The sequence below is a fragment of the Drosophila mauritiana genome, chromosome 2L (assembly GCF_004382145.1).
Source record: "Drosophila mauritiana strain mau12 chromosome 2L, ASM438214v1, whole genome shotgun sequence".
NCBI lineage: Eukaryota > Metazoa > Arthropoda > Insecta > Diptera > Drosophilidae > Drosophila > Drosophila mauritiana.
In genome coordinates, this window is record NC_046667.1 from 1,506,450 (window position 1) to 1,612,492 (window position 106,043).

Sequence of the window (106,043 nt, forward strand, 5' to 3'; positions counted from 1 at the left end):
TAATCAAATTGCTTTTGAGAGCTTCAATCTAGACAAATTACCCGGCCACTCATCTATTTTAGTTTTTTAATTAAAGCCAAGTCCAAAGACTGCAGTCTCGGGAATTGTGGGGGTGGAATGGGAGTGGAGCGGGATCGGGATGTCCCAAAACATTTGCCAGACGCATCGGACATAAATCAAGTGAACGAGAACGAGTACGACATGGACATGGCAGGACAACAAGTCCAACAAAGCTGCTGCCCCGGCTCCGCTGGTCCTTTCCCTTCTCTCCATTTCCCATGGCCATTCTGAAATTTGTGAATTGCAGTTAGCCAGAATCGAGAAGAGGACTTCGAGGGGCGTGGCACCAGCCAAGGCCAAAGGCAAAGTTTTTGGCGTAGAACTAACGAGCATCAGTGTAAACTGTCGTCGCTGTTGTTGTTGTTGTCATCGCCGTTGCAGTTGCCCTTCTTGCTGCACCACCAGATTCTCATTAAACTTCCAAATTGCTATACAAAGTTTGTATAAAGCTAGCATGTCAAAATTGTGCTCAGCTAATCAGTTTTCGAATTCGAAATAATGGGTTCGATTGAATTTGATGGTTTCATTGATCGTGAAAAAGGTGATATGCTGCAAACGTTTTTCCTGGATTTTCATGTATCATAGCTTGTTGCTTATGCAAGAAACTGGATTTTATTTTGGCTTTATTATTGTATTTCTCTTAGTGCAAGCCCCACTTACTTAATATGTTCAAATGGTAGGGATATTTTTGGCTCATTTAGAAGATATCCCCTAGTGCTGGCCCCCAGAGTGCTAAGCATTCAACTGACGTCAACTTGTTCCTTTTAGCCAAAGCATTCCCACTGGTCCGATGCCCTGCAATACACCACATCCGTAAAGTTCTTGCTGGATGAATCGCTCCAAATTTTGTTTTACGCACAGGGCCTTTGTCTTTGCAAAATATTCACCAGAGACATCAGCCGAAAAGTATGCAACTGCACACAATGCAACCGAGAAATCGCAGCTGCAGGCGAAATAGGAGATGGGTCCTTCCTCCTTATCCTGGGGCGTGTTGTGAGCAAACTTTTGCAACATTTATCTTCGTTATTATGACGCTCGAATGGGCTATCAGCGCGAAAGTGGAGCGGCTGCTAAATATTTGGCCGGCAACGGAAATGCATAAGGGCTAAAAAGCGTAGTACGGCGGGGCTGAGAATAAGAAGAATGTCCTTAATACCGCGATTCCACTGCTTCTCATCCGGCTTTCTCCCAACGCGCAGTGTCTAAAAATGTTGCAAGTTGTCAAACGTGCTGCGCTGGCGGGCTGCGCATTTCCTGTGACGCAAAACAAATGTATCTCAAAGGCAATGAGAAGTGATTTAAATTTGTTTTCTAGGCAGGAAGAGATATTGCAAATAGAAAATTTCAAATACAAATACTGATAAAAAAGCTCGATTCTAACATTTTTTACCAAATTATTTCTGTTGATGTTTTTTCGATTCGTGTTTTTTAGCCCAAGGTGCACGTCTTCATATTTCGCATCTCTGGCAGGACGAGTATCCTTCGTTCTCGCTGCATTTGGCACTATCGGGACAGACAAAGCAAAGTATCCCAGCTGCGAGCGAGACAGTGCAACTCGGCAGTTGTAAACGGCAAGGCAATGGCAACTTTTTCCTGCACTTAATTAGTTTGGGCATAAGTGGAGCAGAAAAAGTTGCTCGCCAAGATGACAGTGGGAGGCCTTGTCCTCCAGTGGGTTTGTCAGTTGTCCCCAAGTCCTTCCTGCTGTGTCCTCCCTTTGGCTGTTTTGTGTGCGTTCGCAGCCAAGGAAATTGCCTCATAAATGTTCATTACCCAATGCGTGTGTGTGTGTCTTTCGGGTTCCGAAATTGGATGGATTTTGTATGGCGACATGTGCGCAATTTCCCCTTTTCCCAAGCCGAAAATTACGCTGCACTCGTACAGGAAATGTTGTGCGATAAATTCATGTTTAAATTAGGGGGAGAGTAGGGATTTTCCCACTCATTTGTAAAGTCTCGAATGCCTTTCACTGGTCATTTCTCACATTACCTACAACCTAATCAGCGCCTATTAATCATACGCACTGTTGGCCACATTTTGTCCAACAAATCGCGCTTTCTGCAGTGCTCCTCGGTGTGTCAGATAATGGGGGCACTTCCTGTGCCCCACGATCCAGCCTCATTCCCATTCTCCGCTGGAGAAAGAAACACACAAACATCTCGCATACGCGCAGCAATTCAAAAATATTAAGTGCCGCAGTTAGGCAAGTACTTAGTGGCAACAACAGGAGAGGAGCAGGCGGCTAAATGCCAGTCAAACAATGTGCAAACAATGGAAGCCCAGCCAAAGGAAAAGCTGATGGCACGCCTGAAAATGAACCCGCAAAATATGGCTCACAAATAGGGGCATCGACTGCGCGAGGAGCAGGATTTCCAAGGGAAAGGTCTGCAGATAGTCCAATGGAGATGTTCGCGTGATTAGACTTAGGCTGAAACATAGTGGATTAATCAATCGCTTATACCAAAAACCCCGCCTCGCCAGCAAACAGCAAATTGATAGGAGTAACTAAGTCTTTCCTTAATATCTCTGGTTTCAATATCTTGTGACACGAGCACGGAGCTGCTTACCGAATCACGAGCCCATCTCGAACCTACAGCGCTCAAAGCGGAGGACCAGCAGACCAATTGAGAACCCAGCAGCATCCACGGCTGCTTTTCGAGGGGGGCTTCGTTTGTCGGAACTGTCACATTAAAATGGATGATTTATTTGCGACCCTAATTTATTGCGCCACAGTCACCGGCCGCGTTTCGTTTCAGACTGGCAGAGGCAAAGCCAAAGGACAGGATATTGAGTACGCGCAATGCATGAGCGAGTGGGCGCCGGAACGTGGCAATGGGGAACGGGAACCTGGGAAGCTGGCCAAATGGGAACGGGACCAATGAACTCGCTGGGGTGCCGCCGGAAATTGGGGGTGTGGCAAGTGGCAGCGGGGCTAATATAATGAATTTTACACGACACCAGCGCACTTGGCACTTAATAATCGCATTAGGGCGCTAAGCAGCTCGATGACAGGGTGGAACGGAAGGGAAACCGCAGACGGGGAGCCCCCAATCCCCCACTTCCGTTCCGTTCCGTTCCGCTTTGTTCCGTTCACAGCTTCTTATCGGCTACATAATGTTTTATTGTCCCGCTTATTGCTACAAATGTGCGGTACCTTTCGTGCTCTCGGGTTCTTTATTCGGCCATTCAAATGCCTAATGCCGATTATAAAAACAAGGATTCACGATCAGCCGAATGGGCATGTGATAAGGACAGGTGTCTGCAATTTACCTCAAAGGTCCTTTCCTTTGGTGGTCAAGATAAACGCAGAAATAATGTGGGCAATTGAGTCGAAATTACCTTCCAGGGCTATTCCAGTTAATGAGATTATAAAAAGAATATTAAAGCAAAATAAATACGAATACGAATTTTTTTTTTTTTTTTTAAATTTTTTATTATTTATTGAATCTTCCCTTTGTGTTAAGAGACTAACAATAAGTGTTCAAATCTTAATCTAACTTAATTAACTTTCACTTAGTGATAGTTTTTTTTTTTTTTTTTTTTTTCATTAATGCCCTAATAAGTTTATTGCTGGGCTGGGAGGTCGTTGCGGTGCAGCCGGCTTTGACTGCATACTCGGATTAGTTTTCTTGCGAGGGGATTTGTATGAGTGGTCAGCTTTTCGTTATACTTCGTTTTTTTCTCAGCTATTACTTCGATTACTAATTTGATTTTTAGGTCTCTGTGTATGTTTTCGTTTCGAAGGTACCACGGCGCTCCAGTGATAATTCTCAGAATTCTTGACTGTGCTCGCTGAATAATGTCTATGTTACTTCTGGATGCGTTGCCCCACAGCTCGGAGCCATAAGTCCAGATAGGTTTTAAGACGGAGTTGTATAGAAGAGCTTTGAACTCCAGACTAAGTGGAGAGCGAGCATTTATGAGCCAGTGGAGGTTCCTTGCTTTAAGTTTAAGATGTTTCGATTTGGCTTCTATATGTTTGCGCCAAGTGAGCCGCCTGTCCAGATGAACTCCCAGATATGTTACCTCGTCGGCTTGTGGAATGCATATGTTATTCAAGACCAGTGGTGGGCATGTTTGTTTGTTTAAGGTAAAGGTAACCTGCTTGCATTTTTGAACATTTATTGAAATTCTCCAGTCGGCAAGCCATCGTTCTACAGATGTTAAGTGTCGGGATAGGAGTGCCGTGGCTTTTATTGGGCATTTCGAGCGACTGAGTATCGCGGTATCATCAGCGAACGTGGAGGTTGTTAGATTGTAGTCTATGGGGAAATCCGCCGTATACAGGGTGTATAAGATTGGACCCAGTACACTGCCTTGCGGCACTCCAGCTTCGATTGCGCAATCGCGTGAAGTGCTTGTATCGCATCTTATTGCAAACACTCTGTTATATAGGTATGACTTCAGTAGCTTATGTGTGTTTTGGGGCAACAGCTTGATTATTTTAAACAAAAGTCCATCGAGCCACACTCTGTCAAATGCCTGCGCGACGTCTAGAAAAATGGCTGTGCAGTATTCTCGATGTTCAAAAGCAGTACGAATTTCTGACGTGATTCGGTTGACCTGTTCGATGGTTCCATGTTTTTCTCTAAAGCCAAATTGATGTGTTGGAAGTGTGTTGTTTATTCTAAGATGAGGGCTAATCCGAAGGAGTAGCATTTTTTCAAACAGCTTTGAAAGACATGTTAGTAAGCTTATCGGTCTATATGATGATGGCTGCGTTTTATCTTTTCCTGGCTTTGGAATCATTACTATGGTCGACTTTTTCCATTTTTGAGGGAAGTATCCAAGCTTGGCGATTGCGTTGAACAACAGGCAGATGTGAAGAATAGCACACTTTGGGAGTTCAATGAGCATTCTTGGAGTTATTAGGTCGTAGCCAGGCGATTTTCTTGGGTTCAGTTGCTCTTTGATAACCTTTGCTAGTTCACATGGTCGGAATTCAAAGGGTTCTTGAGGATCTAGATTGGCTGCTATTAAAGGAGGGAGAATAAATGTGTTGGTAGAGGGATTTGGTCGGAATACATTTTGTAAATGGTCAGCGAAAGCACTGGCTCTTTCTTCATCACTTCGAAACCAGGTGCCAGAGGGACTTCGGAGTGGCATAATTGGCGCTATTGGAGTCTTTAGGTTTCTGTGAGCTCTCCAAAGAGGGTACTTAGTGCTGGTGGGAGAGAGTTGCTCGATATATGAACGTTGGCTGTTTTTTTCCTCTTGTTTGAGAGCATTGGTAGGCCTGCGTGTGGCTATCTTAAGCATGTGCTTAGTAATTGGTGATCTATTAGACTGCCAATCCCTTCGTAGGCGTCGTTTATCTAATACCAGCCGCTCGATTTCGCGATTAGTTTTGATGTAGTTTGGTTTTGCATACGTCACTGGCGGGGTTGAAGCCTTTGCAGCCGAAACTAAAATGTTTTCAAGAGTTTCCGTTGACTTGTCTATATCCTCCTTTGTAGATAATGCCGTCGTTAGTTCTATGTGTGAACAGACATACTTTTGATACCTTGGCCAGTTTGTTCTAAAATTTGTGAGTCTATACGGTGGGTCGACGATGTGGGGGCGAGTTAGCATATTTAGAAAAACAGGTGAGTGATCTGATGATAAATCTGCTAGTGCTTCGGCGGTGACCATGTTGCGGGGGACATGTTTAGTAATTGCAAAATCGATCAGGTCTGGGATTTTTCTTGGGTCTGCTGGCCAGTATGTAGGCTTACCCGGGGATACATAGTCTAGCTTGTTTTCTGGCTTCGTAAGCGCATTGTACAATTGCTTACCCTTTGGCGACACAAGTCGAGATCCCCAATGGGTGTGCTTGGCGTTATAGTCACCCGCTGCGATGAACCTGTCACCTAGTGTGTTAAAGAATTCCATGAATTGATCCTCAGAGATTGGAAAGCGCGGTGGGCAGTAGACTGCGGCTAGAGTCGTTGAACCATTGTTGAGTTGTAAGGCTATGGACGTAGATTGTAAGTAGTTTTTGTCAAAATTGTTTAAGTGGTGGTGTTTTATGCGATTTCTGATGAGTATTCCAGTGCCTCCATGAGCTTTACCATCTGGATGATTTGTACCATAGAACAAGTATCCTGGTATATGAAAATTGTTTTTATTTGTGAGGTGCGTTTCTGATAGTAGCATTACGTCGATGTTTTTTTCGTAAATGAACTGTGTGAGCTCTTGTGTATGCCGTGAAACGCCATTTGCGTTCCACAGAGATATCCGTAGGGAAGCCATTATGGGGATTTTGAAGATACAAGAAGTTGAATCAGGATATTTTGGTTTTTCATGAGCTCTTGCAAAGTATTTTGCATGAACGTCATGAAGTCTTTCATGCTTTGCTGTAGGGATAGCATCATAGCTTCGATGCCACTTTGTTGTGTTTGTTGGATGTTTGTCGGTGTATGTTCGGAATGAGCAGTTCTTGTCGGTGGGGCGGGCACTTCTAGTCCGGATTTTAGGGCGCTAGCGAAAGAAATTGTTGGAGTAGTGCTTGGGACAGTTAGGGGTGGTTGAAAAATCGGTTGCGGAGAGTAGAAATTGACTTTGTTGTATGTATGTGCTGTGGCAATACGTTTGTTTAGGCGGCTCTTCAATTCTTTGTACACCACACAGCCTCTGTAGTTTGCAGTATGTTTTTCCCCGCAGTTACTGCATTTCTTCACAGACTTATCGTCCTTGTTTTTGGGGCAGTTTGCGGTAGTATGAGGTTCGCTACAGACAACACATACGGACTTAAGGGTGCAGTATGCCTTGGTGTGGCCGTATTCTTGGCAATTAGTACATTGAACTGGATTGATACGTTTGTGCGGCTCCTCCACGGTGATCCTCCGATGTAGCAAGTACTGTAAATTGTATATTGGGTGCACTTCGTTTTTCTTTAGTGCCTGGAGCTCTGGTTCGAGTTCTATTTTGAATAGTGGCTGCGGAACTTTGTCTTTGTTTAAAATATTAATAGCTGTCTTTGCAGAAAAGTTTTTGGCCTTCAGAGCCTCAATTATCTCAGCTGGTGTCACTGTTGCTTCAATGCCCTTAAGTACTACCTGTAGCCCTTTGCAACTTTTTAATTGGTATGTGTAGTAGTTTTTACCAGCATCATTTAGGTATTTAGTCACTATACGGTGGTCTGCTTCTGTTTGGATCTGTAGTTTTATTTCATGAATATTTCCTTTTTTAAGTGGGATAATGTGGAACTTGCTGTCACCAATCAAAGCAACGAGTTTATTTACAAGTGCATTTGTACTTTGTTCTCGTATGAAAATTGGTGGAGGCCTGGTCTTTTTTGGCTCCCCTACCGTTTTTTCGTTGGGTTGTTCGGTCGCAGAATCAGCCAAGATAGCATATCGGTTTGAATTATTTACTGCAGAGTTTTCATTGCCGTTGTTGGTTCGATTGATTTTGGGTTGATTACCTGCCTTATTGTTTTGAGGGCTGAGCTTTCTCTTGATTTGGATGTAGCGATCCATGCCAGTCTGCACAGTCGAAATCGACTTCTGCTTTTGTTTTGATTCTTCTTTACGTGCATTATTGTTGTTGCAAACGGTCAGTGCTGCTGAATTATTTACAGCTGGCACAGCGATAATTAGTTGGGCCGCTGACGAAGTTGATGTTGTGGCAGTTGCCAGTGAGGTCACTGCACTCGTTATTGCAGTGTTACAGTTACCCGGGACGGACGTTTGGCGCTGCGAGAGGAGCGGGGTAGGAGAGGCGGTCTCTTCGCTCCACGACTTGTGAGCCGAAGCAGGCAGAGAGGGAGAGCAAGAACGCGGTCTGTCGTTCGCTGAGGGCAAAAGTTTCGAGTTAGTTGAAGGTGAGGGTGCTCGATCACCGATTTGCGGTGAGACGAAAGAAAAGTATGCATTGTTGCGTTGTAAAGAGAGCCGGCGCTCGTCTTGTTCACATTGTCGCTGAGAACGTATGTCGTTTTGATTCATTGTTCTAAGTCCACATATAACAATTACCAGAACAATATGGAATAATTATTTATTTTAGTAAATAATTACTATAGTCAATAATTGTTAGTTGTGCAAACTGCACTTTACACTTTGTGTTTAACTTTCACTATACTGTTGTAGTTTTTAGAACTTGCTATTCGTAGCTTGAAAGAAACACGTCTCCACCCGAAGACTGATGAAATTGAATTCGAATACGAATACGAATACGAATGCATGAATTAAATAGCAATCATAAAATGTAGTTTCCCTAGCAAATAAATAAACTGATACAGATGCTGAAAGTTATAAGAAAATCACAATGATTTGGTTTCAAAGGAAATTTCGCAAATGGACTGCTACAAATTCCGCTTTGAAGATGTCTACCGAGTATCCATTTCCGCCAAGAATTCACCTTGCCACATTGACATCAAGAAGCAAGCAGTGAAAGAGACAACTGCCCAAGCGAAAAAGGGATGGAGAACGAGGAAAAGCTCATCAGTTGACACCTCATATCCTTGGAGCATTTTCCAATCGAAAGACTCATCTTGCCTAGCTCCATTAGAAAAATTGCGCGCCCTTGGTTCAATTCCTTTATTACAAAAATCGTTCGTTCTTTTTATTTGTTTTGTTATTTCGTATTTCTGTTTTTGTTGCATTTCGAGTGGAGAAAAGACCAGAAGGACTTGGTCCAGGACCAGGTGAAGCCGTGATTGAAAAACACTGATAGACTCGGTAAATAGATGAAATGCTGGCCCAGATGTACTCCAATATATGGGCAAAAGTGGGAATGGCTGCCACATCGCCTATTCAATTGGCTCTCCCCATTGCACTTTGCGAATTTGATTGAGTGAATGGCGTCACAAAGCAGCAAATCGAAATTGAAGTTTTTTAAGCTCTTTTTAGCTTTTTCGTGATGTATGTAGCTTGTACCCTTCATCGATGGGTATAGTAATTGGTTACTGTTGATTTATATTTATATCGTAACATAAGGTTTTATATTTATGAATGAATGTTATTAATGTTCGTAAAGCAATTATAGGGTCGGAAATAGTGTATCTAATAATTTGTAAACCAACGAAAGAGTATTTATCTATGTCCTGTGGATAGCTTTAAAGCTTTTCCCCGCAAGAGAAAACATTTTCATTTTGTATCCAACGCGAATAAATCAAATCAAGCACATAATGGGCGAAAAGGGTAGAGTTGAAATGAGAGAAATGAGAGGAGTAAGAGCTGCAGCCAAACGGTGGCCAACAACTGAATGTGTGGCAATTGGGGTTGCATCCTGGTGGCTCCAAGGATGGGGGAAGCCAGGATCAGGACACGTGTGAGAGCAAGGAACAACACGTGGCCGCAGCCCAGTTTCCTGGGCCTAATCAACATCAATTGCGCTTTTTGGTCTCCTCTGCGGCTGCTGCATGATATTTTGTAATTAGAGAAAAATCATTTTTCGAATTTTCAGCGATGAAATTCGCAATGCAGGGGGGTAGCTGGCCGGCCCAAATGCAAACAATACGCGAACATGGTAAAACTCATTAGTGCCAGCGGCAGCTGCAATTTCAAAAGACAAGCATTTTGTGGCTGTTCGATTAAAATGCTAAAATTTCAGGATGTTTCTGTGTTTGCAGCCTGCCGCCACGGTCAAAACCGTATTATTGTTAATTAGTCCCAACGGATTAAAGTTTTGTGGCGCTGTTTTAGGCCAGTGCATAAAATTTGATCCATCATGGCTAAAATGCTGGCAATTCATTGGTGATTTACATGCAGCATTTGCTCGAATAGAATGAAAATTTATTGATGGCATAAGTGATCGGGTTGCTGGAATACTAGCAGCCAACAAAGGAAATTCAGACGAGGAATTCAATTGAAAATGTGTCACTTCGATTTAGTGCGATAGACTGCTCTGGCTTACTTGGGATTAGAAAAAAGGTAAAAGTATTATTTCGTTAAATGTAACAATGTTAGTTTAAAAATGTCTTCGAATCTAAATTGTAAAACCGATAAACTTGATTGGCTTCATCCTTTTAATTTGGAACTTTACTTTCTGCCCCAATGGAAAGTTGTATGCATTAGTTTACCTTTTCTCAGTTTGAAAACGATCCGTGGCGAAACAAAAACAAAAATCGTGAAAAGGAGACCAAATCTCATTTGCCCGCATCTGGTGAGCATTTGCCAAATAATGCCGTGAGTTTCACACATTTAATTAGTTTAATTAGTCTGCAGCGCACACAGAAACACACACGCACCCGCACTTGCCACGCCCATCGGGCGCCCTTTATCATTAATCAGCTTTCATTTTCTTTGACTGCTACAAACATTCTTTTCGCCAGCCCAAAAGGCCCCTCGAACTTCTTGCGTTGCTCGCTTAATTTTTAACTTTTAACACAGATGCCAGCTTGAATGGCACTTTGCCACGCCCCCGCCCTTTGGGAGCACCTACCACCGCCTCAGCCCCTTTTGGCTAATTTGCTTTGAGAGGAAAGTTGGAGGAAAACAGGCCACTGACGTCATTAGCATCACGGCAGGCTAAATATAGAAGATGGAAAAAAGGTGGGGCGAGTGCGAGGAAAACTTTTCCAAACTATGTTGTGTGGCATTTTGTCACATCCAGACATTGAAAATTCGGATAATTGAATATTTTCCAGGGCGTCGGCAACAAAAACGATTTCGAAATTGGGTTAATTCTTAAATTTTCCAGGGGGTGCAAAATCCAATCCAATCCGGCCACTTGCCCGCGCGCAGCCACGAATGGAAGGCCAAATCATTAAAATTAGATTACGGAATCCTTCTCACATTTCCGCCGGAAATTGCACTTTGCGTGCGGCAAGCAGCAAGGACTTGGGAGCAAAAAGGATCTACATCCCCATCCACATTTACATCTGCGGAGTGCAGACCTGGTGACGTCAATCGCAATGGCAATGCGAATCGTCCAGAGGAAGCGACAGATTAGTTAATAAAATCTCTTTTCCGCCCGCAAATGACTTAGACAGGAAGTGGAAAGAAAAGCCAAGGACCGTCTAAATTTGTCACCCGTCATGCTAATAAAATATGCAAATTTCTTCAGTCACTCCAGCGAGTGGTAAAGCCCTTTTTTCTCCTCAGACTGCTGTTTTATTATTATTTCTGTTTTTATGCTGCTATTTTTGTTCCAGCAGAATGACTTATTTGAGTTTTTATAGTTGACTTTTGTGGTTACAATATCAGGAATAAAACAAACAAGAAATGTAATGCAATACAATGGTTGAACTTCTAAAAACAAAACCCTTCAAATTGCGGTATCTGTCTGATATAACAAATACTTATATTTCCATATGAAGTCGGGTAATAACTTTGTATAATACCTCATGTATTACATTATAAATAAATGTTTTACGCTTGACGTTTTCAGTGCTGTGGAAGCGTTATAAATTTTTCAAATTTTACGTTTTCAATCTCTTTTAACTAAAAAAAATCCATGTGCAACACGAAATTGGATTCACGGGCTGACTTGTTGCATGTTTTTTGTGCAGTTGTCGTTGCCACCACTTTTTTGTGTTTGTGGTTTCGGGTTTTGGGGAAACACATAAACATGTTATAAAATATGCACATTATAAAATGCGAGTTGAGCTAGACAAAAGCCGAAAGGAATTTGCACACTCATGGCCACCGAAAAAAGTGGAAGAAAAACGAGACGACGAAAGGAAGGCAGTGGAGCTCACATTTTATAAAAGTTTTTGCTGCTGTCTCTAGGTTTTCTGTTTTTGTTGGCGTTTCGACTGGGTTTCATAATTTCCTTCCTGCTTAGGTTTTCTGCTGACAACTTGCTGCAAAATATATTTTGGCATTTATTTATTTGTGTCTTGCATCTTGACAGTTTTCTTTTTCCAGCACCACCACACTTCGCTCTCTTCTTTTCCTGTGCTCTGGAATCGCATAAATATTCCCCGGCACGAAAAGCTAAAGAAGTTTTCAAGTGCAGTCAACGTTGCGTATGCGTAATAAAAGCCAATTTCGTGGCACGAGAGAATAAGTTTTGAATGAGGGGTAAATGGAAAGAAACTATAGAAACGTGTTGACTTGTACAACGTATTTATACTATGCAGTAAGTTCTACAGTATTGCAGCAGAGCAATTTCAATAAAATCAAACGTTTAATAGTTTTTTGTTCACAGTTTTGCTTTAGTTGCTTTGCACTGTTTGTTCAATTCGAAAATGGCCATTTGTATATAAGCTTATTAAATATAAGAATGCGAATCGTAAATGCAGAATCATTTAAGTAAGAAAATACCAAAATAATTTAAAGCTTTATACGCTGTCCTCTGATTTCCCCTTTATTTTGTAAGCGTGGGAAAAACATTGACATCATTAGATTATAGGAACAGTTGTGATTGAAAAAATCTACTGGCAAAGGACCATTCAATACAGACTGAATACTACCCTCTAAATTATGATTGTCTATTTAAAATATATCAGAGACCTGTCGTACATTTCGTTCGATACATTTCCTTACTTATATTTCTATAGTCTTAGTCGAAACGATTAATTTAATAGCGCTGTAGAAACAAAATATACTGCCACTAAATATGGTCTTAGTAAGCATCTTCAAGGGGTATTAATACAGCAGAACACTGCAGAAACACGCAGCTTGCGGCAATATGAAGTGCAGTGAACTGTGCACTGAATCTCACTCACTTCCCTGAATATCACTGCACCTCCCTCCATCCTCCGCCTGTCTTAGCCATGCAGCCAAATTGCAGTCGAAGGCATTGGCTGCTGATGAGATGAGCGCGAGCTGCCAGCGAAGCCAGCTGCGAACCACACGGCGTATGTGTAATGCGCGTTCACTGTGTGTTGCGCACACAAAATGCATCCGGGTGTTCGGAACTTGCACTGCCGTTTCCGAAACATTTAGCTCGGGCTGAAGTCGCAGCTGAAAATCACTGGAACTCACAACATTCGAGAACTGAGTTCTACGACATTTTCATTCCCCCAAGGGGATTTGCTTTTCTTTCTATATGTATTGTATTTGTGCCAGTTTTATTGTTATTGTTAACGGAGACTGAAGTTCGACAGTCGCTTATATTTGTGGAGAAAATTGTGTAGCGAAGATGGATGAAATTTGAACTGACTTTAAGTTACAAAACGAGTTCCTAACAGATATTCGTGCTTTTCTGGCCTAAATTATTAACAATGCATCAACGAGAAGTTTAATTGCAATCAGCGTTATTAATTCATAGGAAATTTAAAACATATATTTGGTTTGTTTCGCCACTGCACACTTTCGATTAAAGCTGAGGTCTTTATTTTTTTGGCCAAAAATTCATTAAATTTTTATTTCCCTATTTTATTGTATTTTTATATTTATTTTTGCTGTTGCATGTCAACGAAAAAACTTGTTTGCACATCATAGGCCAATGCAAATAACAAGTTTTGCATCTGCTTCCAGTTTTCGACTGGGTCAGCAATCATTCGACACATTGACTTTTAACATAGTTTTCTCTGACACAGTGTCCCTATATCGAAAAGATTCCGTACTTAATATTTAAAAAATCACATCATTTTTACAGGCTTTACTATGCCTAGGGAAAATGAATAATGTTTAATGTCCGAGTTTATAAATTAAATCACTACGGCTCCATTGATTTCATTTATCTAGGTCACTGCACCAAGTCGAGGTTGCCTAAGAAGTGGTCAAATAAAAACCAAATGTCCAAGCAGATGCCACAAGATTCTGCAAATCTGCCTCAGCTGAAAACGACTCCCAAACATTACCATCACCATTATCGTCAAGCCTCAAAAATGTGAATACTTCGGTTGACTCTTCGCTGATTGATTATTTATGGGCACTTTGTTTTCTGCGTGTGGAAGGGCGGAGTGGTTAACCCATATTCGCATCCGGCTTACAGAATAGAATCGGGTTTTTGCCAGCCGAAATTCACGTAGTCACATAAAAAGACAATCTCCCTGTGTTTTTCGACTGGGATCTTGACAAATCGTGCCCCAATGGCCAGCGTCGTGATAAACGTCAGTCACTGTCTGATTCTGGTTTTTGCTTCAGAATTTTTTGGGCCAGCATTTATTACAAATCAATGCAATGACAGGGGAAACATTTAATGGCCATCAAATCTTTTTGTCTCTGCTGATAGTTTTCTGAGCAAATGGTTTTCTTTATTGTGGGACAACGATAGGCTGTTGCCGTGGCCTTCCATTAACTCGCTTGCAATTAACCCGGCTCCAGTTGGCTAATGACATTTTAAGCATTATAAATAAAATTTAATAAAAGTCAACTTTTGACTCGGCGTAATTATAATTTACTGCAATGGCACGCGCCGACTCCTTCTTCCCCACCCCCTCTTTTACGCCCCATCTTTTACGCCCTCTGTGGTGCAGGTGTAATTGTAATTATTCCACGCACCAGCCGTCCAGCCATCCAACCATCCAAGCATCCAGCCAACAAACAACATACAACATACAACAACCAACATCCAACAGGCAGCGCAAAGTGACTCGGACCTCGCTTTTCATTGCGCGAAATGTCCATTTAAATAGCTTGATTTATGCCAGCGTCGAGCTGCAGAACGGCAAAGCAACCTGAGTACAGTGGGCGACACTGCCATTTAACTGCTCAAAAGGTCTGGTGATCTGCGATAAAAATGAAATATAGTTGATGATTGGGTTAAACAGAAAGTGTCACTTTAAATTCATTACTATTATTTATATTACATTTTATTAATTATATAAATATTTGATTATAATTTTATTTTTCGATCTTTAGGTACTGGGGACTTAATGGCCCACTGTGCGTGTCCTGACCTAGCAGCGGTTCCTCATTTTCGGCTTTTGCCACCGAACTTTGTCCGTTATGTGGGCAAAAAAGGGGCGTGGCGGGTCGGACGGGGTCGGCGCTTTCCTCTCGCTTTAAGTGTATTTATTTGCGCTTTATTTTTATGACCGGGCCCCGTGTAATTGGCGCTGTGAGCGCTCGCTCGCTCCGGAGCGCATTTTGATGGCCGTACACCCGTATTCCGTATTCAGGTTGGGAGGACGAGGTCCTGGGGGGAGCCATAAAGTGCGCGCTTCTTGTGTTTTATACGCTTTATTTAAATTCTCCCGTCGCTTTGGACCAAACCCACTACTCCGTTTTTGCCAGTTTGTTTGCCCACCCTCTTAGCAGTTTGCCAATGATTGCTGGTCCATGTGTGGGTTGTTTTGAGTCAGTGGAGAGCTTACTCAGTTTTGCGCATTTAAATTTTTAATTAAATTTAAAAAGTTCTGTGTGTGCGGAGTAATTTGTTAAATATTTATGATTATTTGCGCAGCACTCCAAATGACCACCACATGGCATAGCTCAAAGTGGCCCATTGCTAAATGCCATTCCTAATTACTTACCATTTAATTTTCATTTGCAAATCACAAACTTACGGTTTATGAAAGTTACTCGATTATGGCTGAAATGGAGAATCGAAAAAGATGAAAAGAAAACCACAAATTTCTGGCTGATAAGCTCTTATCGATTCAATTTGCGATTGGCTTCTGAACTGATATGCACATTTTGTGAGAAGTTTCCGTTTGATTTTGTGGGGAATTTATTCCAGGTTTTATTGGCACTTGGAAAGCATTAAACAAGTCCAGAGGAAATAAATACAAAAGTTGTAAAATTTAACTTCTTAATTATCCATAAATATTTACCATAAATTTAGAGAAACTAATGGTAATTACACAGCGTATTTGGAAATCCATAAAGAGAATAACTCTTTATTTAAGAGGATTTTATAGCAAAGAAAGAAATATTCAGTGGCATCTGCTGGGATTAAATTATAATTGTTTACCTAACGCTTTAACAACCAAAAATAGGAATCATAATTTATGAAATTATAGCCTCTTTGTGAACCTATTTTACCATGGCGGAGCTTAATTGGCAGTTGTTTACGAACAAATTGCTGGTAAACAAAATTTCAATCTCTGTCCGGAACTGGGTTCAATGCATAAAATTCGCTGAAATCATGCGTAACCAGAAGGCGGCGACAATCGCAACCGTCTGGCCACATAAATCACGGCCAAAAGCACTGAAAGCGATGGCCAACAGACAACAATGACAGCCGCCACCGAAGAAATTCATTTGCATTCAACACGTTGCCGTGTGCGCAAACAAGAGTGGCTAGTGGGCGCTGGATGTTTGCTATCTGGCCGAGGGGGCGTATGAGCGACGTGCGTGCAACGCGGCGTATGTGTAACGGCGGCAGATGCGACAGATGCAGCTCTACAACGGCGACAGTTGGCACTCGGCGTGGTCCAAAGCAAAAATAACAGCGCAATACAGCACCGTTGCAGTAAACTAAACAAGACCCGGTCAGCGGCCAAATGGCATTAGAGTGTGGACCAAATTGCACAGGGCTGCGATATAGGATTTTGAGATGTAAAACTAACGAAAAGATACTTCCACAATAAAAAATGTTCGAAAAGGAAGCCAATAGCCACAGTCTATGAAATGAGTAATAATATTATTAGTTTAATTTATTTTAATAGCAATGAGAGAAGGTTTTTTCATTTCAAGAACCTTGTATTGTTGTACACTTCAGTAGTACTATACCAAATTCACATGCCATCCCTGGCCCCACAAATCACGCACAATCGCACGCCAGCACGCCCAGACAGTCGCAAACACAGTCGGTGTAATCTAATTGCTGACATGGCCAGACGATGCCAGTGAATGGGCCGGCCAGATGACCAGTTGACCAGAAACCAGACCAGAATCGAGATGCCAGAACCCGCTCGAGCCATCAAAGCTGCGATGGAGGAGCATTGGGAACGGAACGGGACCGACCGATCAGAACCGGATGATGGGGCTGGAATTATTGTCACCCGACCACATTGCAATATGCGAAACGTGTTTCGAGCTGGAGGAGTTAGCTTTCGGTTGAAATGGACTCAACTTAATCCGAACGAGAACTGTGTCAATTCTGGATGCAAGAGAATTGAGATGAGTTAGGTTCTAGCTGCACTTTTAATGTTAATTTTAATGCGAGCAGGGAAAAGTTGCCGAGCACTTACCACTCAGCATTTACCACTTGGTAATTGCGAGTGGGTTGCGCTTTTACCGCGTGTGGGCTGCCGTTCATGAGCTGAATTTACTAGACCGCCCGTTCTATTTGTGTAAGGCAGCCCCTCCTCCTGGGCCCTCTCCACTTTTAGTTAGTTAGTTAGCTGCCACAAGCACACACATACACACACACGCGCTCAAAACGCTTAAATGCACTGCGACCCTGTTGACCTTGCCTGTATGTGGTTGGCATATATATAGGTACACATAGCTGCTGGCTCAACATCATCCGACCAACTCGATTCCAGTTGCCAACGTCTCCTGGCTCTGGCTGGGAGGCGGAGGGCAAAGCAAAGTTAGTTACACTAACAGGTAATCATGTCACCACCCCAGGTGAGGAGCAAGTGCCGATGGGGAATTCAATAACAATTCCACTCCAGATCGCGTTATAGTACGATAACGAAAATCCAATTTCTGCTTAACATTCGCAGAATTCATTTACAATATAATAAACTGTATTGCTGCAGAAATAAAAGAGCTAACTTGTATCATTTAAACTAGATTTTATTACACGCTCTGGGGATTGAATTGATAACCGTTTTAATTTAATTTAACAATCGGGTTTCGCAGCTAAATACGTTTATTAGCGGTTTAGCAGGACAAATAAGGGCTTATTGAACAATGTGCTTGTGTTTAAAAATTATGTTGAATGATGCAAATATAATAAAATATGAATGCTGCCCATTAAAATAATAAATAGCTCAGGGTTGACCAAAATATACAGCAGATGTAATCAGCAGCTGATTTAAACTATTCAACCACACTTTTGTCTGATGTAACCTTTGACTGATTTTGCCACAAATGCTCTCATATTTCTAAAAGTTCCATATATGCTGCCAACTCTCTGCGGAAAGTTTATTCTGGGATTTTGGCAACTAATGAGAAAGCTGCAACTGACTTGAGAGTTAGAGGCGTTACATGAACCACACAGGTTACTTAACAGTGGTAAAATGTTAATAATACTGAACATGTATCTAAACTTTTAAAATTATGCAGAATTTCGTTGGAGATTTGTGGGAAACTTTTCTACGCTTCTAGTAAAATGTCATAAGTGGTACTTGGATATAAATTTCCAGTTAAGTCCTAATCGTATTTCTAGTTTGTTTACCTTTTTGAATTTAATTTCATACCAAGAACTCTCGATTCTGCTCCACCGAACCGACAGCCCCCACACTTTTGTCCCTAGTCTGCGGAATGTATCTCCCACACTTGTTTTAATGGCAATGCTTATTGCATTTTGTGCTTTACTTTTGCTTTCTCACTGAGGTAGAGCAGCAGATACAGATACTATATATATATCCGAGATGCGAAAGAGCCAAGGCCCCGAGCTCATTACGGCAATGACAAATCAGTTTTCTTGTCAAACGCAACTATGATGTCGTGTGTCTGTGGGTCTTCCACTCGCTCGATGTTTGTTTGTGTGCGGGTGGCGTTTCCAATTTTCCGGGCAAAGTCGCTGGCCAGTAGCGAAGGGCGGATTAGGATCGGGCTTAAGGATTCCAGGGTTGAGGACGTGTCCCAGTTCATTTCGTTTGCCTGGCAACATTTATGACACGCTGCCGGCTGCAGCTGAAGTCCCAACAAATGCAATTTAAATTGAGGCATACCTCCGGTCAACACAATCAGCGTCGTGGAAGTTGGCATTACTTCCAGGATCAACTCGAGAAAATGCCACAATGCCAAACAGTTCAAAAGAGCAAGAAGTTAGTATTCATTTTCAATTAAGAGAGATGTATATAAATTTAATCACAAGACAACCACAGCTAGACAAAAATGTATGTGGGCAGCAAAAGAACTGGAACTTTGGAAAAATTTCAAAAAAATATGCTTCAGTCCTAATGCAAATTATGCTTTCATTATATATTTATAAACTTCTCATTATTATAATTTAAATTCACTAGGCTAAGAAGCGCGAGTCTAATTGCAAGACCCAGCTTTCCTCCGCTTTCCATTTCATTACAATTTCAATTTACTGGACAAAAGTCTCTGGGTGCCACTTCCAATTTATTTTACTTCTTTGTGGTCGCTCGCAAAAATTTCCATTTGATTTTCCTTCTTATTTACTGTGTTCTTCTTTTCCGCAACTTTTATTCGCATTGAAATGATTTTAATGACAGCAATTTGTGTTTCGAAATCGCGCAACATTAGCTTTGGAACCCAGATATATGGCCGCGGGGGATGAGCCGGGGACTGGCGTTAAATGAACGTGTTTATAACGCTTAACTTTCAAATTAGGGCCAAAACAGGCCGCCGACATGAGGCGGAAGTTTCGATTTGCCGTCTGCGGCTAGCCGGAGGCCCCAAGAAATTGCGCGACGTCTTCGTTTCCGTCTGAGAGAAGGATAAAGGGCCAGAAAACCCCTCAACCGGGTCATTACGTCAGCATAGTCTCCACCACTCCGTCATTATCAGCATCCAGCGGAATCCCCATCTAGTTGGCCATTATCCTCAGCCGAATTGTGGGTTAGTGGAACTCCGCCGGTTGAAAGAAATGCTTTGTGATTTCTCCCGCTCGTTATTATCACACTAAGATTTTGATTGATGAGATTTCGCAAAACGCCTGTCAGTCGGGGCACGTGACCCGCCCCGAAAATTTTTATGTGGGCCCCGAATTTGGCCAACTTGATGGGGGAGTTGCGGCCAAAAGCCGCGGGCCTTGATTAGTTTTTTCTGGGCTTTTCCATCTTAGCTTTTTCTGCCGGCAATGGGCGGCGTTTAAAGGCTGAAAGTGACGCGAACTTTTGGGCAGGTCTTTTATTTTCCCCACTTTGTCTTTCAAATGGCTCGGCAAGTGGGGAAAATTGCTTTTGTGGGATTGGGAACTCAAAATTCATACAGCTTTCCAGCTCAGTTCGATGTTAGTCCTTAAAGTGACCGGCGAAAAAAGGGTTGTTCTTCATTTAGAAAATTATATTTGAGAATAGGGTGTTGGGTAATACAAAATTCGTTTGCTTAATTTCCAATAAATTTCCTGAGTAATTTGTAAACATTGCGGAGTTTAGCCAGCCATAAATTAGTAATGCTATTCTCACCCAGCCGCAAATCCAGAAGTTTCCTGTTTGTTTGGCCATCAGTAGTGCTGTCTATTACGTCTGTCGGCTAAAAAACATAAAAACAATAAACAAGTTGCTACAACAGCAACACTTGTTGCCCCATCACGATGCCACACACAAGCCAAAAGGAAAACGAGGCTCGGGACACAGGTAAGTGGCAAAGTCAACACCGAAAAAGAGAGGTGAAAAAACAATTTTGCGATTATATTGTTCACGTGTTGCCAAATCCGCCCTGTTGCCGCCACAAAAATGTGCCCCCCATTTGGGAGTCTCTGCATCTGTTTTCATTTTGCCCACCTGCCTTTTTTGGTCATTTTACAAGCATTTTCCCATATTAAATCATAAAAGTATAAAGGTGAGATGTGCAAGTGGCGCGCGGTGCTTGTAATTTATTTGTACTGCTATTTTATTCACTTTTTACCTCTATTATCATTTGCAGCACTTGTGTCTGTGGAGTACCGAATGTTTGAGTACCCTGTTTGCACTATTATAAAAGTATTATTAGGAAGGGCAATTTAATTTATGGTGTTTTAAAGGAGCCATAAAGGGGATATTTCATTTCTATTCGAAATGTCAAATCTATAAAGTCTTTTGGGGTGTCCAATCTTCAGTTTATATGGCCGATGGGTGGGCCGTTGCAAATTGCGCCTTGTGTTGCAAGAAGCTGAGTGATAATTTGCCATAAGTTGCCGTTGGTATGGCCATAACAATCACACTACCATCTCTCATTTTCCCAGTTTGTAATTTTTGAAGGTGGTGTCTGCCAGAAAAAAGACAAACGAAATATTACCATTTTTAATTCGCGTATGCTGCAATTTCTGTTGAATGCCTGATTTTGCAATCGAGATGCGTGTGAGCTAAATTATGCAGATATAAAAGGGAGAATCACCAGAATGATTAAATATAATTGCTGCATACATTTCTGATTAGAGCTTATCATTTGAAATTTTAAATCAAGATGGGAACACAATTAATTGAATTTGTAAGTAAAAGAGTAACTTCAAAATTTAATTAAAACTCCCCCAAAAACCTATTACTTGACTTTATCTATTTGTCACGCCTAAAGCATTCGATTCAAATATTATCGAATTTAATTTGTGAAATTTCTGCTCCCCGAGTTGACATATTATCCAGTGCGAGCTTTGCATTTCAAATAGATTTCACTGAGGAAATATTTATTTATTTATTTATGTACACTCCATCGCGGAGCAGATGGCAACTGGAGCCAAGTCAGCTGCCCAACCCATCGGAAGATTTGTCCGAAGACAGGCAACGAGCTCCCAAAAAGGGAATTCAAGTGCCCACCCAACGCAGACTCATCAATGAAATAATTTAGTGGGCTCTTTGGTCAGCCACGCCCCTTTTGCCGTGGCACACTTAAGTTTGCCGAGGCTGTGCGTGGAAAATATACATTTGTTTTGCCTTCGGCGTTTCCCCTGCATTCATTTGTGTAATTGAACACCTTCGCGAATGGAGGAGTGGCCCGAAAGTGTGGGCTCCACAGTGAGATGTAGATGCAGATAGATTCGGATGGAGATTGAGATGGAGATGGCCCAACACTAATTATACAATTGCCGCGCAGAAACGACGGCTGCTCCTCTTTTTGGCATGCGAATTAATTAAAGCGCTGGCCTTGAAGAATTTTGCATACCAAAGAGCCGGAGCTCTCTGGATCACGTTGTGTTCTTGGTGGCTTTGAAATTCATCCCGAGTTCCCTGGTAGGCCTGCTCTGCGATTTGTCAAAACTGAAGTTGCCCCAGAGACCATTTCGAGTTTAATGACTTTGACAGCTAATAGCTCGCACTAATTGCTCCGATCTCTGACACGAAATAAACTTTAGCCAGACTTCAGCTTTGTGCAATGCGGCCAAAAATTAAATTACTTTAAGTAAGGCGCCGTTTTCGTCACCCAACAAGCTGGAAAGTAAAGCCACGAAATACATAAAATGTTTGTGCAATAGTTAGTGAACTGCTTAGCACATTAGTTTGCTTAGTTTGGGCAGATGCTTTTGTAAGAGATTTCAGATAGTTTCAGATAGAGTAAGCCAGAATTCTCTAGTTCGTATCAATGGCTCAGTTTGCCATATTCTCCAGAAATACAATGCACCCCATCTATCTCGAAATCAGTATCCCACCGAGCTGCATAACGAAACCGACCAACTTTTATTTTTGGAACGTTTTTCCCCTTGTGGGCGACATTCCGTCTCTGGCTTAAACTGCCGGCTGTCAGTTGGCAGTTAGCAGGCAAATTGCGGTCTGGGCCAAGACGTTTGCTGGCTGGCTCTTGACGGTAATGATGACGCCTGGCTAAGAAAACAAAAAGCCAGACAAAGTAGTCAATGCTGATGTAGTTATACACCGAAAAAAAATTAAAAGCAACTTTGACTGAGTGCACTCTAATTATTAAATATTTTATACAACTTCAAATTAGTTGATTGAAAGTTAAATAGAATAGACATTTTTGGAATACATTTTTGGAGAAACACCTCGGTGGGTTTTTAGTGCACCAGTAACACACCCAAAATGGGCCCACAAACGACTGCTGCTGCTCCCCCAGAAGCTTCTTTGCTGACCTTTATAGGGGCGGCAGGGCGCGGGGGCGTGGCAGTGGCGCTTACTGCGCGTGCTTAAGTAATGAGACCCAAAAAAAAAGAAGAAGAGAACAGGGCTAACAAGAAGAAGAAGTCAACGACAATTAGAAGAAGGCAAAAACGAAACTGAAAACGATGACTAGGGCGACAGAAGACTGAAGACAGAAGAATGAAGACTAAGGCAGTCCGAATGACTCGAATCATTTGCCAGGGGGTGTGGCACTGATTGCGCTGACACGGGCATTACAAGGGGGCGTGGCATTCTGCCCCTAACAGCAGTGTAAGTGCATGTAAAGGTTAAGCTTTCAATTAACTCGAGTGCAGCTGCAAGCAAAAAAAGTGGAAGAAAAGCCAGAAGACGCAAGCGATTCGAACTCAAAACTAACAAGGATAAAAAGGGGGAAGTAGCCAAAGAACTGCGGGAGGGCGAAAAATCATCAAACTGACCAAAGTAATAAAACGAAATGAAATGAAACGGAAATGAAACTTAACGGCTTCCAAGTAAACACACACACAACAGCCGAGAACAAACTTTTCAGATACCGTTTCCATGCAACCGTTTCTCACTACCCATTTATGCTGCTGCCGCAAATCGGAGGTGCTGTCGGGGTTCATTAAGGTATTAAATCATTATAAAATACGTAACAGATTTTCTAGTATTCTATACTTTCAGAATAGTTTTTGTAAAGTTTAGTTTTTACACTTAAAACTTAACCATTTCAAGAAGAGTTCATAATCATATAACACATGTTCTTCAAACGAGTTCTTCTTAAACTTATTTCTTTCAATTTAAAAGTGCTTATGTGAATTTAAATACTTTCTAGCCAAATTGGCATACCCGCTCTCGTGGCTTGCATTCCATCAGCTTCTTACCACTTTATGCTCGGGTGTGTGTGTATTGTGTTTGTGTAGGGCGCTAGTTAAACTTTATCGGGTCGAGAGGTCGGGGGAGGGTGGAGATACAGCGCCAAAGTTTGCGCTCAAAACAAGCAAGGATGCCCCTGCAATTGCCCGCCCCCTCTTCATTTCGCATAAGTCCTCTTTGGGAGTTTTCGACTTCTCAAGTTCAGACTACTTTCCCCGTCTCGCTGGCGTTTAATGCCAAGTTTTATATTAGTAAGAAAAACAGAAGCATACATTGACTCGCTTTTTACTTTCGACTCCATTTTGCCATGTGTCCCCCATCCCTATCCCCTTCGCTGCTCCCCTTGTCCAAGAGTCAAGTTAACTTTAGTTTATTTTATTCGATGCAGCACATATTTCGCTTCCTTGTTTTTCTTGCTTCTAGTGTCTCTAGTTTGGCAAGAGTGCGTAAATTTGGTTGGCCAGTCCAAGTTGTGCCATATAAAGTTGCTAATGAATTGAAAGGTGCCACAAACTCGGCTGGAACAACATATAGTAAATAAATATACATATCCTAGCATCGGGCCAAACGGAACTGGTATTAAAAGTTTGAAAGGCAGTCAGCTCTGGGATAAGTTCACAAAGAACTTAATCGAATAAAGCTTAACGCTTTTAAAGTAAATGTATGTGAAGATTAAATAACTTAATTTCAATAACGACAGCTAATGCAATAAACTCCCAATTATGGTCTATACTGGCATTTATCTCCGTCTATAAAAATTGATTTTCTCCATTTCATTTTCTATTTTGCATCACACAATCGACGAACCATTGTTAAATATGTGCTACACACAGCTAAAAATCAAATTAAATACATTATTAAATTAATTATTCAGTTTACCGAACAATGGCAATGTCATTTATTATGCAAATCGAATTTGTTGTAGACTGTTAGACAATGAAACTTCAAAGTCAACAAACTGACAAATGAAATTGGTTTTTAGCCCGGTGCATCCGGTTTTTCATCAAGCAAAATACTCTGCAGAGGAAATGGGCTTTCGAGAAAATCGAGAAAATAGCGCAGAGTTTCCACAAGTAATAAAATTATTACAATTTGGCTTTAGAGTGTTGTAATGCCGGCATCTGCTTGAAAAATGCTGGTTATATTTCGGCATTAACTGCTTTGCTGACCATGTGTGCCTGGCCGAAAGCGAACTGAGAGCAAAAGTCAGTTTATGGCGCTAAATCCACTGCACAATGCAGCCCAAAGTACTGGCCATTACTTTGTGACGAGGGGTGTAGCCTTGGTGGCCAAGATTATAGCACACTTTAGAGGGCCGCAAGCTCATATTGCACTTAATAGCACATAAAACTAGAACGTGATAATGCAACGCACCAACCGAAAGTGGCCATAACGAGACCGAGATGAAGGCGAGACCAAAACAAACACTTGATAGGTGAGACAGGGAAGTCGGAGATAAAAATTCATGGGCACCGGAAGGTGTATTCCTGCGCATAATTGGGGTTATTAACATACAAGTTATGGCTTCCACCACCAGCTGTTTGGGGTAGATAAAATGGAACAAACGCCGAAGGACTCGTTCCGTAAACAGGGACTTATAGAGCAGGATACGTAAGTGGGGATGCTACATTTTTATAAGGAGAACGAACTTTACAACAAAAATAACCTTTTTTAATGGGTCCAATAACCTTTCATTCCACTTATCAATGATACTCATCTAGCTTAACCCTTAAGATTTTACTTTTCAGCCATCAACTTATAGTGTGTGAGCTACCAATCCATTTTTTACACTCGTTTAATATACTCAAGTCAATCCTTAACAAAGCTCTACTTTGAAACATCCACTCACTCTGATTAGTTTGCTCACAGTCCTTGGACAACCGGCAGCCACAAACAACATTTCGGAGTCCTTCAGGACTTGCTTCTTCACCCAGTTGCGATAGGAACCCCAAATATATTTATATCGCCCATCTATCATCGGTCGTAAGCCCTGAACTTTGGCCACAGCAACCACATCATTCATTATTTGGTGCGGACGCACTCGGGGGTGTCCTGGTGTTTTGCTTAATTGACAACTATTTCGCTTTTTTGCTGCGCCGGTGCTTAAAACTTCCACTGACATGTCGAATGTCAAAGTGTCCGAGTTCGAGGCCGAGCCTGAGTCCTGAGTCCTGCGAGGGAAATATCGAAGCATCGGGCAAAAACAAGAGCTGGCAAAACAAATTGTCGGCCAGGAGCAACCGCAAGGAAATCGACGTAAACAAAGGGACGGAAATCCAAGACGCATTGCACACATCAGCAGTTCAAACAGAGCTCAATTGAGCGTGAATTATCGGCTGGAAGGGGCCTCCCTCTCCGGCCACGCCCACCATCAATCACGCCCACACATGGAGGGGAAATGCGGAAAATGCGGAGACGGGGGACTGGTAAATACACATACAAATTGGTCGTTTCGATTGAAATTTTTGCCACTTGCCGAGAGCAAAAGTTTTGCAAGCAAACAAAAGTGCCGAAATGACCGAAATCAAATCAATTTACGACTTGAAACCTGGTAAACATTTCACGCCACAATAGCCCCTGACCGACCGACCGACCACCTATCCCCGAAAATTTAAAGAGCTCTGATTGTCAGTTAGTCACTCCATCGCAGTCATTCACTCATTCGTTCATTCACTCCGCCAGTCAGTCAGTCAGTCATTCGAACGATTTCCCCATGAGCCACAGACACGAAAAACATTTTACCACCCATGCGACCACTTGTGTCCATCTTCGATTTTATTCCCTGCACCGCCCCCTGTTGTACTTTTCGAGTGTCCACTGTGAAAGGGCTATAGCTTTTCCGCATGAGCTAAAAATGGTATAGATTTATGTCTGAAGTGGAGCGATTCTCCTAACTTTCTTTCACTTTCAAAACCATAAAGTTCAGTACAGAGATTACCATTTTCGTCAGATATTCCTTTTCAACGACTATTTAATCTGCTCATAAAATAGAAATCGGATTTTGGAGACCCTCTCAAAATCCAGGGCGCATAGAATGCCAACTTCTCGCCAGCCCCCCGTTGCCCCTCCATTGGGGTTTAATTTTTCAGGGTACAATACAGTTTTGTGGTCTAGCCCTCCATTGTTTCACCCAATTGCTTTTGGGTGCCCGGACTCAATCCCTTCGGAGAAATTTTCCGATGTGTGACAATAAAGTTCGGAGCAGTGGGAAAGTGGGGAAATTGGGGACTGTGTTGGAAATCCTTTAATTGACTTTGGGGTTTTGTCCCGAGCATTCGGAGAGGGAAGATGAGTGGCAACACGGTTTCTTTGTCGAATATCCATCGATGAGTCGCCACATGCTGCTGTTCAAACTTTGCCTTGATTTCATTTTTATTCCTCCACTCGTACTTTGTGCTTTGCCAGCGTTTTACTCAATTCCATTTTGCTTTTGAATAATCGATTAGCGGATCTCAGCCGGGCCTGTCAGCTTCCATGACACATGGAAATCATCATCATCGAGGAGCTCGGCACCCACAACATCGCACAACAATCATCATTCCGCTCATCATACCATAATGACTGCGGTAAAAATCTATGCAAATTCCGGAATTGGGCAACATTCGTTGACAATTATAGATACGCACAGTGATGGGCTGCATTTGGGGGCTATAAAGATACAGCCGAGCGGAATCCGGCATGAGTTCGCCGAATTTGTATTGCGTGGTGTCGGGTCAAATACTCGTAGAACAATGGCGGCCACAAAATGTTTGATAAATTTGGTTCCTCATTGTGGGGATGCAAAGTGTGTGAAAATACAGCAAGGCTCAGCTATAATGAACCTAATTCATACGCTAATAAACGCTAATTGCTTGTAGCTGAAATTGTTTAAATAAAGCTATGTTTTATGCTTGATTATTAAGTTGCATATATATTGGCTTTATATTTACAATATTTTCCATCCAAATGCATAACTCACTGTGTCATTTTTTCACCCACATATGCTTGCTTGGATGGGGCTTTCCTTTTCATGCCTTTTGTTTTCCGCTCCCAACTTTGTTAAAGGGGAGCTTCTATTTCTAGTTCAACCTTTTGTTTGGAATATGTGCCAAAGGGTTCCAAGCTCTTGGCCCCTTAATTTATGGGGAACCGCCCCACTCTTCATGACCCAAACGTAGAAAGGGTTTTTTGTTTGGCAAATTGTATGCCGGCCATTAGCCAGTTTGAATTATTGTTAGCTGTAGGGATAGGTAGTTAATTTTAGGTAAAATCGAGCAGACCTCTATATAAATTCGACTTTACTTGGCGCTCAGATATTGTCGGACTACTTTGCCTGCTTCACTGTACACTTGAGTAACTTTGAGTTCAATTCACAGTGTCCCAACTCAATTTACCGCTCTCTCCACTTAACATTGATTGAAAAATATTACCTAATTAAATTACAATTTAGTTGGAAATTCAAATTGATTCGCACTCCACTTAGTTGGACAGTTGCTTTGCATAATGTATTTATATTGCATCGCAATTGCTCAATTATGTATACGCCATGTTGGCTTGCAGTTTATTCATAATATTCGCATTAAATGTGACGAGGAAAAGCGAAGAACAAAAAGAAGCGGACCAATAATTTATGAACAAATAAAATACATTACCTGCGACAGGCGTTTCGCTTTCATTTCAATTGACATGAGGCAAAACGAAGTCACTTAAATCGCGTGTCCAACATTTAAATCAATTAAATTAAATGTGAGTGGTACACTGCATATCAGCGATGTAAGGCAAATGTTGCCAGTTTTTTAAACAAATCTGAAATGACGGTCAAAATTATAATGCCATTCGAATGTACATATATTTCCTTTGGCAACCAAACGAAGTGAAATAAATTAGGAAATAAATGTGAGATGGTTTTGAAACGCACTGTATTTTCCTTGCAGCTGGAGAGCAGAAAATTGAAATCAAATCGTCCTGTGTCATTTGCAAAAATTAATAAATAAGTCACTTGAAATAATTTATATGTACACGCAAACATAAACACAAGCAGGCACGTGTGCCTACACATTAAATAAATATGCATTTAAATAAATAATTGGACAGGATTTGCGGACATTTTTTTAAGCCATTTACCGTCCACTTTCTAAATATAATTGGCAAAATGTGTAATTTTAATGGCCAACTACTGTGTGAATATTTTTGCGGTTTGTTTAATTATATTTGCATTTCAACGGAAAATTCCGGACGTCATCTACGCAAATGTCAAATGGTTTTGTGGGCGGGGAAAATGCGAGGTAAATCAGAATTACTGCGAAAATGGCGCTAAAAAGTTGTCTGTTCAAATATGGTTTTACATTTTTATGCTCTCAACTGTGACAACATAAAGTGGAGTAAACAGACGTGAAAGTGCATTTAATAAAGCTGGTTAAGGCAAATAGATTTATAATGTTGAGGGTGCTTTGAATGCACCGAATTCCAAAGTTTTTGGTTTCTGCATCAATCATAATCATCGTGCCTCGCTTTTGTCACATAACCACATTAAACGAACGAGTCCTTCACAATGGTCAGCTCCCAAAGGACTCTGGCTGTTTTTCATTTCCACAGTCTTTCCTTTGTGCCCGCTGACAAATGATGCCAGTAAATGCAAGGATCCTGCAACCCAGCGGCAGGAACTTGATGCATGCCACTCAGTTCGCAGTGCGGCGCATGACATCGATATGCCTAATGAAGTGATGCATGCACGTCCTTACATCTGCGTCGGGATACTCCTGTTTTCGGCACTAATCCTACAACGGAGTCGCCAGACCAAAACTCAATCTGGGGCCGCGTGGATACTCGTATTTGTATGCGTTGCATTCAAGCGCCACCAATCCTTGCGTAATTCCAATAAGCTAAGGCTCGTTGGAACAAGCACACTGGTCACGAAAATAAATACAACAATTTAAGAAATATTTGCAATTATGCAATTATATTATAAACTTAAAGGGTAAAGGGTTAGCAAGGAATTAACAAAGGTATGTTGCCATATTCTTAGGGCTTTCCTATAGGCTTATATTGAAGAATAGCCTTTCTTAGACCCCATGCATTTCTTTCAGTGTAGCTGTGGACATGGTCCAGGATAATGAAATTTACCGCAACATTATTCGGGCGAGTGTTGCAGTTGAGGGGGTTGAACTGGGATGGAGGGTTTCAGCAGGTGTAAGTGTAAGCTTATTGTGGGCCTCAACGGTGTGAGTGGCAGTGCGGGAAAAGGGGCGTGGCTGGGTAGAATTCCCAGCATGTAAAGTGCACAATGGTTTTCGGGTCCTTTGCGCCCCGCTCGACAGAGTTAACAATTTAATTGTCATGAAATATTCATTTTGCGGGAGTTGCGGAAGGTCCCCTAACATGGAAATAGTTTTTGCAAGATATGTCAACCTACTTCGCAAAAAGGGGAATTCGATTGTATTTCCTAAAATACATAAACAGTTGCAAAATAGAAATTTATGTGCATTCCAACAATTAAAATGTGCGGAAAACTTATTTTCCAGCCGTAAGCTTAATGGTAAGAAAGAAATTCGCCCCAAATAAGAGGGACCAAAAACCCCGGAACTTCTAAATCTCCCCTCTGGCTGGCATTACTCCCCATTAACTATTTAAGGCGTGACAATGCCATGTCCATAGTTGAATAGACGAGGAGTCTTTAAAGTGACTTTGGGTCGCCATTTAAAACTTAGGACGGGCATTATCCTCCCCGCCCCGACTTTCCACCATTGTTGTTATTGCTGTTTATGGGGGCATGGGCGTGGGCGAGGGCGTGGCGTCTGCTTTGTTTGTCAAGCGATTAAGTTGTAATTATGCGATGGTACGTGTCCAAAGACTTGGAATGAGCCTTGGTTTCTGAATGTTCTTTCTTCCGACTTTTATTTGATGGTTTGGTTGTCCTTTCGGAAATAAAAGGATGGGATTACGGACAGCGGGGCCTAATGAGTTGTCATTAATAGGTGTGGCGCTCGAATTCTGGTCCAGATGAACAGAGAAATGCTGAGTGCAATGAAAAGAAGCTTCTCTAGAATTCCTCAAGAGCCGAAGAGTGTAGAATGAGTACAGGGACAAAGAAAGACTTGTTAAATGCCAATTAAAATGGATGGACGGAGAGAAAAGAGGGAAAATGGAAAATGCCACTGTCGACATGCATAAGTCGAAAATGGAAGGCAGGAACAAAAAACTGCAGGACAAGATACATGAAATCGAGCCAAGTTAGACAAAGGAAGGGTTCGGTAAAAAGAAGCCCAAAGGAAAAAAAAATATAATAACGAAGAAAAACGTTGGATCCAAAAAGTCAACGATAAGGAGTCAAGAATAGTATCCCAACTAACCAAAGTGCCAAGTAAAAATGTAACCATCAATACAAACACAGAACTTACGTTAAACTTTATTTTCGGATTTTAAGGCTAAGCTGAAACTACAAGTTCCAATTAAAAGTATGAATCAAAAGCATGTCAACAAATTAATTCAAAAAGGACTAAACAAAAGCGTAAGAGAGAAAAATAAACTTCCAAAAGCAACCTTGCAAATTAATGACAATTAAAATCATAGCATATCGTTTGGGTCTTTTGCAGATTGCTGTAAATTTCGTTTCCCATTTCCACCATATAATGAATTATCTAACTAAAAGCCTTGGTGTAAATATTTAATATTTAAATCAACGCTGAAATCCGATTATCAATTATCCAAATTATTCACCTTTTAAACGACAAAATGCCGACTAAATAAATACGAGTATTTGCACCTAAATCAAATCAACCTGTCTCCTGTGCTTTAGATTAGATGCTAAATAAATAATCCACCGGCTAATTAACATATGAAAATTTCCCTGATTATAGCAAGTATGATGATAATTTTAATAGCAGACTGAGAGCTGACCGGCTTTAAATTTCGAGTAAACAATTTGCGCAATTAAATATGAAATGTAAATACGAAATCAGCTTTATGTTGGCAGATTAGGAAAATTATTTAGGTCTTTGGGAGTGAGTGTTTTGGTCCCCATCACGTTTGCCATATTAAGATATCGCTCCAGTCGTTTACATACATATTTAATGCGCTAATTTTTCAGCCATAATTCCACAGAAGGAGAGGGGGCGACCGAGCGCAACAGAGACGGCAACACACGTGCTGTTGGCATTTCCTGCCGGCGCTGCTCCTTCAGGCGGATATCCTTTTGTTGTCGAGCGCCTCCGACTTTTATCGCTGCTAATAGGCCACGTCACCTGCGAGGGAGCGGAAAGCAAAGATGAGCCCGAAAAGCGAGCAGAGGCCCAAAAAGACAATAAAAAGCGGAATGCAGCCTTGAGGCCTCCACTCAACGGCAGCCACAACTCACTCAGGCCAAAATAAGATAATCCCAGGCATAACAGCAGCAAAAGAGGAGAAAAGCCCCAAAGAAGCTAGTGACTACTCTATTTCGAAATTCAAAACATACAAAATGTAACGAAGATATATTTGTTTCCAAATAAAATAGGTATCTTTCTTCAATAATGCAGCATGTTAAGGCTATGCTGACATATAAAAAATCGCTGTATGCATGAAAACTGCGAGTTATGATTGGCATATTCGAAAAGTTTGCGAGTAAGAAAGTGTAAAGGAGGCAGTAAGGTGGTGGGCTTTAGTTTATGGAGAAACGCATTCGCATAACTTGCACATTCTCCGAAACTTGCTAAATCTTTGCAGCCCAACTCGAGCTGGCAACTGGTAACTGGAATCTGGTAACTGGGAACTGGGGGATTATTTCAGGTATTTCTGGGACTTTTCTTAACACTCAACTATTTAAAGCTGCAGAGATGCTCGTATATTGCCCCCACATAATTAGTTGCGCTTAAAGTTTCGTGCGTCGTTCCTGTTTTTTGTTGCCTTTTTAGTGGGTGCTCATTCCCCGAGAGGATGAGCATGTTTGGCATACATATATATAGGTCAGGGGGTAAGTTACGGTCTGCTTTAGATTTTACTTTTTATCTCGTTTCTGCGGTGCGTGGTCTCTGTTAACTGTCGGGCTTAGCAGCGCTGCAAACGCAAGCCGGTTGTTGCAGTCGCCTGTTACGTCTACGATATTGGTTTGTGGTTTATGTTAGTTAACAGTGTTACGTTACTTACGATATTTGACAAAATAAGGAAGTCTATTATGTTACAGCTCACAAGCAGCATCAATAATTACTTGTTAATGAATATTAAATAATACATTACTTTTTTAAATATTCTGTTCATTAGTTTAAACCCGAAGAGACACATTATTTATTACAAATGACATTTATATCAAAAATTGCTAAATAAACCGTACAGTTATTTGCTAATGACAGTGCTTGCGTTCGCTTTGCACAGTTTTGCTTCCTCTGGCCAAACTATTACCACTTGGGTAATTTAGTTAGCTAATTGGAAGCCAATAAATTGGCCTGCATGTCTGGCCAGTGAAGCAAGGCGAAAACGGAGTTTAAGCAAGGGTTTAATGCACCCCCGAAAAAAGCCGAAAATAACTAAGCATTAACTTGGCATGCAAGCAATGCCAGTTAGCCAAGTTAGCAGAGGGTTAAAAGCCGGTTAACACTCCAAAAGCCGAAGTCTCTCTGCTGCGTCGCTGCTTTCGCTTCGTTCGGCGTCGCTGTTAAACGCTAACATGGACTGGAGCTCGATTTCAGAGCCCCGATTCTTGGCTTTCAGTCACCTGTTAAGGCCCAAGCGCTACGAACGTCGACGGAGTTTTTCCGGGAAATCGCCAGAGGAAAATCACGAGAGTGCGTGTGTGTGATCTTATGTGTTGCTTGTGTTTGTGTTGATTTCTGCATGCTTTTCCGCTTATCATTTGCACTTGCGAGCATGCATTCTATGCCACCAAGAAAAAGAAAACACATCATTCCTGTTCGAAAACCAGTTCTGTATTATTTTGGCTTTGATTTGGCGGCGACGGCGAACAACGGTTTCCAGCTGGTCCAGAATTCCTGAACGCGCGCCGTGACGTCGCCGCGCTATATGTACTCCATACTGCACGGTGTGGATTTGGCCAAGAAGCGACTTTGGCCAAGTGGCTCGCCTCTATCAATAGAGCTTTTCATTTGGTTTACCGTTAGGCGGCGGGTCTAGCTGGTTGCTGTTGTTGTTGTTGCTCTCGAGTGGGCAGCGCCAGCGGAGCGTGGATCTTTGGGGTTTAGTTTAGAAAGCCGGAGAACCCAAGGCATCGCACCTCGTCTCTCCATCTTTGGATCTCGAGTAAATCGAGAAAAGTCGGGGGAGCCAGAAGCGGGAAAGAAAACCAAACCAGTAGGCAGTAAGACGGCAGAAGGCTTAATTAAATTTAAGGCGCACACTTATGGCCAGACTTCAGAGATTGACCGACTTCTGATGCCAACAAAAGTGTATGAAAGCCGTTAATTGATTTGTTTATTTGCTGTTTAAATTGTTGCGCAAAATTGGATAAATACTTCTGCCCGAAACGTAAATAAATCGAAATAACTTTGGCGGCTTGTTTGCATATAATTATGTGGCACAAACGGTTTTATACTCCTTCGTAATTGAATGTAAATTGGAAAAATGATTTGCAGCGTGGAAACAGAAAAACTTTCCAAGAACACATATTTAAAAATTAACTTTGAAATTTTATATCAACTAGGTGAAATTCAAAATCAATTGAGCTTGTGGTGCAGTAATAAAAACATTTTATCAATTCACCTTTTCATATGAACTTAAATAATTGAGGTCGCTTTGCGTTTAAAATTTCCCCATGACCAAGGAATTTCCTTTGATTAGATAAATGCGAGCCAAAAAAACATAATTGTGTTCACAAATAAAAGGCCAAAAAACTGGGCCGGAAATTACAAAGATTTTCGAATGCAATCATAATTATTACTCGTGGCATTCCAGCCGAATTTTCATTCTTTGGGAAAACCACACGAAAACATTCCAATGGCAAACAGGTTGCCACAAAGCCGAGAGCAGCAACAACATGGCCAAGAGGGAAAATCAAACACGTGCACAGAACGGAAAAGGTTAACAACACAACAAAAGTAAAAACAGCAAACAGCAGCGGTAACAGCATTGCGTTTTTCCTCTTCTTTTCTTATTTTGACCAAACACAGGGAAATAAACCAAATTTTAAAACCGCGCGCTAACTGAAAAAAAGATTCGAATATAAAACGGGGGAAAATAAAAACGGATATAAAGGAATTTCAAGCGTTTGGCGTTTTGTCAACCAGTAAAGGGCCAAGTGACGAGCAAAAAAAAAACGAAAATATCGAGGGAGAGGCGCACAAGTGGCTGCAACAAAGGGCCCGAACCACCGAACCCGCGACCTCTGGCACCCCAAAAAACAACAAAATATAAGAATATCTACCTTTTGGCCGGAAAACGCTTGTTTCAGCACGCGAGCAAGGGAGACGGGACGACTGCGAGGGAGGGAGACAGGGCCAGGAACAACAGCAACAAAAACAACAAAACAAACAGGTGAGAAGGAGACTTGCACGAATGAAAGAATGAATGAATGAATGCCTGGGTGAAGAATTGCAGGGGGGCGAGTCTGGCGAAGTGAATGAATAAAGGCCACAACTGAAAAACGGAGGCCAGTACAGTGATAACTCAACGAACACCAATTCTATATTATTTAAGTTATATAGAGCAATGTAAATTTGGCTAAATGGCTAAAAAATATATATATTTATTATTAGTCACACATTACTATAAAACTTTCCATTGCTGTTGTAAAAAACCAATATCAGCAAACCAAATCATCACATCGGTGCAATAACTTTCTAGCCACAAATTTAACTTAGCGAGTGCCCACTGTTTGTAAGTGCCAGTTGCGATACAGTGATTGAAACTGATAAAGAATAATAAAAAAGGCTTTCCTCATGCGCGAGGATTTTCCCAAACAATTCTTTCCCGCGGCGGTGGTTTTTCGTTTCACTTCGGAAGGCGGAGAATCTGCTCAATAAGCAATTAATATGCACAAGTGTCTGCCCGGCGAGTTTCCACCAAAATCTCCGAGAGGAAACGGGCCCGAGCCTCGACTGTGTGAAAATGGGGAAAGAAAGAAAAGCCGAGCCCAGCGTGGCACATTGTTTCGATTTCCACGCAGTGTTAAGAGCTTAATTTAATTCCGAAAAGGTTTTTCCACTTGATGAAAATTGAGTTTGGTTTTGTCGGGGAAAAAAATAGGGCAAAGAAAAATCTTGGTAATGAAAATACAACACTGCCCTCTGATTCAATAATTAAATATATATTTTTAGTAATTTTATTAGTTCGTGTGTGTCGTCAAATTAACAAACATTTCTCCTCCAATTTGGGGAAATGGTTTGCATGCTGCCTTCTACCATTCATTTTAATGCAAATCAGGTTCTATTATCTCAATTGAAAGTTGCCTTTGAGTAATTTGAGACTAAATTTGATTCTCTGCCGGAGTCTTCCATTTTCCACTGATATTTCTCCATTCTGCAGCTTATCCCAGTCACGATTGCAACTTTAATCTATGGCAATTTATATTTGCTTTTGTTGGTACTAAACAAATTCACCCTGAAACACACACAGAACTATTTTGGCACAAAGGGACGTAGTCGGTGGTTTTTCCGGGGGGGGGGGTTTCCTCAGAATCAACCATAAAAGTATGAAATAAATCAGAATATGCACAGAGCAATGATTTATCATTATTTGGATTCTGCAAATGCAATTTGTGCCCCCCCTGCTCGTCGAGCCCCTGACCTTGGTGGAAACTCTGCGTGAAGTTGCAAAGTAAAAATAACCGGGAAAAGTTGCAAAAAGCATCAGAAGGAATGCCAAAAATACGCAAAACAAAAGAACAACGAGCTCCCAAAAAGAAAAACACTCCTTCAGAAGTACAACGTATTGTTGTAGTCAACTCGATTCCGGCGAGACTCTTGTGAAATATCGCACTTTGCTTATAGAAATGGTTATCTGCGCTCGAAAAAGAAATTCAGGAAAAGTCCGAGTAAACAAAAACACAAACAGCGAGTAACAAAACGCATGGCAAACAAACTCGCACAGACAAAAGTAATGTGAAACACAATAAAAGTGTCTAACTGTAGGAAGAAATGAAAGTCAAAGAAGGGGGCTAATATATATGTATGTATATATATATATATACCTTACATTGAAGAGAGGTAAGGCCCCCATTTCCGCCTTACTTCTCACAGCATCTTCGGCGGCTCTATTAGCGGCAATCGAGTTTGTATTCTCTTTCGTTGATCTTGATCGTGAACTCGAAAATATTTAGAAAATGTGTTAGAGCCGCGGCCAGAATTCGAGAAAGGCGTGCGGGGAGCGGGGGATTTGGAGACTCGTGTCTGGGTTTTGAGAAGAAAGCGTGCAAATTATGGTTTCTAGGAAACTGGGTGCCTGACTGATGAAGACGGCCTAACACCACCTGTACCACCATATTCCGCAGGTACAGTGGTTGATATAGCAATTAATGGTTGAATTATTTTTTGATTGCTCGGTAATTATTTTACTGCTTTATAAAGTCTATAGATCACTTCTTTACGCTTGGTTTGTATGGCTGGTTGAGCGAAAACCCAATTATTCGCACACACTTGCTCCTTGAAACTTATTCTATAATTTTGTAGGTTTTGTAGGAATCATTGTTTATTGGTAATAACTTCATTACATAAAGAAGTGATCCCACAATAGCATGTTCCTTATATACTGTTAAATCAGTAGTAATTTATAGTTGTAACTTACGCAGTGTAATGCTTTCTTTATTTTCTTTGAGCACTTTAATTTCCAACCATCCATCAAATGGCTCCCCAGCACTCCAAGAACCTAACAATCCACCTATCTGCGAGTCAAGCTGTTTCCCCCAAAAGTCATAAACCATTTCCTTTGGCCAACTTGGTGTTTGGGCCATCAAAGCCGCACAACCACTTCCTCGGATTCTTCCCACTGTCGGAGGGGTTCCCTTGCAGATAATTGAATTATGATCGAGGAGTGGGGCTTACTGGGCTAATGAACACAAGCTGAAGGGTAGTCGAGTGAGCCAAGAAGACAGGGCCCACATTGAGGTGATAATGATCCCAGTGTTCATTATGATAATAATGACTATGCTGCCACTCAGAAGCGAATGGAAAATGTTTGAGAGAGATGTACGTGGAGAAGAAAATGAGAATGAGTCGCGGCAATGAACTCGAAAGAAGCAATGCAGACAAACTAACAAAAAGATGTGGTAGAAGAGGCATGCATAACTAAGTAACTGCCACAAACAGAGAAAGAGACGGCGAGCGGCTGAGTGAAAGAGGCAGCAACTGGGCGAGCGACTGAGATGGCAGGACACGCAGCATGCAGTTGCAGTTGTCAGTGCATCATTATCCAGCTGAGATTTTTGTTGGCCTATTAGAAGGATGGCCAGTGGCAAAAACTTTTCGAGTCTGCAGCTGCATAATAATGCTGGTCTACACTGGGGGAAATTTATATTAAAGTAATATAGATACTATAGATACTAACTATTACTTGTTTCCTTATCCGGGGGAAGACATCTCAATCCATTAGTTTCTTTTATATAAGACTTCACTTGAAGATGCATATGATAAGATAGCTATACATTTTCCCTCTGTGTGCCTTTAAGATCCATCGCCGTCATCTGTTTTTGACTCAAATGTAGTTGGCAGGAGGAAAAAAAGAGGAGTGCTATATAAAGAGAGAGGTCATTCATCCAGCGTTTATCACGTTATGCTATGCCTAACCCCCACCCCCAGAGTTTATTAACATATTTTTCTTTCCCTTTCTAACCACCTGTTTTTTTTGTTTGTTTGTTACCAAGTGTGGCTTTGGCCTTAGCTGTTGTGTATTTCTACTGTTTGTTGGTGTTTCTCTATCATATCTACCTTTTTCTGAGACTTTTTTTTTCAGATTTTAGGCAATTATTTAAAGCTCTTATGTTAGTTAAGAACCCAGAGATTTAAATGTTTCTTTTACTTCTTTATTATAATTGTTACTTGGAATCTTTGAACTTGCAGGGAAAGACTTTCCCATCAGTAGTTGCTTTTTCACTGTAAAGGGTATTCCCTTGGCCATTCCAGCAGTTGTCCTCCTTTATTCTGCGGCCTTTTTTGTGCCCTCATTTCCTGGATGCGCCCACCACTTGGTGGCGGTTTGGAAAGTGGAAAGGTGGCAGGAGAGGTGGAAGCTGTCGGGAAAAGACCCCAACTTGGGTCCAGAATATCCCTGACCAAACTTCTCACTGTCGTTCCACGCTTCTTTTACTGCTGCCGGTGACGCTTGCTTTTATGCATGCCTGTTTTTCCTGCCGTTTCCTATTATTTCGCCTTTTTTGGCCTACGGTTTTGGCCAACAGGAAATAGCCGACATTAGACTGGGCTGGCACGTGTTTATGTTGCTTTGCTGTTATTTTATGCTCCACGCTGGGGCAGGAAATGCGACAGAAAAATGCATTTTCAGTCGCCATGGAATTTTCGGTCTTTTATTCGGGAAAAACTGTTGGCAGTTTCGCATCTGCTTCTGCTCCTAGTTCTCTGGACGGTTTTTTTCAGCACCCAGGGTTTTTTAAGCGATCTGTGTTTGGGTTGCTTTAGATTTCATTTCAATTTCGGTTTAATCCGGTGCAGAAATATATCTTTTATATGTGAACAGAACCGGAGGAAATTACGTTTTTATGCCTGAACTATAAAGCCAAAACAAACGAACGATTTAACTTATTTTTTTATTATTTTTCGAGCGAAATTGAAACTTTTATTGCCACTTCCACTATAATGCCGAACTAAACGGTAATTTTACCCAAATAAATCTACTAAATAGTCTACTTAACCCATTAAAGTCGAATAAGCAATGAATTTTTATATGAACTAAAAGTAAAATATCATCAGTATCTCACATTTGAAGGAAAGCGTTTATAACAAAAGTTTAATAAACGTTTTATAGTGGAGTAATCTAAAACTAAATTTGTTTCCTGTTTTAATATCCAAAAAACATTGTTATTTTTCGCCCTCATCCAAAATTTTGTCCAATCTTTTTAGCATATTTCAAACCACTCCACTCCTCCACTCATTAAAAGAAAACTCTGTCGCCGGTGGCTACTTCAAAAGCCACTCTTCCCGAAAAGTGCAGCTGCAGTCCATTTATCCGACCATCCATCTAGAATGCTGCAGGGCATTTTCCTTCATCGAGGTGAAGAAACGAAACCAAATGTGGAAACAAGAAGAGCCAAATGAAAAACTTTGTAGTTTTGTTATCTGGTATCTGCCTTCTGGTTTCCAGCCACACTGTTTGTATTGTGGCTCATTTGCATTATTTTAATTCATTCCATTCGGGTAATCCCCAAAAGAAACTAAATAAAAGCTAAAATTGATGTTCTGTATCAATAGATCAGAATGAAAATGAAAATGGTGATGGTGGTGGGGAAATGGTTACGGTTCTTGGGAGCAACCGTTATGCTGACTGCATACACTTAATTAATTTCCAAATAAAACGAGAAACGAGAAGAAAACCCACAAATTGAAGAGGGGCCAGCAGCAATCCATATGGCAAAACTTTCAACTTACAATTCAATTTATTTTTCAACAAGAATACAAGAAAGCCGAAAAAAGAACTAAAAGTAGAACAAGAAATAAGGAAGTGCAACAAAGGCGGCGATAGAGCAAAGGTAAAAAGACAAATTGCAACTTTTTGAGGCACAAAAATCACAGTTAGCAGATAGTTTTACCCTCAGTTTGCCCACCCACTTCCTCCAAGGACACACAAAAGCATAAGGAGAAACTTTGTCCTGCCGCCAGGACACTTGAAACAAATTGCAATTTGTGCCTTTGCCTACGAAGCGGGGTTAAATGGTTTTCCCTTAGCTTTTTGCGGCGTAGGATGACGTAGGATGTTCGGCGGGGTCTCCAGTGTTGCCAATAAATTAAGTGCAGCAATTAATAATTAAAAAAGCGTGTTAATTAGAGAGCCACACACAGAGTAGAACGCCAAAGGGGGGCGGATGGTGGGGGAAGACAGCACCGATGGAGCTCAAAATGTTTCGGCTAATTGCGATTTCAATTAGCCGTATTACGAAAATCCTTTTGGTCCACTCCATACAAACCAAATCGAATTTTAATGGTGGAAAATCGAGGTTAACAGTGGGTTATTACTTTAAGCTCTATAAATTAAAGATTCAAATTCATTTACTAATAAATTAAAGAAGTAAGCAAAGCAAACCTTAACTAACCCTCTAAGCCATAGCAAGTCAACCGTCTTGGTATGAAAATCGTGTGAATAAATTGAGCTTGTCACATCAGCAGAACTAACTGCCTTTGTTATGCTTACTTATCCATGTTCATCGCTTTGTCTACCCGCAAACAGTCCGTTAAATAAGTCCATCGTCACTGCCAATGCGCTCCAGCATTGGTTGAAGTTGGCTGGTAACTTTTGGCCAGCACTGTGCTGGGTGTTCTGTCATTAAGGTGGCCGTTGTGCTTCCGTTCGGTTAGTTTCCCCTCCCCCCTTCCCCTCTCATGCACACCATTTCATCTCCAAAAACATTTTTCGCTGACAATTCGCTTGGCCAAGTTAACTGGGGAAATCCCCACGCTCATATTTCATTTCATTGTGCGCCATTTCTCTGGATATGAATGCACCCAGACAGGAATGGCGACTGCTGACTGCTTAATATATCACCGGACTTTGCCAAATCTTTTATTACATAACTCGACTTAGATGTGGTCGGCAGCGGAAGAGAACCATTCCCCTATATATCTGATATCTGGAATGCCCCTCACGTTCGCGGCGTTGCCTAATTTAGTTATGCATCCAGGCACTACATATGTCCGCCCCCCGATTCATAACCATCCATCCACCCATTGATTATTCACAATCAATCAGCGTATTGAGTCGGCCAATTCCCGTTACGATCCCATTTCCCGTTGCGCCTCCGATTCTATTTCCATAGCCATATATATTGGAGACCTCAATTACTCGGCCACGGATATTCTGTTCTTCGATTCGCCGAATTGCAATTGAATTTGGCTGTGCCAATTAGTTAATTAGCAGATAAGTGAAATAGAGGAGCCAAGTGATGAGAATGGCCAATGAATAAAAGGGGAGCTTATAAACTAACCCACAACTAATGGGGGGTTCTGAGATAAAAGATTCAACAAAGAATATATATATATATACTCTGTTCTGTTGATCAATTAAACAAATCATTTATATCAATATGAATGCACTTGGACATACTAAAAAGAGGCTCCTAATTAAATTGGTCAGAATTGGTTTAAGTAAGAATTGGCTTAAACTAATCAGCTTAGGCAAATAATTATTTTCAATTACGATGTGCGAAAGTGCTCGGCAAATTGCAGATTTGTTCGACAACCGTGTAGACCTGAATACAACTCAAACTGCATGCTGTGTTCATAAATCGAACCAACGACATTTAATCGAGAGCCAGAACACAACAATGCCCAAGGCAAATCGAAACAATCCCAACTAAATCGACTCAAACCGATTTCGATTCACAGACCGACACGCAAAATAAAACAAAGGCTAAGCGGCTTTGGCTGAACCCCAACCTGAAGTGCCTTGTGCAACGCTGCGTATGCGCAACAATTAAGTCAGCAATTTTCTGTGGCTTTTCGCATTTAATTTATTTCCTGGCTCACCTTGCCACATACTAGAGTCGAGCAAAAACCGACCGATTTTAATGAAGTACACATACCGAAAAGTTAGCAAATAAAACAAACGCAGTCTCAGAACTAAACCAATTTAAATGGGTTTCGAAAAAAAGCCAACTGCCAGGAAAAATATGCGAGTCCAAATGACCCAAATGGAAAATCGCTGAAGGCAGCAGCAGCAGCAGCGAAAAGCCACAAAACATAGTTTCTAATGAGCCAAATTAAGCAAACGTCAAACAATTAAAGCGAGCCCAGCGAATGAGCGTGTAATTATTTTATAATTAAATTCCATTTAGCCAAGACTCGTGTCTCCGCGACCACGACAGTTGGCCCATGTTGGCCTGAAAATTTGTGTAAGCTCCTGTGTGTGTTAAGCTTTTTCAGCAGGTGCAACAGGTGTAAATTACGACAGAGGCGAAACCCAAGAAAAAAGGGTGACAGCCAGTAATCGCTGCAATCAGCTCGCAAAACAACAGCGAAAACAAAAGCAACTCCAAATCCGTTTCCGGCACGTCAGACAAGGGTCACTAACTGGAAAAACTGCCAACGAGCTAGCTGGTTTTTAGCAGGATATAGAAATAATATGTTTAAAATTAACCCCTTTAATTTTAAATGAATTTTAACGTAAGCGCAGTCGTGCACGTCATATTCACGATACAAAAAAATATACTTTAGAAGTCTACATCTTAAAGTCAGGGATCACAGACGATCGATCGTGTCTTCTAAGACTGCCACGAATCGATGGGAAAATGGAAAATTCAAAATCGAAGTACTCTCCCCGGAAAGAGTAGAGAAATTAGTAGGCAGCCCGATGCACTTGTTGTTTTCCCTCCGCCGTGTTTATTCTGAGTTGGCAAGACAAAGTTATAATTTGTGGTATTGTTATTCGCCGACTGGTTGGTGGTTGGTTGCCTGTATTGTTGCAATCGAAGCTGGCTAAAATTGGAGAAAGTCAGCCGAGTAATTTGGTCTTTTCGCAGTCGTTCGCATGCGTGCAGCGATTTTAGTTTTATTTTATTTCAGATATTTGCCGGCAGTTTTATTTGCACAGTTTTTTCGCTTTGGCTTGTGCCTTGTGGGAGGTGCTGGCACTCGATTGAGCCTTCTAGAGTGGAGTGAACTAGTTTCCATTTAATAGTTATAGCCCAAGAGCCACTGGCAAAGAGAGCATGAAATGTGCAACGAATTGTGGCAGCCGTACAAAAGATTTATTGAAGCCGCTGCTGCTGGTGCAGCTATTAACAAAATTACTTAACAAGCGGCCGAAAAACTGGAGAAAAATACCATATCCAGCAGCAGGAACTCCCTGAGTTATTGCCAGTCGGCTGAGTTTCGGTTTCGGCTTTGGCCAGTCCAAAAGGCCCAAAGGGTGGGCATTCTGCAACCGCAGGAAACGGGCGACAGGCAGCAGGCGACCTTGTGAGGCGGCGATATATTCTATTTAATTGCATTCGCGGTCCAGACCAAAGAAGCCCGCAGAGCCGGAGTCTCTAAGCCGCTGTCAGCATTTTGGGGGCTGGCAACTCGGATTCGCCTCCACATGTGCCCGAATTGCCAACTGCGGATGGAGAACTGCAAGGCACAACTCCCAGCACAATGTGGAGAATGTTAAGCCCCGGATTACAACGGACATCAAAAGTGGGCGGTGACCGGGCGCCTTGATTTATGATTGCGCAATAGAAAGATGGAGCGGCGCGCTCACATGTAGTGGGGCCCAAAGAAAAGTGTATTTAAGCCCTTTATGGAGTGCAATCCGGGGAGCTGCAAGTGGGGGGCTGGCCAAAAGAGGCCCTTAAAGGCCCGATGAATTCACAGATTAGATCTTGTAGTGCTGGCGAAATAATACGTAGTGGCTGATGGTTAGAGAGAATATGGATTTTATAGGACTGACATTTAAGAAGTAATAGTTGCGCATACTTAAATAAAACTCGGATTCCAATGCAACCTGTAACGTTAAGTGTCCCAAATCGACTTAAGTAGACCGGAAGCTCACAATTAAGCTCGTGCTTCTTCCTATTCCAAATTGAATACGCCCACCAATCTGTAAGTTCAATCGAATCCCCAGCAGATGGCCGGGCAAGGAACCCATTTCCTGCACCTTCATTGACCATTGATTGGAACTCAGCCGTCCATCGAATCCTCGACAGTCAGCCGCAGAATTGGTATCGCTAGCTCGCCTTTTCTATGTTATAAATTTTCGCTAACGACGCCCCTGGCACCGGGAGAAGTTGCTTTGTTTCGTGGCCATTTGCCACGTTTATCCCCCCTCCCCCCTTTGGTTTTTCGGGATGGAGCCCACTATCGTCCAGTCGCAGCTTTGGACAGCAGCAGCAGCAGATCCAATTGCGGTTGCCGCCTGCCAATCGGCAAAAGTTGATGACCGCAGCGCAGCTATTGAAAGGCAATGAAAACAACAAAATCACATCGGATGGATGCAGTGGAAAGGGGGGATGCGCCGGCGAAGGACACTGGCTAGCAATGCAATTTGTTATTTTGAATTTAGCAATTTTGAGTCGCAACTATTTTTGTGCAGCAAAAGCAATCGGAAGCGGGGCACAAAGCCATGAATGCGCGCATCCAGTTTTCCCTTCTCTTTGTTTGCTGTTATTTAATTAAATGTTCCGCGAATTTTCGAGATCGAGTTGCGGAGGCTGGCAGTCGTGGGAATGGGCGTGGCAGCGGGTTTGGCTGCTCTATTATTAGCCACAAACAGCGGGGAATTCTTGTGATTATTGGTTCGATGGAAATGCAGAAATCATCATGCATTTCGCCCAACTATTTTTAGTGCATCATCATATTGCCTTCGCTTCACCGCCCCATTGCCACTCACCACTCACCTTTCCGAGTGTCCTTTTTCACTTCGTACTCCTTCAAGGACGAGAAGGCTGGAAAAATTTGAAAAATTCCCAAGTCAAGGGCTAAATAAACTTTGTCGCTCGGGTGAAAAGAGCAAAAGTGTTTGACAATCGGACACTGGGAAAAAAATATGAAACCATTTAGTTGGGTAGTTCTCAGCCCTGAGGGTGTTTGCTCTTAATTTAAAGCGCACTTAAACTTTTTATTTCGATTTTTATACGGCAGTTATCCGGACAATCATCTTGTGAAATGGATATCTAAAGTACCCAATTCTTGATTTTTACTCCCTGTGCAGTCGCATCTATCGTCTTTCCTGGCTCGCTATATATATAAATGTCTATCAATTTGAGCTGTTATCCTTGTGCATATCCTTTAGCCAAAGCTCACTGTCGGCAGCTTGTCTGCCCCGCCCCCGTTTACCGCCCACTTACTGGCTGTCGTCTGTGCAGGAAATTTATTGAATTTAATATGCATATTGCACGAAAAATGTATGCATTTTCTTTTTTTTTGTTTTTGCCATATGCCGGTAGCTCTCTTCTGGCGAGCACACTCTTACCCTTTTGTCATTAAGTGTTATGCAACGTCAAATTGTTTTTATTGTTGTTGTCATTTTGAGCCCAAGATGGAAATTTCAATTTGGATTTTTGATGGCAGAATTTTCAAGTGGAAAATGCTTCAATGGCTGGGTCCATTTTCATGCAGATTTCGGGACTATTCGAAAACTGAAAAAGTGAACAATGGAACTTTAGCATGTTTTTTTAGGAAAATTATATAAAAAAAAAAAGAAAAGAAAATAATATCGATTTTAGTAACTCATATTTGGTATATGTATGTGTTTGAACATGCATTAATTTTCCTTTCATTTCTTTCTTTCTAGGTAAGCGCCTTTAAACAGACAGCACCACGTAAAAAAACACAACAGCAGGTAAACCCTCTAAGCAAGTCCATTAAATTTGAACCAAAATTTAGAGCCAATCTCCACACTGACCCCAACGTTGACCCACTGCGCTCCCAAAGAGATTTCAGCTAATTACGAGTGTGTGTCACTTTTACGAACGTCTCTTAAATGACCCATTAAGCTGGGCCATTAATTTTTAGCCCAATGACCCCGCTAAGACGGCGAAAAAATCGAGAAACCCGAGAGGAAAACCAAATTAAAATTACAAATATTCGAGCTACACACTAGAGAAACACTAAAATTGCGCATAAAACAAAATAAATAACCAATTAAGGAGCCGACGACGGGATGTCGGGAAAAGCGCCCCGGAAAATCGAGTGCGAAATTCATTAATTAGCCATAATGGTCGCCCAGCCGCAGGGGGCGTGGCCTTTCAAGGGGCGAAAAATGGGGGGCGGACATGTCCATTCGCTATTGGCATATCAGAAACACATGTCGCTTGTCATGTGTGCCAAATGTGGCATGCAACATTTAACTGCAGAACAACAGAACAACAGAAGCTGCGTCAACGGCAACTGGCAAAATGGCAAATGGTAAAGTGGCAACAAAACAGAGCCATAAACGCGGCTAATTGCCAGAGGAATGCCGCCAGAAGGTCAGGTCATGTCACTGCGGAATGGCACTTGGGGATTCTGACTCAAATGCCGGGCGGCCAGTTACACTGGCAAAATCAAATTATCCACCACAAAGATAAACTTTTTAACGAAAAATACCTATAACTGGCCATTGAATATGGTTTCCAGCAAAATGGCCCCAGTTGATCGAAATCACTTAACACAAAGGTGTCTTCAAAGTTAATCCATTTGAAATGCTTTCGATTTTCGCCCCACTTCGGCTACTTTTCCCCTCTTTTGTCGAGTGTAAAGAGGCCCGCTCATAAGTAATGTAGTTTGGTATGTGACATGGATTGGCAGATTCGACCGGCGTATGGCGCGTAAATTGGTGAAGAGCCCAGATTAACCGTTAATGGCCACGAGTGTTGGATGCCACGCTTTTTGATTTTGGGTATTTTGGGCATTTAGTTACGCTCAGCAACTTGCTTGTTGGTCAGTTGCTCGTAGCTCTGGACCCAAACACATACGTGCACACCTAAATACAATGCCCCAACTCGATTGACTCGTTTTTTTTCGGGTTTTCTTCAGTTCGAGTTGGCCAAGACATAATAACGATGTTTGATGATGCGGTAACTGAGATGAGGATGCCGTGCCGCCGTTTACTCCATTGGCAATTTGCCGATGTTTATATGCCTATTTGAGGCCGTTTTTCAACTTGGCTTCATTCTCCGATTCCGATTTCAATAGACTTGTTCAGCTTGCCATTGGAAATGCGAGTCGAATGTATAAACACAGTTGCTCCGTCTGCCTGGGGAAGATTGGCATTTGGAACTTGCAAGTCGACTGCACTTATTCCTGTGTATTTGGGACGCCAGGGACCCCAGAGGCCAACATATTCCGGAACGAAATGAGCTGGGGGAATGCAATTTATATGGACCTCATTAAGCAGCAATTGATATGGACAGCAGCATAGGAATAAACAATTAGAATTAGAGGAACGTGGTCTAGAAATGAACGTCTCCTGGACATATTTAGTGCCTGGTAAATAAATAAATTGCAATAAACTTGGCTACAATGGTAGCTTGCAAAGCAACTATGCTTCGAAATGAAAATAGTAAGCCCATGGTTAATTTCATTAACATTTCAGGCATTTCCACTTATAAATATCATATATGCCATTTTTTGTTGGCCACAAAGAACTTTAAAATAGCACAATAATATAAAGAACTTGTAAACATGCATAGCATTCCTTTTGCTGCTGATTGATAAAGGGAATTATTCAGCTATATGCTGCTGATTTAATTTAGCCAGCTTGCCAACAACTTCGCTTACATCATCCAATCGATAGCCAAAAAGGGTTTCCAACACTTAATACAGACGCGACAGGAGTTACAACATACTCGTAAATAAATAACAAAGCCAAAGCTGAAGTCATGCGTATTAAATACCATGGAAATCGAGAAAAAATCAACCAAAATCAAATGCAAGGGGAGCCAACAAAAAGGCTGAAATCGACCAGCACGAACTAAATTGCAGGCAATCATTTGGAAATTCAAAAGCAAGGCACTGAAAAGCTGAAATACTGAAAATTCCCGAAACAAACCAGTGTGTGCAGTCACGATTAAATGTTTATGTGTATGCACGACTATAACTAAGCGTAAACGGTTTCAGTTAGTGATTCATGTGGCTAAATACAGCCATATTAAAGCCGACACATTTATCGCCATCGATATCTTTCACCGGCGAAATGGGGAAAAAAACTGTGCCACTTGTGTAATTATTCCATTTGACATGAGCCATTCGGCGGGGGACACTCTTTGATTTACGGCGATCAGCCATCGAACGAAATCAGTGCAGCTAACAGTGCAACCTGTTTGCGCCACGGAAAACAAGTCCCCAACTGCAGCGCAGCCTGAAAATTGGCCTGCAAATTGCCCCAGAACTCCCTCCTTGCCCCTCAAAATGTTTTTACTTCTTATGTGCCTGCACAGAAAGAAAACACAACGTTATAAGTGCAAGCCTTTAATGTTTAAATAACAATTGACATACAATTGTTTCTTTTTGAATAATAAGTCAGCATCTGAACTCGCAAAAAGATAGTAATCTGGTCATAACTGAACTTAAACGAGATACTTTAGCTAGATTTTCTTCCGGTGCTCTCTTCCTGAACTTCCACAGCTGCCGACGGCGAACGGGACACTCGACGTTTTGGGCCATTGACAACGATTAAAAACAAGTTTTCCCCACCGGCCACGCCCTCTTGCGGCCGCCGCCCCCTTTTCGGGACCATGGGCACTGGCACTTGTCCACCCAAGTTCCACTCACTTGTTTGCTTAACCGTTCTCGGCCTCAGTCGACGTCGGCTGCATTACTGACCCACATATAAAAGACATTCAATCGAACTGTTTTCTTTTTATCCCTCTCTTTCTGCTCCAGCCTCTCCCCTTCCCGCTCGCACACTGCCCTCTCTCTCTTTTGATGGCCTTGAGTGGCCGGAGTATTATGGTTTTGATGGAGAGCTGAGCTCAAGTGGACCCAAAGAAGCACTTGGAGGGGCAGCTAAGGCACTCAAAAGATAACTTTATCTTTCCACAATTTAAAGTTTCTTGGGAAAATATCACTATTTTATGGAATTTATTCAGCTAATATAAGACAGCAGTGGCAGAGGTTATGACCTCTCTCTGTACTCAAATGCAGTTATGGCCACACAAATTATTATTGGAGATTCAATTAGTAGCCATACTCATGCCCTTGCTATTCTACAAATGTTAAATTGGTTTAATTACTGCTGAATATTAAAGGTTGCATAAGGGTATTTTCTATTCGTGGTACCCACATCACATCCTCTTTTCTTCCTTTTACTCGTATAAATACACATTGAACTGTGCCGAACAGCATGTAAAAGGTGATGGGGATAGTCGGTGGCGACTGGCGAGTTTTGTCGTCATCAAACCGCGAGGTTTGCGTGTGTTTGTTAGTTGAGTGCATCTCTCTGTGTGCGTTGCGAGTGTCCGTGATGATTTACCGTTGTGGCCTTCTCTATGCACATACGTACACATCCATACACATGGCAATTCTGCCGCTGAAATAGAGCCAACTGCAAGGGGTTTTGGCCAAAAGTGGGAGTCTGAGTCTGGTACCCATCCTGATTCCGATTCCGCTGACATTTCTGTTGTTGGCTGTGTGTGCCCATTTGAACGTTAGCTACACATAGTTGGCTTGTTAGCCAGTTGCAAAGAGTACGGTACTCGGGCTCTCGCTCAGGTGCGGAAAAAAGAGATCTAGCAAAAAGAAAAGCGAGTAAAACCCAAACTCTCTGTAAAAGCAAGTGCAGAAATGTTTCAATTTGCAACCGGAAAAAGAGTTCAAGGCATAATGGCTTAACTAGGGGGATATGTTCACCTTATTCGTTTCAGACGCTTGCCGAGAGTGTTGATTCTTGAAAACATGAAATCTTGGTAACACGATTCTTAAAAGCTACCGGTTTGAACAAGCTCTTGCAACATTTATTTCAATATATATCCCTTATACCGAATTATGCATACCAAGTCCCAGTTGCTTACCATTTTAGTACTTCTAGTCGGCCTCTGGTCACTCTAACTACTCCTCTATCCCACCTGAGACTCCCCTTTGGTCATTAGCTCATGTGAAAAATGCGCGTTGGCTTCCTCGAAATGATGGCGTTGGACCGTTTGGAGGCTGGAAACGACCGCAAGGGGAGCAGCCGCCCCTCTCTCAAAAGAGCAAGCTAGCGAAATGAATAAAATGGGAACACGCACAAACAAAACAAACACACACACACTTTAGCCGGGCCGTTGGATTCTCATGTGTTTGCCACGCCCACACAATACACCGGAGGGCGTAAACAATAGGTGAAAAGCCAAATGAAAAAAGTATGATGTGGATGATGATGTGAAGCCCGCAAGTCATCGCAGGTGAGGGATATATGCGAAAGTGGGGGCGCAGAACGGGTCGGAGTGGCCCTAGTTGCAACTTGCAACATAAGTATTAGCTTCATTTTTGCAGCATTTAACTTGGCCCCCCGTCGCTCCCCACTCGTTGCCCCTGCGCCTTTGTAACTTTGTTTGCTGTTTTCTTCTTCTACTGAACATTTTTTTGTGTGTGCTCTGCCGAGCCTCAAATGAATTGAATGTGAAAAATTTAAATGCAAACAGCCGCAGTCGACGCAGCAAAAAGAAGAAGCAGACGCAGCACTGAGAAAAAATTGAGTTCATTATTTGAACAGTTTCAAAAAAAAGAACCTATTTTATTCTAAGCGTTGTCAAATGATAGTCGGGTCACACTATAATCATTGATAAATTATTTATTTCTGTCTGCAATTGGTTTTTTGTTATCAATGAAATATTTGTCTATGGGTGCATACAAGGAGTTCCATTTTTCACAGTGCATCCTTCCCCTGTTTGCGTTTTCGCGGGGTAACCCCTTTTTTTCTGAGCTGTTTCTGCTTGCCTTGCATTACACAAGTCGACAAGCCTTACCGCTCCTGCCAACCCCACCAAATCTCCCACTCAGCTCGGTCTAGCAAAGTTCATTGTACCATCTCGCTTAGTTGAAGAGTCTATGAGTCCAAAACAAACGATGCTTTTGATTGCCAACCAGTGGGTGGACTGAAGAGGGGCGGTGCTGTTTGCCAACGCCGCCAGAGATCGGGTCAAAGACTCGACTTTAGGCCTAAGTTGGGCCCTTTGGTTGCGGGCCAACGCAGTGCTCTGAATTTCGTGTTCCCATATTTGTTATGACTCTTTTATCTCTACGGAGGCAGGTGAGAAAACAGTTGGTGATATTAAACCAACAACACATAAAAAGATTTTATAAATTAATATCTTATAGTCCCAAGACAAAGTCGAAAGTATTATCTAAACACTTTCCTTGAGAGACCCTTCATTTGCCAATCAAATTAGAGAAATCATTTTGAAGAAATCTTGTCTCCCCGTTGACAACTAAAGGTCTTTTCGAAGATCTTTTTCTGTGTTGCTCATTAAGAAGACATTTTTACGCTGAATAGATTTCATCTCGTTTCACCGCGCGAATCTGCAGAGCAAACATTTCAGGGCGCAGCTTTAGCACCTTCACAACGATATGCTTTTGAAAGATTTTTTGCGAGACTTTCTCAAAGAATCGTGAGTGGGCAAACAGTTGGCCACGAAAATTAGCACTCGACGATGTCGACAAACAGCTCAGAAGATCTGCAAATTAGCAAGTCGCATTCCACCCACTCTGCGGCAAGTGCGTAGCGTAATTATACATTTGTAGTTTACAAATGCGATTTCGCAAGGTTAAATGCAAGGATCCTATTTTGCATTTAAGCTACCTCTGCATGAGTGTGCTCCTATTTAGACTGACAACTGTTGGCAAATAATTCCCCCACCCAGTTAACGCAGCATCCCCCTTAGCCCACTAACCATTTCCTCGAAACTCTGTTCATTATTCCGAGCACGCGTTCGCCATGAGTTTTGTGGCTGGGTTATCTGGGTGTCGTGCTCTAGTCCTCCCAGATAAGGACCCTCTTTCAGCCGCGTCCCTTTTGGCATATTTACTTTATTACAATGTGTGACCCCAGTGAAAACGCGACAGGATTCTTTTATGGGTCGCCAGTAGGCTATTCATAACTATTAAGGCAAATGCTGGCTTTTGAAAACTAAAAGATTTAGTGAAATCCCTGCGAAGTAAGAGCTACTTGGGTATTTATTATGAATTCAGATTGATTTACAAATTTAAATCTGAACTAAATTTAGAAGTCTCCTTAAATGAAGCTATTTTGTCTCGATATTTCTCAATTTCACAATGTACTTGTTAGTTTGCAGCTACGCTTGCATAACGCCATTTCCCTCTGCAGTTTTTTACGCAGGACATAAATAACGTATACGCCGCATTGGACAGTAACCTGCCCCTGCCTTTCTCCTCCGCCACTCTCTACCCATCTGCACCCCCTTCTCCACCATCTGCCGGCATATTCCTTCAGTCATTTATCATTTTCCATGGCGTTGACACTTTCACTTGTTTCACACAATGAACTGAACCACAACAAGAAAACGAAACATGGAAAATAAAAACCAAAATGAACCATTGACAAGTCAATTTCGGTATGGGTCTCCGCCCAACCTGGAGCTCGTTATGGCCTGTCAAATTTATTAGTTTCAATATAATTTGACAAAGAGTAAATTTGTACGGTTACATTTACCCAGTTTGGCCCCAAAGGCAAACATTTATCAACGGTTTCGACCTCTTCTCGACTTGCTTTTGTTTCTGATGCTCTCTGCTGTACTATTTTCATTTTTAAAGGCTGGCTCTTTGCAAAAATTTATGTTTATTGCGCGATGGCCTTGGCCAGAAATTATCATAAATTGCACTGTCATTACAGCGGAAACAACGAAAAATCGAGGCAAAATGGTACCATAAATATGAAAATACTGTTATTCTGCGTAATTGCGGCTTACTTTGGTTCATTTTCGGTTCAGGGCAGTTCATCGCCGGATCACTGCGGTTCATTCCCAGTTCACTCCAGTTCATTTCACTGACACTCAGTGAAATTTTGCTTTCATCTGCGAGCCGCGGCGGTAGAAAAACAAAAGTGTAGCAAAAAGATAGCAAAAGTGAAGTGAAGTCCATCTGCTCCGCTTTGTGTTTCTGCTATTTTCACTGCCTTCGCATCTTCTTTTTTTACTTTGCTGTTACATTTTTGTAATGCTTTTTGATGTCTTCATTGTGCGAGCCCGCTCGCTTTTTTTATCGGGTTATTATTTTTATGTTACTGCTGAACTTAATTAACATTTGGCACGACTTTCAATGTCAATGGCAATCTCACTCGGCGCTGCCGCACAAATGCCAGCAAATTAGTTAATTTCTTTGATCGCCAGATAAAAGAAATACTTTGCACTAATGATCCGACATAAGTGCGGCAAATGATGAGAGAGTTGCAGGTTGAAGAAAGTGATTTGGGACATGCAGATACAAATTGCAGCAGCTTTTTCATCCCAAACTGCACAGGTGTGAATGAAGAGAGCTTGTGAGTGTATTGTAATAGTTGTACATGTTACATGTACATGTTTTTTGTTTATAAACAGCTGTTATTCTCGTGAATAGAATCATTAATTCAATTTCCTTGTCTTTGCATTAACTCAATTTGTTTCCTTGCTCCCTTCGCCCAATTTGTGTGTCACCGATGACACTTACATCAATGTACTTCTACGCATTTCAGGACCAATTTAGAAGCTGCTAGGCAGCCCGAAATCCTACAGCTTCCCCAACAAATGAACCCGAACGCATTTCCGACTCTAAAATATCTACGAACATACATGCTTTACATTTAACAAGCACTCAAGTCGAGCTGAAGCTTACGAGCCAATGCACTTAAGTTTATTTGCTTGGGGACAGCAGCCAGACCGAGAAGGAATAAAAAAGAGTTGGGATGTCGGATGAATAGATGGCGGGAAACCCCAAAATAGCAGCACCTGGAACATAACCCATTGGGCAACATCAGTCCGACTTGGCTACTTGTCATAAGCATAAGCGACAGGTGCGGCCATTTGCTTACAACTCACTTGGCTGGTCACACTTCACACAGCTCGCATCTACAACCCTTTCTATCCGTTTCTTCATCGACTTGGCCCTTGAAGATACACGAGAATCGCTTGAGTTCTCCCTCAAGGGATTTCACTCAACGGGCCGCATAATTTATAAGACTTTTTTGCCGATGACTCGCCTGATATTGATTAGTTGTCATTTGACTTATTACCTGGGATGCTGACCTTGGCTCCTCTGCTGAGCCAATCGATAAAAAATCCAACACTCACGTTTCAAGCACTTCCTCAAACTATTTTGGCTACAGTCAGTGGCGATAACAATATTTCATTTCGTATTAGCCATATAGTGTGAATTTAAAATTAGCGGATAAGCATATGACTATCCTTTTAACAATACGAGAATCTGTAACGTTTTCCCTTTTTCACATAAGATAGTTCACTATTTCACCTTAACAGTCTGAAACGCACTGTACTAACATGTATCTTGTGATCTGCCCACATATTTTCGGTTCGTCATCGAAACTGACCAGCATCACAGGTCTTTAAAGCCCCATCTTATTTATAAGCATGAACATCACATACCGGAATACGTGCCATATTTTAGTTGTCTGTTATTTATTTGGTTTTGCTGTTTTATTTTTTTTTTTTGGGCCTTTGGCATTTGGTCAACTTTTTAATCGGTTTTTGCGGCTTAATTAAATCTGTTTTTTTTTCTCAGCTTCGGATACGTTATACGCTTCATTGTGAATGTTTTTCCATTAGCATATTTTTGTTTGTTTGCGACTTGCTCAACTCTTCGACATTAAAAGTTTCTGCGATTTCTGGCAAGTTTTTCCATCGCCTTTTTATTAGAACTCCATGAGTTCCGATTGGGAAAAACTTTGGTGGCTTCGTTGCATAAACAGGAAATCGAATGCCGGAATGTCGATTCGATTGTTGGTAAACATAACAGTCTGTTATGATTATTTATCATTGCCTGATTTGCTGGAACAACATTTGTATTGTAATATTCTGATGCGGGTTTCTGGCTCTGCTGGTTAGATGTTCGCTTTATTTATAGACGCCGATGATTATGATTGTATTATGCATAATTTGGCACGGAACTGGTTAAATAAAGGAAATCGGACATCAAACAGTGATTGGCTCTAGATGTCTGAGGCCATCAAATGGCTTGCTCTGAAATGAAACTTAAACTTTTTGGGGAAACCTTAGCTTTTTATGGTTCCTTGTTGATTACTTTACTGTTATTTATGAGCGGCTATTCCATTGACGATTTTATTTGCATAAACTTTTACTTTTTTACAGACTACACAAATTGGGTCAGGTTTTAAACGGGTCGTTTCAAACTTGTTTCTATATTGTTCTTTAGGTTGTCATTAGTTATATATGCAAGCATATGCAATTAAGCAAATTATAGAATACATTCAGATCTCACTTTTATGTGTACTATTTATTGTAAGTTGTTAATTTCCATGCATTTGAAATATTCGAGGCTCGATTTCCCCTGGGATCTAATTAGAGCAGCAGCAAAGTGCATTATCAATATATTATTCATTTATTCCGTTTTGGACAAAAGCTCTCTGGCGGAGTAAAAATAATACATCTTCTGTCACATACTGTATATCAATATAAATCATCTTCGGCTGTCCATGGCTGACATCAAATCTTTTAATGTATACAAATCATATTTTCCAATTCTATCGCTTGTAACCTTCAACTCCAACCAGAAATCAGAAATAACCCATTTTCCCCACATCCCAATGGCATCGCCCAATTCACGTAGCAAATCACTTTACAACTGTCAGACAAACAATGCCAAGAGCTGATGGCCAAGAGAGGATTGAGCGGAAAGTGTTGGCCAAAATGGGCGAACGGGCTAGTTGGGGCAAGGGGCGTGGCAGATGAAAGATATCCTTCACCGGATGCTGTTCGGCATTTGACTTTATCACGCAAATTGATTGCTTTGACCCGAAACGATTGACGAAATTTGATTGATAACTTATTAAGTTGGCCATTGTCTGTGTGAGATGTGGGCGTGGCCCGCCCCTATCTAATTTTTGCATGCTGGCAAAAGTTTATGTGTTAGTCTGGCTCATTTTTTGAGTCACGCATCGGTGAATGGCTAATAAAGATAAATATACAAGATGCCAGATGGCAAGAGGCAAAAGGCAGTCTCCCCCAATTCGCCACACTTTTATCTGCACTTGCCCAGCAGCAGGTTGCGGCCTGAAAAAATAACAAAACACAGATTTAAATCCACGAATATATCACTTTTGTGCTGCCTCACATAAAAATATGTAAAAAAGTAAGACATGCAAGTTGGCTCGCTGAAATATTTTGTAAAAACAGCCCAAGGGCCAGACAAAACACCAGAGATGAGTGGCCTGAAGCCAATGAAATTATTGGCCGGACCTGAACACCCAAAAAAGAAAAATAAACATCAGCGTCAACAGCAAAAAATGCTAATTCAAAACAAGCAGATTTTGCGGTTTATGCAAATGCCTCTCAGACCAGAATAATACCCAAACAAGTCATAACAGCCACACAGATTCCACTCGTTTGTACAACTTTGTGTTTGAGGAATAAAAATAAATAAAGATGTGATGTTTCTTGGGAGAAGTGCAGTCAAATTTATATAAGCTGGCGTGCAGGTTTCCCAAAGTGCAGGCACTTTATGGTTACTTCACTCAAAGTAAAGGTGGGTTTGGGCATTTAATTAAAGATTATATCCACATGCGTTTGCAATAAATCATACAGCTATCCTTTGTGTTAGGTAAGAGCTGTAAAAAATATACATATATTGGCAAGCAAATATAACAACATTTTGTAGAAAATACAAGAAAGACAAACACAGTGAAATCTAAGAAGCTCAGCTGCGTCAAACTGTGCAGTTCAAGGCTATTTCGTCTTAGCCCCAAGTCATTTTACTCTGGGCCAGAAAAAGTTGAAAATAGCAGGCCGAGATAATGCCGAAAATGCCTTTCTTTTCAACTACGACTTCTTCCACGTCTGCTGTTGGCCCTCTTATGTTTATTTAACACACTCGCACACACGCACATAAGGGCTAAAATGAGTTTGGGCCAAGAGCAATAATTCATTTTGACTTCCATTCTCGGCTGACTCTGATGGAAAACCTTTCTCCTCGTTCTATCGCCTCCAAATTGAATTCCAACTTAAACATCATTTGGCTATTTTGGAATGGAAACGATTTCGCACATGCCGGAGTGTTTGTGTTTGCTTATGTAAGCTGCCCTGCTGCGCTGCGATATTGATTACATTTTTCACCAGCTTTGAATATCTGTTCATTAGACTGGATTGATTTTTGGTAACATCTCACTATTTTCGTACACATTTATATTTTTTCCGATCTAATATTGTACATATACCTACGCTTAAAGTTAAGGATACAGAGATACTTATTTATAACACTTTTATGTTGCTCTTTGACAGTTAGAATAGCAGTTCTCTTTTGGCCCTATGATATTTAACTTATCGACCAGTCAATTGTAAACTTTCCCCTTAAAAATATTTGTATTTTTTTCTACTTTGCTCAACACACAATTGCTCAAATTATTTGTCTTTTTTATTTGTTTATCGCCATTTAGTTACAAAATAAGTTTTCTAAAATTCTGGAATTTTGTCACAAAACTTTTCCTACCATATTTTAGTTGGTTTATGGGTGGGAAAAACCCGCAGAATGGAAATGCGGGTTGACTAGTTTCCAAGTTCTTCTAAAGCTATTTGCCTGTAGAGCGTATGATAATCAATAAATTACAGTAACCCACCACCAATATTAATCACTAAAATCACTTACTTTATTTGCAGGTGAGTCTGCAAACTTTTAAGCTGACAAGTCATTGGATCTTGGGAATACGCACAGAGATAACAGACTGCCGCAATCAAAGTTGGTTATGGGGTAAGTGAGACGTGGAAATTGGCTCAACAATTTGGCTCAAGCTCAACACTTTCCCCGCCGCCACCCCCATTTTCCGCCCACTCCAAGTGTGACCTTCAAAGAGCGACAACAATGGCGCATCTTCTCCCATGTGCTTTTTACCCGGCGCGGTGTCTGCCTGCCTTTTTTTGGGTCATTTCCGCGATTTGGTTTTTGGCTTTTGCTTTCCACGATGTCGAGATCGAGAGACTTCCGTCTTAGCCTTGCACTCAGACCCCAATCTGAAGTGTTTACTGTTTACACTCGTTTTCGTTTAAATTTGCATTTTAATTTATTTGCCCGATGTCTTTGTTTTCCTCTCTGTTTGCCTGCACCTTTTCCTTTCTCGCCATCTCAGTTGACCATTGCACTATTCATGAAATTCCATTTGACGTTTTTGGCACTCTGCTTAAAACTTGGCTTAGAAGCACAGAGTGACCATGCACTGCAACGGTATTTCCGTCACTGTGCAAGGTCATACTGTCTTCACAATCAAAATCGATGTCGCGTGCTTATAAGTATTTTTCACTATTGTTTTCCATTGCTTTATCTTAAACACTGTAACTCCTAGTTTCTTTCTGTGCAATGCTTCTGTTACACTTAGTTATAACTATTTGCTGTTATTGCAGCCATTTGCCAACTGAGTCCATTTCTGTTTACATTTGGCCTTTTTCTGTCTTCCGGCTTCGCCTGTTTTACTTGCAATTTATGCACTGACCTGTTTCCATTAAAATTTCGTTGCCGTGGTGTCTCTTTTTCATTCTGCTCACATAGCTGTCTCTAATTAATTTCAACGTTCACTTATGAGACTTTAATGGCGAGCACTTGTTTTTACCTTTTAAGGGAACTGAAAACATCAAACGAAAGTTGTTTGCTGTAGTTTGCTGGTATGCTAATATATACAGCTTATAAAATTATTTTTAGTATTTTTCATTGGGCGAAATAATACGATATGTAAAAAGTGTCAAAATCAACTCCCATTCGAATTTAAAAAAGTGATATGTAATTCGTTGTAATGATGCTTAAATATTCCCAGTTTAATTGTTAATGTTCAGCATGTAAATGGCATCTGACTAATATGCTGAATAATTTAAAATGTATGCCGAAGGAAGTCCGCCCTTATTGTTAACATTTGAATAAAGGGTAAATGACAGTTCTGCCATATCTGCGGCACCATTTTTTTTTTTTTTTTGCATTTCTGTGATATCCTTCGAACGAGCACTAAAAGCAATTTATTTATATTTATTCCTGGCTTGTTTTGCCACTGTTAGCTTGTTTCAATTTATGGCGAATTTATGCTTTTAATCGTTAGCCTATTAAACGCGCCCTGACAGTCCATTCAAATCATGCTTAAAGCCCAGATCCAGGTTCAGAATGAACTTGCCCCCGATGCGGGCAATAAAAAATGTTTATCAATCGCTGCCACAAGCACGCCTCGAATGCTGCAATGCGAAGCCAAATTTAAATGAGCCGCAAAGCTCATTTAAAAAAATAAATTTTTAAAAATATATATCCCTGCCATGCACTTGCTGTAGGTAACTGCGTCAATTAAAAGCGGGCAGTTAAAAGTGCAATCAATGATTATTTCAAAGTGTCGCACACAGCCATGGAAACTTGGAAATTAATGCTCGTGGCCAAAAAGTCCATTAACATAAATCGCTTACAGTCAACATATTTTATTTAATTCTCTTATGGAATTATACGGTGATGCAATGAATATTAAAGTGTAGTGTTCTTGTGTGTGCTGAGATTAAAATATGTGGACATGCGATCTAGAGCAAGGGAATCTGTGCATATTAATTATTATTCCAGGCCAAGCCTTTGTAGCCAATATGGCAAGTACGTAGCGTGTCATTGTCAGAAGTACTTGTAGTTCATAAAGCTTATTGGTATTTCCAAAGAAAAATACAGATTGATAACATACAGAAAATCTATAATTTTGTCTAGTAGCCCAAAACAACGATGATATAATTACAATAGCTACAATCTATTAGGTGCAGTAGTCCCTCCTATGTCCAACCGCTGGTCTTCTTGGACAGAATGACCTTCTGCATGTGCTCATCTGCGGTATGGGTGGTGTGACTTCCGCCCGCGTGACGCGGAGTGCACTTGACCATGGGAACACCGGAGGCTCCTTTGGTCCACGCACTGGTGGAGTGAGGGAACTCGTCCTTGCGATAGTATCCCATGATGCCCGACTTGCGGATCTGGCCCAGTTCGTAGGTGACAATTGGACCCAGGCCGGTGGAACCCTTCGCATTGGGCAGCGAGGGCACCTTGGATCGCTCCACAGTTCGCATTACGCAGGTGGTGTCGCAGGCCAAACAGGCCAGATCCTGCATGACCTTGACTCTTCCGGCAGCAGCGGCACAGTCATCGTTGGTCATTTCCATGTACTTCTGGAGTGCCTCGGCTATGATCTGCACCCGCCGCTCGATCATCTCCCGGAAGTCCTTGAGACTCAGCTCCAATGCATCGATGCCCAGTGTCATTCGCAGATTGTCGATGATCTGCAGGACGTTCTTCTCGTTCAAACTGACAATGTGGCGCACTTCGCAGAACATCTGCTCCAACCTGGCCTTGTACTCCTCCAGTTGCTCCAGGGACACTTTAGTGGCCAACTGCTGGAAGTCCACCTTCTCGGCCAACAAAAGCTCCACCTCCGTCTTGTCAATCTTCACCTCATCCAAATGGGATGCCGATTTCTTGAGGACTTGTATCTGGTATACGCAGTCATTGAGGCGTGTCGACATGCTATTGGTAGCCTCTTTGTTGCTCGCCATGTAGAGCTTAATATCCCGCACTGTTTCCGATAGATCCTTCATCTGGTCCATCAGTCTCTGGGAGTCCTGTTTCAGCAAGGCTGCAGCGAGTTCATTAACTTTGTTGGTCAGCGCACAGAACTGCGACTTAAGATCTAGAAGCTCAGTGAGCATTTTCTCCGGCGAATAGCAAAGGGGCTGTTCCAATTCAAGTTCCTCCTCTTCCTCAGGCTTCTCCACCTCTGTGGGCGCACTAGACTCCACTGGGACCTCCTCCTCTGACAGACCCTCCTCTTCGACACCGTCCGCTATGTCCCCACTCGACCAACTCACAGAAACCTCATCACCAGTCGTCACCATCAGGACCCTCAACTGCTTGGCTATGTGACGGAGTAACTTAAACCTCTGCGGGTTCGGCTTGCGATCGATCAGCAAGTGGGTCATATTGTTCACCTGCTCCATCGTGATCTTCAGCTGGCTGGTGAGATTGCTCACAAACTGCTGAACCTCCATGGTGGCCTGCTCCTTCTGCAGTTCAATCTTGGAGAGTCGTCTTTCGAGACGCATTAGATTATTGGTAAGAGATCCGTCCGTTTGACTATGCGACTTGTCGCGACCGGAGGATCTCGAGGAGACCCGTGAGGCCTGCGGAGCCAGCTCCTCTCCCTTGGCCTCGGCAGGCACATCCATTGGTGCTTTTGAGGTATCTGCCTCGGGCTCAGAAGGAGGATGCTCCTCGGGAGCCGGAGTTGCAGATGGAGTTGGTTCGTGGTTGGAACCCACTGGTTCTGGAGTTGGTGCAGCAGCCTCTACAGGAGCTGCTTCTTCTGGGGCTGGCTCCTGTGGGGCAGGTTCCTCTGGAGCAGGCTCTGGAGCAGGTTCTGGAGCAGGCTCTGGTGCTGGCTCCGCTGCGGGAGGCTCTTCGACTGGCGCAGGGGGTGCCTCTGCCTCCTCGGCTGGTGGCTCTGCCGCCGGCTCGGCTGCTCCCTCCTCGGCATCCGCACCGGCGAAAAGACGGAACTTCGAGGTGTTACCCAAGGTCACTATTTAGAAAAACAAATACTAGTATCTTAGGTTCACTTAACAGGTGAACATTGCCACTCACGTAAACTGCTTTGCAAGCGCACATTGGCCACCATATAGTCTTCCTGCTCGACAACCTCATCGAGGACCTCCAATCGTTGGGCAAAGCACGTGAGCAGGACATGCAAAGCGTAAAAGTTAACGTGTCCTGATTCCGGGGACCCAATGGCAACGTCTATGAGTTCCTTATACGTAAAAGTCATTTCGTGTAAAAGTGCTCGAATTTATTGGCAGTTCCTGCGAATAATGATAAATTTTTGTGCCACAAATGTAAAGCAATATCGAAAATGCAGAGTAAACCAAATGTGAACTGAACCGAACGAGCTTGTTTTGTGAATTAGAAAAGGAATTCAAAGTCTTGATGGAAAATTCACAGCCTCGTGTTTCGGACCAGTTACTCAAGGGAATTTAATGAAAAACATGACTGACTTCCGTCAAGCTAAGTGACACAAAAAACCAAATTATAATTTTAGCGAACCATTTTCCCATATCCAATCCATTAAGTAAAATGTTATAGCAGCGGTTAGAGTAAACCGAAATTACTTGAATATTAAAGAAAATTATGTTATTAATTATATTCGCTTAAATTGAGTTACTCAACTCCCTCAAACTGCGCACAAACGATTTAAATTATTTCTCATTGGCTCGGTGCGGGTAAATACAAAATCTGTTTTGCTCGAGCTCCGTTTTGTGGCTGCGAAAAATGCTCCACAGCTATTAGGGCTTAATTAATTTTTACACCATTTTGTGTTTAATATTTTCTTCCCTGGCAGTTATTATGATTGCGTTCGGTTAATGAACATCATCAACACCATTAAGTTTAATTTTATGAAGCGGCTTCTTCGCTTTTATTTTGATCCAGCTGCAACCGAGATGCAAAATGATTGCGGACTCCTAGTGAGGATGATGCAATTAAGTGGAATCGACGAGAAGTGTCTTTCGAGTCGTGATTGTTCGCAATCCGATTGAGAGACTTGGCCATTATTAATGTTTCAATTAGTATCCGAGGAGCCGAGAACGAACGGCTTCATACTGGCAAAGTCTGAGCACATTGGCTACCTTTCCAAGGACACCAGAAACCCGCAGACTTTGTGAGATAGTCAGGAGCAGATTCCCATTTGTCATGCTCGCATTGCAATCCACTCGACTTTTGCGATGTGCGGGGCAATCGGCGGCCCTCAAATTGGATGGTAGTCAATGTTTGTGGCCTCGTAAAATCTAATTTAAATGCAAACGCAAATGTCAAAATTGTAGAATTAAAAATCACATTCGGTTTGATTCAGGCAGACAGACGTACCAGCATCCAGCTCAACTATTGCTCATGGGGAGTGTCTGTAGCAGCAAGCGGTAGACGGGGCGTATACGCAACATATTTTCAGCAAACTGTCACATCGCGTATACGCAATCAGTCGGCAGTGAGTCAACAGGATGCCACATATTGGTAAAAATTCACACGGATAGTAAAGTCTAAAAAAAAAAATAAGAAGCCATGAAGGGAAATCTAAAAAGCGTCGCTGGAAGAAATACCCTTCAGTAAAACTTAGGTAAAAACTAAATTGGCTTCAGTATTACATTGTATTACAAGTTGGTCTGAGAATTGATTTGATAAATTTATGACATGCTCTTTAAGCATTCATTTACTCCTGCATACCCGATGTCCAGCAGGGTATTGTGAAAAATAACGAAAATCCCTGGTTATCTGCGAGATGCGTTTGAAAGGTTTTTACATCAAACGTCAACTATGTTGATTGAACTGCCGGAAAGCTGTACACCTCTCATTCTCATCCCCTGATCCAGGATACATGTACCCGGTAACCAATTTGGGTGGCCATCAAAAATAACAAATTTTCACCAATGGCAAGCTAAATTTCATCAATATCAAATGCTGAGCGACCAAAAAAGTCTCAGACAAATATTGAAAAATATTAAAAAGTGTCAGGTTTTGGCTGTCATCGGATTATAAGCTTCATGATGTCGGACAACCGGTTTAAAGTTGAGAAGTTATAAATAAATTTTTAAGCGAATATCTCATGGTTACTGCAAATATTTCATTACAAATTGAAATTCGTAAAGTTTCATTTATGTGCCATGCGGTTTGTGTGCTTAAAATCTATACCTTTAATTTATGCGCAGACATCGAGCGACATGAAGGCAGCCAAAATTGCAGCTCGGGTCGCAAAAAGAGTTGGCAAAGAGTCCAGACAGACATTCTCGTTCTCATACACACACATACACGCACGCCGTTGCACAGGAAACGGAAACGGAAATATGCGCAATTTCTCAACAAGACAGTGTCTGCAGCTAAAACAAAAAGGGAGCTAAAGCGCCAGAACAGGAACTTCTCCTTGTCATTTTCATTTCTTCAACTTTCCTCAGAAACGGCAGAAGTTTTCCTCACTGTTTGAGTTCGCCTCAAATGTTTCTTTGTCTTGAGCGCATTTTTAATATCAAACAGGATTTGCCGAATGGAAAGTAAGTCATAGAGAAACTTTATATAATTATGCAAGTGTCTGATAAAACTGTTGGAAGTGTGTGCCGGCAATTTATGCATAATTAAAACTTGATTATGCGGTTTTCGAGCTGGCGCTGCGTTGGAGTGTACTTTTCGAATACTTTTTTAAATGAGTTCGGAAACTGTTTTGTTGACTCTGATTAAGATTTAAAATTTTCCATTAGCTTCATTCAATTTAACCATCGATTGCATCGCATGGAAAGTCTTTTCGTAAATCGCTCTCAATTGTTTGCCCTTCCACTTGAGCAAATTAATTGGATTTGTAATGGCACTTGGCCGGGGTGTGTGATTTTATGCTTTTGTCAGCCAAGTAAAATTTTGCCTTTCAAGCATTTGTGCAATAAATAAACTGAGAATCATATCTTGTCAATTATTGTGCAGCCAAGACTTTTCTTCGGCAAAGCGATGAGCAATTAGAGATGATTTGCCAACATTTGCATTTGGCACTTGGGTCAAATGCACAATGAAGAAGTTAATTCCCGCTCTGCCTCCACGTTTTCCCCAGCTTCTTCTATCCATACAATGGGTCATAAAGCCAAGTCAAGCGATTTGCTCGCAGCAAGTAGCCAAAAGCAGAAGCACAGCGAAACCAAGAGCAAAAGCAACTCCAAGCTGCCGGGAATCTCAGTTGGTGGCGAACAATGGACGGCGATAAATGGCAAGTCGCAATAACATTAACCGTTAGCCAGGCCCTCCCCCCATTTCCTCTTCTTCTTCTTCTACTTCGAGCCAAAAATGCCCAGCTGACCCAATTCGAATCGAGGCGCGTTCCCAGCTAACTCTCAACTTCAACTCTTTCAAACGGATCGGATTCAATCGCCGCAGCAACAACAGCGCCTATTCCATTTTGTCTCTGCTCCCATATTTGGAGCAGGCGCACACACACACACTCTCAGAATGTTGTGGAGACAGTACACTGGGAGAAACTATAGAAGGATTTGAAGAAAAAGGTTAGATCAGGTTATTACTCATGCTTCAAGCTCAAGCAGCTCAGCGCATATCAATGAAAATAAAATATATTTTAAGAGTGCTTTTTTGAATCTGAATCAGTTTTCTCCTTGTGTAGTGTTGTATGCCCATGCTGGCACTTATTCCACATTGTCTGCCCCCCACACACTCCCCTTGTCCCCTTGTCCACTGTTTGTGTGGCAAGCCGCTGACGTAATTTACTTGAACATCGCCAAATGCATTTCCTATTAGAGATGGCCAAGTGTCTCTGGCAAACTGGCAGTAAGGTGCGTTCGTCGTTACGCAAAAACTCAAATGGCAAACCTGAAAATGGGTCAGTGATGGAACGAGTTATGATGAGCTCGTTTTGCGGTAAGTGGGTTACACTACTGTCTTACTGTGATTAATTGGATGATTTAATCTTAATGTGCTGTTTCATCTAATAAAATATCGTAGTATCAGAATATCTATTGTATATGAATATTGTAAATAATATGTTAATGCCTTCTATTTGATTCCCATCGCTGTTAAAGAGCAGCATTGTTCAAGTAGCCGAAAATCTGACCGCAGTTAACTTGGCGCAAATGTTTGCCCCGATCCATCGGCCAACAGTGCGTATGTGTGATGTTGAGCAAGTACATACGTATCTATATTTGTCCACTGCCTTTGCGGTTGTTGTTGCTCTTCGGCTCTTCCAATTGGATTGCCAATTCCGTTGACCAACTTTTTCGTTGAGTTCTAGGCCCGGGCCATTTTAGCCTTAACTTCTGCTCTCTGCTTGCCAATTTAATTAGCCATTAAAAATGAAGAAGTCGTGCGTTTAAGCGGCAGCGAAATCAACGGCCACGCGCCGTATATTTTCCATAAATATTTTGTCTGTTCCGTCGGCACACATTTACAATATTTTTTATCATTAAAAAAGAGATGCCCGTCGTGGCGGATAATTTATATTTATGCCGCATCGGTCGGATGGCAGAGAAATTTACGCAGATTTCTTTGTGCCTCCGCTCGACACTTAAATTTATTTATGCTGATATGTGAGATTCGCTTCATCATCATTTCTCCGCCTCCCGAGTATCTGCCACTTAACACCTTTCTGGCAGCATCTGCCGCCGCACCCAGCCACGTTAATAAATGTCGGCCCCTCAGCCTCCGGACTTCTGGTGCTGGCCCCATCATCCAGCACCCATCTTCATCCCATTTTCCTGCCATGGCAACCTCCTGACAGATGGGTTGATCTGCGTGGCCTTAACTTCGCCCTCGGTCTGTCTGCCAAGGAACTGGCGAAACTGGAGGCGATATTACAAAGTTTTTAAAGCTTTAAGCCGGGCGAACGGTGCCCATCCAAATTGCAAATATTTGCTCCGGGCGGGGGAGGGAGAGGAAGAGCAACCAAACAAACAAGGTTTACAAGACTCATATCAATAATCCCATTTTGGCAGATTCTCTGGGTTTCACTTGAGAAACTGGAAAATCGGCTGAGCGAGGAAGAAGTAATGTTTCGCCAGCAGTCAAGCCAAATTAAATTTGTTTGCCACTTGCACCGACATGACAGCAGTATAATTTAGAGCAAGACTTAAAGGCATCGAAGTTTTCATTAATAAATTTATATTTAATAAACTGTACAAATACAATTACTACGAAATAATATGCAGTCCGTCAAATCAAAAAATCGTTGTTTAACTTCAAGCCATTTAAGTTAAGGTCACCTAATGAAGCGGATGTTGCTTTAAAAATATTAGCTGCCAATATGTACATTTTTGATAGCCCAACCCTGTTTTACATATTCCCATATAAAGAGATGATTTCATTGGAGCCAAAAAAAAATGTACGAAGGCGTCTCCATCAGCAACCCACACAGAAAATTTCCATTGTTCAGCATACATCATTACGTTTTATGGTATATACAAAGATCCATCGGAGTGGCTAATTGCTGGCAAACCATTGGCATCTTCAATTACAATTATTTGCCATCACTTTGCTGGGCTCAAGTGGCAATAGTCTGGCTGAAAACGTGAAAATACGGGTGCAGGTGGGCCACTTGAGTCTGCCTACGAGTATTCATAATTTAAGCCCATCTCCTTACTTATGCATACGACAACAGGTAAATTTGTAATAAGCCGCTTAAGACGCGTGCTCCCCCAGATTGCAGTCACATATTCACGAATTTACATACTACATATGAGTATATACAGGTGAGATGACAGAAAAATATGAAAGAAGACATCTAGTAATCCCAACCGCCTTCACCTGAATTCGCCTGATTTAAGCGTAATTTTCCATTTAATATGAGATTTTCCTGCAAGTTCCTATGGGGCTTATGAGGTAAGATGCTCTCGTTTGGGGAAAACATAATCCTCAGATAAAATCCATTTAATGAGTCTTTAATTATTTGCATCTTCAGAAATTCCAATATACGAGTATTTGGAGTTCCCGCAGTTGGTGTCTCCCATTTTTTCCAATGTGCTTTTCTTTTTATTACTTACTTTTAATTATTGAGTGGTGAAACTTATAATCCGCCTCAGTTTTTCGGTTTTTTCCGTTCGTTTTCGTTTTCAGCAATGAATATGCAAATTTGTCCAGCTTAGCGGCCTGGTGGATGGTGGATGGGTCTGGGCTTACTTTGCTGGCTTCCCATGGATATCCCACTATGCCCTATTATTATTTAAGGTCTCTGGCACTTGGCAAGGCCTTTGCATATTTTATTATGAATTTAAGAGGGAATTTCGAGCTGAATTACGGACTGTGGGCGGGGCAGTGGACGAGTGCTTATCACTGCAGTTTGTTGGCTGAATAATTCATGTACCGGAGGGCAGTGCAATCGCCCCTTTCTGCGAAAAGGACTTTTATGATTTTTATACTCCGATTTCCTTCATTTCATTCCGTTTCCCAGTAGAAGTTCAATGGAAAATTGAAAATCTCAACGAGCGACTGTGTGTGTGTGTGTGTGGGCTGCTATAATTCAATTTGCTGAGCAAAATAGTAAAAAAGTGGAAAATAGAAAAAGTTTCATTAAAATTCAACTGCATCAGCGAGATTGTAACATCCACACAGACAAACGAAGGTGGACCACAAAACCGCCAGCAAATCAATTGGAAGCGAACTCCACTTTTCACTCGCCCTTCGAATTCGACCATTTCATGCCAAATTGAATGCAAGAATTTAATTAAGCTCGCTCTGCCTTTTTTCCCATATTATTTTATTGCACATAAACAGAGCACATATCCATATCCCGGCTGCCTGTATGAATATCATTTGCAATATGTTTGCCTTACTTTTGTATGCACAATTTGTTCTTTGATTTATTGAATGGCCACTAGCTATGAATCCGCAAAAGCAGCTAACAATAAATTCATCGAGTTGGTCCTTCGGTGGTTCGACTAATGGCGTCATAAAACCATTTGCAAGGTGTCACTGCCACAAATAGCGAAATGGATCCAAGCGATTCTGTTGGCCAAGGGAATCTGATGTATCCACAAAAGGCAAGAATAGCTTTCGCCTTGATATCAGATGTTGCTAATAAAAATCAGCCGTCCTTAAAATTACTTCCTGACTTGGCAGTCTGAGGCATTCTCCAAAAATAACTACTTAATCTGCATCCACACTATTACCAAGAAGTTTAAGCCTTTAAATGGAATGTGTGGAAGCCGGTTAGTGTGGCGGCACTCACATCCAGCAGATGCCCTGCATTTGAGCACCGGGCCAAGTGCAGCGAAATGCCCTGGCACTCACATAATTCCTGCCCTCAAATGCAGTTAATACAAATTTATTTTGCACTCTTACATTTTCGGTTGGCCAAAGAGGCGAGAAAGGGTAGTTTTTGCAGTGGCAATGGGGGGTAGTGGGTGGGCAGTGGAATAGTGGTGCTGGAAACATTGTTGCCAGCTTTATGAGGCAACAACAGGCACAACAACCGACATGTACACAAAACAATTATTGCCCGTAGGTAATTTAGTGGAGAAAACATTACCAGCAAACCCGAGGAGCAAACGAGCCCGGTAGAGAAATGTTTCATGTCTGCCAGGTCCCTCGACGCCACCTCTTTCTCCAGCGATTTCTGGGCCCTCCTCCTATTTCTTCTTGGCTGAAGTGTGCGCTTAAAATAATTCCAGTTAAACATGGCCCACAATTTGCTTATGGCCCCGACCGGCATTTCCTCGCATTTCGGGGATTGCCTGGCCAAAGTTTGCTGGTCTAGGAAAAGTAGCAGAAGAGCTTTCCTCGCTTTCCTGGCCTGTCATTCAAGCGGAGTTTCCATGCGGATTTCTTTTGGCCCCAAGACTTGCGGCTGCAGAAGTGATTATGTGATTATATGAGGCCAAGATCTCAGAGGGCAATTCCCTGAAAAGATGGAGCTAAGAGATTGGTAGGAAATGTTGTTCCACAATGTGCTTGATTTTCTGTACGTTTATTTCTTTACATAGCACCAATAACACCAGTTTGAGTAGCACGATTATTACTATAATATAATATTTTGTGTGGAGTTACAAGATGAAAATGCATGCCCATTCCATCTATTCTGCTTTTTTTAATTGTGAGAAGATCTCTTTTGGATGTCTAATTTGATTAGATTTATATAACTTAACTACTTTATATGTTTTGACTTAGACAAACGCCGTACTTTCTGTAAACGCTCCACAAAGTCTCAGTTTCTCCCCGGTTACTATGGCCCTCATGAACTGTGGGCCCAAATATAGACCCTTCTCTGTGGTCTTGGTGTCCCCATCCAATCGAATGATGTAATCCTTGCTTATCAGCCGCTCCGCCATGTCCTCCTCCAGTTTGGGTATGAGTATGTCATACAAAGTGCCATCGCCAGCTGCAGTCAGTCTTCGATTTACAATCGTGCAACAGTTGTCATTGCGAAGGATCTCCTCGAACTGAAGTTTCACTTGCTGAAGGGAGCTTCTTTTCGGATATCCCGATAGTTGTTCGAAGCACTTGAACTGGTAGAACCGACGCTCCAACTCGGCCAGGTCATCCAATAGGGGTTTTACTGACGGAAGTTCATCCGAGTGGGATCGTGAGAGACGACAGAGATCGCTGAGAAGTTTCTCGATCTGGGAGCTGAACAAATCTTCCAGTTTGGCATTGCTAAGAATGTCCTGCAAATATGTGCTTATTAACAAATAATCTTTAAAAAGTTCCAAGTTACTTACAGCTAGTTTTAGTATTGCTGAATGGAGTAGGGGAATTATGGTGAGATTGTAGATCTCATGCATTTTTCGGGTCTCCAAATAGTGAAGAACTTTCAAAGCTTCGTTGGTGTCGTCGAATAGCCTTTTCTGCCTGCTAACTGGAACGGCTTGAGCCTGTTCCCAGACTTTCTGCCAGGTGTTGCCCTCAGTGGTCATCCGAATACTAAGTTGATGCTTCACCTGGCCCAGTTCTTTAATAAAATAAGGTATAGATATGGGTGAATGATTTATTCTTATCAAATGTAAATCACGTACCATCAGTGACCTCCTCCCAGTCTTTGGGGCTGTACCAGCGTATAAAGTCCTCCATGATGCCCCTGGGATTGGCGGCCTTGAAGGCTTCCATATCGGACAGCAATGAAGTACACATCATTTGGGTGGTTAGGCCCGAACCGGGTCCCAGCTTAAGCATAACTTCGGCGTCGTCCTGCAGCTGATCCTCGGTCTTTGGGACGGGCTCCTGGGTATCTGGGATATACAGATATTCATCGGGCTCATCCAGCAATTGCTCGTTGTTCAAACGCCTGAGGCGACCCTCGGGTTTCAGACTAAGAACTGCTTTTGTGGGTGAGCCCGCACCGGCAGTCAGATCATCGCAGTCAAAGAACTCGCCCTCGTCGTCGTCCTCATCCTCTTCCTCCTCGGAACTGGCTTTTCCCACCATTCCCTCGGATTTTCTTTTGCTATTCGCCTCCCGTTGCACGCGACGCTCCACGCAAACGTTGAGCATCTGTAGTTTCTGGTGGAGGAGGCAGGTGCGCGTGTCGGGAAAGCCAGCGGAAATTCTGGGGGAAATCCAGTGAATTCGAAGGTGTTAGCATGTTGAGAACAACAACGGAGGTGTTGATACATTCACTTAATTAATTAGGTTTATGCCGTTTGGTTTCGTTTATGTGCCTTATTGGATTCTTTCCTTCATAGATATTTAACTTTAACAGAAAATTCTTCTTCTGTGATTGCTTTAGTGCGGAATAAAGTGGTGTGTAGCGTTCATAATCTTAACTTCGCTTCTTCCTCGAATCACAGTGTTCAAGTTTAAGATTTCATCTGAGTCTTAATTTATGCTCCAACCTTTTTATGGCTGGGCCAAATCTTCCACCGCCTTGTGGGCATATCAGTCACATTCTTGGGGCCAATCTCAGTCGCCGTGACAATAAACCCGACAAAGGCGGCCAAAAGCGAGCTCTCTGGGCCAAGTCGCCACGCATACATCAGGGCAAACTATGGGAGGGTCCCACGTACAGACACATACGAGTATCTATCCCCTCCTGGTAAACCAATTGATATTCACGCTCATCATGGCTGTCAACGCGTGCGTGGCCCTCTGGTCTTGCATAGCCAATGAGCCCGAGAAGTGGAGGTGACTCAGTCCGCAGAGTTCGGTGAACTCTTGGAGCAGAGTAGGTTTGGGCTCGGCAACATGGGTCCCCTTAATGTAGGGGGAAGTGAGTTATTTGGACCAGGACAGTGGCTGCCTGTTGGGCAACCGAAAAAGGGGAGCCCTGCAGCTCATGCAGCTCCTGCACTTGGCATTTGCATAAAAGTTGCCTTATTAGTGGCTGCGTGGACAGCTGCAGCGCAGGAGCAGCTGCTTAAAAGGTTTTTAAAGTGGCTAAAATTGCACTCAACTTGGCAGTGGGCGACCGAGCAAGCTAGCTGACAAATGGCTCTTGGCTTTTATTGACCCAATGTTGGCCACTTGACAATGCCCCGCTCTCTAGGCATTTGGCCACCTCCTCGACACGCTTATTTTGGCTGCAGTGAAATAGGAACATCAAGTGTGCTCCAAGTCATTAATTCTATGTCTATTTCTGCCTGGTTCCCCACCATCATCATCGTCCTGGGGGCTGCCCCAATAAACTAGCCCGAGTTACGTTTATTTTTGTGTGGCCAACAGAACAATTCAGTCGGCTTCAATGGCCAAAAGGATAAGCTGCGGTTAAATGGCAATTGTTTTTTGGCCTCAGAGCCAAAATGGAATACTAAAGCCGGAATATTTAAAAGGGGATTTTGTCAGGGGATTTTCGAGGAATTTATGGGACAATTCAAGCGCTCAGAAGTGCGACAACTTAACTGTATCAATTATTTAATAATTTAAAGTGATTTATTATCCTAAACAAATTAGTTGAACTCAAAGCTGCGAGACCTTTTCAAGGGATTGCAACCCTTTCGACGCCGCGGCGAAAGTTAATTCTCTCCTGCAAATGCAAAATTAATATGCCCCGAAACGGCTTCAAACTTCATCGGTTCAAGCTCAAAAAGCAACCCAGTTCATGGGGCTGCTCTCGACTTAATTCCTGTGGCCAAGCTGACCCAAAAAATTATCGGCCCACGCACTCACACCTGGCCAGCACACCAATCCGACCCGAAAACCAGCCGGTGCTATATATAATCCCATCTATATATAAACTTTTCAATTGACAACTTTTTCTGGCGAGAGCACGGAACACAAAAAACAAACTCACTTTTTCCAACCTCAGAAATTCTAATCCACTTAAATGCTTAACAGCATTATGTGACCTTAAGCCCACAGCCGCCCCCGAGCCACGCCCACAAGAAGAATGCCCGGCTTTTGGTGAATAAAACTTCAATTAAAACATTTTTGCGCCTAGAGCTGTGCGATGGGACCAGAAGATTGCCCAACTTGGCCCGAAAGGCAGGTGAATGAAAAAATCTAGCCAAACAGAAACAGAGAGGAAAAAATTAACCGCTCGACCATTGTCTAAAAATGCAAATTTGCCAACCGGCGACCGCCGAAAAATAAAAAAGAGTGAATAATTATGCGGTCACAACAAAAGAAACAGCCACCGAGTGAGAGGAATAGGAAAATCATTTGCACCTCTCAAGTTTTTCGGTTGAGCGGACAAAAAGGTGCAATTTCTGAAATACCCTGGACTGGCCCGAGTTAAATCGAAAATATATATTTAAACTATAAATATAATAATGATATTCAAAGGTTGGAGGAAGTTTTCAATACAAGTTTTAAGTTGAAGTTCTTGTCTTCTGATTAGAAGATTTAATCCGCATTTAAATAGCCCATCCTTTCAATTGTTAAATGTAATTTAAGTTGTCTTTTTTGAGTTGGACTGCAACTGTGCTCCATTCGATTTTCATTTATCCAGTCGCACTGCAGTGCCTCCTTTGTTTTCCCGCTGCAATTTTCGCACTTTCCGCGCATTAAAAAATTTAGTGATGCAATTAATACGCAGAAGAAAACAACAAAAGGCGACGCGTCTCTCGAATGAAAGAAAGGGAATAAAATGGTGCAAGAATTTTTTAATTAAATTTGCGGCCAGACAGCTGAGTGAGAAATGAGAAATGGGAAAGAGCCGGACGAGTGGGGCTAGTGCACAGTGGAGCTTGAAATATATTTCAGCCCGCTTCTTTTTTGCGGATTTAGCCACGTAATGCAATTTATAAGTTGAATTAAGGAAGAGACAGAGCCCAGCAAAAACCCCCAATTGCCATGAAAAATGAAGTCAGACGCAGCGGACAATTGAAACATCAACCTCAAGAGCGGGGATGTATCTCATGGATTTCGGATTTGGGGGCTCGGGTTTCGGATTCAGGGAGGCGTGACACAGCTGCCGAGATGGAGGAAAAACTATCAATCAAAAGACAAAATGTTGATTATTATTTGGAATGCAGCGGAGCGTGCAGTTTAATTATTACTCTGCGGTTTATCCGCCAGTTGCAGAGGAGCGAAAAGTGGACGGGGTACTTTAATTTGCAATCGAGTAACATATCCATAAACTTCGGCTTTGATTTGAAATTATACGGGAAATCTCTACTGTAAATCTATTTGATTTGATTGATTAGGGCACGAAAACGATGCACAATTTTTCTGCGTTTCATGATTTCCTCTAATTTGATTAATATATTTTGCATTTTTAAACTCACTCAATCAACATTGATTTGGCCATGGAAGAATGGCAGGCAGTCCATTCACCTGTGCCTTTCCATCTGAAATTTCTGCTTGAAATCACATAATATAACAATGACCTGCGGAATAAAAACTGTCTCAGACAATAACAAGCGAAAGAGGAGAAAACTGTGTGTCATCATAACTCATGATTATGCAAAAAGGTCAACAGCTTCTCTGCTGACCCTTAACTCATCGTCCATTGTTTACTTTTGAGGGGTTCAAAAGGGGTTAAAGGCGAAAAATGCTTGGGCGGTGAAAAGGGGGGCAGCATCACGTGCTTGACTTTTTTATGATGCGGCCAAATTAAATTAAATGGCCAACAAAAAGCTGCGCCGCGCAACACTTTTTTATTTGGAGCGTTTGGCGGCGGTTCCCTTTTTGAAAAGGAGTCCCCAAAGGGATGCAAAGGATTTACTTTCGCTACGTCTTGCTTACCCTGTTTTTTATGCCTATTTTATGGCCAAAAGCGGAGCGGGAAAGGCCAACTGAAGCACCTCGTTTGACAGGCGCAGTCAGGCAGACGGGCAAATTAATCAAAACTAAACTGCCCCAAGGATCAGATCACTGGAATGGGCTGCCATGGGATGGCATGGGATGGGGCTCCTCTTTCACGCACTGTTTGCTGTCTAACGAGCATGAAAATGAAATTGAAAGTAGCCTGCCAAAACTGATTGATTAAGCCTGCCCACTTGCACTTCCCATGCAGTGAGAAAAACATCACAAGTCATTTGTGTGCTGGTAAAATAATGTATGTGCTTTCAATATAAATGGTTTGAACATTTATTGAGATTGCATTGCATTTCTTTCTGTGTACACTTCTACTCGTAGACACTTACCCCAATGCCAATCCTTGACCAACTGACCAGTGAAAGACACTAGAAAAGAGGGGGCGATTTGCCTGCCAGGCGACAGTATTAATTGGGTAATTTATTGCCGGACTGGCCCAGACAACCTTCACTTTTTCACTGAGCCCCAGCAGGATTCAGTATCTCTAACTGAGCGCCGTCTTCTCCCATTTACTTGCAGCTCTATGCCGGCACCAAGATGAGACCAGGCCGAACGACAACAGCTTTACCAACGGCGACCACGCCCCTGCTCCTGCTACTCCCACTCATCCTGGGCAGGCTCCACGTGGCCCACGCCCAGTGTCCTTGGCAGCGGGATGTGCCCGACCTGCAGACGAGCTGCATCTGCGCCTACAACCTGGGCAGGGAGCTATCCGTGCAATGCGATCAGGTGAGAGTTGATTCCTCATTCTATACGAATATGCAAACCTAATCTGGTGTGGTATCCAAGTAGATCTTTAAGTCCGGTTAATTTCCCTCTTTTGGACCAACAATACTTAAGTGGTTGGTTGTACAACCTTTTATTCCCTCTTATCCAGGTGGACTTTTCGCAACTCCTGGATGCGATGAACACCCACGCTCGCCTGAAGCCCGTGGATTTGCTGTACGTGAACAACTCCACGATTTCCGAGCTGCCCGACGCCGTTTTCAGCAATTTGAGCCTGCACAATGTGCAGCTCTCGAGCTGCGGCATCCAGAGAATTGCGACGGGTGCCTTCAAGGGCCAGGAGTCGGTGCTGCGGAATCTCAATCTGCAGGATAATCTGCTGGCCGACGTGCCGGTGGAGGCACTCAAGGTCCTGGGCAAGCTGAACCTGCTGGATTTGTCAAAAAATCAGCTCAGTCACATTCCCGACGACGCCTTTGTGGGTCTGACAAAGCTCTCCACCCTCAAACTGAACGATAACAATGTCACCCTGGCCAGCAATGCATTTAGGGGGCTGGAGCAGAGCCTAAAGAACCTGAATCTGAAGGGTACGAAGCAGCGGAAGGTGCCGGAAAGTATTAGGGGTCTGAAGAGCCTGGCCTTCCTCGATCTCTCCCAGAATGGCATCAAAGAACTGCCGGGAGCAGGCGGAATCCGGGTCTTTGACGGTCTGGACGCACTGACTGCCCTGAATCTGGAAAGGAATCTCATCCAGAGCATCGGCGAAACGGCATTTGCCGGTGTGCGAAAAACACTGAGTTCGCTGAGTTTGCTCAACAACCTGCTGGCCGAATTTCCCATCGGAGCCGTGCACTCGCTGAAGGAGCTGCGTGTCCTGGACATTGGATTCAATCTGCTGACCAGCCTGCCGGAGGCCGCCTTCCGGGGCAATCCGGGCATCACCCTGCTGGCCCTGGACGGAAATCCACTGAGCAGCGTGCCCGAAGGCGCCTTCGCCCACCTGAATGCCACACTCCGCGGACTCTCCCTCGGAGGCAGGTTCCTCCACTGCGACTGCAAGCTGCGATGGGTGGCCGAGTGGATTCGCAATGGCGACTTGCAGGTGAGTGAAACCTTTTAAAATCGAATGCAATCGGAAATTGTAACTAGATGCCAGACAAATCCTTTCAAATTAACTCCGGCCAATCTTCAATTTGCTGAAATATCAAACTCTTGAAAGCTACCAACTTCTGAACAAGTATTTAATGGAATATTTTACCGGGCCTCCTTACATAATTCAATGATTTAAACTTGTTTCAATTTGATACAGAAATTCCTTTAATAAATATCAACGACCAATTCCAGTTCCATCCCTAGTTCCCACAGTTCCTTTTTTTTTTTTTGGTTTCCTCGATAAAACTTGTTGTCAAATGGACCATTTCCGATTGGATCTTTTTGCAAACTTGCCAACGTTCGTTTCATTAACTGTGTTTTGGTCTGGTTTGCTTTGCACACCCAACACCACCCCGCATGGCCTTAGGTTACATCGCGCGAACGGAATCCCCAGTTCTGTGGCACCCCACCTCGCTTCCGGGACCGAGGCTTCTACTCCATTCAGCCGGAGGAGCTGAGCTGCCCGGACATTGCCGATGCGGCCCTCCGTGGTCCCGTCGGCCTGGCCGATAACCTGAAGCCCACCCTGCCCTCGTCGCCCGACTCCGTGGAATATGAAACGGGCACGGGCACGGGAACGGGTACAGTGGGCACTGGCACCGCTGCCTCTGCTCCGGTGACCAGCAGTGTGAGCAGCTCCACCTCGACGACAACACCCACAACAACCACAACGACAACCACAGCGGAGCCAACAACCAGGAGGAGCACGGTGAGTGGGCAGGTGATAAAACCGGGCGGCATCGTTAAGTTAACAATTGCGGGGAAATAAAATGCAAATAAAAGAAAGGGGGAGTATATCATGGTGGCATAAAGTGTCCGTACATTTGCGGTTCCTCGGCGACACTTTGTCAAATAAATCAAGAGACATTATTCGCACTGGGTTGATGGGTCATTCTTAAAGGACTCTTAAAATAAACATACATATTTGATTGAGCTTTGAACTTTTGAATTCTCACATATGATACCTATACATTTTCCCATACTAACTCCAACAGACTCGTCCTCCGACCAAGTCAACTACAGCGATATCGGCCACCACAGCCTCGCCAGCTTCCAATCCCCCGGTGAATGGAACGGGCACTGTTCAGGCCACCTCCATCACGACGAGCAGCAGCTCCTCCTCCTCATCCTCAACGTCCACGGGTCACGGCAACGGCAAGCAGGCGCCGGGATGGCGCCAAGGAGTGACCAATGGCAATGGCAATAGTGGAGTAGGAGGAGCAGGAGGTCTGCACAAGCCGCAGAGGCCACCACTTGTCCTGGGCTATCCACCACAGAGGGGCACTCGCATCGACGATGCCAACGAAGTGCAGGTGAAGCACGCCTTCCGCCAGGATAGCTCCGTGATCATCCAGTGGGACTCGGACACGGCGAATATCCTGGGATTCCGCGTGGTCTACCGCCTGTTTGGCGAGAAGGCCTTCAAGCAGGGACCTCCGCTGGAGTCCAGCGAACGCGAGTTCAAGATCAAGAATGTCCCCGCCCAGGAGTGCATCATCGTGTGCGTCATCTCGCTTGAGGAGCTCCACGTGACCCCGGAAACGGTTCCCTACCAGCAGTGCCGCGAAGTGAGGACTGTCGCCTCGCAGGCCTCCAACATGGACAAGATAACGATTGCGGCCAGTGCGGCCATTTGTGGCACCATCATTGTGGCCGTGATAGTCTTCATCGCTGCCAGCAGGTGGGTTTCCTCTGTACTTTGAATACTCCTTCTCCCATTGCTTCCCTGCCAACCAAAGAGTTATTACCCAACAACTGAGCCACGGACAAAGCCAATTGCTGTGCAAAGTGGCTGGCTGATTTATCGCAGGTCCTTAAGTCGTTGCCACTTTCCTATACAGTATACAGTGTATTCTTGCCCCATCGCCCTGCGTGGAATTTGTTACGCTCTACATAGTATCTTTGCACTTCATCATCTTTCGGTGCAACCCATTGTACTCTGCCAAAGGTTATTGTAATTGGCTTAGGAAGGTTGTTGAGATTATCATTGGCTTAACTTGCAAGAAAAACAAGGCTTATGTCAAACACGCATATGCCCTCATAAATTTGGAGGAACTATGATGGTTTCTTTTGTTTCATATATGTTATCTACACTTTAGTTATGTGAAATGTAGTTTAATATGCCAAATCGCCGTTTAAAACTGTTAAACGCTTCTCAACCAATTCTGCCGAGATAAATGATGCGATTACTTGTTTGGCAGGGTATTTAGGACCCCCACTTCTTGCCGAGACTCATCCTTGCTCCGTTTGTTTCTTTTTCAGACGCTCCCGCAAACTGCAGAGCAGCCAGCAGAAGAGTCCGCTGCCAATTGGAGGTCTGCCCGTTAATTGCTGCGGTCCGACCGGTTCACCGGGACCACTTGGCTCCATTGCAACGCTATCGGCATTTAACAATCACAAGGTGAGTAGAAACCCCAACATCCGCCCTCTGGGCCTCCACTTGGCTTAGCTCGAGGAGGAGCTTGCCAAGGAATTTTTTGCCACTTCTGGCTCCCGGCTGGCTGGCCAACTAAATAGCTGGGTGACTGGCTGACTTTCTGTCCGGATTGTCGGATAGCTGGCTATCATGGATGGGGAACTTAGTCCATGACTACGGGAAATTGGCAGCGACGCGATTTGATGACTGTTGATTGTGTTTATGGGGGGCAGCACATTAAGTGGAGCGCGGCTCAGATAAATAATGCGAGCGAAAAAGTATTTCAGATTGGCAATCTTTCGTTTTCGTTTTTTGGCAAGGCTGCCTTCAAAATAATTAAGTATGAGAAGGTGGGAAAATCGCTAGATGAGTGGGGAAATGGAAAGTTCTAAAGACTTAAGTCTAAGCTTCGAAATTTGCTTTTCAGGAATGGGACCAAGTGTCGGCGTACAGTGGTCGCTCGATACCGCGGCCGCGCATTTATCCCGTAGAGCAGCCGGATGACATGAGGAGCCACTTCTCCGGAATGCCCGGCAAGGTGGGCAAGTCAAGGTGAGTCGACTTTTCAACCTTCTGCAATCCGCGGCGAACCAAACATTTGCTTGCCCTGCATTCCGAGCCTGCTGCATTATTTACACTTATTATTTATTTCGTTCGTTCGATTCGATTGTTTCATTGTTTGATTATGCATTACACACATGCCCACGCCCACAAACCACAACCACACACCCACTCACACGCAACTACAGTAGATCCCTGGCGGACGGACAGTCGCAGCACAGCTTCTCGAACAACTCGCACCGCGGCTACCTGGGCAGCGCCTTCCCCTCGAACCTGGTGAACTCCCGGCCGGAGCTGCGCCAATCCCGCCAGTCCCTGGCCGCCGCCTCGGAGCGCATGTCCCGTGCCTCCTATGCGGGATCCATTCACGGCGGCAACGGAGGAGGCGGTGGCCTGGGCGGAAACGGAGGCGGCGGAGGCAACGGGCTGCCCGTGAGCAGCCTGATGGCAATGAGCGGAATGGTGGGCGGCGGCGGACCGGCCAGCATCGCCTCCAGCGCCCGGAGATCGCGCCCGCGATCCAGATCCCGCGAGCAGCTGAACACAACCCACATACATAACCATCGACCGGGAAGTCGGTAAGTAGAGCACACACAGCTTCCAAAGAGTCGAGATAAACAAACTAATTAAATGGAGCTCACACCCACTAAGAGATCGTCGTAAAACGCTAATCACGGATTACAAATCACACACTTTCAATTCTTCCTTTTATGTTTCTGGTTTGCGACTTTTGCGTTGAAAGTTTCTTAATTCAATGGCTTTCGTTGGTGGTCATTTTAATTAGCTTTTTTATGATTGGGGTGGAACCGTCTCCTAAAATTTCAATGCCAAATTTAATCGCGAGTTTCACAGAAGTCGTGAGAAAAATAGCCAGATATTGATTAATGAGCCAGTTGTTTATCAAACACCTTTGATTCGTGTGCGCTGCTTCACATTTCACCTTGAACTTAGAGGATGACTACATCTAGATACTTTTTGATTGATGAATTCTTGTTGAATTCTTAGTTTTGCCTACTAATAAATTGTTCAATCTGTGTACAAAATACCCTATGTACTGTCTTATTTCACATTGATTAACTTGGCTAACTTGTCCAAGCCCGAACTGAAACACTTTCGAACTGCTTCCTCGCTTTACTTTCAGCCTTGATTGGCAACTATCCATCGCCGCAATCAAATCGAATCAAACTTTCATTGATGTGTACAAAAATTCTGTAACTACAGTGTGTACATGCATTCCTTTCACCACTAACTACTAACCCAAAGGCCCCCTTCCCCCCAGACCCACTGTATAAATTTCCACTGATTCCATTAATTTTAATTGCGTTTCGCTTCGATTCGAGCATTTTTACTGTTTTGCCGCACAAACGCATTGGGCAATGCGTCAGTGTTGCACGAGTGAATCTCTGATATAATCGATACCAACTACCAACCAACCGTCTGGTTGGCTGGCTCTTTGGATTGCTTTGCAGATACTCGCAGGCGGGATCGACGCACACGCTGAACAACTACTGCGATACATCGGACAACTGGACGGATCACGACATGGACATCTATATGGCCCGCAATCCGACGACGCGCAACGGTTTAGTGCCATTATGAGGGCGACTCACGTTGTCCTGATATTTCAATGTTGTATTAAACTGGGACGGCATCTTCTGACAATATCTGACGCCGACCATTGAGGGGCACGAGGGCAGGGGGCGTGGTCGGCGTCAGCAACAGCAGCAGCAGCAGCAACAACATCAGCAGCATCAATTGCAACAGTTGAGGAACGAGCGACATCAACAACGACACAGAAACAATCAGCAATGGGAGCAGCCATATCAGCCAGCACAGCAGCAACATCAACGATTACAATACTATATGCCGCAGACGGAGCGCTGCACCTCGCCCCCCGACGTGGTGCCCCGAGCAGCCAATTTCCATAATAGCAACACCATCAGTACTGGCCGCAATGACAACAGCAACAGCCACGGCAGCAGCAGCCGCAGCAGCAACACAACCAGCAGCAGCAAGATCGCCCAGCAGCAGCAGGCGCCGCTGGCTGCGATGACAGCAGCGCTGGGAGATGCAACTGCAGCAGCAACAGCAGCAGCAGCAGCCGCATCAGCCAGTGGCATCGTTGTCGAGAACTATTTTAACGAATATGAACGTCAGGAAATCATCTATCATCATCCCACAAGCAGGAGGAGCTGCAGCAGCAGCAGCAGTGCGGCTGCAACACGCCACGTTCCCCGCAGCAACGCCTTCCGTTTACAGCTACCCGCAATGGCAACGGCCACGACTAACAATATTTTATATAATATCAGTAATAAGCATGGTGCAACCGGCCACAACGGCAGCATCGGCAATTATAAGGCGCATACGTTTAGTGATAGCTGTAATTGTACATGTAATTGTAGTCTAAGCGAGGAGGAGGAGATAAGCCAGGAGACAGCCGCAGTGACAGCAGCAGCTGGGGAGGATGGGGAGCAGGCGGGCTCATCCTTGGCCAGCACCTCAGTGTCGAGCATAGAGCAAGTGCAGCAGGGGCAGGAAGTGTCCTTGTCTCTGAACTTGACATTGGCTGACGCTGCTGCGGGGGCAGATGCTGATGCGGATGCGGCAGACGCATCTGCAGACAGGGCCGAGCTGTGAGTGCAGCTCCTTGATGCCGCTGTTGTCACGGGGCCTCTTGGAATTCTAAGATCTGCATAATGCATTATAAGGACATGGCAGACGTGGAGGTGTAGTACAGAGGATAGATATTTTTATACGCTGTTTAGAGTGCAATAACACAACTTTCCCCAGTTCTTTCCGCAGCAATCGAGGAACTACATCGTAAGTCAATATGGTACTAAACCCCACTTAATAGCTATTAAACTAACTAATGACTAGCGCGTAAGTAGGCAGGGTCGTTGGGCGCTGGGATAGACAGGCATAGAAGTCGCTGAGAGAGCACAAAAGCAATATGTACATAGTCTAGAATGAGCAACAGCCAGTCCTATAAGGTGTAGTTAAGCCGAACGTAATTCAAAGTTTAAAGGTTTTCAAGGTAGTTAAGAGCCAAATAACCAATTGCAGTAGGTCGAATTAACTTTTCACACACTTTCAAGCATTCCAACAACACTCTCTAGTCTAGAACTCTTATCACTTATCATTTCGCCCAATTCATTTACTTTCACACTATGTTCGTCTGTCCCAGCCCCGAGCTGATCACCCATTCCAGTAGTTTTGAAGCAACCAAACCATTTACTGCCTTTAGTTTAACTCACATTGAAGTCAGTTTAGATTCAGCTTCAGTTTCAGTTCGAAATCGATTTTAAGTCTCGTCTTGTTTTTATTTCGTTTGTAAAGAAGCTTCAATCGAATATTTGCGTGCTAAGTTCTGTCTTATGTTTATGCTTTCTACTTTCAGTAAGATTTTAATAAAATAATATATTACACTTCTTTGGTTTTATTCACACTTTTTGGTTTGTATTGCTTGCTAGTCGAGCGCCTGTATATGGATGTATATAGAAGTTTGTAGGCTTAAGCGTTTGAAACGATTTGGGTTCATCATTATCATAGCCTTACCATTATCATAGTCGTTGGAGGGACGCGTCCGGACAAACAGTCCGGTCCAGTCCGGGCGAAACACAGTTGACAGTTAACAATATTTAGTGCCCGTGGGCGGGACTCCCGCTGGGAGCCACAACAAGTCCATGTCTGGCACTAGATACTTAGTGCAGTAAGCTAATATCTACTCTATACTCTACACACTAGCCCTAAGGACCAGTTGTAGGCGAGGCTTTGAGCATTAGACCAGTAAGCACAATTTAGGTGGAAAACGGGAGCAATTATTTAGAACAGAAGTAAGCAAATACTCCAATAAACCTAGGCAATAAATTCAGAGAAAAACAAACTAAATATGTTTCCGTTGAATGTTTCACTTTAAAGCAAGCCAATGAGAAGTAGAGGAACCAATATCCGCAATTAGCCTAAGAAACTTTAAATCAAACTTAGTGTTAGGAATTACAATTTAATTCAACTGCCTTAGCACACTGAGAAAAATGAAGGACGAAACGGGAGGAGAGCACGTGCTTAAATTTAGTTTAGCTGCACTGGAAGATAAATGGCAACCGAGCGATGAGCAATATTAACGATAATCGGTGACACCAAAACTGCCAGCCACAAAAATATATATGTACATCCTTCAACTAGGAGAACAGTGGAGCACTTCCCCCAAAAGGAGCTCCTCCCTAGAATAACACTGAAAACGAAGACACCAACCGATTTTGAGGAGATAACACCACCAATTCAACGCAGTTACAGTTATAGTACACGATCCCATATTAAATGTGCGTTATACTGTTAAATGTAAATCCAATTCAAGTGTTAACTTTGCGGCTTCACAGATTAGCAACTAAATTTACTAGACAATTTACGAAACGTTTCGTTTTTGGTCCTTAGTTCGTACGCATCAAGTTCCGAATAAAGCATATTTTTGTTACTATCTGTCGGCTGACATCGCGTTTTACTTACCCGGGCACTGTGAGGGAGTTATCCCACAGCAAACGGAGCTGGCGGGTGAAGGCCGCCCACACCTGGGCCATGCCCTCGACGCTGCCCAGGTGGGCGTGGCAGGTGGCCAGCAGGCAGCTGAGGCGACAGACCAACGAATCGGGAACGGCACTCTTAATCCGCATGGGGTCGAACTGAAAAATGGCGAAAATGAGGTAAGATGTATAGTTTCTCTACAAAATGATTATTGGATTGCTAGACTAGAATTTCTGGGAGCTACACTCACCTTATCCGTGAAGTTCTTTTTGGCGTAGGGGAACAACGCCATCTCGGGATGCATATCGGGGAACAGATACGCCAAGAGCTCGCTCAACTCGCTTTCGGTCATGGGACCAGGTAGTCGCTTGGTTAATCCCGCCTGCGCCGGCAACTCAAAGCTGCGTTCCCTACGCTTGGTCAGCTTGTGCTCCGTGATGCGATCCAAGGGATTAGACGCGGCCTCTGCTCCGCTGCTAGTGCCGGAGAAGTTTCTGCCCACAAAGGACTCCAGGGACCTGGTAACCTCTGCCACCGATTGGTAATCCCTCAGGCAGCAGGAGAGATAGGACGAGGCCTCAACCGAGAGATAAATTTTCCCCAGCGGAGCTTTGGAGGGCACAAAGTCGCTCCTCTGTTCGCTATCGAAGGCCACGTGCTCGGACAACTCTGGCCAGGTGTAGACCAGGTAGATTTCCGTGCGGGACTCGGGCTTATAGCCATGGGGGAGGGCACAGAACTGCTGTACTTCCAGATGCGAAACTTCTCCATCCACTACGATATCTTCGGAACTGAGGCCGTGGTCGAAGGGCACGTACATGGGCATGCGAATGCGCATGGTGTCCAGAGCGTAGGTGGTGCACACTGAGATCATGGCCGCCTGTGAGTAGGAAGTGGGTACCTTTTCCCTGAACAGGGTAAGCAGACCCATCAGAAACCGACATTCTGGAGGGGCTTTCTCCAGTCCAATCAGCCTGAAATTGGTCCTTAGAGCAGGCGCCAGGGCCACGCCCGTGTAGTAATTCCATTTGGGGTCGTAGATCTGGACGAAGATGGGCACCACGCTCTGAACTTCGGCAGAAACAACGGCGACGGCGCTCAGAAAGAAGTTGAACTCCGAGGTGGACTTCATGTAGTTAAGAGTGGGATTCACGGGGTGCAGGACAATGAACCTCCTTAGCCCGTAGATCCTGGCCAGAATGTGCAGCTCCTGTGAGCTTCTTATTGGAGGACCAAAGCTATTCCCAGTCGACATGAGATCATGGTGGCAACTGGTGCGTTGCAGGCAGGTGCTCTCCTTGGCCTCCGCTCTGGCGAGTTCCTCATCCTCCAAGATGGCCTGGTGATACTCCACTTCAATGCCATTCCTCAACATGTCCAGCCTTTCCCGCTCCACCTTCCAATTGCAGCTGAAGATTTCTTCGGATTTGAGATTTCTGGTCTCGGAATCCGCCGATACGTCCCATTTCTGGAGGATCTCGCCTAGCTGGGCATTGAACACCTCCCAGTCGGAATCCGCACTGAAGTTCTCCCGGTAAAACTCGTTATCGTCGATTTCTTCGGCCATTTTACAGGAATTTTAACGCGTAAACAAAAGACAACAAACTTAAATCGTAGACAACAATGGACAGCGTTGCCAGAGCGTTGTGCTCGGCCATCAGCTGATTGTAAGGGCTTCCATCGGAAAGAGTGTTGGAAAGGAGCCAAGTTATTGTTATTTACTTGAACTTAAAAACAACTTAACCTCTTATTTGATTTAAGTTGCCTGAAATAGGTCTTTTAAGTTGGCAAGTGTGCTCCAGTGATTCATTTATTATTTTGACGGAGCTTATTATTTTTCCTAACAGACCGCCGAATTTGAAACTTTTCTTGTCATCCATCCCTGCCTAACATCAAAAGATCTGGCAACGCACGACTGGCAACCAAACAGCTTTTTGTTTATCAAACTGTTAATTTTGTCTTTGCTAAGGGAAATTTAATTATTTACGCAATGCTTGCGACCAAGCGAGTAAGGGCCCGTGCGAAGAACTTCACCATCGAGGAGGAGGAGATCCTGGAGAACCTGATCCTGGCGCACCGCGACGTGATCCGCAACAAGCAGAAGGATCCGACCATTTGGCGGAAGAAATCGGAGGCGTGGAAGCAAATTGAGGCGGACTTCGCCATTCAGACCGGAGTAGAGCGTTCTTGGCAGGCTCTGCGGGAGAAGTACACCAACAACCTGCGCCTGATGCGAAAGAACGGAACACTGAGTGACGAGGAGGAAAAAATTGACAATGCGCCAGATTCGGGGCAGAATTTGTCCATTTCAGGAGTTTCTTCGCTGGCTGCAGGTGTTGACAATGAAGAAAGTGAGTAAAGGATGGCAGGATCACATGGTAGTTGACCAGATTATAAGCCTTTTGCACAGATCATCTGTTCATGATGAGATTTGTACCTCAATAATCTTAGAATCATAGGTTCTTCTACAGCGTTGTCTTTATCTCTGATAAACTCTAAAAACATCTTCCAGGTAGTGCCTATTTCGAACCGGAGTTCAGCCGAAAAAGCCTCAGTAGCGACTCTACCGAACTTAAGCACGTGCCAAGTAACTCAAGCTATGCAGTTGACAGACCAATCTACTCAGCTCTGAATGCAAATGACGGGTCAGTCGATTTGAGCTCAGAAGAGGATGCCGCCAATATCCTGAAGGATGAAAAAGTCGCTCTGATCAGGCTGCAGCAGGAGTTCTACCGATGCGAAAACGCCCGGGCAGCCGAGAAGCACAAGCTTGAGATGGAGAATCAGAAATACGAGCTGGAGCGGCGAAAGGTGGAGCTGCGGAATATGCGCCTGAAAAACGAACTTCTCGAAGCGGAAATACTCGAAAAACGACGTAAAGTCGGGCCAAGCAACGCTTCATCCTAAGGAGTTGCTAGCTAGGATAATTAAGGAAATTAATTCCTGTCTTTATAATGTCAGTGCTCTTCAGTAATTACTATAGTTCAGTTAAGCGAAACTTAATCGAAAGAAACTCATGATTTCAAACCAGAAGCAAACATTTACATCTTCAAAAGATTTAATAATGTCTGTCACACTTCTAAACATTCGTCTACAATTTAACAAGTAAGCGGGATTTAGGCTGGACTTAAGCCCTTCACATTTATTCCTCCTCAGTTCGAATGAATTGCTCGTTTATGCTCGGTCGTTCTGTTTGGTTGTATTTATTAATTTACATCGATCCATTCACTATGCAGTTGGGGGCTTAAACGATAACAGCTCCTCTAGCCGACCACGAGGAGACCCTCGTTGGGGAACTCGTGGGTGGGCACCTCCAAGTTGAGGGGCGCGGGTCCCTTGCGGATCCTTCCGGAGGCGTCGTAGTGGGAGCCGTGGCAGGGGCAGTAGTAGCCACCCCAGTCGCCGGCGTTCGCGATGGGCACGCAGCCCAGATGCGTGCACACTCCGATGACCACCAGCCACTCGGGCTTGATCACACGTTGCTAAAGGAGAAATGAAGAAAGGAGCATGAGCGAATTTTCCAAAGGTTATGGAATTTAAATAGAGTGGGCTGACTTCAATGGCTGGCTTAGAGAAAGCCATTCGAGCCGACCCACTCCACGGTACCTACATCATCAGCCTCCGGATCGCGCAGCGTGGATGTGGGCACATTTCGCTCGGTCTCGATTTCCGCGGCCGTGCGGTGGCGAATGAACAGGGGCTTTCCGCGCCACTTGAAGGTAACCGACTTGCCCTCCGGGATGTCGGACAGCTTGATCTCGATCTTGGCCATGGCCAGCACTTCGGCGGAGGCGCTCATCGATCCAATGAAGGTGTTGACCAGGCCCTTGGCCGCATAGGCACCTCCCACGGCTCCGGCGCCGACCATCAAGTAGGAGAAGGCCTTGCGCTCCTCGGCGGTGTCGTTGCGACGACGGCTGTCCTTCACGGAGTCCCGACGGTATGCCGAGAAGTCCGGCACTTGCAGATCGGTGTGTGCCTGCCGGTTAGCTGGAAGGAAAGTGGGAATCATTAGTTATCCATTGATCGAAGTGAAGAAGTTCTATAGATCCTTGTGATTGTTTGCAGAGCGGTGTTTCTGGTACGGTAATAGATTTTCTGTGGTGGGCAGTGAAGAGTGTAAACAACATTGTTTTGGGGTTGTCAAGGCTGAAGGTATATTCCTTATAGCCGACACAGGGCATCTTGGGCCAAGTTGGCATAACTTGGCGTCCCTTGAAGACTGAAGTGCCAAACTTCGCATGATGGTATCCCTGGTCCCAGAGGTTGTACATCCCAAGTTTGGCAAGAATCGACGGACTATATCCACCAGGTCCGATGTAAATTGCAGGTGTGCTTGTGAGCCAGTGATTGTTGTTATTGTACGAGGTTATGTTGAAATTACGTAAGGAAATTTGGCAAATCGCCGTGAAGCCGAGTGCAAATCGTGTCCTGGCGACATTTCCAAGCTTTTATTCAACTTTTTCCGCCTATTTCCCGATCCATTCATTATGTAATGGCTGTGTTTTCAGCTGGCAGCTCGATGAATCCACCTTGCAGAGCCTTACCCATCGAGTTGACGGCCACGCCGCTCGCCTTCAATCCCGTGGAGAGGACCTGGGCTCCGCCTCTGACGTAAGCACGCGACACGGCGTTCATCATTTTGTATGTTTTCCTATCAAATTAAATGATCACGAAAATTTCGACGTTTGTCGTTTTCGTCTGAGAACCAGTGTGACCGCACTCAAGTGATCGAAAAATACCAGACAGCCTGCAAATAATACCACAATATACCAGTATAGTTCTGAGAATTACCAGGGCTAAAGCATCATTTTAGTGCTGCCAGCTGCATGCATTCTTAGAGTTGCCACTACGGCTTCTCACTGTCAGAAGTTGGCTGCTATTGCAGCTCAGTAACGGTTTTTTAAATTGTGGAATAAAATTTTAAATCATTTTTGGAACAGAGAGTATTGTAGTTCATTAAACCACCCTCCTGTGCATAAAAGCTTTTATCTTAATTTGAATTGATATGCATTTCACATTGAAAGGTAATCCCGCTTTGAATTAAATTGCATTTGTTTCACCTTGCCATTCAATCCTTCATCCCCTTTCGCTTTCCCTCAAAAGGTGAGGAGGCTCAGCTTCCACCCTTCGCATTCAAGTGCAAACTACCTTTTTTTTTCAATTGGAATCTGCAGTGGCATAGATTTAGCCCGGATGAAAAGGGGTTTCCATGGCAAACCGGTTGGTCAACGCACCACCGAGTGGAGAACAAAAGACAAGGTCCAACCACCGGACGGACTTTCACTATCCAGTTTTTCCACTGCACTTTTCCATTTTCCCCCGAGCAGCATGATTATGATGTCATTGATTGGACTTGGCTGGATGTTTCCTATTTTATTCGGGGTGGTTTCTCTCAGCCTAATTAATAAGCTGAGCTCCTGAATTGGAGATATGCCTCGTCTGATCTCATCCAACGCATAAAATGGCAATAAAAACTGCATAAAAAACAGCCGATGTAGGGGAATTTGTTATGCGCATAAAAGTTGGCCGCCCGAAATTTGACCAAACTTTAAAACCAAAAAAGCGGCCGTGGCAGCGGGGAAAACTCTCCCGCAGCCGGCTGAAATGTAATTCCTCTGGCGCCAGTCCTGTGATTATCGAAAGTAGTTCTTTTTGATGTCGAAACTTTGCTGCCACCCACTCCCCTCCTGTTTTCTCTGGGTAGGTGGCAAGTGAAGTGGGCCCGAAAGTGCTTCCCTCCTCGCTCCGCTGCGATGTGTTCATCTATTTCCCAGCCGGAGGAGGAAAATCTGCGCACATAACGGCGCCTCTATGTACTTGGCCCAAAACACGCACACATACAAAGTGGGTTCCTACGGAAAAGTGCGTAAAATTTTGCCAAAAACAAACTTCAAAATGTAGTTGGGATATGGACAGGGGGATACTCTATATCTACATCAAAGTTACTGCATTTTTGGTGCGGAGATTAGATTTATTTATTTATTATGCATTTTAATTTCTTGGATACAAACAGTAACCACTTGTTAAGGTCCAATATTTGACATATAAACATATTATCATGATTTCTGACAGTGTAGAGGCCTGAAAAGTTGAAACTATGCCGCGTAGGCGACGTGGCAACGGCATCTGCCCTTTCCCTGAAGTTTGCGCATCCACCCACCGAATTTCCTAGCCACCGCAACGCCCCCAACTTCAAAACTCGACCGCATCCCCACTCCGACTTAACTCTTGTCAAGCTTCGACTGCGTTACACTTTTCAGCAACTTTTACATGGGAAACTGGCGCCAACTACAACAGCAGCAGCAGCAGCAGTAGCAACAACAAAGTTTCAACCCTGCCCCAGGGCAGCCCCCCTTACTACTCCCTGCCCCACCCCTTGCCGCTCATCACCCCACTCTCCACCACCTTTTCACCCATTTCTGTGCGGCGTGTGCAGCGTTGCGGCTGCGGCAGCAACAACATCAGTATAGCAGTAGCAAGAGGCGAAGTACACTTGAAAAATTATTGTTTAGCTTGAAAAATAAGATATTTACTTCTCCTAAAGTTTAGCTTAGTTAATATTAACTTTTAAGCTGCACCCCCATGTGCTAGGCTAGAATTATGAATGGTGTGTGTCATATATTGTTTATTTTCAAATTCTTTTAGCTGTGTAGGCGACGACATAGCCTGCTTATCGCAACATCAGCCAAGCATAAAGCTGAGCCCACCCAGAGTAGCGCCACCCCTTGGAAAAGTTGAAAGTGGAAAATTGTGCGTGGCAGGCAAAAGTTTCTGAGGTTCCCTGGCTGACTGACAGTCCTTCGCAGATGCGGAGGCGCCGCCACGCCCACTGCTATCCTGTCATACCCCTTCCCTGCGCCGACTTTACCCATTTACGAAAACGAAAATTAAATGAACAGAATCATCTGTGCAGCATCAGCGAGGCGAAGGAGCCGCAAGGAGCTCCTGAAATTGCGGAGGACTGCCGCATGTGCAGCGGTGCTTGGATCCGAGAATTTGGCACAGCTGGCGGTCATTTATGGGCCCATCTTGCCGACTTCCTTGCCCGCATCCTCTCCGGCCGGTTTTGCATTTGAAATGATTACTTTCGAGCCTACGGCTTCCGTTTCTTGGCCTAAAGAGGCTCAAGTCGCCCATTTTTGGCCAGTCGGATTAGGTGACCATGACAATGGCTAGTGCTTTGTTTTCATATTTTATTATTGGCCGTGCCAAAGGACATGGGTTTCAAGCGTGGGGGTAATGATCCTTCATCGGATATTTTAAGCAATCCATCACCTTTCTTCGAACATGCCGCTGGTACTAAATGGAAAGGTATTTCCATATTTAAGTGGCATAGGTAGATAGATAGATTATTGACTATATTTTTAGTTCAGTTCTTAAATGGTATAGGAGGAGTTCCTTACTAACAATTTTAACCCAATTTCCCAGAATTAAATCAACGCTATAAGCTTATATCCGTATCCACTTCCGATTCCTGCCCATATGGCCAGTTCAATCTATATCCTTTTTATCTTCTTCTCGGCTTGAAAGTTTGTCAACAACTCTCGCGTTGCCGCTGGCTAAGTAGAAAGACCAAAGTTCCGAAGGCAGGATACGTTTTTATTGTGGGTTTAAGCGCGAGTGAAACCTGCCCTAAATTCGACGAAGCGGCTTAAATGAAAAAAGCAAGGAAACGCGAGGAAACGCGAGGAGAAGCGGGCCAAGTCGTGTGGCACGCGCAGCAGGAAGCATCCTGGAGGAAAGGCAGGGGAATAAAAAGGAAACGACTACGTTGCGTTTTCCCCAACCGACGGAGGACGCCGTTCCTCTTGCGAAGGCGCAGCACGCATAAATCTACGGGCCCAAATTACATTATTTTGTCATTTTGCTTGGGCGGGCAGGCGGCTCCCTCGGCGTTTTGCTCGACCCTCGACTGCAGTGTCCTGTTTTGGTGTCCTGCCTGCCATCGCCCGCCAGGCACATAAAACTCTGTCAAAAATAAACTTTCAAGAACGCGCACAGCAACAACAAAATGCAAAAGCTCTGGGGCAAAAGTTTTTCCAAAACAAAAAAGCAAAGGAAGCCGCCAAGTACATTATATGCAAGCAGCAAGTGGGGGCTGGCTTTATAGATGGATGGCGGTGGGGGTTCCGTCCCTCGACTTTTTCGCCTTCGGTGTCGGCGGAAAGTGAAAGTAAGTAAGTAAATGCACGACGCCGACTGCGCTGCTCGCCAGCCCCACCCCCCTATGCTTTTCTTTGGCACCCGACTCACCCTGCAGGCAGCCAAGGACATTGTGGCCATTAAAAATGTAGCAGCGAAAGCTTCGGCAGCCAACTTTTCTTGAGACAACTGCAACTTCTCTCGCTCTCTCCCTCACTCGCGCGCTCCGTCTCTCTTGCTCGCTCTTCGCATTTCTGCATTGTTTATAACTATTTCGGGGCAATGCGCCTGCGCTGGCGCTCTCGGCTTTCACTTTCCTCGGTTGCCTTGTCCTTTGCCTTTGCCTTTGACTTCAACTTTCACTTTCACCCTGAAAGTTCGCCGACATGGCTGCCTCTCTTTCTCTGCGCCACGCTCCGTCTCTCTCTCTCTCTCCCTCTCGCTCTCGCTGTGGCAACTTCCTGTGCGGGCTTCCGGTTTTGTTTTCACAACTGATAAGGCCTCCTGCCGGCGCTTTGGTCCTTCGAGCCGCACCTCCCCGAAAAGTATGCTACGCGCGCTCTCTCTTGATTTTTCCAAGGCGACCAGCAGGCGCCACTCTGCTCCTGCTCCTGCTCCCGCCGCTGCTTCTTCTTCGGGCTGTTATTATGGCTGTGCGTTGCAAGGATCAAGGACGTTCAAGAAAATCCACGGCCAAGAACGAAAACAAAAACAAACCCAAAAAGGAAAAGCAAAGCCAAGGCAAAGTAAATAGAAAAAAATGCAGGGCGCTCGCGTTCGTGCGAATGTTTTTGGAGTTTTCTGGGGAGGATGACTTTGACACGGGTTGCCGGGTTTGAGTGGGGGACTTAGCACACCCCCCAACCCCTCGAGCCCCCACCGAAAATGTTTTTTTCGGCTGCAGCTTTTATGTACTTGGAAATACATATATTTCGGCCAGATGTGCGTGCGCCGGCGCCTATATACTACTTTCTTTTGGCGGCGGCAAGGAAAGTGGCCATTTTAGGGTGTACTTTTCGGGGGGACGTGGAATTTACTGCAGTCCTTTATGGGCGAAAAGCAAGGGGGGAACGGGGAATGGAGCGGGGAGCGGAAAAGTGGGTGGCAGGATAACTCCCAGCCATTAGCACAGTCGACCACTCGCTGCGTTTGTGATTTTGGCGCCTTTGTGCGTGTGCAGCGGTTGAATTGGGGCTAAGGAATGGGGCAGAAACGGAGATGGGGCAACGGCAAGATGGGCTGCTAGGAAAAGGGAAATGGAAAGTGGGGGAAATGTGGGTGGATGGGAGGATGGGGGGATTGTACAGTGACAGAATGTAATTTGATATATTTTCGTGTAGGCATTTCCGATGCGTAATGGCCTGGGCTATGGTGAAAAAATGTCGGATTACTTAAGGCATAATCGATAGTTAATAAGCCGAGTGAAAGTAGAGGTGCAAATTTAAATTTAAACATTTTGGAGTAATTCAAATAATAATCGCAACTGTAAAATTACAATTTTCACTGGGCTAAGATACAAAGATTCCAAATTGGTATTCTTCTGCCTGCTTAAGTACTATTTTGAAGAAACATCTCATGATCATCAATAAAACATCGATCACATATTTTTTTGCAGTGTATCACGCATATTTTCTCCACTGCTATGTGAGTGACGTTGCCTCCACTGCGGTTTTTCTTGGTTGGGTTGCTCTATGTGGCACATGCCATGTAGCGCCGGGAGTAGGAGTTGTGGTACATAGAAGTTCGGGTTCCTTGGTCTTCCAACTGCCAACTTCCAACTGCCTACACCCACTTCCCTTCCTTTTCTTTTCTTTTCCTTTCCTTTTTCTTTTTCTTGTTCGTGTTGCAGGCCAGCTATTCAACAAAGTGCGTAGTTGGTCGTCTTTGTTGTTTCCTCTGCTGGAAATGCAAGAAAAGCGAAAACATTTTCCCCGGCCCACGGCTTTCTTTTTGTTGGCATTTTCCGCCTTCGGCTGTTTTTCGCCTTTATCAATGTGGGTCGCCTGCTGCTTCTTGCCTGTGTTTTCCTCAACTTCTCAGGCTTTTGCTGCAGTGCATAGTTGAGAGTGTGATTGTGTGCGTTAATTTAAAGTTTTTCCTGGCTTGGGCTGGAAAATGGGTAGATGTTTGGTAGGTTACATTTTCCGAGTTGCGGCCGGAGCCTTTTTTTACATCTTTTTCTGGTTTCCGAGAAGCGCTGAAAATTCTCTTTGAGGTTTGAGGTTTTATGTTGTCAGTTCTCCCTCATCTACTTCCGTTTCCTCTGCACCGCCATCTTTGCTTTTTTCCAAACAGTTTCTACGGTTTTCTAATAAAGTGCCTTCCTTGCGGCCAAGCGGAATGAGTTGTAGGCTTGGTTAACTCGAAAATTAATTGCAATTTTAAAGCTTTAATGCTAGTTCAGCTAGAGGAGCTCCACTAAATTGATGTAGGAAATAATGTGATTTTAAAGTTTACTTAAATTTGCCTAAATAGTTAATGGAACATGATTATGTACTTTATATAGTGACTTAAATATTTTTGTGCTATACCTATTAATTAATTTAAATTAATTTAATGGTTCTACTTAAACAACTATGCATTTTGCCTCTGGCATTCCCTGTTACCCCTTCTGCAAACTGACAACCCGACAGTTCAGCTTTTCCCGACTTTCCACTTTCAGTTTCACGTAAAATGTCAATCACAACGCAGCCTCCTGTCTTTCGCCCCTTTCCCCCTTTTGATCGCAACCCTTCCATCTGCGAAACCGAGGACAATTAAAAAACCGTCAGGATTAAATGTATTTGTAATTATATATTAGCTGAAAACGCTCTGCGAGTTTCCCGCAGTCTTCGCTCTTGCTTTCGCTTTTCCCTCGAGCTTTGATGCTGCGACTCAGGTTGTTGTTGCTGCTGCTGCTGCTGCTGTAATTGCTCTTGGGCTGATAACAAACACCAACACAACTGCAGACGCACAAACACATAGAAAATCCCACTGCCATGTACAAGTTTTTGGGCTTATATAATCGCAGCCAGGGAGGGACGCAGACAGGAAACACAAGGAGCGGCAGAGCCGGCTTGCATTGACAAGACAGTGCACTGAGAGAAATAACTCATGTACATACATAGTTTAATAGTAAAATGTGTAATTTAATACTTCGAAAAAACAAAAAAAACAAACCTATATTAAAGTAACTTACCAAATGCAAATGTGTTGTAATGAGATTTAAAAGTTGAATAGTTATTTATGCATTCCATTTCTCTCAGTGCAGGGTGCTCAGCCTACGCACAGGCACAGCAACATGGAAACTCACACAGATGCAGAGTAATTATGTTTCCTTACCCCGCCCCCACTCACTCCCCCTCCACCCACTTGGATCCTTGGTATTTTTAGTTGCGCCGACTTGTTTTCAGTGCATATCCCCATCTCTTTCTCCAACGCAGCGGCCGTCTCTCTCGCTCCCACTGGCCATCGACAACGGGCTGCGGCTCAATTGAAATTTGAGGATTTTTGTCTCAGTGCCCTAATTAATTTTACGTACCATGAAAATCATTGTTTGTAGCTTTTGTTTCTATTTCGTTGTTCGCCGTTGTTGTCCTTTGTTGCTCCTTGTGTTGTTGTGTTGTGCGTAGAGCACAAGGACATGATGCAGAGTGGAATTTGTGCGTCTGTTCTTGGGAGTGTGGGTATTCCACCAAAGAAGGTCAAGGGTTACTAGTGCTTCTTCCCTCTAGTTTTGCACCCATATATCCTATATAATAATATTAATATGACAATGCCTTGCGGATTTGTATTAATCGACGCATTGATTCCCTGTCTTTTATCTCCTCCACTGATTTGTATTGTTTAAAGATCATGATGATTTCTAATCCTCCCTTTGTTTTCCTTCAATGCGAACTTCCTTCAATCACTTTTTGTTTGATTCATTTTCACAAACACAGTCCAACTCCTGTTGAATATTCATTTGGTGCATTTGCATTTTCAGCACCCTAAAACACACTGTTTCACAGATTTGGCCAGAAAACAGAGCTCCAAATCTGGAATGCCGAGGCGGTGGCCCCTCTACTTTGGTTTTTCCCTTTGGCTGGCCACATCTCGTTGCTTGGGAAACTCGAGAAAATTGGGTTATGCCTTTGTTGCCGCTGTTGTTTTGCCCGCTTTTCCTTTCCCTCACCTGAAGCTCGCCGTAGCTCGGTTTCCACGTTTTTTCTCCTAGGTAATTAAATGCTGGCCGGCTGGACCGCAGTTACCAAGGTGGAAAACGAAAGGGGGTGGAAAACGGAAAGGGGGTGGTGTTTGGGGACCGCTAATCAGCAATCCCAGTCGATCTGGTTTCGCCTTTCGGCGGCTGAGTGGGTGGTTGGGTGGTGGAAATTATGCAAATACCCAGCGACGGTGTAAATTTTCTATAATAAGGAATGTGGAAAGTGTTTTTTCATTGCTGCATTTGGGAAATATGTTCCCGGTCACAGCGAAATTTTAATTAAAACTTGACGGTCTCCAGACTTGAGCTGCATTACAGATTAAGTTTGGATTTTATATATTTCAATTAAATTCACAAGCTTCGTTTTTGGCTTCTTTGATTAGTTCTCCTCAGATGTCGCTCCTTCCTCGATTTTTGAGCACTTCCTATGACAACCACATTTTTGTGGCCATTCAGGTGGATGTCCTGCTTTCAATAGCTTTCCTTTTAAGGTTAGAACTCTGAATTTAATATATTTTGATTATCCTTAACTTTGCTCACAACATTCCACTGCAGCATCCATGATTTATTTAATATCCGCATTGTTTCCTTGCTCCTTTGGTTGCTTGTCGCTGTGACCATTAAATTAATTGCAATTTATCGATTTCCAAATTGCAATCTCAACGGGCCATAAAAAATATCTGCCCGTATGAGTCTCCACCCAAACTCCATCGCATATCATCACGCAAAATGCCGCAGCACGACCAGATAAAGAATGAAAAAAAGCAAAGCAATGGGGATTGGACAGGAAAAAGGACGAGTGGCTACGAAGCTAGGATTCAAACTGGGACTGGGTCAGGATTCGGGTGCGGGTGGCTTTTTGCCGGCGGCCCCAATGCGTTGCATCCACATCCACATGGCAGCTGGAAAAAGTCGCGGCCTCTGGTGTATAGAAATAAATATTTGGTCCATGCTGCAGGGGGAGCAAGCAGACACTGCGTATACGTAATGTGAAAGGAGTGGTTGGAGGGGAAGCAAATCGAGGCGGAGCAAAGTGGAGCTAACGGGAATTGGAGTTACTACACCTGAACATCTATAGACCATCGATATAACATATTTATTGGATTAGCACTAGTTAAATGATTACAAATTTATAAATAATTACTTATTTCTTAAATTAAAATGTATATTATAATCCATCAAGGGGTAACTTCTCTGTCGTTACACTTCTGGCTTGCATACAGCGTTTGCCTGCTGGTCAACAGGCAGCCAGGGCAATAATGAAAAATATATGTGAGCACCATTAAAATACATCAGATAGGCATAGATCACATGCTCAGCGGGTCGTCCTGCCTGCGTGCGTGTGTGTGTGTGTGCGTGTGTATTCTTATATGCTTGTGTGTGTGAGGGAGGTCCTGCTGCTGGTCATTTGCTTGCCACATGCATTGGCATTGCTGCTGTTGTTATTGCGTTATCTCTGCTGTCACAGCAACGTCAGCCGACGTCCGTCCGTCCTCGTTTTTTTCGAGTGTCTCCCCGTGTGTGTGTGTGTGTGTGACACCCTCATGTGAGTGCGTGTTTGTGTGTAAGGGGGTGGAGAATGTGGGAGTTGAAGCTAGCTGGGTTAGCTATACATGCAGGCCGAAGTGAAAGGCTCGTTAGTAAGATGTGAGATGGCTTCAATGTAACTTTAAGAAGGTCTTTCTTAGATTACGGAAAAAAGGTTTAACCCAAATGTTCTATCCTATTATTAGATACGTTCCTTCCTTCCCTTTAAATTCACATTAAGAATGGCTTAGAGCTTGTAAGCTTAAAAACCTGCTTTGTAGACTGCAGTTGGATGCTGAAGATTAATATAAAGATATTTAACTTGACATCCACATTCAGCTAGAAGTGTACTTCTGCTCACTAAGAGTTATCAGCTTGCATTTGCACTCAATATGTCTCTATAAATCCCTTAAACTGCCAATGGCCATTTCGTAAGAACACAGCCCATTGGCAGACAAATTTAAGTAGCTTATTCCATTCCCCTCCAATTTAAACTTGTTTCAAGGCAGCGAAGCCAAGCTCAAGGGCCACTTGACGTGTCCTACTTGTTACCAAGCGAAGAAGCCAACGGAAGGGGAGCCGTAAACCTCTGGCCAGGAGCAACTTTAGTTCGCATGTGTTGTGGTCTTCCATCACCAAGGGAGCAGGGGATGCCAGAAAAAAATGAGGCACGGGAGCTGCGATGGCTGAGGCCCATCAAGTATGCGCACTGTTGGCCCTGCCAACCGAAACGAACGAAACCTACGGAAAAGAGCAAAAAGTGAGCTACGGGCAAGTAGCCGTTGTGTTGTGAAAAGTGCCACGTTACTTGGCCCAAACCTTTTGCCTTCCCTACCCAAGTTTTCACCATTTTTTTCTTCGCCTCAACCAAGTGCGTGTGTCTGCATTGTAAAAACTTTTAATGGCCAAAACAGCCAGAGCACTCCTCACTCGAATCCACGTCTGCTTTTTGGACCCCTGGGCTGCTGCATATGTGAACCACAGGTGCTTGGGCCAAAAAGCCCCATCTCCGTTTTCTGGTTTAATATTTCGGCAACAACTTTACAGCTGTTACCTCGATTCCCGACCATAATCATTAACATTACTGCCCAGATTGCTGAGGGGAATCGCTGGCATTGGGCCTCATATTTTCCAGCTCCTTTTCCCCTTGGCAACTTTTCCGTTCGGCGCCCAATGCATTTTCAATATACAGTTGACAACGTCGACAATTTATTTGTGCTGGGCCCATAAATCAAAAATGCGTAAAAATTTTTACGTCGTACGCATCGGACAGGATGGGGCACGCCCACAAGCACCCGCCCCTCCCCGGGACCCAAACGAAATAAGAAAAAGTGTGTATATAGGGGAAGGCCCATTATCATCATCAACAGTCAGCAAAATGGCCCGGGCGGAGGTGGACTTTTTGGGAAGGGGCAGGGGCAGCAGGAGCAGGAATAGCAACAAGCAGGCGCACCTGAAACTCACAGCTCACCCAGCGAGGGCTGCCACTGAAGTTTGGAAAACTGTCCATACTGCAACAAACATTTCAAATAGAAGGTTGTCAGATGTTGCCGTACTAAGATCCCTTTGCTAGGCAACCCATATGGAGTCAAACAGCAAACAGTCGAAATCCCATAACTTACCAAGCAGCCCTCGCAGTGCCACCCCTTTTCGTGAATATTTTCGGCAACAACGTTGCAATAACAACGCACACACACAGAAGCACAGCGAAGCGACTGCCAGGAGCAGCAGAAGCTGCAAGGAAGCCAAGCAAGGAGGACGAGGTTGTGTTTGGGGGAGGGGTGGAAGAAGGTGGGCGGGGGCGTGGCCAGGCGGCGGGTGAAAGCAGAAGGCAGAAGGGCAAGGGCCCCAAAGGTGCGTACAATCATTTTATTGATTTATATGCCGAAGCTATTACAACTGACATTCGAATTTTCCAACCAACTTTGGATGGTTGGGGGGCGTCTGAAAACGGCAAGGGGAGCAGCAAAAGTTGCGTGTGGCAAGTAGCAACCCGAAAATGCCCGAAAATCGCCCGTTGTTGCTGCTTGTGCTTGTGCTGACGATTCCAGAGCTGCCCGAGCTGCTTTTGTTTTTGCATTATTGAGACGGACTCGTGGCCGAAATCCGTGTTGCCCCGGCAACGTGCAACATCTTCGCAGAGGCAAGAAACGAAGAGGACGCAGCAGCAGCAAGACAGCCGCAAAAAGCAGGAAAAGTGGCAGCAGCAGCAGCAGCCGAAGACATGGCACTGGCAGCTTCTTTATATACCACCCCCTCCAGGGGCCGCCCACCACCCCCTATTTTCTTTATGTGTAGCACACTTTTAGGCGAGGCCTTTGTCTTTTTAGTTTACTTACTCCTGACAGGAGCGGCGGCCGGATGGTAGGCGTTCTCGCCAGGATGCGAAGGCGGGAAAGCGGGCAGAATCCCGAGTCCTGACAGCCTGACAGCCCACTCGTTACTTTGACAACAACTACCCACGCCACTTGAGAAGCAGCAGAAGCCACTCGACTCCTCTTCATCCCCCAGCTTTTCGTATCCCACAGATACTTTTGCGCGCTGCGCTTTTGCACTTTCACTTTCGTTTTCATTCTCCGCCTTCGCTATGTACTCGCAATAAGGAAAATCAATTTCCCCCCGCCCCTTGCTTTGCACTCCAACAATGTCACTGGGCCAAAAATTAATTAAGGTCGCTGAAGGGAAAGTATCTCCTTCCCATTTACCCACTTTCCAACTGCCTCTGTGTGCGCGAGCTCTAATTAAAATTTATATATTTATGTATGCGCGATAAGTTTTTAGTGGCTTACTGCGACTTTGACTTCTTCTTGCCCCAGACGAAGAATTCCTGAAATTGACAGCGGACGACAGGCGGCATGCGAGTGTGGAAATCCAGAATCAAAGTGGCATAGCTCTGCATATTTCCCAATTAATTAGAGAGAGATTTTCGGGGGAAAGGAAAATTATGTTTAAATAGTTGGAAATCAGCTATGAAAATATCACAAAATATACAATTTGAAAACCATTTCTAACTCCTTAAAGAAATGAAGCTGAATCCCTTGGCATTATGATATATTTTCTAATTAATTAAGAACCGATTTCCCAAATGCGATAATCTCTAATCCCAAAAGTTCGAATCACGACCCGAGTGCCCAAGTGAAATCACAACCCCAACAACTTGCTAACCTCGCCCGAAAACACATAAAACTGTCGTGAAACAAATATGACAAATTTTTAGCAAATTGTGAGCCAATTCGAGATATTAATTACATACATCGTTAATTTGTGGCATTACAAGCACGACAGCTACAACAACAAAAGCGGTGAAGGGTGCCAACCCTTAGAGAAAAATAGTGAATCAGGGGGAAAATCCATGGCACAGTTTCCCATTGCCAGCGTAAACACAACACAACTCCAGCTGGAAAGTAGTGAAAGTAACAAGCAGGGAAAAACTTTCTGGCACACTTCGTACACACACACGGGTGTATTGCGAAAAGAAGACACTCTTATCCTAGCAAAATTGGGATAAAGGACCAAACACGCGTTCGTGTGTGTGTGCTTGTGGGTGAAAAAAGCGTTCGAAATAAAGAGGATAAACATGTTGAAATTTATTATATTTAGTTGTAAATATGGGTGTGCGTGCAACCCCCCGAAAATCCCATCGCAGTTCGTCTGGCGTTAAATGAGATATTTAAGTCATTCGGATGCTGTTGGCTGATAAGCAAATTCAGGTCAAGCCTTTTTGCCCTTCTATTCCTGTGTGTGTGATTGTACATGGCCCAAAGTAGGTGAATAATAATGGGCCAGGTCTGTTTATAATTTGTTTTTATTTCGGTCAGCAAAAAGTTTAATTTGGCCCCGCATGCTGCATACATTCTGCAAAATGAAAGGATAATTGCGTGCTTAAAGTAAAAGTTTGATTATGTAGTGGGTTCTTTTCAGTTTTTGGGGTATTCCGTATTTAAAAATAAGTTTTGATTGCTTGTTGGTCAGTGTAATCAATCTGCTAGGTCTGTATAAGATATTGTAGCATACTTTTTGGATCGAAAAACTTAACGAAGAAACAGAATCTTTTATTTAAAGAGCTATTAAAATTATTACACATTAAAAAAATATAAATAATATATATATTTCATTTATTAAAATTATCTCTAGCTTATATATAGTAATTATATATAATAATATAATAATATATAATTATATATATAATTTGTTTATATTTTTTAGTTATAAATTTGACTTTTAAATCTAGAAACGCACACATGTGCCCTTTTTGTATCTAGTATATAGAACCTCTAATTGCATACAATTACCCCCAATTTATCGCTATCTGCCCGCTTGTCTGCCGTGCGTCTCTGGCTACTCAGCCTGTAAAAAAGGCTAATATATGTCAAACCGAACCAAGTCAGAAACAACACCAAAAACTAGATAAAAATACCCAGCAGATGACATTCGCCAACTAGCATACGCATAGTTGGTCGGTGGCCAGACCTAGACTAACATAATTATCATCTCAGATTATATAGAATCAGCCACACGCTTCGCCAGCCAGCCCAAAAAAAAAAAAAAAATAGTAAAAAAGCTAAACAAACTATGAGAACACACATATGTACATTTGTGCACACATGGACACACATGCGTTTGCCCAGAAATCCAAATTCGTTGTAGTTGTCTGCGAAATAGAACGCACGATCGGCCAGATAAGATTCGGTTCTATAGAGTGGGCTTGCTTTTACTACTGAGCTTATATGGGGAGCCACAAAGAGACGAAGAGAGACACACATACAGACATAAGTAGTCCCCAAGCTTCGATCAATCCGAAGGTTCCTAAGATACACTGAGGAAAATACAACTTAAATTGATATTAAGAACTACAATTAGGATACACAAATATTTTGTATCTCTTAATCCACTTGTATTTCATAGTTAGCATTTTCCATAGATCAAAAACTATCTATCAATGGGTATCTTTTGGCGTCAGCTGCTATCTTTATCGCGCCCCCTCTCTCTACACTTCCCGAAATATTTGTGCGTGTTCTTATCTAGAATTACACACATGAATAGTGTATAGTTCTGCCTGCCAACAATAGTTAGTGCTAATTTTTTGTAGTTTTCTGTCTGCCTTTTTGGTTGTTTTCCGTTTAATGGCTCATACCTTGAACTTCACCGAATTTTGCCATTTGTTTTGAACACTCGCACAATTTGTTGTTGCTGCTAATTTGCTCGTTTTTCGCACTTTTCGCATTTCTATTTCGCGAACGCTGATAGTTTGTTATTGTTTGGCTCCCCGTGCGTGGGGGTGTGCGAATTTGTTATTGTTTTTACCCCAGTCTGGATCGCAATCAATTTCGTTGCTGGTGCGAAATAGTTTTGGATGATTTATGCCGGGTAGTTGCCCCCGTTTGGAAAAGGGGAATACGCTGACTCATAATACAATCTACACTCAATACAATCTAAATCTTAGTTTATTTTCCATTCTTATACAGATGCTGCTGCAGCTCAAAGATGCTAGATTTGAGCGAAGAACTCACCTTAATGGTGCCATATTTAATATGCCTCATTAACTAGCACAGATCTTACAGCAAATATGTGTTTCGCGGTAATAAATCCTGAGCTAGCGACTAGTTGGCCCCCAGAAAGCATATTAGAATCGAGCTACAACTAATTCCGAGAACCGAAAGTGTTCTTACTACCCCGATTCTGGATTCTTGGAGCTCTAACTCAGCCGCAGGGCAAATAAAAAAATAAAAAGCGGCCATAAATAGTCAAAAGGAATGGCCGCACGAAAAATGCGTATATATTTGCATTGAAAATGTTGACCATCCAGCTCTCCCTCTCCTTCTGCCGCGACCATCCCTCTCTTTCGCTCCATCTGATATGCGTGTGTGTGTGAGCGTTTCTTATTTTTTGCGTGCACCCCAAAATTTCGAGGCCCAAAAAAAAAACAGCAAAGTCCGGCGAGAATTCTGCGTCCAAATAAATTATGTTATTTTTGTGCAAGTTTTTTTGGACTTGGGACGTTGCGTTTGGCGTGAATGAACTTTTCAAGGTGAAACTAGAAAGAATAGTCAAAGTGAAAATAAAGAGAACGTCGGCAGAGGCAACTTGCAAAAAAATAAGAGAACAGGAACTTCTGTGCGTGTGTGTGTGTGCTTGCTTCGGTGCGTTTGCAGTGGTGTGTGTGTGTGTGTGTGTGCTGGGGAGCGTGTGATTGGAATTGAATCAACAACAACAGTGCCCACACGCATGTGAGCGGTTCCAAATGCACAGCTAGAAATAATATCAAGCAATAGAAACTCAACTATAATATAAAGATATAACTATAGCTATTTAATGAGGCGATTATTGTGAACTGTTCAGGAAGTGATGGTACTTCGAAGTTTCTCAACACCTGCAACTCATGGCGTATGATTAATTTTCGCAAGATAACACTGCGTATGATTTGTTTTTCAGTGCGTTGATGTTCCGTCTTCTTTTCTGTTGGCGATTATAAAGAAGAGTCATCGCTTGCAAGTTGATGGAGGATGGAGGATGGAAGACGGTGGAGACCACGCACAGAGCAGCAAGAATAGAGAATTGCGAATGGTTGGAATGGTTCGGACTCGCTTCGCTTCGTTTGGCTTTGGCTTGTTATTCTTTTGGTTTTAAAGTCATTTTTGTGGGCTCTGTTGTTTCTGCGTTTATTCTTGGACCGGTGCTGCCCCATTCTCCAACGCCCGATCCCCCCTGACCCTCATTCACATTTTCTGCGATTTCAAGCCCCAACAGCAGCGAAAGATTCTGGTTTGTAAATAGAAAATCATTCACCTTTAAGGTGTTGAGAAAATCGTAAATGTCAGTAAATCAATGCAAAAACTATGAAGCATTTTAAAAAATAATAAGTTATTAGTTTATGGTATTAAATTTTAATTAATTTTCATCAACATAATTCATTGCTGATGCTACTAATGATCTAATTTGCTTCACTTCCAAAAATATTCATTAATTTTGAATTGCGTTCAATGAGTTTTTTGAGCCTCGCCACTCGAGAACAGCCGAAATTGAGAAAATGGCGGGGCCCACGCATCTGAAACTTCCTATAAACGCCACTTTTTCGATTCGCTGCCTGTCAATTTGGCAGCGTAAAAAACTTTTGTTTAATTAATTGCCCAACAGCCGAAAGAACCGAGCGCAGCAACAAAGTCTATTCAAACTTCACGCACTTTCGAGTATCGTATCGAAAGGCCCCGATTGTAGTTGGTATGCATAGAGTGGAATGATCGGCTGTGGTTTTCAAGGTTATCGCATTTCGGACCCAAACTCGTCTTCTTGGGCTAGGCCTATAGTTCTAATAGAACCACTTGGCTCTATGCAAATGAGTCGGATTTGTGTGCAGTGTAGGGGGAACTTAAAAGTATATTTAAGCAGAATTATGGTTTATATTTTAGCTAAGTAAAATTTGTAAGGCAGAACTATTTATTTGGAGTTCGAGCAATTTTGATTTTAATTCAAGAAAGAGGAACTTGTTTCAATTCACGAGGTTTTTAGCGATGTTTAAAGGCAGGAAAAAAGTATTTTGCATAAATGTGCGTGAAGTCATCTGCGGCCACAAGTTTATTGTTTTTGTGGGCGTCGCACACAAATTGAAATTTATGCCTTGCTAATAGCCTCCGAATGAATCTATCTGCATAATGAGAGGCATTAATTGAATGCCTGTTGAACGTCGAGTGTTGCAAGAACTTTTTGAATAACATTAGAAGAGCAGAGTGTGGAAATGAATGAAACGAGGAGAGCTACAGCATACTTCAGATGAAAGTGCTCAGTTAATACTCGTTAATATCATGATAGGAATACTCTTTCCTAAGTGTAGAGTATCTGCAAAAATATCGCGGAATGAGAACAAGC

The 106,043-nt window shown here is 43.2% G+C and overlaps 5 protein-coding genes across 9 annotated transcripts; 2 read left to right on the forward strand and 3 right to left on the reverse strand.

Annotated features, from left to right (window-relative positions):
- Positions 1-33,232: 33,232 nt before the first annotated feature.
- On the forward strand, positions 33,233-83,232 carry LOC117150946. 5 transcript variants are annotated; one of them, XM_033318114.1, is made up of 10 exons: positions 33,233-33,306; positions 34,645-35,008; positions 75,472-75,681; positions 75,830-76,780; positions 77,198-77,539; positions 77,826-78,511; positions 79,093-79,231; positions 79,674-79,798; positions 79,996-80,385; positions 81,277-83,232. In XM_033318114.1, exons 3-10 carry the CDS (start codon positions 75,490-75,492, stop codon positions 81,404-81,406), a joined length of 2,955 nt encoding a protein of 984 aa, XP_033174005.1. In that variant the 5' UTR covers positions 33,233-33,306; positions 34,645-35,008; positions 75,472-75,489; the 3' UTR covers positions 81,407-83,232. The 5 variants fall into 5 exon arrangements, with proteins under 5 accessions (XP_033174005.1, XP_033174009.1, XP_033174006.1 ...); XM_033318118.1 differs by having other exon boundaries at positions 79,999-80,385; XM_033318115.1 differs by having other exon boundaries at positions 33,240-33,312.
- On the reverse strand, positions 59,934-62,254 carry LOC117150948 (coiled-coil domain-containing protein 96). Its single transcript, XM_033318121.1, has 2 exons — positions 61,885-62,254; positions 59,934-61,822 (listed from the first exon to the last, which is right to left on the reverse strand). Exons 1-2 carry the CDS (start codon positions 62,063-62,065, stop codon positions 60,027-60,029), a joined length of 1,977 nt encoding a protein of 658 aa, XP_033174012.1. The 5' UTR covers positions 62,066-62,254; the 3' UTR covers positions 59,934-60,026.
- On the reverse strand, positions 69,715-85,892 carry LOC117150947 (rab3 GTPase-activating protein catalytic subunit). Its single transcript, XM_033318120.1, has 5 exons — positions 84,576-85,892; positions 84,311-84,483; positions 70,776-71,305; positions 70,482-70,711; positions 69,715-70,427 (listed from the first exon to the last, which is right to left on the reverse strand). The coding sequence occupies exons 1-5, from the start codon at positions 85,890-85,892 to the stop codon at positions 69,927-69,929; spliced, it is 2,751 nt and encodes a 916-aa protein (XP_033174011.1). The 3' UTR covers positions 69,715-69,926.
- A 333-nt stretch (positions 85,893-86,225) lies between these two features.
- On the forward strand, positions 86,226-87,358 carry LOC117148164 (myb/SANT-like DNA-binding domain-containing protein 4). The gene is made up of 2 exons (XM_033315424.1): positions 86,226-86,676; positions 86,838-87,358. The coding sequence occupies exons 1-2, from the start codon at positions 86,316-86,318 to the stop codon at positions 87,230-87,232; spliced, it is 756 nt and encodes a 251-aa protein (XP_033171315.1). The 5' UTR covers positions 86,226-86,315; the 3' UTR covers positions 87,233-87,358.
- A 147-nt stretch (positions 87,359-87,505) lies between these two features.
- On the reverse strand, positions 87,506-89,055 carry LOC117148167 (cytochrome b-c1 complex subunit Rieske, mitochondrial). Its single transcript, XM_033315437.1, has 3 exons — positions 88,873-89,055; positions 87,936-88,315; positions 87,506-87,807 (listed from the first exon to the last, which is right to left on the reverse strand). Exons 1-3 carry the CDS (start codon positions 88,964-88,966, stop codon positions 87,589-87,591), a joined length of 693 nt encoding a protein of 230 aa, XP_033171328.1. The 5' UTR covers positions 88,967-89,055; the 3' UTR covers positions 87,506-87,588.
- Between the last annotated feature and the right edge of the window lie 16,988 nt (positions 89,056-106,043).

Bases quoted from the DNA above. Each gene is read 5' to 3' on its own strand.
- LOC117150947 (XM_033318120.1), bottom strand. From the start codon at position 85,892: ATGGCCGAAGAAATCGACGATAACGAGTTTTACCGGGAGAACTTCAGT. The intron at 71,306-84,310 runs GTAAGTAAAACG...GATTTCCCCCAG, and splicing joins AACTCCCTCACAGTGCCCGG to AATTTCCGCTGGCTTTCCCG. The intron at 70,428-70,481 runs GTAAGTAACTTG...ACATATTTGCAG, and splicing joins CAGCAATACTAAAACTAGCT to GACATTCTTAGCAATGCCAA.
- LOC117150948 (XM_033318121.1), bottom strand. From the start codon at position 62,065: ATGACTTTTACGTATAAGGAACTCATAGACGTTGCCATTGGGTCCCCG. The intron at 61,823-61,884 runs GTGAGTGGCAAT...TTTTCTAAATAG, and splicing joins GCGCTTGCAAAGCAGTTTAC to TGACCTTGGGTAACACCTCG.
- LOC117148164 (XM_033315424.1), top strand. From the start codon at position 86,316: ATGCTTGCGACCAAGCGAGTAAGGGCCCGTGCGAAGAACTTCACCATC. The intron at 86,677-86,837 runs GTGAGTAAAGGA...AACATCTTCCAG, and splicing joins AGGTGTTGACAATGAAGAAA to GTAGTGCCTATTTCGAACCG.
- LOC117150946 (XM_033318114.1), top strand. From the start codon at position 75,490: ATGAGACCAGGCCGAACGACAACAGCTTTACCAACGGCGACCACGCCC. The intron at 79,232-79,673 runs GTGAGTAGAAAC...TTTGCTTTTCAG, and splicing joins CGGCATTTAACAATCACAAG to GAATGGGACCAAGTGTCGGC. The intron at 80,386-81,276 runs GTAAGTAGAGCA...ATTGCTTTGCAG, and splicing joins AACCATCGACCGGGAAGTCG to ATACTCGCAGGCGGGATCGA.
- LOC117148167 (XM_033315437.1), bottom strand. From the start codon at position 88,966: ATGATGAACGCCGTGTCGCGTGCTTACGTCAGAGGCGGAGCCCAGGTC. The intron at 88,316-88,872 runs GTAAGGCTCTGC...CTTTCCTTCCAG, and splicing joins CGTGGCCGTCAACTCGATGG to CTAACCGGCAGGCACACACC. The intron at 87,808-87,935 runs GTAGGTACCGTG...TTTCTCCTTTAG, and splicing joins GCGATCCGGAGGCTGATGAT to CAACGTGTGATCAAGCCCGA.